The sequence below is a fragment of the Oncorhynchus gorbuscha genome, linkage group LG02 (genome assembly GCF_021184085.1).
Source record: "Oncorhynchus gorbuscha isolate QuinsamMale2020 ecotype Even-year linkage group LG02, OgorEven_v1.0, whole genome shotgun sequence".
Taxonomy (NCBI): domain Eukaryota; kingdom Metazoa; phylum Chordata; class Actinopteri; order Salmoniformes; family Salmonidae; genus Oncorhynchus; species Oncorhynchus gorbuscha.
Window position 1 is genome coordinate 72,260,312 of NC_060174.1, and position 144,179 is coordinate 72,404,490.

General features: G+C 41.8%; 3 protein-coding genes across 6 annotated transcripts; 1 reads left to right on the forward strand and 2 right to left on the reverse strand.

Annotated features, from left to right (window-relative positions):
- Positions 1-354: 354 nt before the first annotated feature.
- Positions 355-5,648, reverse strand: LOC124008825 (protein YIPF6). The gene is made up of 7 exons (XM_046320399.1): positions 5,552-5,648; positions 4,675-4,803; positions 3,268-3,346; positions 2,677-2,719; positions 2,073-2,198; positions 1,738-1,895; positions 355-1,233 (listed from the first exon to the last, which is right to left on the reverse strand). The coding sequence occupies exons 1-7, from the start codon at positions 5,582-5,584 to the stop codon at positions 1,112-1,114; spliced, it is 690 nt and encodes a 229-aa protein (XP_046176355.1). The 5' UTR covers positions 5,585-5,648; the 3' UTR covers positions 355-1,111.
- Positions 5,649-6,006: 358 nt separating this feature from the next.
- LOC124008834 (oligophrenin-1-like) lies at positions 6,007-42,312 on the forward strand. 2 transcript variants are annotated; one of them, XM_046320421.1, is made up of 24 exons: positions 6,008-6,439; positions 9,543-9,638; positions 10,186-10,247; positions 10,700-10,771; positions 17,983-18,084; positions 18,309-18,419; positions 19,425-19,529; positions 19,719-19,848; positions 19,953-20,053; positions 20,279-20,370; positions 21,110-21,188; positions 21,448-21,481; positions 21,632-21,694; positions 22,625-22,699; positions 23,252-23,336; positions 24,099-24,157; positions 25,230-25,335; positions 25,761-25,920; positions 26,423-26,573; positions 28,126-28,455; positions 28,679-28,829; positions 32,665-32,715; positions 40,314-40,362; positions 40,663-42,312. In XM_046320421.1, the coding sequence occupies exons 1-24, from the start codon at positions 6,286-6,288 to the stop codon at positions 40,672-40,674; spliced, it is 2,430 nt and encodes an 809-aa protein (XP_046176377.1). In that variant the 5' UTR covers positions 6,008-6,285; the 3' UTR covers positions 40,675-42,312. The 2 variants fall into 2 exon arrangements, with proteins under 2 accessions (XP_046176369.1, XP_046176377.1); XM_046320413.1 differs by having other exon boundaries at positions 6,007-6,439; positions 19,953-20,370.
- A 16,375-nt stretch (positions 42,313-58,687) lies between these two features.
- On the reverse strand, positions 58,688-101,893 carry LOC124008847 (androgen receptor-like). Of its 3 annotated transcripts, none has more exons than XM_046320447.1 (9): positions 101,767-101,893; positions 101,244-101,636; positions 88,927-89,078; positions 83,788-83,904; positions 66,361-66,639; positions 66,027-66,171; positions 61,099-61,229; positions 60,685-60,836; positions 58,688-59,424 (listed from the first exon to the last, which is right to left on the reverse strand). In XM_046320447.1, exons 3-9 carry the CDS (start codon positions 89,054-89,056, stop codon positions 59,266-59,268), a joined length of 1,113 nt encoding a protein of 370 aa, XP_046176403.1. In that variant the 5' UTR covers positions 89,057-89,078; positions 101,244-101,636; positions 101,767-101,893; the 3' UTR covers positions 58,688-59,265. The 3 variants fall into 3 exon arrangements, with proteins under 3 accessions (XP_046176403.1, XP_046176388.1, XP_046176395.1); XM_046320432.1 differs by having other exon boundaries at positions 99,442-101,636; XM_046320439.1 differs by lacking the exon at positions 101,767-101,893 and having other exon boundaries at positions 99,442-101,639.
- Between the last annotated feature and the right edge of the window lie 42,286 nt (positions 101,894-144,179).

Below are 144,179 nucleotides of genomic sequence, written 5' to 3' on the forward strand. Positions count from 1 at the left end.
GGTAAATGGTGACTGACTGATCTACAAGTAATATTGAGTAGTTATGAGTCTAAACACGGCTTTAAATGAGCCTGTTCCTCTGCCCAGGCTTTCCTGACACATGCCCGATCTTAGCACACCTGGATAGGTATTTTATGTAACAGCTAACCACAAGGACCAATGGTCAATTGTAAGTGGTAAACGGCAGAGTGATTACCCCCATGTACAATAAATTTGATGACTGTACCTTGTACCTTGTGATTCATGCTACACGGAGATCTTGACTGGCATCTGAACAACAGAAAAAATGATTTTGCACCATATTACAGAACCAAATATAAAAATAAAAACAATTATAGAACCAAATACAAATTATTCAGATTTTGGAGAATTACAGTTTATTTTCACATTTCTGTTTAAATAGAATTATATTAAATTACTGAAAGAGAACAGGGCATTTATAAATATATAATAACATAACCTTCCCCAGTAAATGTTAACTACAGCCACCTACTGTACATAATTTTAAATGTTGCTCATATGAAAAATGAGCAACACTGCCACTTACTATTCTTGGATAATCAAATCTTAATTTTTAAATGAGAATACTACTTGTAAATAATCGAAATAAAACAGAAACCTAAGAAATGTTGAAAATGGGGCATAAGGCAGTGTACAGTATACATACACACTGGCATCACATATTAGTCAGTGATATAGGTAAATGGACCATGTCACATAGAATATAGATCTCATGGTCCCCTTTACTACTGCTAGTGTACTAGAAGTAATTTCTTCATGTGAGACACAGAGAGCCTGTTAATCAAGTAGATAGTCCCTGTAAGGATATCAGAAAAGCCTCACTTTGACTCTTTTGTATGCATTGTACTCCACTGTATTTCTTAGCTGAGCTTAACAATAATGGAAACAAAAAGAGAGAGGCAAAGCACTGTGCATTTTGGTCAAATCTCACTATTTTCCTTGTGGCACCAAAGGAAAATGCACAACGTTTTACACCAAGAGTACCCCCAACACGTCATGGTCCTCATCTTCCACAAATTACATGGTGTTGATTTGTATCCTTCTATTCCAAACGGATTGTGTTAAGTCCAGTTTAGAGACAAGTCCACTGTTACGCAGACGGTGAGAACGTGAGAATCATCCATCCAATAACGAAGTAAAAGAGGAAGACGGGATATACCACCAAAGCTTTGCGATTAGAAGGCTGGCTATCTGCTAAGAAAGCTGTAGAGGCTGGGGGAAAATAATATACATACATTCAGTTACATGTTATCAGTGACTTAAACAATAAGGAGGTGTGTTTTATGGCCAATATACAGCCCCTAAGGGTTGCTTGGACACAGCCCTTAGCCGTGGCATATTGGTCATATATCACAAAGCCTCAAGGAGCCTTATTGCTATTATAAACTGGTTAACAACGTAGAGCAGTAAAAATACATGTTGTCAAACTCGTCGTATACGGTCTGATATACCACAGCTTTCAGCCGATCAGCATTCAGGGATCAAACAACCCAGGTTATAATAAAGATTAGACTGTATAATCTATTAAAATGTAGTACTAATGTTATGAGGAACACTTGAACAAGTTTAATCTTTATGCAACAGCACCACCTACTGTAAGTCAGTATGACTGCAAACAGTCAATGAGTTTGTAGAGGTGTGTTGGCACCAATAAACGTAGTCAACCAAATAAGATGTGTAATATAGGTGTCTCCTTATGAAAAGGACTTTCCTTACCAAACGTGGACCAACTGAATGATGCTGTGACCACAATTAGTCGAACAATGAAGCTGACCATCCCAGACCCACCCAGCAGCACCAGCCTACAGACAACCATTGCCACAGTCAGAGGCATGATGCAGTAGCCAAGCACACACAGGCTCTGGAAAAACGATCTAGAGGGGAAAAAACTGGAATTTTAAATGCACATATTTCTACGTTTTCAATTAATAAATACAATTCACCTCTTAAGGAACTAATCATATTACAGTATTGCACGTTCAAAAGCATTTAATATTTTTATTTGACTAATTTGACAATAATGATTGGAAGCTGACTGGAAAGATACGTACATGGTGCCTCCCAGCAGCTTTGAGTTCAGTGTGATGATGACAGATCCAAACCAGATGATCACAAACACCTCTGCAAACTGGGGCCCTCCATCTTCCTTACTGTCAACTGAACCCCCCTGCAGCATCCTGAAAACAGGAAGGAAACAATATAAATCCATAGCGCATCCTTCTCCAGTCGTCTTTCATTCATAAATGGCAATCTTCACTTGAAACAATAACAAATAATTTTACCTACCCCCATTTTAGTGAAAAGCTAAAGGGATGGGGCTGGAGAAAAGCAACCACTCATATACAGGGCTATGGATACAAAGACCATCTATTACATCAAAATGATCGTTTTAACCATATTTTGAGGCTATATAGGGTTTGCTTACATTTACTTTGTTTACAAACATTGGAGTAAAACAAGTTTACATTTTGGGTTCTGATGGGGTATGACAGTAGAACCAAGCTCATGAGGCATTTCCAAGTTATATTCTTCAAGAATCAATGGGTACATATGATTCATTTTTAAGTCAAAAAATGGATGTAGAAACTGCAGATTGCCCCTTTAAAAAATAGTGTCAGTCATATTCTGCTACTACACTGAAACACAAATACTCACAGAGCCAGTGTCACACAGAGCAATAATGGGCCCCACAAGTCCCCTGGAAAAGAGGAAGAAGTTAACATAATCTTCCTAGAACATCAAACACAATTACCATTGTCACATTTGTCTATGTAGTACAGGAGGAATTTAAAATAATATTACTAGAACACCTGGGTTTTCACTAGTTAGCACTGCCACAAAGTCAAAATTGTCTATATTGTAAACATTTATTGAAAACAAAAATGTGCTTTTTGGTCTTAATTTAAAGTTTGGCATAAGGTTAGCAATGGGGTTAAGGTTAGGTTTAAAATCAGATTTTATAAAGAGAAATGATTGAAATAGGCTTGGTTTAGCCATAATTATGACTTTGTGGCTATGTTAAGTAGTGATGATCAAACACCTGGCACATTTAGTTTGTCACATTTTCCTAGGTACGATTACAAATGTTAGTTTAAATCATGTTTGTTATATACATATTGTTATTCTTCTCCGTGTTGGATAGATATCACTAAGTAAAATACAGCTAGGTCACATGATGTAATACCAATTTATTGTGTTGGAATAGTATAAAAGATGAATTAATCTTTCAAAGTATATAGTACTCACAGTCTCTCAGTAGCGTTGAACTCTTCTTAGGATACATCACATGAACAAACTTTTTCCCCACTGCTTTCAGATCTCGTAACTGTAAATGAGACATGAGAGGGATTTTAGAAGAGGTTTTAAAAAGGTCCAATGCAGCCATTTCTATCTCAATATCAAATCATTTCTGGATGACAATGAAGTACATTACTAACTCGGTTTCTATTCAATTGGCAACAGATTGTCATGTAAATATTCAAAAATCTGTATAAAGAAAATATGTGCATTTTCCCACCAAACTGTCTCGTTGCGGATAAAAGTCTGTGCGTGATGACATAGTGCACACAAAATGTACTCTTAAGTTATCATGTATGAAGAAAAATCTAAAGTGACAAAACTCTACTGATAGTTGTTACGAAAACTGTTGTGTTAAATAGCAAATGTGTCTACCTTGGTCTTGGCATGTGCACTCTTGCCAACAGCTCACAAGATACAGTGCGGGTAGGCTAGTCTACATGATGAGATCATTATGGATATGGAATATTTTTATTTGTCAAACGGTAGTCAAGCATCAATCATCATGTCACCAGAAAAAGACCCTCGATATTTATTGGAAAGGAGCATCAAGATCACCGTGCACTTTCACCACCCTGTGAAATTTATCATAACTTATTTCATCTGTAGCCTAATAAACTGCATGGTTTCCGAGTCATAGTGGGAGGACCACACAAGTTTACCTCGATACGATGGTTATTATATTAATATTTGCGCATAAAGGCATTTCCACCACCTCCACTTCTCACATGATTAATTGTACAGACACAAAAAGATCCCACCATGTCAAACAAAAAAATTATCTGTTGGCATTTAAAAAAAATTGTACCGAATCTACCATTTCCATCACATCTGTAGTGATTTTTAAAAATGATATGGTATGACTTTACTCGCATTATAAACTGTGGATGGAAACATGATCATAGTGATGGATTTCAACTGGAATGGTCAAAATAAAACAATAGCTTCTTGGCAAAGACCAATTTCTCAAGCAAGAATTTTGCTAGGACTGTCTGGGAGGGGTCTGAATGGGGAGGGGAAAACTGAAAACTAGTAGTTATTGACAGAGGTTTACAATTGTCTTTCTTATTGGTCTGTTAACAACAGTAATTTACCACCTGGTGGTATCACCAGGCAGACAAACGCCATCCCACCTAAACAGGCAGAAATTTCAGGCAGTCAGCTTTTACACTAAAAGGGCATTATTATAATTGTCCTAATATTATTCCAATGCTCATAGTGTGGAAATATATATAAAACATATGAAAATCTAATTTTTGACTGCACTGGGCCTTTAACATATAATGTAAGTCAAATTAAAAAGGGGTCATGTAAGATGGAAGTGTACACAGTATGGTATGAAGAGGGAAATCTTACTATGGTGTCTTTGACAGGTTCATCCAGTGTGGAGTATTCCTCATCATGACTGGGGGTTCCAACCGGCACATTGATCTCCCCCTCAACAGGGATGTCTCCTGATATGGATACATCTGACAGACCTGCAAACTGGAGATAATACAAGGAAAAGGGATTGTACAACTGAATGCATTCAAATGAAATGTGTCTTCCGAATTTAAGGTGCGGGGGCTGCCTTAATAGACATCCACGTCTTCGGCGCCCGGGGCCTTGCTCAGGGCAGAACGACAGATTTGTAGCTTGTCAGCTCGGGGATTCGATCCAGAAACCTTTAGGTTACTGGCCGAACGCTCTAACCACTAGGCTAACTGACACCCTAAACACAGATAACGTTACACATAAATACTTGTTTCTCAATAATGACAACAACCGATTTTTGGAATTTAGCCAATGCACTTTCGTCATGATAATTTACTGCAGTCTTATTACATTTTGTTAGCTAGAGCAAATATATTTACTGTACTTTAGCTAACGTGAGTTATACAGTTAGCTAACTAGCTAACATTAGACAGCTAACGTTACAGTTGCTATAGTTCTCCCTCAGGTTTTGGAAGACATTTAATACTTTTGCATGGACAGTGACTTTCATTTGAGTGCTTGTCTCTCTCGCTCTCTATGTGTTGACGCGTTTACCTAAACGTTAGCTAACTGTTAGCTATTGTAGTTAAGCTAACTTGAACACCCATGTTGACATTCCCTTACTAGCTATCTCTATTTAATATTGGCATCAGAAACGCTTAATAAAACGTCCGTGTATAATATGAAAAACAATATATTAAAGAATTTATACACTGTTGTACAAGAATACCGGTAGTTACATTGTGTACTTTATTCTTACCATAGGTTTACTTAACTCATCCACTTCCGCCATTTTCTCTGTCCAGACGGATATGAGACGTCATGCTTTGACCATGATGTCACGTGGCTTGATAACATGCTGGAGAGAAAAAACGTACAGAAACTAGACATAGTAGACACACTTTTATGTTTGCATGGCCTCCAGAATGTCTAAGATTAGCACATTTTCAAAAGGAATATATTCCAATTAGAATGTAATACTAGTATAAACAGTGACTGATGCAAATAATGGGATGTTTGATGCCAATATGGAGGGATTTGCGTTTCAATTTTCAATGGGTGCTGCGCTAAGTGGGGTTACGGGATCAAATTATATTGTCTTGACTTGTCAAATTGACATGAAGTAAGAGACAAGAACTACAAGTAAAATATTACAATATGGAAAATATTTGGTGTAGTTGTTCCTTTAAGAATTCTACTATGGGTGTGAAAGGAGGAGGTCCTTGGCAACACCGAACCAGATAGACACGAAAATACATTGTAACAAGAATCAGCTAACATTGTTTACCTAATGAATTAATGCGTCAAGGAACCAAAGAAGAGTCACTGTGTGCCACGGGTCCAAGGATTCGACAGCATTCATATCTGGAGGAGTGGGCTACTCAAATTTCAATCTGGAAATGTTATCGACAATGTTCTGCACTGATTCGATGCATTAATTCAGATTTCTAACCTCAACATCTAGGCTACTGTACATCATTCCAAAAATAAGCCATGGGGCATCCTCCTCTTGAGTTCAGCGACTGCTATGAGGATAGTCCGGATTTTAGAGAAAGACTCAAATGCTATGAATTAGAATTGGAAAGAACAAGCAAATTTCTCAAAGATGTAATCAAAGACGGCAACAGTGTAATCAATGCAATCAAGGGTAAGCTTCTCTCTTTCTTCACCCTTTTTACTACTTTCTATATAGACTGTTTGGGGTGTTTAATGTTTTTCTATGTAGTATGCGAAGAGGAGGAACCTGCATTGTTTAGACACAGCCAACATACAAATTAGTTGAGCAATTGTTTCCAAAAGACAAAGCCTGCTTTGATATGATATAATGAAGCAATAAGCACGAGGGGGTGTAGTATGGCCAATATACCAGGCTAAGGGCTGTGCTTACATACGACGCAACGCGGAATGCCTGCATGGATCCAGTCCTTAGCCTTGTATATTGGCCATATATCACAAACCCTTCAGGTGCCTTAATGCTTTCATAAACTGGTTACCAACATAATTTGAGCTGTAAAAATACATGTTTTGTCATAGCCGTGGTATATCAGACCATATACCACAGGTGTCAGCCAATCAGCATTCATGGTTCTTTCCAGACTGTTTATAATCTGTTGGAGCTGTGGCAGACTATCAATTATGTAACTAACATAACATGTAAAAAACATGACCTAATAGACAGACAACCTACAGCTATAGTGTAACTTAACTCTGGGGAACTCTGGTATGTATGACTCATTCCATGCTGACTTGCGCATGTGACATTTTACTGTGCTTCATAAAGTCAGTCAAAACCCACAGAGCATTGTAGGTAGGCTTAAATGTTTGTTGCAGTCATACAAAAAATATGACTTGATGTTTGCACAGTCAATAACGAAACCCAAACCACATGCTAAAAATTCGTAAGTGAACATTGGCATTCCTCAGTGATTCCTTGTTAGACGCAACTGCATAAGCAACATGAACCTGTAGCATAAACAACGTTTTTTCATTGTTGTCGTGCTGTGCCTTATCAATGCCATGGTCCTGTCTCTTTTCCTTCCTGTTTTCTCTTCCACCAAAACCACTGCCATGTGATATTTTATTCTACATATAAGGAGAAAATGCTGCCTTTGCAGATCAGAAAAAGTGCAGCTTAAGGATTCTTACCCATCCCTTCCCTTCCACATTACATAGTCCCCCCTCCCTCCCCCCATATACTCAATATAGCACATTCCCTTACTGTCCAAGGTCCCTGAGCATTGCGCATAATGTTATTGCACAACCCTATACTTTCAATGTCAATGATTCCATGATTATTTTACACAGTTACATTTTGCTTATCACTTTTCATTATTGCACATTCCTGAATGAATGAGTCAGCCCCTAATGTCCTTATTTGTTCTTAAGGGTCAGTGGGTGTAGCACAAATTAGTATTTGTACCTAGTTCATTTGCATCAGGGAAGTTTGTAGCGCTTCCTGGACGGCAGGAGCACACACTCTGAGTTTAGCATATGGGAGAGGTCCTCTGCTATTTTGTTTACCATCTTCAGCATATTTGTCTGGTTGCTGTCCAGAAAAGTTTTTTTGGTGGGGTTGCTGATCATTTTTTCAGGCAGTTTTCAGCAGACTTGTCACTGGCTTTTGCCTGTACAATGACACTGTTCTACCACGCAGTGATGCAGGTGGGGGACACACACAAACTAAATATACTTTAAAACCAAATTGAAGCTGTAGAAATTATAATGGATCTACATTCATACAGTGTCTTGACTGTCCAGCTTGCTAATCACCCATATGCAAGTTCAGGGCCACTGGTTGGTAGTCATTGTGTTCCTTGGGGTATGGCTTTTTCGGGATGTGGATGATATGAGATGTTTTCCAGTCGTGTGTGTGTGTGAGAGAGAGTTGAGGGGTAACTGGAAGATGGGTTGCTAGACTGGGCCAATGGTATACTGAAGGCTAGCCTCAGTGTGTCACCAAAGTAACTCTGTGCTAATCCCAAATGTCAGCTCTTGGATGTTCTCCATGAGTACCGCTGCCTTTGTTGGTATAAGACCAAATTTACTGGAACAGTATTTGCATTGTTTGACCCACCGAGATTCCATTCTGTAGCCCAATTCACAAAAGTCAAGCTTTTTATCTCGAAAACAGAAACTGTCATTGTAAGGAGAGATGCAGTGCTGCTGAGTATAGGATATGCCACTTATTCTGTCTTGGTCACTTGAAGAGAGTTTTTGTTGTTGAGGTATAAGGAGCTGAAATAAGAGTCCCCCCCCCCTGATGATATAAATCATAAGCCTAACACCCATCTGGGTGCAATCACAAGTCCTCTAGTATAGTATATAATTTATTTTATTATTCACTGAAGTGAAGAGGTTGACTTTCTATAAAAAATTGCCTTTGACTGAAAGGATGGGCTATGTTATTGTTAGACTAGTCTGTCTGATATTTTCTGCCTCTTCATTGGCACACCCCTGAGGTAAAAGGAATTTGACACACCTATGCTAATGTAATGACTGTCTTCACTCATTAGAATGCTGAAAATAGATGATTTATAAACTGGATGGTTCGAGCCTTGAATCCTGATTAGCTGAAAGCCGTGGTGTATCAGACTGTATACCATGGGTACGACAACATTTATTTTCACTGCTCTAATTACGTTGGTAACCAGTTTATAATAGCAGTAAGGCACCTCAGGGGTTTGTGATATATGGCCAATATACAAGGCTACGGACTGTGTCCTAGCACTCCACGTTGCCTCGTGCACAACAGTCCTTAGCAGTGGTATATTGGCCATATACCACACCCCCCCGGACCTTATTGCTTAAGTATATTATTTGTATTTCTGATGGTGAAATTCAGCAACCAGAAACTATTTGATGTGTTCTCATGCTGCCTGTCTGGGCTAGTCATGGGAACCAACCAGTACCTGTCTCTAACTTTGACATTAGTCCTGAGTTAGCCCAAACCAAGAGTTGTCTAAGGGGAAGTGGGTGGGCCTCCTTATTCTTCTTATTCCAGGCAGCATGACTTCCTCAAACATACATTTTCTGTTTAGTTGCTCTCCAAATACTGTGCTTATTTATTTATGACTGAACTGTAATGATAACAGTTCAATCACATATAAGCCCCATGTTTGGCAATCACCAAAATAAATATCCCAATTTAATTGATAATGTGCTAATTACACACTTTATCATTTTAAATCTAAATGTAAAGTGCTACTGTTATTATGTTGATTGTGTCGTTGTGTAATGTGTGTTTTATGAAGGTTATTCAGTGGCAGTGCAGAAGTTCTCCCAGACACTCGGTGTGTTCCAGTTTGACTTCATTGGTGATTCTCTGACAGATGATGAGATGAACATTGGTAAGTTCATATAGTGCTTTGTCATACATACACTTACTGTATTGGTCAGCCTGAAAGCCATATTCTGCATATCTCTATATGGCTCTAGTCTAGTCAGCCTTATTACTTTTCTCTCCAGCATTGACTGGTTGGCAATAGATTTCTGTGTATTTGACTTCATGAATTAGGAAGTTATTTTTTGTTGTTGTTGGTGATGGCACAAAGCCTTTATTGATTTCACTTCCTCCCTTGTTCAGTGCGTATGAACCTGTAATCTTCTAGGGAAAATGTGTACCCCATTAATTACACTATATAATAACGAAACAAGTCCTCTGCCAAATATATTCACTATACAGTTACATAACACAGGCCACACCATAATGTAATGTGACATTACAAGACTGGAAATCTGTAAATGTATTGTGACACCAGCACACAGCTAGAATGTCTTGATAACCCATTACCTTTTTGTCAAAATAGTGTCCAAGGTTAAAGAATATGTAGTTATGTACATGTGTGTCCTAGTTATGATATGTAACCTAATATCTATCTTTCTCTTTGTCTACAGCGGAGTCTTTCCAGGAGTTTGCTGGTCTCCTACAGGAAGTGGAGGATGACAGGATGATGCTGGTGGGTTATCAGCAGCACCTTTTTGGCTGTATGAGGGTCAGAGGTGGAAATAAGAGAAACTCCAACTGGAACTGGCTTCCTGGGGTGAACTCTGTCTCTGGTCTTGTCCTCCTTCTGTGCAATATAAATCGTGGTGTCATGACACTGCATTATCAGTGTGCAGTGAAAAGCAGCAGATCCTGTTATACTGGGCTTTCTGGATGCTTTAAGGATTTTTTTCTAAAACACAGCTACTCTATAATTACAGCTGATGCTCTTTTTGAGGGGAAGAAGAGCAACACCTGCTGGAGTGCAAGATAATTCCCTGTTCATTTCTAGGCTTCTAATTGCTTGGTTCCCTTTTTCATCCAATTTCTTATCATAACTAATCTTGCATGTTTGTAATGTAATGCATGGCATGCTTTTGCCAAATGGCCAACAACACTCAATGTTTCATGGTTTTCCTCGTTCAGGTTCAGAATGCTTGTGATCTACTTATCAAGCCACTGGAGAAGTTTCGCAAGGAGCAAATAGGAGTGACAAAGGTGAGTTCATATTTAGCTTTATATTAATTTATTTATAATATTTAGTGTGGTGGATACTTCAGTATTTACATTTTAAAATGATTGGTTGTTGGATTGGATTGTTGAGTATACCTACTTTTCATTGAACAGTCATGTGCTCATGTAGCACTTTATCACTTTAACTAGATGGGAGATAAACAGGATCTTAGTTTTGGCAGTGCATATAAATCACACTCTCATGTGCTGCTGAGGTGACACGGGCCCCCCCTTCCCCTTCCTCCATCTCCTCCAGATTTGCTTGTTGTGAAAATTCAGCGCGAAGCTCATGACACCAACCTACTTATTCAGCAAGACATTCAGTCAAACACAATTTATTTGTTTTTAGTGTACTATCCAGTCCCACCATACACTGACCCAGTTGATCCACTTTAAACTTTTTTTACCATTGCAAAGACTATTCAAATGTACTAGTTCTATATATACGTGGTCCTACTGCAATGCAGGTTGATTGAATTGAGCCTTTAGATTAAGTGAATAAATATCCAAAGGTGAGTAGATGTGCTGTAGTAGCACCACTAGTGTTCGACTACATAAATGTAGAAAGACAAGTTCTGGAGGAAGGAGCTTCCAACTGGGCACAAACTGGTTGAATCAATGTAATTTTTCAACCTATTGTGATATGGAATCAACATGGAAAATACAGTTATGGCTATTGCGTGTTCGAATGTCATCGCTGACAACTTTAGCATTTTAACTAATTGGCAACTTTGCAACTACTTAGCATGTTAGCTAGATTTAAATATACTATGTTACATCTACCCCTGAGTCCAGGTTGGTTTGGGCTCCCAAGTGGTATAGTGGTCTAAGGCACTGCATCTCAGTGTTAGAGGTATCACTGCAGACCCTGTTTCGATTCCTGGCTGTATCACAACCGGCCGTGATTGGGAGTCCTATAGGGCGGCGCACAATTTGGCCCAGCATCGTCCAGGTTGTAAATAACAATTTCTTCTTACCTGACTTGCCTAGTTAAATAAAATAAAAAAGAACTGAGCAAATGAAATGTGGCCATACTTCAGCAAGAATGATATTTAGACCTATGTAGCATTTTACAAAGTCATCAACAACAATTGTTTGAATTCAACCCAGAACTGTTTAAAATAAACAGTCTAGGGTTTCAAGCTCTGGTTGATTTCAAGTTGAATGTGATATTGAATTATTAAGTAATGGGATAAATTCACTTATGTGTATTAAAGTAGTCGAAAGTTTAGTGTTTGGTCCCACATTCCTTGATGTAATTAATCATTGTGTGCTAGGAATATGGGACCAAATACTAAGCTTGTTAATTTGTCCCAATACTGTTGGTCCCCTAAAATGGGGTACTATGTACTAAATGTGCTGTAATTTCTAAACCGTTCACCCGATATGGATGAAAATATCCTCAAATTGAAGCTGACAGCCTGCACTTTAATCTCGTAGTCATTGTATCATTTCAAATCAAATGTGCTGGAGTACAGAGCCAAAACTAAAATATGTCACTATCCCAATACTTTTGGAGCTCACTGTAAGTGAAAGTATAGGACTAACTCATCACACTTTATTTATAGTGCATTTAAAGTCAGTGGCACAGATGGAACTACACAAGCATAAGATATCACCTTCAAATGTTTATATTTGGTTGTGTTGACAACCAAACACTCTATCACTTTTGAAATCCAATAAATAGCCTATTAACTTGTTGACAAGTTAACAAATGATATTGGATTCACATCTCACACTCATCCAAAAGTAAAATAATGTGATTAAGCCTGTGGCTCAGATGGAAATATCCAAGCAGTAGATATATCTCCTCCTTTAAATGTTGATATTTGGTTGCATTGTCAACCAAACACAATTTTATATTACCTTTGTAATGCAGTAAATAGTTTCCTTAATTTAGGCTATCTTACAAAGGAATGTAATATTCTGCCTTAAAACAAGTTAACACATCTGTGGCCACATGTTGAGCTTACTAAAACTATAAAGGTCTTATGTAATCATATAAACTATGATCAAGATCACATTCTTAAGTCATCACAGGTCTGTGGAGATCTTCACCATTGCTATAGTAATCTGCGCTGAATCTCAAATGGCATTGATCACTTGCACCATGTACTTTTAATGTCATCTCAACTGCAATCCCAGTCATTTGGTTCTGCTATTAGATTAATCACAGTGATGTCAGATTAATCTGTTGTCTAACAAAACAAAATGTCTGATATTTTATTCCCATTTGAAATTTACTGGGCTTTTAAATGTTTGGGTGACAACGAATCCAAATATCAGATATTGTTTTCCATGGGAATTTGGTTGTGCTTTTAGATAGTTGATTGTGCTTTTGGTTGTGCTTTTAGATAGGAAATTCAACTGTCTTTTTGAGAGGGTGAATATCATTTGTAATCCCATTGATCAACGTCTCGACCAAATTAGCCATGTTGAAATGATGTAGTGTTTCCAGATCTAACACACATTAGTCTCAGCATTTGTACTAAATACATGGACATTGATTTCAAGAAGTGGTAGATTATCTTTATCCAACTAAATATTTGTGTGACTCTCTTCCCTTTGCCAAGGAAGCTATGGTCTAGTCCAACATAGGTTGTGGACTGTAGTGCTTTGGCATCTGTAATCAACTGCAGATGACCTCAGCTGAGAAGCTAGCTCAAACAAATGCTAGGCCTTCCAAGCGTGTTGGCAGTACTATCTACACCAGGGTTTCCCACCTCTTTCTTTGAGGATGTCCAGACAGCCCACATTTGTGTTATAGCCCTGCACTAACAGACCTGATTCATCTAATCAACTAATACTCAACGCCCAAACCTTCTATTTTAACAAACTAACACAATGGTAAATCTTAGCGCTGACAGTAGCGCTATAGGTCCGGGGGTGTGTCTGAAATATTTGTGCTAATATCCCAGCAGGAATTATGGGCACAATAGGTGACGGTGCCGCGAAAAGGCTGGGTTTTGATTAATATATAAGTTGTAGGTGGGAGTTGTGGGACGAGGGCTTGACCATTCACTGGCCAATCAACTTGTTCCAAGGATTAATACTGCATGTGGTTGTCTCAAGTTGTGTATGTTATTGACTGCCTTTCAATTGTCATCAACTCCAATTAATCTAGGGGCACGGAATATTTGTGTCCTCATCCGTTTATTAAAGGCCCAATGCAGTCAAAATGCATTTTTTTCCTTTGATCAATTTGATCAGTGTTATTGCCTAATAGTTGCTGTTTGGAAACACAATCTACACAGGACCTTCTAACCAGCAGGCTTGCATGGGTATGGCATTTTGGCTGTCCATGGTGATATGACCATCCTGTAAATTGGCCAATAGACCAATAGCAGCAAAGAGTTCCAAACCTCTCTGCCAATAACAGCTAGTTTTCATTTTTCCCTTCCCCATTCAGATGGGTCCCAGAGACAGTCCTAGCTAAATGCTTTCTTGAGAAAAGTTTTTTTTTCATTGCTAAAAAGCTAGTTTTGCCCATTTTAACAGAACTCTATTACAATAAAGTACTTAATTGTTACCCAGAAAATTACATGCGTTGTTCTTGAGCCCATTTCACACGGGCTATTTTGGAACCATGTTTCTTGGGATAGCCCTGAAAAGTCAGCTCTAACCTTGCTCAGGAGCAGGGCCAGCTATCCCTGGGCTAAGGTTGGTGCTTGCCTACTTTAGAATGTGCTAGTGTGAACACTCGCTCAGCACCAGGCTAAAATCTCCCTTAGCCCTGGGCTAAGGTGCAGTGTGAACGCGCCTCACGTAGGCTACATGTACATATGCCTATCATGGAATGAGAGCTGAGACGGTGACACACGTGCTGTATTTAGACATTTACATTACATTTACATTTAAGTCATTTAGCAGACGCTCTTATCCAGAGCGACTTACAAATTGGTGCATTCACCTTATGACATCCAGTGGAACAGTCACTTTACAATAGTGCATCTAAATCTTAAAGGGGGGGGGGGGGAAGAGGGAATACTTATCCTATCCTAGGTATTCCTTAAAGAGGTGGGGTTTCAGGTGTCTCCGGAAGGTGGTGATTGACTCCGCTGTCCTGGCGTCGTGAGGGAGTTTGTTCCACCATTGGGGGGGCCAGAGCAGCGAACAGTTTTGACTGGGCTGAGCGGGAGCTGTACTTCCTCAGTGGTAGGGAGGCGAGCAGGCCAGAGGTGGATGAACGCAGTGCCCTTGTTTGGGTGTAGGGCCTGATCAGAGCCTGGAGGTACTGAGGTGCCGTTCCCCTCACAGCTCCGTAGGCAAGCACCATGGTCTTGTAGCGGATGCGAGCTTCAACTGGAAGCCAGTGGAGAGAACGGAGGAGCGGGGTGACGTGAGAGAACTTGGGAAGGTTGAACACCAGACGGGCTGCGGCGTTCTGGATGAGTTGAAGGGGTTTAATGGCACAGGCAGGGAGCCCAGCCAACAGCGAGTTGCAGTAATCCAGACGGGAGATGACAAGTGCCTGGATTAGGACCTGCGCCGCTTCCTGTGTGAGGCAGGGTCGTACTCTGCGGATGTTGTAGAGCATGAACCTACAGGAACGGGCCACCGCCTTGATGTTGGTTGAGAACGACAGGGTGTTGTCCAGGATCACACCAAGGTTCTTAGCGCTCTGGGAGGAGGACACAATGGAGTTGTCAACCGTGATGGCGAGATCATGGAACGGGCAGTCCTTCCCCGGGAGGAAGAGCAGCTCCGTCTTGCCGAGGTTCAGCTTGAGGTGGTGATCCGTCATCCACACTGATATGTCTGCCAGACATGCAGAGATGCGATTCGCCACCTGGTCGTCAGAAGGGGGAAAGGAGAAGATTAGTTGTGTGTCGTCTGCATAGCAATGATAGGAGAGACCATGTGAGGTTATGACACAGCCAAGTGACTTGGTGTATAGCGAGAATAGGAGAGGGCCTAGAACAGAGCCCTGGGGGACACCAGTGGTGAGAGCGCGTGGTGAGGAGACAGATTCTCGCCACGCCACCTGGTAGGAGCGACCTGTCAGGTAGGACGCAATCCAAGCGTGAGCCGCGCCGGAGATGCCCAACTCGGAGAGGGTGGAGAGGAGGATCTGATGGTTCACAGTATCGAAGGCAGCCGATAGATCTAGAAGGATGAGAGCAGAGGAGAGAGAGTTAGCTTTAGCAGTGCGGAGCGCCTCCGTGATACAGAGGAGAGCAGTCTCAGTTGAATGACTAGTCTTGAAACCTGACTGATTTGGATCAAGAAGGTCATTCAGAGAGAGATAGCGGGAGAGCTGGCCAAGGACGGCACGTTCAAGAGTTTTGGAGAGAAAAGAAAGAAGGGATACTGGTCTGTAATTGTTGACATCGGAGGGATCCGAGTGTAGGTTTTTTCAGAAGGGGTGCAACTCTCGCTCTCTTGAAGACGGAAGGGACGTAGCCAGCGGTCAGTGATGAGTTGATGAGCGAGGTGAGGTAAGGGAGGAGGACTCCGGAAATGGTCTGGAGAAGAGGGGAGGGGATAGGGTCAAGCGGGCAGGTTGTTGGGCGGCCGGCCGTCACAAGACGCGAGATTTCATCTGGAGAGAGAGGGGAGAAAGAGGTCAGAGCACAGGGTAGGGCAGTGTGAGCAGAACCAGCGGTGTCGTTTGACTTAGCAAACGAGGATCGGATGTCGTCGACCTTCTTTTCAAAATGGTTGACGAAGTCGTCTGCAGAGAGGGGAGGAGGGGGGAGGATTCAGGAGGGAGGAGAAGGTGGCAAAGAGCTTCCTAGGGTTAGAGGCAGATGCTTGGAATTTAGCGTGGTAGAAAGTGGCTTTAGCAGCAGAGACAGAGGAGGAAAATGTAGAGAGGAGGGAGTGAAAGGATGCCAGGTCCGCAGGGAGGCGAGTTTTCCTCCATTTCCGCTCGGCTGCCCGGAGCCCTGTTCTGTGAGCTCGCAATGAGTCATTGAGCCACGGAGCGGGAGGGGAGGACCGAGCCGGCCTGGAGGATAGGGGACATAGAGAGTCAAAGGATGCAGAGAGGGAGGAGAGGAGGGTTGAGGAGGCAGAATCAGGAGATAGGTTGGAGAAGGTTTGAGCGGAGGGAAGAGATGATAGGATGGAAGAGGAGAGAGTAGCGGGGGAGAGAGAGCGAAGGTTGGGACGGCGCGATACCATCCGAGTAGGGGCAGTGTGGGAGGTGTTGGATGAGAGCGAGAGGGAAAAGGATACAAGGTAGTGGTCGGAGACTTGGAGGGGAGTTGCAATGAGGTTAGTGGAAGAACAGCATCTAGTAAAGATGAGGTCGAGCGTATTGCCTGCCTTGTGAGTAGGGGGGGAGGGTGAGAGGGTGAGGTCAAAAGAGGAGAGGAGTGGAAAGAAGGAGGCAGAGAGGAATGAGTCAAAGGTAGACATGGGGAGGTTAAAGTCGCCCAGAAAATAACATCTAAGTTATTTTCATTAGATTAAAAACCAAGCCTAGTGGTTAGTGCGTTGGACTAGTAACCGGAAGGTTGCAAGTTCAAACCCCCGAGCTGACAAGGTACAAATCTGTCGTTCTGCCCCTGAACAGGCAGTTAACCCACTGTTCCTAGGCCATCATTGTAAATAAGAATTAACTGACTTGCCTAGTTAAATAGAGGTAAAATGAAATAAATGTACACGGGCACAAAGAGCACATTTCTGTTGTTCCATGAGCGTTTGGGCACTATGCGTCATGGATAATAACGAAATGCTTTAACGAGTCAAATCTCCCTATTTATACTGAATTAAATTGTCACTTTTGCGCTAGTCTTTTAAGGACACACCTCAAATATTGCCACTCCTCTCACCTCAGTGCAAGCGGGCTGATACTGGCGCAAGGGTTGGAAAATGCCAGAGTGCCAGTTTTTAAATGCTATAATTGCCAGCTAACTTGTGTTTTGACACTTGCACCACCTTAGTGCCAGACAAAAATAGAGCCCCTTGATTAGTTGAATCAGGTGTGTGAGGGTTGAGTGCAGGGCGAGAACAACACTGTGGACTGTTTTGTATTCCCCCGGGAGAGGTTTGGGAAACAATGATCTCAACTGATCAAGGCCACATATGGCTGTGTGGAGCAACATGTGCATGTACAAACTGTTACGATTATGACATTATGATCTTGCTATTACTCTTGTTGACACATGAAGTCTCACACTGAAAAACATTTCTAAAGTTTTGTTCAATTATTGTGTCATTTATTGAATAAACTTCTATCTGTCTTTTAGGAAAGAAGGAAGAAGTTTGAGAAAGAGAGTGAAAAATATTACTCTCAGTTAGATAAACATCTGAATTTGTCTGCTAAGAAGAAGGAAACTCAGCTGCAGGAGGTTGGTGGAAATCCCTCAACAGAGACTTCCTGTAAAGAGTTTAATGGAACTCTGAAGGGATTAAAAGTTTTGTTTGTAAAATGTGAATATTTTATTCTAATGCTCCCTAATTGGATAACTCGACTGGCTCAAGCTCACCGGCTTAAAATTTAGCCAATAACAACAAATATTAAGACTATTCGGAAACAAGCTGCTTTTGTAATCACCATTTCATCCCTCCAAAGGCTGATGAGCTGCTGGACAAAGAGAGGCGGAACTTCTATGAGTCGTCAGTGGAATATGTGTACCAGATCCAGCAGGTGCAGGACAGGAAGAAGTTTGATGTGGTGGAGCCTGTGAGTGTTTTCTTCCTCTCTGTCGTCCACACTTCCTGTTTACACCTCCCTGTGTTGCTGCATGGATATCCACACACACACACACACACACACACACACACACACACACACACACACACACACACACACACACACACACACACACACACAGCTACAGATGCTGCCTGTGAAACCTGTTATATGCTACGGCCACAGTGGATCAGTGGCACACATCCTGAACAACCATAATTAACTCTGAACACCATTGCACATTGAGCCCTTCAAGTCTAACATGGCACACTAGGAAAGAATTACTCACAATCTCATCGATTTTGATTTCTCATTTGAACCCAATTCTAGATTAGCAATAGGTCAGTGTTAGAGTACGGTATGAGTGAGTGTTAAGAACAGCCTTTGAACAGCTATGAGAGTCTAGAAGTCTGGTACGCAAGGCTACTGTAGTACGGAGGTGAACCTCTTACACTTCATTAATTATTATAAAATGCAGGGCCTCCCAGGTGGCGCAGTGGTTAAGGGCGCTGTACTGAGACTCTGGGTTCGCGCCCAGGCTCTGTTGTAACCGGCCGCGACCGGGAAGTCCGTGGGGCGACGCACAATTGGCCTTGCGTCGTCCGGGTTAGGGAGGGTCTCATTGCGCACCAACGACTCCTGTGGTGGGCCGGGCGCAGTGCACACTAACCAAGGTTGCCAGGTGCACGGCTGGCTTCCGGGTTGGATGCGCACTGTGTTAAGAAGCAGTGCGGCTTGGTTGGGTTGTGTATCGGAGGACGCATAACTTTCAACCTTCGTCTCTCCTGAGCCCGTACGGGAGTTGTAGCGATGAGACAGTAGTAGCTACTAACAATTGGATACCACGAAATTGGGGAGAAAAAGGGGTATAATTCTTTTTGTAAAAGTATTATAAAATGAATGTGCCTATTATAAGAATATAGTGACAGGACCATTTTTGAATAATTATCAATATACTAATAATCAGTTGTATGTTGTGTTGTTTTCAATGAACAGGTGCTGGCATTTCTTCACAGTATCCTGACACTCAACAACCTGACGGTGGAGATGACTCAGGACTTCATGCCCTATAAGCAAGAGCTGCAGCTCAGCTTGCAGAATGTGAGTAGCTACCGATGGTAATGACAACATTAGTTAAATGAGACTCAATAACGATGATGCCTAAACCCGGAGGCGAGAGATATAGTAATGGTGATGGGTCTCGTTAGGACTCCAAGAAGCTGTCATAGGGCTTCTCAATAACCATGGAACATGACCGTGAGTCTGAGTGTGTTGTGATGTGGTCTGCAGACGCGGAACCACTTTGAGAGCACTCGTGAGGAGATGGAGGAGCTGATGAAGAGAATGAAGCATCCAACCCAGATTGGTAAAATGCACAGCCAACCAGTCATTGAGGGCTACTTGTACTCTCAGGAGAAGTGTAAGTATGCATGCTACAGTTTGTAAACCTGCTACATTCCTCTCAACATGTTGTATTCAATGAGCCCTGACCTGACATGATAAACTAACACCCTACTCTCTCAGGGGCCTTGGGTGTGTCATGGGTGAAGTACTACTGTAAGTATCACAAAGACAGCAAGCTGTTTGTCATGGTCCCTGCTGAACCAAAGCCTGCAACCAAACTGGTAGGTCATAAAATGGGTCGTATAATCTGTATAAGACACTTGGAACAACTATCTGTCACATCTCTGATATTTGATCAGACTCAATGGAATGATTTAAAGGCACATGAGCTCATATATTACTTGTGTTTTTACTATTTTATTAACTTTCTCCAAAGCTTTAATGTAGAGATTCTCTCGAGTCCTCTCTCCCCCACCTTTTACCTACACACTCATGGTTTCTTCCAGGGCCCCACAGAGCTGAAGCTTAAATCCTGCTTCCGTAGAAAGACAGAGTCCATAGACAAGCGCTTCTGCTTTGATATTGAAACTTGCGAGAGGTTAGTACAAATGCTCCACTTTCAGACTTCGAGATGAGGTAGACTTTGTATAAGATGATACATGCCTTTTGGGATAAACAAGTTTGAGCAGTGAGGTGAACAGGTGGTCTACAAGGACACTGAGTGTGTGGGTACAGAGTGGATTCTAGCCCAAACAATCAGTTGGCAGCAGGCTTCTCTATATCCTGCTGGAAGCAGATGGCAAACTCAGTGATTTCAGAGGAAGGGAACACCATGAACTCATATGTATACAAGGAAAACATTCTGTACAATATGCACAGCAGAGGGACACAAGCCATACACTGACATTTCATATCAGACAGAGGGATGTCAGACACAAGTTCATAAAATGTTGATCAATCAGGGCAGACAAATACAGGTAACTACCAAAAGGAAACGCCAACAAAGAGTCTTAATAAGGTGTTAGGCCACCACGAGCCGCCAAAGCAGCTTCACTGCGCCTTGGCATAGATTCTACAAGTGTCTGGAACTCTATTGGAGGGATGCGACACCGTTCTTACATGAGAAAATCCATCGTGTTGTGTTTTTGTTGATGGTGGTGGAAACTACCTGCATTCAATATACTTTCTATCCCTCATACTCAAGTGTTTCCTCTTTTTGGCAGTTATATGTAGATTTAAGTTCATTTTTATTTGGACAAAGGGTCTCATGTAACAAAACTGTTGACAAATAAATGCAATATATGCCCTGACTGTAACACTTGTTCCTATATCCATAGAAACACACCTGTCACACTCCAGGCAGTTTCGGAGGCCAACAGGAAGTTGTGGATGGAGGCCATGTATGGAAAAGAGCCTGTGAGTTTCTTTGCTGCCTCCTACTGGAGGGTCCATACAACCCCCCTGGTCCAAAAGTTATTCTGTACTGTGAAGGCATTGTGTTTATAGTCCTCATCTTGCTGTTTACTTTGGTTTTGATAAACAATAATATGATTATAAAAGCAGCATCTCTTTATAATAATAGCATATATTCAGCATCATACAGATAATTTATGATTGCCACAGAAAGCTTCACATATATTTTTTTTTTTGGTCTTACATGTTCCTTTCATTCCAGATTTATCATTCCCCAATTCACAAGCAAGCTGAAAGTATGTACCATTACCAGTGTTCATTTTTTGTATTTTTCTGCAGTATAATACAATGAATTAAAATGTATTTGTCTCATACATCCTTACACACACATTTGTATGTAGTGCCACTGCTTGTCAAATCTATAAAATGTTACTTGCCTTCCACAGTGGAATTGAATGAAGTTGGATTCAAGTTTGTGAGAAAATGCATCAACTTTGTTGAAACTAAAGGTAAAGTTACCAGAAAGTTCCAGTACCCACCATGTGTTTTCGCTTTGTATGTCGCGGATCAGATTTCATGCCAGTTTTGTCATAGTCTAGTCAGTTTGCCTCATTGCCCTTTAGAGGGCAGAGATGAGTTGTGTTTGGAACGAGATCTGCTGAAGCCTCACTGCTGTCCTGAATGAACCTTCTCACCAAAGGCCAGTACTAAATAAAAACACACTGGCTCCAATGTGACGTCCAGCCAGGAGAGCATAACTTTGGCATGTAGCTCAACATAATAATCTTCCTTACAGTAGAGTACTTCAGTCCGTACTAAATGAGCTGTTTTACTTTGTTTACATCAATGGAACTATTAATAATGCACCAGTACTATGCATAGCTTAATCATGCTTGCAGGCAGGCAACAAAGTTATTATTCCAGAGGGAGTCTATTCACATGTGGCATCAGAACACTTTTAATAGTGTGGGCACCTCACGTTCCACTGTTTTTATTTCTCAAGCAGCTTAAATTCTTTATAGATTCCATGGGCCTTCTCACTTCAGCCCTCCCTAATTCACTCTTCTATACTCTACTTTAATTTAGTAAAAATACACTCCGTTTGTTAATTCTGAGTTTGGTGAGACACCAGCACTATGATATGCTCCCTGTATCTTTCACAACCGGTAAGATATGCAGGGATCATATAATAACATAAACTCCAGCCGTCCACTGGAGCAGTGAAGCAAATCATTCATTTGAAAGAGGTTGGGACGTAGGCTAGCGTTGTCAAGGCGGTGTCTGCTACGTTCCCATTTTCACTCCAGTTCAGACAGGCCTGCACTGAGGAACAGCCTGTACATTTCCACTGCTTGGAATTTCTCTGGAGGAAACTCCCCCTTTAGTTTCCTTTTACCTCAACCCCATCCACTCTCTCCATCTCCTGCTCTCTTTTACAGGACTCACACAAGAAGGAGTCTACAGAACTGTTGGCAGCAACATCCAAGTCCAGAAGCTTTTAAATGTATTTTTTGGTGAGGAAATTACTCAGTCAACATCTGTGCCCTCTATTGAGTTGGAATTGAGGAATGCATAGAAACAGAAGGGCTGTTTTGAAGCAGAATAAAATTGTTAAGCTGTTAAATTTCCCTGTTTCAATGGCACACACAACAGGATTTGAAACAATATTAAAAAGCACTAAGTAAATATTGTTTTATTCCTAATTTATCCCCTAAGGCGGATGACAATTAATTGATTCGATATTTATGATGTGCCATTGCAAAGGCTTAATTTATAATATTTTATCCATGTTTGCAGCCCTCTATAATGATGTTGTGGAAACATTGAAATGTTATATTTTGCCTTTTTGAATGAAGGAATAAAATAAATGGTTGCATATAAATAAATAATCTGAGAAAAATCAACTATTTTAATAAAGTAGTTTAATTCACTCTAGACTCAAGAGATATTTCAACTGGCTGAAACTACTGTGGATAACTTGCCAGTTATTTATATATATTTTTTATATATTTATTTTTACCATTTCTGCATGTTTATTTTTAATCGGTTCCCTCCTCTCCCTGTAGACCAGAAATGCCCAGGGGATGTGGATTTCCACAGCAGTGACTGGGACATAAAAACCATAACCAGTGCCATGAAGTTTTATCTCAGGTGTGTTCCCATCCTCTTAAATCATCCAGCAGGTGACACGCAAGAGCCAGCTGCTCTGGAACAACAAGTTCAATAGAATTGTGTTACACCAGCCTTTGTCTGAAGCCCATTAGCACTCAGCTTCTACATCAGAGCCATATAAAATTATATATACGGCTCTGTATTGCGTGAAGTGTACAGTATGCACAGTATGGTATGAACATTTTGCAGTTCTATGGCATTTCCAGACTGTATATTCTGTATATGTTTAATATGAAAATAGTATGTTTCAAGTTAGTTATGTGTAATGATTAGAGATACTTTCTAATAATCTATGCTGGCTGAGGATGAGAGGTTTTTCTCTGCTCCATGAGCCTAGAATAATTGTTTGCTGTTTGAAGTACTCAGTGACAAGGCCTCTTGGCTTCAAGGCCAGGTTTTTATCCTCCCCCAATACCCATCATGATGATTTACTCACATGTCTTCTTGCCACACTTGGAAGAGGCCAGGCAGCTGTTTGAAGGAGCTTACTCAAGGCCTTTAGTCTCTCATGCCTTAACACTGCACTGATAAATCTCATTTCAGATCAGGAAAAAAAATGTTGATAAAGAGAAATGTGCCAGTGAACTCTCATTCATTCAGAATGAGTAGCACTTGTTGATGCTGAAAGTGCATGAGTAACACACGAGTAGCAGTGGTTAAAAAGGGTGTTTTAGGGTATGATGTAAGTGTTATAGTATTTGTACTGTACTTGTTTACCTGATCGCGTGTGTTCATCCACAGGAGTCTAGCAGAGCCTCTGATGACCTATGGTCTCAACAGGGACCTCATCTTAGCAGCAAGTAAGATGTGTTTTCACACTTACTGACTTAAAAACAACATTGGGGAAACAATTACTGAAACCCACTTCAAGATAAAATATGATCTGATTTGCATATGGCTTACACATTTAAATAGAAACTGCACCAGTCCCCTAAACTGATGGAATTCTGTTATCATAACAGACGTCAGATTTATAGATCTTTAGCATAGTCTCATTGCACATAAAACATACGTTTCCTTCTCATGCGAGGCTATGTTTTTGTAGGACACATTTTGTCTGACACTTACTGTACATTTTGTATTGTACAAGTCATTACATTTTTACGGTTGGCTTTGGGAGCTGAGCAACAGGTTGTTTACGTCCACATCTTGTCGTGTGTTTGCCAAATGCTCTCTGTGGAGTTAATTCCTTGTGCATTTGTTCTCCATCAGAGTGAGTTCATTCTCAAGTTCTACAGGCTGGGTTACAGCTATAAAAAGGAAGAAAAAAAGTACACACGCACACATCTGTGTGTTCCTCACATAAGCAATAACAAAGAAAAAAGGCATTTTCTTTTATTAGGTCTTTCCAATCAATTAGAAGGTCCAACCTCCAGATAGCTTATTCAGTTCTCCCGCAGGGGGATTCTAGTCCCCTGCTTTCTATTCTGTTCCATTTCTCCACTGACCGGATCCACAGTGTCATAGTGGGTGTGTGAAACTCCATATTTTGTATTTTAAAATGCCATAATTAAATGGTAAAATCATTGTAATGGTATGTTGTACACCAGCTCTAATCCTCTCAACTGAGACAAGCTCCCATGCCCCAGGAGACCTATTGTTCAATTGAACGAGGTCCTCGTTTCACATTACACCACAATGCAGCTGTGTGGAGCTGGACCCCTGAAATGTTTTGGCTGGGATTAGGCTTTCCTGATTTATTTGCTCATGCACAATGTCTATGCATGTTTAATTAACACCCCATATATACATAATGGATTGTGTAAAATCGGCAACAGATAAATGCCCGAAAAGCAGTGATGTTTAGGTCAGTCTCAGTTGAGGATAATATATAAATGATTGAGCATGTAAAAAGTATTTCTCGTCACTTAGAATCGGATAATCTAGATGATCGACTGGGTGCAATCCACTGCCTGACGTACAAACTCCCAGGGAAGAATCGAGAAATGCTAAGCCTACTGATCCAACACCTGGTCAAGTAAGAGCTAACCTGATATGATGTGCCGCTGTTGTGCCGCAGCCTCTGTGCCTTGCCTCCTAACTGATGCAGTCACAAGGGTTATTCTTATTTAGGCCTTTTATTGTGGTGTAATTGCATATCTGTTGTGTTGCCCGTGGGCCCAGTGAAGGGGTTAACTTGCATCTGTTCAGATGATTACTGTATCGGACCTAGAAACTTGTATCTATGTAGAGTGCAAATGTAATGTACTTTTAAATTGGGAAATACCTGTCCAGTCCTCCAATATAATCACTATCCTGTTCATTCATTTATGATAGTTGCGCAATTATAAATTGACATTAACTGGCATTAAGTTGTTCACTATTTGAGAGATGTTTGTTCCTATTGGACATGTCTTTAGAGAGTCATTTTGTTTACGAACTTGTCTGGATTGCTATTGACAGTGTCTGCGGTAACAGTGGGGACAACCTGATGACTCCCTCCAACATGGGTGTGATCTTTGGCCCCACCCTGATGAGGGCAAAGGAGGAGACTGTGGCAGCCATGTTGGATATAAAGTTCCAGAACATTGTTGTTGAGATTCTCATTGAGGACTATACCAAGGTGAATTTGAAAGATTAATTTACCGCTCCTCCCTTGCAAAGAGGTCCAGAGTCATGTGATGGTTATTTTATGCACTGTGGCATCATAAACATTCAAGTAGGCCATGGCACATTATCGATCAGTGAATCTCAAAAAACTTTTTCTCTCGCGGGGGGGGGGGGGGGGGGGGACGTCAGCTGACATGTGCTACTTGATCTGGACATTTCTGACAAGTTATAAATGGCTTTCAAAGGTCTGCATTGCCTGACGTGACAAGAGGAAAACTGCTGATGTACTACCCATTTTCGAAATTGCACCTTGTGTATTCTACTATTACAACTTTCAAGAATATGTTGAAAGCCTGAGTCGGTCATTCAACTTACTCTTGAAAGGTGTATTAGTAGAATGCACAAGATTCACAGTTTAGGACCCACTGATCTAGATACTATTAAATGTGTATTCTCAAGTATAATGTAATGTATATTAAATGTAAGTCCTTTTAGATGAGCTGGTGTGATTACAGATCTTCTGCAGCGCACCAGATGAGAGTTCCGCAGCTCCACCGATGCCTCCTCCAAGGATCACCCCAAGGAAACGGCAACCAATCACCATCGCCAAGCGTCCGCTCCGCATCTGCCTAGCAGTTAATTGTGGCCAGCTCCAGAACACTGAGAGTAATTATTTGCTTCTGGTTTAATCATCATGATCATCCTCATCATCACCATAACCATTATTATCATTACCATCCCTTGTCCTGCGAATGCAGATTATATTTAGATTATGACAGTGTTCAGTTGGTATGAGTAAGGTGATTTATACAGTAGGTGGCTGATGTTTATTCTGGATACAGTATTACTGGTGTGTGAATCCTAAGTACTTGTGAATTGCTAGCATAGAATGATAAAAAAATATATATAACCTTTATTTAACTAGGCAAGCCAGTTAAGAACAAAATCTTATTTACAATGACGGCCTAACCTGGACAACGCTGGGCCAATTGTGCGCCGCCTTATGTTACTCCCAATCACGGCTGGTTGTGTTACAACCTGGAATCGAACCAGGGTATGTAGTGACGCCTCTAGTACTGAGATGCTGTGCCTTAGATCGCTGCGCCACTCGGGAGCCAGAATACAGCATGTACTTTTATTTCTAAATGTTTGATCTTTACATTAATTGCATGCCCTTTGAGGGAAAAGTGTGAGTTATTTTATCAAGTTTAAACCAATTTTGTTGAATTGGAACCAATAAACATTCAAAAAATTAATGTCATATCTAGATGTTGGCTCACTCCGACCTCTTCCTAAGCCAAGCTTAACCATACATTTTATTTGTTAACTGCACTTAGAGAGGTAGATGGAGGTCTTGTGCTCACTGAATGGAAGTTTTTGCTTCAGGCTAAATCATGTAATTTATACCTCTTGTAACTTTGCGTTAAATGTCTCTGTGTGAGTCAGTTCTTTCATTTACTGTGGTATGGATAGATGTGGAGCACTTGCTACGTGTCCTCCCCTCATTGTGTGGTATTTTATTTATTGCTATTCTCTGAGTTCCTGCGTGGAGTTACCAAATAACCAGCTCCACTTTGCATGACAAGTAACTACCACCTGTCTGAATCCATCGCAGAATTTGAATACTGCATGTACCACTGGAAACCTGGCCAACAGCATGACTCTAGATGAGACAAAGAGTACACCGAAGTTGTCTGTTTACTTTTTAATCTCCGAGATGAATAGATAATTGTTATACGCAATCTTCTTTCCTAAAAACATAATTCTTCTCTGGATCACAGACTATATTAATCCACAAAAGGCTTTGTTTTTTTCTCCATTATTTAATAAATCTGCCCAAATGCCCACATTAGACATTGCTTTCATAGTACTCAGAATGCATGAATGAATGAAAGTACTAATTAAAATAATATATCTTAGTTTGTGTGGTTCAGTTGTTTGTAATAGTTAAACATGGTTAAATCACACATACCACATGTATAGTAGTATGCTACATGTGATCGGTAGGAGCTCAGGAGAAGTAATGATCATATCAAGTTCAAAGTCAGTTCTAAAGCAGCAACCTCTGCACTATGACTATGTGGGGAATTACCTGCATGTTCTTTAACCAATAAACCCACCACAAGAAGGTGGTCCAGTAATCTGCCTATGCTGAAAATGTGTTGCACTTTGTTTGTATTTCGATTTTAACTATGTTTTGAAACTGTTTGTCACATAGATGAGCAGAATGGCAGCAGACCAGAGGGGGTGGATTTTGGCGGGGACACCCCAACGAGCCCCACACCTCTCCAAAGGACCAAACCCATCACCGCCCCTCTACGGCTCCACAGGGACACTCAAAGGCAGGCCCTCCTGCCCAAGCCATCCACCCGACAGGACAGACACTCAGACTCTGACGTTGCCAAACTGGTCGCTAAGCTACAAGACGGAGGTCAGAGGCCAGATACAGCAGCAACAGTCAATGGTGAGACAGGAGTCACTGTGAACCGAGCGCAGTCCTTCCAATGTAGGAGACCACCTCCTCGAAGTGTTGCAGTCATCAGAGAAGGTAGCAGAACAATCTAGCCTACTATATCATCTCACAACACAAACACACTATGAATTCTAGACTTTTATAGGCGGCTTAACCACAGTGCCTAGCTGGTCTGTGATATTGATGCCATATCATGTGCAATGAGAAGAGAAATTGGAAAGTGGCTTTTCAAACATTGTTAGCTTTTTTCATTTTGAATCTACATTTTACAACAAGATTTTCCTTCCTTGCATTGCAGCAAAAAGTGATGGCATGATAAAAACGAGGTCTCTAGCTGAGAAGCCAGCCATCTGCAGACCTCCAACCAGACCCCCTGACCCCCCTAGCCGATACCCTGCACCCCACAAGAGCCCCACTGCAGCCCCCAGCGAGGACACCCCAGCGTCGTAGTAAGTAGATCTTAGAACTCAGCCAGACCCAGACACTCCATCCAGACTGATTCAAATTGTAATCAAGAGAACAATCACAAAATGTTAGCTATGGGTTTCCTTTTGGTCTTCTTCCAGTCCTTGTAAGTCCCTTGTTAAATGTTTCTCCTGTAAAATTGAAATATCACATGAAGTTGTATCCGCTTTTCCTAATGAACCCTCCACACCATACCGATTCCATTGACTGCATTTGTTGCCAACATAGTCTGTCTGGTTTACTCCTCTCCAAACATTTGTTATTCTGTTTCAGAGTTGAGTTGGAAAGCATTATATAGTGAAGAGTTTTTTTTTTTAAATTAAAATTTTATTTCACCTTTATTTAACCAGGTAGGATAGTTGAGAACAAGTTCTCATTTGCAACTGCGACCTGGCCATGATAAAGCAAAGCAGTTCGACACATACAACAACACGGAGTTACACATGGAATAAACAAACATACAGTCAATAACACAGTAGAAAAGTATATATACACTATGTGCAAATGAGGTAGGATAAGGGAGGTAAAGGCACTAAATAGGTCATGGTGACGAAGTAATTACAATATAGCAATTAAACACTGGAATGGTAGATGTGCAGAAGATGAATGTGCAAGCAGAGATACTGGGGTGCAAAGGAGCAAGATAAATAAATAAATACTGTATGGGGATGAGGTAGTTGAATGGGCTATTTACAGATGGGCTATGTACAGGTGCAGTGATCTGTGAGCTGCTCTGACAGCTGGTGCTTAAAGCTAGTGAGGGAGATATAAGTCTCTAGCTTCAGTGATTTTTGCAGTTCGTTCCAGTCATTGGCAGCAGAGAACTGGAAGGAAAGGTGGCCAAAGTAAGAATTGGCTTTGTGGGTGACCAGTGAGATATACCTGGAGCATGTGCTACGGGTGGTTGCTGCTATGGTGACCAGTGAGCTGAGATAAGGCGAGACTTGTAGATGACCTGGTGACCAGTGGGTTTGGCGACGAGTATGAAGCGAGGGCCAGCCAATGAGAGTACAGGTCGCAGTGGTGGGTATTATATGGGTCTTTGGTGACAAAACGGATGGCAGTGTGACCGACTGCATCCAATTTGTTGAGTAGCGTGTTGGAGGCTATTTTGTAAATAACATCGCCGAAGTCGAGGATTGGTAGGATGGTCAGTTTTACGAGGGTATGTTTGGCAGCATGAGTGAAGGATGCTTTGTTGCGAAATAGGAAGCCGATTCTAGATTTAATTTTGGTTTGGATATGCTTAATGTTAGTCTGGAAGGAGAGTTTACAGTAACCAGACACCTAGATATTTGTAGTTGTCCACATATTCTAAGTCAGAACCGTCCAGAGTAGTGATGCTGGACGGGCGGGCGGGCAGGTGTGGGCAGCGATCGGTTGAAGAGTATACATTTAGTTTTACTTGCATTTAAGAGCAGTTGAAGGCCACGGAAGGAGAGTTGTATGGCATTGAAGCTCGTCTGGAGGTTTGTTAACAGTGTCCAAAGAAGAGGTATACAGAACGGTGTCATCTGCATAGAGGTTGTTCAGATAATCACCAGCAGCAAGAGCAACATCATTGATGTATACAGAGAAGAGAGTCAGCCCGAGAATTGAACCCTGTGGCACCCCCATAGAGACTGCAAGAGGTCCGGACAACAGGCCCTCCGATTTGACACACTGAACTCTATCAGAGAAGTAGTTGGTGTACCAAGCGAGGCAATCATTTGAGAAAACAAGGCTGTTGAGTCTGCCGATAAGAATGTGGTGATTGACAGAGTCGAAAAACTTGGCCAGGTCGATGAATACGGCTGCACAGTAATGTCTCTTATTGATGGCGGTTGTGATATCGTTTAGGCCCTTGAGCGTGGCTGAGGTGCACCCATGACCAGCTCTGAAACGAGATTGCATAGCGAAGGTATAGTGGTATTCGAAATGGTCGGTAATCTGTTTGTTAACTTAGAAAGGCAGGGTAGGATAGATATAGGTCTGTAGCAGTTAGGGTCTAGAGTGTCTCCCCCTTTGAAGAGGGGAATGACGGCGGCATCTTCCCAATCTATGGGAATCTCAGACGATACGAAAGAGAGGTTGAACAGGCAAGTAATAAGGATTGCAACAATTTCGGCAGATCATTTTAGAAAGAGAGGGTCCAGATTGTGTAGCCCGGCCGATTTGTAGGGGTCCAGATTTTGCAGCTCTTTCAGAACATCAGCTGAACGGATTTGGGAGAAGTAGAAATGGGGGAGGCTTGGGCGAGTTTCTGTGGGGATTGGTGGGCTGTTGATCGGTGTAGGGTTAGCCAGGAGGAAAGCATGGCCAGCCGTAGAGAAATGCTTATTGAAATTCTCAATTATAGTGGATTTATCGGTGGTGACATTGTTTCCTAGCCTCAGTGCAGTGGGCAGCTGGGAGGAGGTGTTTTTATTCTCCATCGACTTTACAGTGTGCCAGAACTTTTTTGAGTTAGTGCTACAGGATTCAAATTTATGCTTGAAAAAGCTAGCCCTAGCTTTCCTAACTGCCTGTGTATATTGGTTCCTAACTTCCCTGAAAAGTTGCATATCACAGGGGCTATTCAATGCTAATGCAGAACGCCACAGGATGTTGTTGTGCTGGTCAATGGCAGTTAGATCTGGAGAGAACCAAGGGCTATATCTGTTCATGGTTCTAAATGTTTTGAATGGGGCATGCTTATTTAAGATGGTGAGGAAGGCATTTTTAAAGAATAACCAGGCATCCTCTACTGATGGGATGAGGTCAATATCCTTCCAGGATACCCGGGCCAGAACGATTAGAAAGGCCTGCACGCTGAAGTGTTTTAGGGAGCGTTTAACAGTGATGATGGGTGGTCATTTGACCTCAGACCCATTACGGATGCAGGCAATGAGGCAGTGATCGCTGAGATCTTGTTTGAAAATGGCAGAGGTGTATTTGGAGGGCAAGTTGGTTAGGATATCTATGAGGGTGCCCGTATTTACGGATTTGGTGTTGTACCTGGTGGGTTCGTCGATAATTTGTGTGAGATTGAGCGCATCAAGCTTAGCTTGTAGGATGACTGTGGTGTTAAGCATGTCCCCGTTTAGGTCACCTAGCAGCATGAGCTCTGAAGATGGATGGGGGGGCAATCAATTCACATATGGTGTCCAGGGCACAGCTGGGGGCAGAGGGTGGTCTATAGCAAGCGGCAACGTAGAGAGACTTGTTTCTGGAAAGGTGTACATGAAGTCTTAGTCAGTGTATTTTCTTATTATTCACTAGTCTTTTCAGAAATCCCCCGCTATGATTTCAGCTTCAGTGTCCTATTTGATATCACATTGTAGCAACAAAATAACCTACTCACCATTGACCCTTGTACTCCGTTCATGCCTGCCCCTGTTGTTTTACAAGGGGTATGCCGTGCAATGCCATAATAGATTTAGGGAGATATTTTCTGCCCACTAAATACAGCTAAAATGCACAAAAGGAAAACTGTGTTACTAATAATACTCACTGTAATGCATCTCAAAAGCTCTCGTTTACAATGTCAATGTGATTGTGGTAATCATTCATGTGGATCTCAAGTGAACAGTGTGCTCCACAGATGTAGGCAATGAGGTCACAAGCTGTATTATTCCAAACTCCTTTTGTATTATAGGTGACCTCCTGTCTATTCCAAATACTACAGTGGTTGTGTAACATCCTATTCTAAGTTACATGTCATTTTCACATTGCCAGGGCTGAAAATGTTGCCCGTAACGTTTGTCATTGTACTCCAGCAGTGTTTGGTATGCTGTAAGCCTAACGTGTCTCAGGGATCATCTGGGATTAATCTGTCTTTCTCTTACTCTTTTTTTTCAGTGTTGCTTCCAAAGCCAAGTTTTTTGAGAATGCTTCAAGGCAATTTGGAAGGTAGGTTTGAAAATCAACTCAATCTCTACATGCTCCTTTGCCCCATGAAATCCTTATGTCGAGTAAATCAGCCAGATATGCATGTTACATGATGAGATGGCAGTGGCTACTGCCATGGTTGGCAAGGCCTCAACATGCTGCCAAGCTAAGTTGTTTAAACATAATGCTTCATGCTGATGGCTGAGAAATAAATCAGTGAGTTCACTTTAAAGATGAACTATTGAAAGTAACTTGCTCTTAAAAATGAAGTAGTCACTGTCCCTGGTCTCCGCTTGTTTGGCCGTTTATAATTAAAGAGGAGCTGAGAGGTTGTCTTGAATGATCTCAAATTAATGTTGAAAATTATCCATACTTGGCCATACAACTATGTCCATGCTTGTATGACTAAAGTGATAAGCACCCAACTTTAACTGCCACAGACCTATATGTCTTTCCCACGAACAAGCTTTAACAAGTGATTGAGCTTATGATTAGGCTCTATTTTCGCCTGCCGCTAAGGAGGCGCAAGTGTCAAACACACTGGCATTTTCCACCCCTTATGCCAGGTTCAGCAAATTACCAGTCTAACATCAGCTCGCTTGCGCTGAGGTGGAAGTGTTGGCAATATTTGAGGTGTGTCCTTAAAAACAAGCACAAAATTTACAATTTTCATCCGAGGTGAGGATTTACTGATTTACTCCCATGTACACCTATCACAACCGGGTTCCGCCCCTATATATAGACCCCATGGCCGCGACACACGTTCTCAACATCATTTTTGAGGCGCCTCTAGCTCCATAGAGGATTGGAGTGATCCGTGTAGCTCACATAACCGTGGTTACATACGTAACCTTTGTTATGTTTCACTATATTGGATCACTCCAATATATTGGTATACCCGTACCAGATTAGTTGGTGCAAGAGAGACCTGGCCAACCAGCGGAACAGTCCCAGCGCGGGACCAAGACGCAGGGGCCGTCAATGTTGAAGGGGTAGGTCCGGGCACAGTCCCCGGAAGGGGAGGTGCCGCCCAGGACTACTGAACCAACCGCAAGAGGGAGGTGCCACATTTACCCGATAGTACCTAGCAAAGGTGCCCAGCTGGCCGGGAGGAATGAAGGGATATACTCCTCCCCCCAGGGTCCATCCTGTAGCACTCAGAACTTACTGAAAGAGCATGGAGCTCACCCACCCTCTTCATGGAAGTAATCACTACCAAGAAAACCACCTTCATAGAGAGGTGTTTCAGGGAGTCTCCAACTGTTCGAAAGGCGGCTTTGCCAAGCTGCCAAGACCACATCCAGATCCCAGCTTGCCATTGAGCTGGTCCGAGCTGGACCCAGGCGACAAACCCCCTTCATAAACCAGGAGACCAAGGGATGGCGCCCCACTGGCCTGCCCATCCACCCGCATGGCAGGCAGATATAGCGGCCAAATACCCTCTGTGTAGAGGCTGCCAAGCCCTCATCCAAGCAAGACTGCAGGTATTGGAGGACATACTGCACCCCGCATGACTAGGGCACAACCTCAATACTAGTGCACCAAGAGCAGAACAACCACCAGCGCAACTGGTATGCCATGGTTGTAACCAGTGCCCTTGCACTCTGCATGGTGTTCATTACACCCTCCTGTAGTCCTAACATGGACCATTGGTGCCGTTCAGTGGCCAAGCCCACAGACTGAGGCGGTGCGGCCCCGGATTCCACAGAGTTCACCCGACCTGAGACATCAGGTCTCAGGGGAAGTTGCCAAGGTGTCCCAGACGACAGGGACAGGAGAAGGTTGAACCAGTGTCGTCTGGGCCAGTATGGGGCCACCAGCAGCAGACAATGCTCTGCCATCCTGGTCCTGTCCAGCACAGCCTGGATCAGGGGAAAAGGGGGGAATGCGTAAGCTCCAGCTCTGGCAAATCGTGAGCCAGAGCATCCGAGCCCAGAGGCCCTGGTGGCTCCGACATGGAGTACCACATGGGGCAGTGTACATTGTCCAGGGAGGCAAACGGGTCCACCTGCACCCTTCCGAACTTGTCCCACAGGTGCTGCACCAGCTGGGGATGTAGGCTCCAGTCCCAAGTTGGCGGCCCCTCCTTCGAGAGCAAAGCCGCTGCCACATTTAGGATGCATAGTATGTGCACTGCGTGTAGAGACGCTAGACATCCCTGAGCCTAGAGAAGGAGCTCCCGTGCCATAATATGGAGGCGGTGGGACCTCAGTCCACCCTGATGGTTGATGTAAGCCTCCACTGTGGTGTTGTCCATTCTCACCAGGACAGGTCTTCCCTTCAGATGTGGAAGGTAAGACTGCAGGGCCAGCAGTATAGCTCGGAGCTGTAGTGTATTGATGAGTCCAAGGGATTAGCCAACAGCCACTGGCCGACCTGCCCTTGGTCACACCCCCAGCTGATCTGGGAGGCGTCTGTGCTGACCAGCTCACGGCAGCACATCCTCAGCATCTCTACCCCACCTGAGAGAAAGGAGTGACAGCGCCACCTCAACAATGCCCTGAGGCACTGTGTGGTCACCCAAAGCTGGTGGAGACTGTGGCGCTTTGGGTGCAGCTCGTGGAAGTTGAACCACCATTGAAGAGGCCGGAGATGGAGCAGGCCCAGGGGAATCAACAACGAGGCCGCCGTCAGCAAGTCCACAGGCATTGGCAGGTTAGGGTGGATCCCACCCACCCCTGCCGAAAGTAGTCGAGGCCAGATAAGATTGCCTGAACCCTTCTGGTGGGCAGGCATGCTCTCATGAGGACCGAGTCCATTTCCATGCCAATGAAGGCCACACTCTGGTGGGTTTCAGACGACTCTTGTCATTTACAGTAATGCCCAGCCCACCGATGTGTGTCAGGAGCACGTCTCTGTCTGACAGGACCTGGGTCCTGGTCGGTGCACAATCAGCCAATTGTCCAGGTAATTGAGGATCAACAATCCTCGGGACGTGAGAAGTGCCAGGACAGTGCCCATGCACTTGGTGAAATTACAGGGTGCCAAGGGTAGAGGCAGGGGTCCGACGCCCTGGGAGAGCTTATGTTGTGACCCGCCCGGAGGAATAGGAACCCGGAGAGGGATAAATTATCCAGTACCTCTGCAAACCCAGGGGAAGGCCCCTGTGGGAAAAACAGGAAGAATAAAAAAAGAACAGCAACCAGGTAATGGAGTTGATTTGTTTTTTTTTGTTTTTGTTTTACGCCAACTGCGATTTAACCTAGAATGTTTCATATCTAAGCAGAAAACAAAAAACAGCACCGTATGATTGAGTAACTCCGTTAAGGAACTCCAAAGTTAATGTCTCAACGTAGTCGCAGCCCACCACCATACTCTTACATTCTGCAGAGAAAGAACAAGAGAAAGAACAAAAAAAACCTGTAGGGGAATTAGCAGAGAACACATGTAGGGGAATTAGCAGAGAGCCCACGCCTATAGCGTGGGGACAGCATGTTCAAGCAATTCACAACACACACAAAACAAGCCAGCCTGCAAATTTGTGTAAGGTACATCCAGTTTGTGGCAGCAAGAGCCACCAATATATTAATAGATGCACACAGAATCATAGTGTAACACTAACGAAGCACAAGCACGACAAACCACAGGCGGAAGATGCAGATCAACCGCACGCAGTGAGTGGAGCACTGAAGAAGAGGGGAGCACTCAAGAAGAGGGGCTGGCCATGTGGCCAGGCCACATGCTCCAGGCTGTAAACAGCCAGTGAGTATACTTCTACGCAAGATATTACACACTTACCAGTGACTTACCAAGCGAACTTCAGAAAGTTTGTACCTCAAACCGTACAGACGTCCATCGAGAAAATGAAAGAGAACGTGTGTCGCGGCCATGGGGTCTATATATAGGGGTGGACCCCAGCCGTGACACAGGTGTACACGGGCGTAAATCCTTACTTGGATGTATCCCTCCACCGTGGAGTGATACCAATATAATGGAGTGATACAATATAGGGAAACATAACAATTGTTTTCTGCCCATTTTGTTTATTTTGATACAAAACCAAGCATCAAATCACATTTTATTGGTCAAATACACATATTTAGCAGTTATTGCGGGTGTAGCGAAATGCATAGCCTAACCTTCCCTTAACCCTTTAGACTCATGGGAATTGGCCTATTCAGATAGGGATAAATGTAAATGTTTCGAACAGAAGAATATGGTAGCAATTGAAAGGGAACACTGGAGATTATGGGGGAATTATCAGACCAAATGTGAGGACACAACAGTTCACCTGACACAAAGCTGAATCCAAACATTACACTGTTGATTTAATGTGCATTTTAGATTTACTGTATGTTGACATATTTGTTTATAACGAAATCTGAAAATATTTTTGATACATTCAGTAACATGATAAGAATATTCATGGAAAATTCATACAGCATAAGACACAATAATTACAAGGATTTGAGTGAGAGTACTAACTGATGTCTCCAAATGGCCACACACCTCTCCAAAGTGTGCACATTTCCTAAGTAATTCCAATGCCCTTTTATGGCTCAAAGAACAGTCTTCCAACTATAAGGTGCTGTTTTGAGCTTTCCTAGCCTTGCTTGCCGTTAAGGAACTAGAGCAAGCACAATTGTAGTAGTTTTGTTTGGAACACAACCCTGCATCCCAGCCATCACATAATTACTGTTGTTGTTTATGCAACCCAAAGTGATCAAATACGATATATCAGTGTTAGGTTTTCACAATGCAATTCAGAGAAACAATGTCATTTTGGTGTGGATTAGAAAGGAATCATGAGCGCATTCAGGTGCGTGTGCCGTGATACATTTTCTTCACAGTAGACAAACACGATTCTGTTCAGAACAACCCAGGGAATGATGCCATGTCTTCTGGTAACTGTACATCAAACATAGTGATCATAAACATTGACACTGTATATGTTTTATGACATGGAAAGTGAAGTTCATCTGTCCACTCACAGGTGTTTGACTTGCTCATGTGACGTCAGTGTTTACAATCCTCAATGTCTCATTTTTAAAATCTACAGTCCTCTTAGACCGTTTTCACAATGACGATAGCATAGGGACATTTTCGACAGGTTCTCGAGGGATCGAGTCTCTAGAGACAATACCGTTGTGTAAACTTGTGAAATTATCACGTCTCAAGCACTACCTCAAGATGTTTAGATGTGTATGTCAAAATGTTGAGATATGCAAGTAAAACTGCGTAAGTCAACATTTTGAGATGGATCATACGAATACAATGTTTTTTAATTTGTAACATTGTGTGGTGATTTCAAAGGTGGCACAACAGATCCCAGAGTGGTGGTATGACTAATAAACCAACTGTAAATAAAAACTGTTTTATATGGGCTATGATGTGAATAATTTTTTGGTCCGGTCATATGGTTTAAAAAAAAATTAAATCCTGGAAAAACCCTAGGAAGGATGGAAACATTAACATCCTGTCGAACAAATCATGAGGCGAATCAGTCTAAACAAGAGTGCTTTGGCCCTCTTCGACGCTTTTGTGTCAATATTTTTTATTAAACCAAATCAAAGTGCTGGGGCAAATGCCTGCTCGCCACACATTTACCAGCGGCCCGCTGCAGCGTAGATAGATATCGCCACACAATGGCACAAATGAAGAAACGCAACCTTTATTTTTGGGTGGCGGGAATGGGTTTCCATATAAATCAGCCAAACATCTCAACTCCCGGTGAATTATACCCACGTTTTCAGTTGCAATTTGCTTTTGCCACATGAAGCCTAATGATTTGCATGATTTTGATCAAAATTAAGCATGTTTTGTTGTAAGGTAGGCCTACAGTACTTTTATATTTGTATATAAAAGTATATTTTTGATAGGCTAGCATTACTTGGTGAAGAGATTTTGTTAGCTATTAGTAGGCTAACTCTGTGCTTTTGCCTTGAGGCTAAAATGTAAAGTGTATAGACAAGAAAATAAACTATTTTTAAAGGGGAATCGAAACGCATAAGGAAGTAAAGCTAAGCAAAGAAATTCCATCCACTAATAATGATCCAGGTTTATTAGAGGTACGGATAGCGCCAACTTGAATTGTAGTGCCTGTAACTGTATTAAGACAACCTATTTAAAACAAGTTGTTTCATTTGATTACAAATATTCACTCTTTTGAAGGCTTATCAATAGTGAATTTAATCTTGCTTATTGACAACGTTTCCATGGCTCAGACATGGCAAAGATTAATTCAATTTACTATAGGCCTAGCCCCTATATTAGTGTGAATGCTATGTTTAACTGTATATTTCCATATTGAAGCCATACAATTAGGCTTCTTACATGTTCAACATATTTAGAAAAGATGGGATAGACCAACATACATTTAGTTTCTGTAGGCTATTTTTAACTAACTATTCTATAACGTACTAACATTTGAATTGGAGTTGATTCCAACGCAATACATAAAACTGTAAATACACAACTTCAAGAAACCGCATATTTAGTCACGTTCCGATTGGTCAGTGAAGGGTCAATCATCGACACATACAACTTGTTTATTCATCAAAACTCAGCCCTTTCGTGCCTCTATCATCTACTGCGCCCATAATTCCAGTTGTAAAAAAATATTGAAAATATTTTTAATACCACTGAGCCGCCAGTGCTAAGATTTAACATTGTGTTAGGTTTGTTAAAATAGAGCCCTCAGTGATGTTGTGTTTTCCTGGTGTCAGGTGTGACCTGGTAACGATGAGTTAAACCTTGAAAGAACCACTTGAGTTTCAGAATAAATAAAGCTCAGGCACCGATTGGATGGCTGTTGTTTTGTCCTAAATTTAGCATAGAGTCAAATGATCAGTAGTCTCAGTGACCGTTTGGTTCAAATCCAGTAAATCATTGTATGCCGTTACAGATAACTACCAAGATAAAGGAAACACCTACATAAAGTGTCTTAATAGGACGTTGGGCTACCAACAGCTTTAATGCACCTTGGAAGAGATTCTACGAGTGTCTAGAACTCTATCGGAGGGATGCTACACCATTCTTCCACAAGTGTTGTGTTGAAGGTGGTAAAAAATGCTTTCTCAGGCTCCGCTCCAGAATCTCCCATAAGTGTTCAATTATGTTGCGATTGGATGACTTAGATTGCCATGGCATATGGCTTACTTCGTTTTCATTTTTATCAAACCATTCGGTAACCATTCGTGCCCTGTGTATGGGGGCATTGTCATCCTATGGGGCATTGCCATGGTAGCCAAGATAATGGACTGCCCAGACTTTTTATACATAACCCTAAGCATGATGGGATGTTAATTGCATAATTAATTCAGGAACCACACCTGTGTGGAAGCACCTGCTTTCAATATACTTTGTATCCCTCATTTACTGAAGTGTTTCCTTTATTTTGGCAGTTACCTGTATATACAATAATTATACTGTTATAATTGATGATTGAAGTCTATTTAATAATTAAATAATAATTGTATACACAAGCCAGGCGGGTAAAGCAAATGCAGAATAATAATGTAGAGGGATGTTCTTTGAAGCTGACAGGTTACTGTAGACAATAGTATTGCTTGCCAACTGTAACTGTTGGAGAAATTCTAATGTATTTTTTTTAAATAATATTTTATCTGACATTGTTGCTTATTTCATGTTTAATGGGTTGTTCTGCTTTCCTCATGTAGCTCATCGGTCTCACCTCCAGCATCTACTTTACTCAATGTGAAAGAGGAGGTATGATGTCCTGTGATTTCACCCCCCCCCCCCCTCTTACACTTTGTGAACAAGCAGACAGAGGGAGAGTAATGGTTTGAATGAGCTACTGCAGAAGCGATTTAGAGCTAGTTGAGATAATAGCTCAGCTTCATACGTACAGTATACCTGGAAATGGGTTTCAAATAGGCCTTGCTAAGCTTTTATGAACTAATTTGGCCCATAAACCAGAAGTAAATGCCCAGGCCCTCTCCACATTTGTTTTTTAAATCATTTACTTTGCCGTTTGTGATCAAAACCACTCTTTTTATTTTCTCTTAGAATTTAAGTTGATGAGTCTGTTACCATGGCCTCTACTCCTGTCACTGACCTGTGGAATTGCAGTGAGCATCTGGACACATACTGTACTGTAGTGGAACAAAGGAAACAGAGTGCATTTTGTCCTGTCTGTGGACACCCTCCTGCTTGTTGCTATGAGGGACCCAATTAACATGTTTAATTTGTGATAAAGCAGCTCCAGTCTAGATATTAAAAAACATCTGTTTATTAAAGGAGGCCTGTATATGTCTCTGTCTGATTCAGATCTTGGAGATTCTGGCAACTGGATCAATATTTATACATTCTATGGGATCAAACCAATAATGATGTAATTTAAACAAAAACAATTTACCTGTTAACTGAATGATGTAATGTTAACTAAATGAATCCTAGTCCAAGTGGCTAGTTCCAGTATACAGTTATTTGACTTTTAAACTGCTCGAAAACAAGCTACTGTAGCTACCTAATACCATTTGGATTCACATACATGTAGGCTATACTGTAGTACCCTACTGTAACAGGTTGAAATGAAAGCAAGCGACTCAGTTGTAGCACAATATTGTTAACTACAGTGGTATCTAATGCAAAACTGAGAGCCAAAGGTGCAGAAGTCTCAGTTGTTATTTTACTGCTGCCGTTGAATTATTTGTTACTTTTATTTTAAACTTTTTACTTATCTATTTTTTTACTTAACACTTATTTTTCTTAAGAACATGGGAATGGTTGTGATTTTTTTGTTAGAGACACTTTCTCTCTAACAGCATCTAACATAGTGTGACAGAGAGTGGATCCTTATTCATTACTTATTATTTGCTATCATGGTTGGTTAAGTAGGACTTTAACCTTAAGCTTAACCAAATTGAATTATGGTATTCAGCACATCAGAATTCCTGTGGTCTGTTTTCAATCACCAAAGTGCATCATGAACAGAAGGAGTATAGTCAACAGTCCTATCATATAACTCAAATCAAATAACATTTTATTTGTCACGTGCCAAATACAGCAGCCCTTACAGTGGAATGCTTACTTACAAGCCAACAATGCTTTAAGAAGTTAAGAACCCTTAAAGCTGGAATCCCTACATTCATAGTGGTGAAACTGCCATGTTCATTTGCGATATTACAACAACAAAAACGCTTGGACAACCAACACTGTTTCCTTCCCCTTCGTACATCATTGCACACACAATAGAACAGCACAGTATGTACAACGACTTGTTTTTACCACGATGCTACTATCCTCTTCATAATCAAAACAAATAAGATATGTGCCTGGGGGCGACTATTGATGCTGTTTCAACTCATGCAGATCTCATAACTAAATTATTTTGGATAGTGGAATCCAAATTAGCACTGGTTAATTTGAAGGCTCAGCAGTCCTAGTTTTTGCCATTGTTATTTTGTTGAAGCCGATGGTTGGCATCTCTCCATTTCCATTTGGGTACTGTCATTCATACAACACTCCAACATGAATGTTTATTAAGTAGTGTCATGTATGTACTGTGACTAAGACCATAATTTACTGTTGAAGCCGGAAGTTTATATGCATCTTAGCCAAATACATTTAAACTCAGTTTTTCACAATCCCTGACATTTAATCCTAGTAAAAATTCCCTGTTTTAGGTCAGTTAGAATCACCACTTTATTTTAAGAATGTAAAATGTAAAAAAAAAAAAAAAAGAATAGTAGAGAGAATGATTTATTTCAGCTTGTATTTCTTTCATTGCATTATCAGTGGGTCAGAAGTTAACATACACTCAATTAGTATTTGGTAGCATTGCCTTTAAATTGTCAGATGTTTCGGGTAGCCTTCCAAAAGCTTCCCACAATAAGTTGGGTGAATTTTGGCACATTCCTCCTGACAGAGCTGGTGTAACTGAGTCAGGTTTGTAGGCCTCCTTGCTTGCACACACGTTTTCAGTTCTGCCCACAAACTTTCTATAGGATTGAGGTCAGGGCTTTTATAGCCACTCCAATACCTTGACTTTGTTGTCCTTAAGCCATTTTTCAACAAATTTGGAAGTATGCTTGGGGTCATTGTCCATTTAGCAAACCCATTTGTGACCAAGCTTTAACTTCCTGACTGATGTCTTGAGATGTTGCTTCAATATATCCACAAAATTTTCCTTCTTCATGATGCTGTCTATTTTGTGAAATGCACCAGTCCCTCCTGCAGCAAAACATCCCCACAACATGATGCTGCCACCCTAGTGCTTCAAAACAGTTCTATTTTTGTTTCATCAGACCAGAGGACATTTCTCCAAAAAGTACGACCTTTGTCCCAATGTGCAGTTGCAAACCTTAGTCTGGCTTTTTTTTATGGCGGTTTTTGAGCAGTGCTTTCTTCCTTGCTGAGCGGCCTTTCAGGGTATGTCAATATAGGACTCGTTTTACTGTGGATAAGATACTTTTGTACCTGTTTCCTCTAGCATCTTCACAAGGTCCTTTGCTGCTGTTCTGGGATTGATTTTTTTTTTTTTAAGTACGTTCATCTCTAGGAGACAGAATGTCTCCTTCCTGAGCGGTATGACGGCTGCGTGGTCCCATGGTGTTTATACTTGCGTACTATTGTTTGTACAGATGAACATGGTACCTTCAGGCATTTGGAAATTGCTCCCAAGGATGAACCAGACTTGTGGAGGTCTATGAATTTTTTCTGAGGTCTTTGCTGATTTCTTTTGATTTTCCCATGATGTCAAGCAGAGGCACTGAGTTTGAAGGTAGGCCTTGAAATACATCCACAGGTACACTTCCAATTGACTCAAATGATGTCGATTAGCCTGTCAGTAGCTTCTAAAGCCATAACAGCATTTTCTGAAGTTTTCCAAGCTGTTTAAAGGCACAGTCAACTTAGTGTATGTTAACTTCTGACCCACTGGAATTGTGGTACAGTGAATTATAAGTGAAATAATCTGTCTGTAAACAATTGTTGGAAAAATGACTTGTCATGCAGAAAGTAGATGTCCTACCCGACTTGCCAAAACTATAGTTTGTTAACAAGAAATGTGTGGAGTGGTTGAAAAACAAACAAGTTTTAATGACTCCAACCTAAGTGTATGTAAACTTCTGACTTCAACTGTACATAGTAATTCAATTGGCAGGTACTGTACAGTGTTCTCAGTGTGGGTACACAACCCACATAGTACCAGCAACTGTTATACCGGTTTGTGGCTTGTACCATTTCAAAGACTTGCAAATTAATTCACAATGGAGATTACGGTGTCATTTTAAGAATGCATTATATTATGAGGGGAGGTTTATGCAAAGCTAATATGTATTACAATGTCAATGTATCACAGATGTGAGGACTGTAATTTACCTACCTGAACTTTAGCACTATAACTTTAGCAACACTTATTACTATGAAGGAAACCATTTTATCTAACATGTTTATAACCACCTTTTTTGCACTTAACGTGGGTCCTTAGAAAATATATATTTTCTAATCTACATTCGGATAACTTGTCTTTATTGATTTAATTTAATTGATTCATTAATTGTTTCATTTGTGGAATGTTGTGAAAATGTCATTTTAATAAATCTTTTAAGCAGTGAAGGGAATTGTTAGGAATCCTGGGTTGTGTGGAAGGTGATGAGCATTTTATTTTGTTGTCTTCAATGATTTCTGTCTTAGAATATTTTGTGAAAGATTGACAGCGCAGTTAAGATTTTGTCATTAGAGTTCCCAGAAGTTTTTCATCTTTAAATTGAGTCTCAACTCCCATTTTTATTTCTGTGAACATTTGAACAATGAAACATACATTTTCTTATTGTTTGACCTGCTTGACTCTGTCTGTAATATGTTCTTACAGGAACAACAACTGTTTTCATCTGTTTTTGTATGAAAATGATATGATTGTATAAAACCAATATGCTCTTCAATGTCCTGTCATTTCTTATCTAATGTTTACATTTTCCTTTTCTTTATCCCTTTATATGCATTCTGTAAGAGTTTTTCAAGAAACATTTACCACGTATGAGCATGGTTCAGGAAAACATTGAAAAATAAAGTAACTTTTTTTTAAAATAGCAATGAAAAGTGGAATCAGAATGGTTAATAAGTGGAGCAAAAGAGACTAGTGTGGTCATCCAAATCCCTATAACACAAAAAAAACAACTATAACTCAGATCCAGGGCAAGATAATACTGTATAAAAAAACGACACATGCATTGCTGCTCCCAAATGACCTTTTTAAGAAAGTTTATAAAAATGGATTTATTAAGTCAGAATTTGAGAAAAGGGGGATTTAGATGAACAAGTGGCAATGATACATGTAGCAGTACAGCTTGGTACTGCAGCCTGCATAAGGCCATTATCTTAGATATTTCACTGAACATAGGAATATCATCAGTCTCAAATATCAACTGGCCATAAGCCAGGTCCTTCCCACAACATATTTTCAATACATTTACATTTACATTTAAGTCATTTAGCAGACGCTCTTATCCAGAGCGACTTAAATCATATGTGTAATGAACTTCGTCTGTTGTTTGAAGAGAGTCAGACCGAAATGCAGCGTGTAGGTTACTCATGACATTTAATGAAGAAAATGCTGTACATGAAATAACTGAGAATACAAAACAACAAACGAGTGAAACTAATACAGCCTATCTGGTGACTAACACAAAGACAGGTACAATCGCCCACGAAATACAACGCGCACTCAGGCTGCCTAAATACGGTTCCCAATCTGAGACAACGAGAATCAGCTGACTCCAATTAGGAATCGCCTCAGGCAGCCAAGCCTAACTAGACACACCCCTACTAATACACACTCCTAATTAATACAAACCCCAATACGAAATACAACATATAAACCCATGTCACACCCTGGCCTACCCAAACATATAACAAAAACACAAGATACAATGACCAAGGCGTGACAGAACCCCCCCCCCCCCCCCCCCCTAATGTGCGGACTCCGGGACGCACCTCAAGAGCATAGGGAGGGTCCGGGTGGGCGTCTGTCCATGGTGGCGGTTCTGGCTCGGGACGTGGACCCCACTCCATAAATGTCCTAGTTCCTCCCCTTCGCGTCCTAGGATAATCCACCTTCACCGCCGACCATGGCCTAATAGTCCTCACCCTGATCCCCACATAACTGAGGGGCAGCTCGGGACAGAGGGGCAGCTCGGGACAGAGGGGCAGCTCGGGACAGAGGGGCAGCCCGGTACTGAGGGGAAGCCCGGTACTGAGAGGAAGCTCGGTACTGAGAGGAAGCTCGGTACTGAGAGGGAGCCTAGTACTGAGAGGAAGCTCAGTACTGAGAGGAAGCTCAGGCAGGTAGTAGGCTCTGGTAAATCCTGGCTGGCTGGTGGACCTGGATGATTAAGGTTGTCTGGCCGATCTAGAAGATCTTGGTAGACTGGCACTTCTGGCGGATCCTGGCAGACTGGCACTTCTGGCGGATCCTGGCAGACTGGTGACGCTGGGCCGACTGGCGGCGCTGGGCAGACAGGAGAGGAGAAAGGCTCTGGCTGCGCTGAACAGGCGAGGCGCGCTGGGCCGACTGGGAGCACTGGTGGCGCTGGACAGACAGGAGACTCCGGCAGCGCAGGAGAGGAGAAAGGCTCTGGCTGCGCTAAACAGGCGGGAGACTCCGATAGCGCAGGAGAAGAGAACAGCTCTGGTTGCGCTAAACAAGCGGGAGACTCCGGCAGCGCAGGAGGGGAGAAAAGCACTGGCTGCGCTGAACAGGCGAGGCGCACTGGAGGCCTGGTGCGTGGTGCTGGAACTGGTGGTACTGGCGCGAGGACACGCACAGGAAGCCTGGTGCGGGGAGCTGCTACCGGAGGACTGGTGTGTAGAGGTGGCTCTGGATAGACCGGACCGTGCAGGCGCACTGGAGCTCTTGAGCACCGAGCCTGCCCAAGCTTACCTGGCTCGATGCCCACTCTAGCCCGGCCAATAGGAAGGGCTGGTATGAGTCGCAGCTGGCTCTGCACCCGCACTGGAAACACCGTGCGCTCCATAGCATAACACGGTGCCTGCCCGGTCTCTCTAGCCCAACGGTGAGCACAGGGAGTATGCGCAGGTTTCCTACCTGGCATAACTATTCTCCCTTTTAGCCCCCCCAATAATTTTTTTGGGGTGACTTTCCGGTTTCCAACCGCGTCGCCGTGCTGCCTCCTCATACATACGCCTCTCCGCTTTAGCTGCCTCTATTTCCTCCTTGGGAACGGCGATATTCTCCCGGCTGCTCCCAGGGTCCTTGACCGTCTAATTCCTCCTCCCATGTCCAAATCTCCAAATGATGCATTCTCTCCCATTGTAACTGCTCTTCACGATTAACAGGGAGAGTAGGCTCAGGTCTGTTTCCTGACTCAGCCACTCTCTCTCTGCGCTTTCCCCTGTTACCTTCAGTTTTCGCTCTGTATAGCAATGCTTTCCTTCTCGATTCCATACGTGTATAGCCCTCTTCGCATTGCTGTAGGGAATCCCAGGCGGGCTCCTGCACTCGCCCTGGGTCGGCCGCCCACCTGTCGATTTCTTCCCACGTCGTATAATCCCTGCTTCTGCCGTCCATAGCGTCCTCCTTTAGATCCTGCCAGTTCACACGCTGCTCGGTCTGTGAATCGAGGTGGGCGATTCTGTAATGAACTTCGTCTGTTGTTTGAAGAGAGTCAGACCGAAATGCAGCGTGTAGGTTACGCATGACATTTAATGAAGAAAATGCTGTACATGAAATAACTGAGAATACAAAACAACAAACGAGTGAAACTAATACAGCCTATCTGGTGACTAACACAAAGACAGGTACAATCGCCCACGAAATACAACGCGCACTCAGGCTGCCTAAATACGGTTCCCAATCCGAGACAACGAGAATCAGCTGACTCCAATTAGGAATCGCCTCAGGCAGCCAAGCCTAACTAGACACACCCCTACTAATACACACTCCTAATTAATACAAACCCCAATACGAAATACAACATATAAACCCATGTCACACCCAGGCCTACCCAAACATATAACAAAAACACAAGATACAATGACCAAGGCGTGACAATATGGTTAAAAGTCACACACATTCCAAAATATACCTGGCCTTCTGGAGTTCTCAACAAAAAACAAAAAACAGGTTGAGTCGGTTATCAATACTGATAAGTGGTGAAAAATTTTTTTTTATTTAAAGGGCAGGATTGTATCTACCAAGATTCCTCTCAGAGGTTCCAGAATGTCGGGGAATCAGTTTCTTAGGAATCCAGGGGAGCCAGATTCTGTTTTTGAAGGTCCATTGCAATTGTATTTATCTCAATATCAAATAATTTCTGGGTAACAATTATGGTCTCCTGAGTGGCGCAGCCGTCTAAGGCTCTGCATCTCAGTGCTAGAGGCGTCACGAACTACAGACTGGTTCGATTCCAGGGTGTATCACAACCGGCTGTGATTGGAAGTCCCATGGGGAGGCGCACAATTGACCCAGCGTTGTCCAGGTTTGGGTTTGGCCGGGGTAGGCCGTCATTGTAAATAATCATTTGTTCTTAACTGACTTGCCTAGGTAAATAAAACGAACCTTACTTTGTTTGTTTTCAATTAAAAATGTGAAAAATAGAGAAGGTACATTTCTCAAGAAAAAACTTTGCTAGGACCGTCTGGGAGTGGTCTGAGTGGGGAAGGTAAAACTGAAAACTAGCTCTTATTGGCAGATAGGTTTGGGACTCTCTTTCTTAGTGGTCTGTTAACTGATGAGACAATGAGACATTGATCTAAACTCTTCCCAGCTATCTCTATCTTGGGTCACACACACCCCACTTTGTCTATATAATGTCCGCTTTTAGATTTTTGTCACCAAGTCATTGTCAGCTCAAGCTATCCCTAGCAAAACCCATTTCCTTAACCAGAAGCCCAGCCTAACTGCAGGCAGTTAGAGTGGACACCATAAAAACTCAGCATTAGCCGGCCAGTCTTACTCTTAGTTAAATATAGAACCGTTTACTATTAATATCAAACAAATCAGGTAAGTATGTCATTTTTCCCTGACATATTCCAACCTTTATAGTGTGGAAATATATATTAAACACAGGAAAATCACGTGTTTGACTGCACTGGGCCTATAAAGCATACTCATAATAACCTGTTAAATGCTCTTTGGTCTTATCAAAAAAGAATTAAAAATATAGATTGGATTCTATTATGTTTTTGCCAATTAGAAGATACCCTTATTTAGTAATTGCCCTAAGGGGACAAAATGACCTCGAGTAACCTGTTCCCCCGCACAATGACTCGGTACCGGTACCGCCTGTATATAGTCTCATTATTTGATTAGAATTTTTTACTTGAGTTTATTTAGTACACATTTTCTTAACTCTATTTTTTTAACTGCATTGTTGGTTAAGGGCTTGTAATTGTAAGTAAGCATTGTTGTATTCAGTGCTTGTGACAAATACAATTGAATTTGTATTGAATTTGATATGGGTCATTCTTGAATTGTGGTGGGATTTGTGTCCCTTAGCTTTGCAACTGAGAAAAACACTTTACAATTACAAATAGTTACACATCATACATGTTTTTGTTTATATTGAACTGTTTATCAACGATAAAACATAATGCAAGTGGTTTATATTGCAAAACTTTGTGCGTTGTTTCAAGTACATAGGAGAATCAAATTGGCTTGTCCCAGTAGTAATCAAATCATATTTATTTATAAACCCCTTCTTACATCAGTTGATATCTCAAAGTGCTGTACAGAAACCCAGCCTAAAACCCCAAACAGCAAGCAATGCAGTTATAAAAGCACGGTGGCTAGGAAAAACTCCTTAGAAAGGACAGAACCTAGGAAGAAACCTAGAGAGGAACCGGGCTATGAGGGGTGGCCAGTCCTCTTCTGGCTGTGCCAGGTGGAGATTATAACAGAACATGGCCAAGATGTTCAAATGTTCACAGATGACCAGCAGGGTCAAATAATAATAATCACAGTGGTTGTCAAGGGTGCAACAGGTCAGCACCTCAGGAGTAAATGTCAGATGGCTTTTCATAGCCTATCATTCAGAGTATCTCTTACCGCTCCTGCTGTCTCTAGAGAGTTGAAAACATAGCCGCAGGCAGAACAGTTGGAACTGGAGCAGCAGCATGGCCAGGTGGACTGGGGACAGCAAAGAGCCATCAGGCCAGGTAGTCCTGAGGCATGGACATAGGTCTCAGGTCCTCCGAGAGAGAGAAATAAAGAAAGAAGGAAAGAGAGAGAATTAGAGAGAGCATACTTAAATTCACAAAGGACACCGGATAAGACAGGAGAAATACTCCAGATATAACAGACTGGCCCAAGTCCTCTGACATGTAAACTACTGCAGCATAAATACTGGAGGCTGAGACAGGAGGGGTCGGGAGACACTGAGGCCCCATCCGACGATACCCCTGGACAGGGGTAGAGTTGTAGTGAGTAGAGTTGAGTAGAGTTGTAGTGACGTGTAGCAACTGATAATGTAACTGCCAGTAATGTAATAGCTGCTAAAAATGTAATAACTTTTGCATGTATAATGTTATAAATGCTGCTATTGTCATAAATAATGTGCTAAATATGCTGAACGCATAATGTAATAACGTTTTAACGTTGATGTAATGTGATAATGTAATAACGTTGATTATTACATGGTAAAGTAGATTTTAGAAATCTATAGTGTAATAACATAAAAAAATGTAATAACAACCTAAAATCACACTCTTTCTTTAATGGAATGCATTATCTCACACTTGACACTTGAGGAACACTTTGTGTTTGCATCCATTGCCAAAGCAGACTTGTTTGACATTGCAAACATCCAGTGTCGTCAAGAAAAAAAGACACCTTGCAGTGATATTCCAAATTCTCACTCCTTATCCCAGGATTGACCAGGCTACTGTCTCCATACAGTAGAAAAATAGTTATTCGGCAGCGCTTGCTGCAGGCTGTGGTGAGCCAGCGCGTAGCCCCACCCACACCGCCTTAAGTGTCCCCACCAACACTACCAACACCACCCCAATGACCGTCAGAGAGGAGTATCCCCAGATGGCTAACCTTTTTGTTATTTTTTGTTTTTCCAAATCCCCATGGATAACCTTTTAGTTAATTGTTATAATTGTCGAGAAAAGTTTGGTTAAGTGTTTTATGAGATGAATATGTTGGTTCATTAAAGTTTTGGTTCATTAAAGATTTGAGCACAAGTTAAAATAGTGTCACATTTGTTGAATAAAACTGTGATTGTTAAGTGTTGAACAATGTTTGATTAAATAAAATGTTTTTCATAAAAATAATTGTTGAAAGTGTCTTGGATTGTTTCAACATTGTTTTAACAGTAAACAGCATCTTAGGAGTTTTTGCATTTGATTATATGGGGGGGGGGGGGTTAGGGGCTGTTGGGTGTGTATTGGGGAGTAAATTGTGTCAATTGAAAGTCTTGATATAACTATAAAAGTAAGCTTCAGAGCTAGGATTCAGGAATATGGTTTGGTGTATAGTCAGCTATTACTGAAGCATTACACTTGATATAAATGAAAATAAATAGTCCATTTCGTTTTACATGTTTAATTGGTTGTTATTACAATATTGGTTAAAGTAATGACACAATTGATGATTTGTTTCCCCCCCATTTCATAATGTAATGATCAATGCACAAAAACATTATTACATTATGCACAAAAACATTATTACGTTCAGCATATTTATTACATTATTGGCAATGCATTACATTAGCACCATTTATTACATTATAAATGCAAAAATTATTATATTATGTGCAGCTATTGCATTATTGGCGGTTATAATATTATTAGCTACTACTACATGTTTTTTGGGGTTAAGAGATATGTATTATTTTGAATGCTGGAAAGTAAACAAAAGTATTTCATATATTGTATAGTTAAATAAAAACAAATGCTATATATATATATACACACACACATTACGGTTCAAAAGTTTGCGATCACTTAGAAATGTCCTTGTTTTTGAAAGAAAACCACATTTTTTTGTCCATTAAAATAACATCAAATTGATCAGAAATACAGCGTAGACATTGGTAATGTTGTAAATGACTATTGTAGCTGGAAACGGCAGCTTTTTATGGAATATCTACATAGGTGTACAGAGGCCCATTATCAGCAACCCTCACTCCTGTGTTCCAATGGCACGTTGTGTTTTATTTTTATTTGTTTATTTAACCTTTATTTAACCAGGTAGGCTATTTGAGAACAAGTTCTCATTTGCAACTGCGACCGGGCCAAGATAAAGCAAAGCAGTTCGACACATACAACAACACAGAGTTACACATTGAATAAACAAACATACAATCAATATGTAGAAAAATCTATATACAGCATGTGCCAATGAGGTAGGATAAGAGAGGTAAGGCAATAAATTGGCCATGGTGGCTAAGTAATTACAATATAGCAATTAAACACTGGAATGGTAGGGTGTGCAGAAGATGAATATGCAAGTAGAGATACTGGGGTGCAAAGGAGCAAGATAAATCAATAAATCAAATCAAATGGGGATGGAGTAGATTGGATGGGCTATTTACAGATGAGCTACAGTGAGGCAAAAAAGTATTTAGTCAGCCACCAATTGTGCAAGTTCTCCCACTTAAAAAGATGAGAGAGGCCTGTAATTTTCATCATAGGTACACTTCAACTATGACAGACAAAATGAGAAACAAAATCCAGAAAATCACATTGTAGGATTTGTAATGAATTTATTTGCAAATTATGGTGGAAAATAAGTATTTGGTCACCTACAAACAAGCAAGATTTCTGGCTCTCACAGACCTGTAACTTCTTCTTTAAGAGGCTCCTCTGTCCTCCACTCGTTACCTGTATTAATGGCACCTGTTTGAACTTGTTATCAGTATAAAAGATACATATCCACAACCTCAAACAGTCACACTCCAAACTCCACTATGACCAAGACCAAAGAGCTATCAAAGGACACCAGAAACAAAATTGTAGACCTGCACCAGGATGACTGAATCTGCAATAGGTAAGCAGCTTGGTTTGAAGAAATCAACTGTGGGAGCAATTATTAGGAAATGGAAGACATACAAGACCAATGATAATCTCCCTCGATCTGGGGCTCCACGCAAGATCTCACCCGTGGGGTCAAAATGATCACAAGAACAGTGAGCAAAAATCCCAGGACCTAGTGAATGACCTGCAGAACGCTGGGACCAAATAACAAAGCCTACCATCAGTAACACACTACGCCGCCAGGGACTCAAATCCTGTAGTGCCAGACGTGTACCCCTGCTTAAGCCAGTACATGTCCAGGCCCATCTGAAGTTTGCTAGAGAGCATTTGGATGATCCAGAAGAAGATTGGGAGAATGTCATATGGTCAGACGAAACCAAAATATAACTTTTTGTTAAAAACTCAACTCGTCGTGTTTGGAGGACAAAGAATGCTGAGTTGCATCCAAAGAACACCATACCTACTGTGAAGCATGGGGGTGTAAACATCATGCTTTGGGGCTGTTTTTCTGCAAAGAGACCAGGACGACTGTTCCGTGTAAAGGAAAGAATGAATGGGACCATGTATCGTGAGATTTTGAGTGAAAACCTCCTTCCATCAGCAAGGGCATTGAAGATGAAACGTGGCTGGGTTATTCAGCATGACAATGATCCCAAACACACCGACCGGGCAACGAAGGAGTGGCTTCGTAAGAAGCATTTCAAGGTCCTGGAGTGGCCTCGCCAGTCTCCAGATCTCAACCCCATAGAAAATACCAGCAACAGTGTGTGAAAATCTTGTGAAGACTTACAGAAAATGTTTGACCTCTGTCATTGCCAACAAAGGGTATATAACAAAGTATTGAGATAAACTTTTGTTATTGAGCAAATACTTATTTTCCACCATAATTTGCAAATAAATAAATTAAAAATCCTACAATGTGATTTCCTGGATTTCTTTTTCTCATTTTGTCCGTCATAGTTGAAGTGTACCTATGATGACAATTACAGGCCTCTCTCATCTTTTTAAGTGGGAGAACTTGCACAATTGGTGGCTGACTAAATACTTTTTTGCCCCACTGTATGTACAGGTGCAGTGATCTGTGAGCTGCTCTGACAGCTGGTGCTTAAAGCTACTGAGGCAGGTAAGAGTCTCCAGCTATAGAGATTATAGCAGTTCGTTCCAGTCATTGGCAAAGAGAAGTGGAAAGAGAGGTGGCCAAAGGAAGAATTGGCTTTGGGGGTGACCAGTGAGATATACCTGCTGGAGCACGTGCTAAGAGTGGGTGCTGCTATGGTGACCAGTGAGCTGCTATGTTGACTAGCAGAGACTTGTAGATGACCTGGAGCCAGTGGGTTTGGCGATGAGTATGAAGCGAGGGCCAGCCAATAAGAGCATACTGGTCGCAGTGGTGAGTATTATATGGGGCTTTGGTGACAAAACGGAAGGCACAGTGATATACTGCATCCAATTTGTTGAGTAGAGTGTTGGAGGCTATTTTGTAAATGACATCGCCGAAGTCGAGGATCGGTAGGATGGTCAGTTTTACGAGGGTATGTTTGGCAGCATGAGTGAAGGATACTTCACTGTTGTGAAATAGGAAGCCAATTATAGATTTAATTTTGGATGGGAGATGTTTAATGTGAGTCTGAAAGGAGATTTTCCAGTCTAACCAGACACCTAGGTATTTGTAGTTGTCCACATATTCTAAGTCAGAACCGTCCAGAGTAGTGATTCTGGACGTGCGGGCAGGTGCGGGCAGCGAATGTCTGCAACAAGTCCATTTGGTGGAAAAATGTGCATATTTTCTTAATGAGTATTTTAGAATTTTCACATGAAAATCTGTTACCAATTGGATGGAAACCTAGATAATGGTGTTACTCAATTTACAAAAGTCCTCAATTACCAAAAATGTGTAATTGGTGTTACCATCATTGATGTTACTCCTCTTACTGGTAGCACAATGTTATCATAATGGTTAAACAAATGAAATCATTAAGCTGCCATATTACTTGATTTAGCATGGGAAGATGTTCCCAAATGCATTTAAATAAAAAAATGCAATAATGACCAAAATGTCTTTCTGAGAAATGTTTAGGCTAATTACTGCCTGCACATAAAGTGTTTATTGGTGAGGTCGGGTATAAAAAAAATGATGCAGGCAGGTGCTGGTCAATAGCTCATTTCTCATGATCTGTTGGCGATATTTGCTTAATCTGAGATAGGGGAACAAAAATCTTCTGGTGAGGAGCAGCATCACTAATTATTTTGACGAATCAAGTTAGTGCTTGAAGTGGAGGCGGGATTTTAACCAGCATTTTCATAGTGGTTCTGTAGTGGGGATGGTCTGAATCAGCTGTTTCCATTAACTCATATTTTCATCCCCCAAAATAAACTGAGTAGATCACTAGCTGGTGCACACAAGATTTGCTTCTGGCTTCAGAGATTTTAGAAAAATATTAGGAAAGTTAACATAAAATAACTTCAGTATGTAAATAAAGTTCACACACACAATACATTTTTGATTGTTTTTAATAATATGCAAAGGAACACAAACAAACTAAACCCAATTTACACTAAGACTTATCTGACACAATTCATATCAATAGCTGTAGGTGAACAATCAATTTACAGATTATGGGTTGGGGGTGGGATTCTTAAATAATGACACATTCACTAGTAGTCACTTCACATGATAAATTGTAGAAATACTACAAACTTTCAAATATTAGGTAACACCATTTTGATGGTCAGGATTGCCTCAAATATCTTTAAAAAGTTATGCAAGTTTGCAGTTTAAAAAAAAATCTCACAAAACACAGAGTACATCGTCAATACTACAGAAGGTAGGTAAAAAGCATTAACAATTGATTTCCCAATATTTTTTTTAAAATCAGTTACATGTACACAAAGTCATTGTACCATTTACACAAATTCAGGCTAATATGGTTTATAAATACATAGAGCTGTGTCCATTTTGACATTTTAATATACTTGTGATGTAATTTACTCATATATAACATTTACATACCAAGCATTACCACTAATAACAACAGTATGAAAACATCAATTCTAGGAACTGGATTTTTTTTAAATAGATTTTGTCATTATGATTCAATGTTGGTCTACCATGGTACATTTAAAGTAAAGTTTATTATGGCAAATTGTTTATTGCTTGGCAGTGCAATCCTGTTCTCCAAGTCAATCTAAAAAGCATGTGAAAAATGTTTTATATGATAAACAAAGCAGTCATAGCATGACTACTGGGTGTATAAAGAGAAATAGCTTAATCTTTGTGATAATTTCCTTAAATCAGAAACGATTTTACCAACTAATTTACCTCGTCATTTACCTCAGAATTCAAGCTAAGTAAAGTGGCCTCATTATGGTAGACACAACTGCTGATCATTTTACTTTACAGACAATTTAATAATTTACACTTAATCTAAAATAATATATGGTACAAAATCTCTATGCTTTTTAAGGCAAATCTATGGCTTTAATATTGAATTACTACACATAGAAATATTTTTTTTCTGATTTAAGGTGTCTGATTTGGGATGTTCTTTTGAGGAAAACCTGTAACAAGCATATTTTATTATCAAGATGATTAACAAAGGAATACGACAATACCAATGTCAAGTATGTGCCCATGGCTTTTACAAATTGTCATCTGATGTATTAAAACATTTTCTTATCAATATTCAAATTAATTATTTTATTGCTTTTATATAGGCATAGCCAATGTCTCTACGACGAGAAAAGATCATATGTTTTCAGATGGGCAATTGTAACCTAGGCCCGAAATTCAATTAAATCTGCCATAGCAATATTGATGCAGTATCCTTGTTTACACAACTGCTGTCATGCACACGTGTCTGAAAACTGAAAGCACTACCTGCTGTTTCTACCAAAACCATTTTGCCATTTTGTTTATAACGGAAAAGGTATGTTTAGATTTGTGCTGCTGCTTGAATATTGCAATGTGGTTTCATTGAATTGAGATCCATATTATTGCAGTACATTTATAAGAATTATGGTGGTCAACAAGTAAAGTTCCTCACAACACAAGAACAACAACAATTTGAACTTACATTTGTACAAATGCATTTGATTATGGTCTCAATTGACTAATGGTAATATGCGTTAAAGGATTTAAGTCACAATGTATACAGTTGATTTGGATTTTTATGCACAAGCTATTGAAGAAATATATAACAGCACTATAATTGACTGGTTTTCTGCATGCCCAAGGTAGACTGAAGTTCTAATGCTTCCATTTTTGCATGCGTCACATGCATGTGTCTGAGAATGAGTGCAATTGTTGTGAAGGATGCATGTTATTGCCATTTATGGTGATAAAACAACAACAAAAACTACTGCTGTCAAATTATATTTTGATTCATCCCTGGATATTTTTATGGTGTCAGGCAAAGATAGGTGCAATCAATCACTGCTTAAAATCTGAGAAGCATGTGTATTGTAACACTAATTGATTACAGTAAGTGCTACCTGTTGTAGGTTTGATGTGGTCTATTTAGGGACAAATATTAACAGTCACTTTTCTTCTATAAAGCACTTTCAACATGGCCTAGGTTTCAGTCTGGAGTCATATATTCTAATTAAGCAGCTATGGTGTTGTTATAAATGGGTAAACACCTGCAAGTAATTGCATAGTGCTTGTGGCTGTCAAACGTAAAGTGTATTCTGACAACCCATTCTTTCCACAGCCTACAGTATTTAGAGCGTCAAGATGCTTCCCAGCAAACTCCATTTAACATTACTGGTTCAGCCAATGTTGAACCACCATTTGTTCAATCAGATGTCGAGGCCATGAACATGTGATCTTTCTGGAGTTTGCTGTTTTCCAGATATTTGCATGAAGATTTCAGCATTTTAAAAGGCATTTAAATGACATTCTAAACATGATAATGCATTTCACCTAGTCTAAAATATGAAACGGTTTGATTTGATGTAGTAATTTAAGATACATTTGGCATATAAAAGCAAAGTCAGGGACTATCCCGTGCTATCATTGAATCCCATAGTTTAGCACCTGTTGCCATTTTTGTTGAGGTATCTGAACAAAAAGACCACACTCGCCTAGTTTAAACATTGTTTGCATGTCATGGATCTTATAACAGAGCTTTTCTTGATTGTTTTTTGTTGTTTTTCACTACTTTCTGAAACAAGCAAAAGTACAGATTATTGTATAAAAAGACTTGTTTTGGTATAATAATGGTGTTATGTCAGAATGTTTTGCTAGTGCAGAGAATAAAATGTCCCTGTTTGGCACTTAACTGCAAAACCAGAATGAATCATCAAGAAAAGCCGATGTCTTAATAAGAAATAATGTGAAAAATGTGGTAATATTTGACTTGACTCAGTCTAAACTAATGAAATGTCAACCTGCTTTTACAGGTAGAATGGCAGATTGGAGATTACTCTGAACACAATAACTATCATAGCTGCACTGAACTTGCAAAATGTACACCTGGCATGCATTGTTTTCAATAAAGATTGAAGCATTCTAACATCTACAAACACATGGAGCATGAACCTCCATACATCCTGATGTTGAACTAAATAATGCAAATATTCAGGCCATGTTAAACCTTATAAGAGCATTTTCAACATTGAGAGATTATGGGTATGCTCCGTTTGACCAAATCATTTGGCCACCTGAAACTACATGAAGAGACTAAATGTGCAGCCAAGTTGTAGCAGGTTTCATACTATATCTGTATAGTATACTTTTAAAGATCCACTGCCACTAAATATATCTGAAAGGTTATTATTTGCAATTGTCTCACTCTGTGTGTCTATAATTAGTAAGTCACTTTTGGGTGAATTATTACAACATTTCCCATAATCAGATGAAATTATGACGGTACCATTAGGATATATTGTTTGTTCACTGACTAAATAACTAGCAAGAAAGTTGTAAGTACTGTACAGTAGTGATGTATGCATTGTATATATATATAAACATATATATATATATATATATATATATATATATATATATATATATATATATATATATATATATATATATATATATATATATATATATATATATATATATATATATATATATATGCAATTTAGCTAGTAAATACAGATAGACTATTGCGTATGTATGTGAGTATGCTGTAAACGACTAATTCCACATTCCCTTTGGTAGTTGTTTTTTAAATGAACATAGCACAATCTCATGAAAGTTCCAAAAGTAAAGATATGCATAGATATGTTTAACAATTTCTGCATTTGTTAGTTTTATTATTTCGTTTTATTAGTTTTATTTTCATTCAGTCAATGAATGGTATTCTTCTGTTTCTTACATTTGATGTAACCCCACTGGTCTTGTGTGATATTTGTTCTTGAAATACAGGACAGATAGGGCCGTCAACAAGGTGACACCTTGTAACTCTTGAGATAAATGCTAAAACCTTGCTGCCTATTTGAGAAAATGATCTCAATTATGTCTGATAAGCAGCAAAACTACCGTAATGATGTAATGATTTAAAAATGGTACGTTGAGCTATTCGATAAAAAAGAAAAGGAGCTGAGAGAGAGAAAACAATGGCAGGGAAAACCTACAGAGCCAAGAGCCTTGGCTCTGTAGGGTTATAGAGTCAGTTGGATCGGATCAGATATTCTCAGGATGATGGCAAATCCTGCTACTTGCTACTTGTGGAAAAGGATTGGTTTGGCCAAGCCTGCCAGGATCTTTGGCACATGCACTGAGATTATCTCGGCAATCATCTCTGGAAAGCTGACCTTGGTGGGCAGAGACTGGGCCTGGATAAACAGATCAAATGTAAACTGCTGGAGTTTCCTCACGATCTGGTTGTTGGAGAGATGGACAGAGACAATACACAGTTATAATTCTGTCACTTCAAATTAACATTTGGAAACGGCGCCACTCCAAAATGTTTAAGACGTCACCTCATTTCACCTTTATAATTTTGTCCTGGCAGGCTAATGTATTTCGGCAGTTGCGCCTTCATCAGAGAATCAAGAGATGTGCCAAAGCCATCGTTTTTATGCAAATGCATAACTGATAATTACAATTGCCTGTTTGAGGGTGGTACATAGTGGTATTCAAGCAATTGTTACTATATATACAAATACATATACAAATACACAGATCAGCACAATAAACTCGACAAATGGCATTTAGGTATTCATGATGACGTATGAAATTTGAGATATGTTGGCGCAATTAGTTACTTCCTAATGCACAATAAAGCTTACAAAAATAGATGCATTGGGGTATGGAAAATAAACATCTGGATAGAAAGATTGTGATTGAACAAGTTTGGGAAACCCTAGTCTAAACAATGAGTTCTCATTCAGGTTATTCTTGTAGACTATATGGCCAAGCTGTCATGTGTATGGTCATGTATATTCTCCTACATTCAGTCGCAATCTTTCTATCCAGACGTTCATTTTTTATACCCCAAAGCATCTATTATTGTGCACTAGGAAGTAATTAATTGCAAGAAAATATCTCAAATTTCCTACATCATCATGAATACCTAAAAGCTATTTGTTGAGTTTATTGTGCTGATCTGTGTATTTGTGCTGTATATTTGTATATGTATTTCTATATATATTTTTAACAATTGTTTGTTGACTAATGTTTTGAATACCACTATGCACTGCACTCACACAGGTACGGCATTTGTAATTATCACCAAGGCACTTGCGTAAAGAACGATGGCTTTGGCACATCTCTTGATGCTCTGATGAAGGCATAACTGCCGAAAACGTGAAATGAGGTGACGTCTCACAAAAGAGGAATGCCGTCGTGTCCCAATGTTCTTGAACTTGGGATTTCATTTGAAGTCATTGTCGTATATGGCAGAGCACTCAGCGAATAAGGTGAGATAGCACACCTGTTACCCACTCCATTACAATACTGTCACATTCTCAGTTTTTGTTTAGTTAAACATGACAAATTTAGACTTATCACTTAGATAAAATATGTCATTAAATCTTGGTACTGTAATTTAAGATTGTCATTAAGGCTCTTAGCTTGATACATTCTAAGATAACAGAATATATCAAATAAAGTTATTGAGGATGCACATTGTCTCTCACCGGTTGGAGGGAATCCATGAGGCGGGTGAGCTGATAGAACCTCTGAGAGCAGTTGGACTTCCTTCCATAGTTAATGACACGATCAAGTTCATTGATGTAGGTCAGCCGCAATTCATCAAAGTACTTCTGACTCTTAAGACCATCGACTGGAACTGCGAAGGAGACAAGCAACGTTATTGTTGTTTTGTCCACAATATTACATTTCTGTTGCTCAACTATTGATAATACAGTGTTTGGTTTTATAAATCAAAAGCTTTCTCTGATTGTACTGGATCATTTTGACAGTATTATGAAAATGGCTTAGACTAGGACATTGCTTGCAAATCAATTTAATGAAAAAAGAAATACACCATGTGAGGCTCTCTACATTATTTTAATGGACCTGCCAACATTGGGCTGGGCAGCAACACTCACTGATGCTGAAGAGGAGCAGGGCCTTCATGCAGAGGAACTCTTCCTGAGTGACTTGCAGCAGGACAAACTGCTGGGAGAGGTGTCTCATCCGTATACAGTGCTCAAACATGCTGGAGATGTGCATCCGATGGCTGGGGACGAGAGAGAATCATATCAAATCAAATTGTATTTGTCACATGTGCAGATACAACAGGTGTACCGTGAAATGCTTACTTACAAGCCCTTAACCAACAATGCAGTTCAAGAAATAGTTATTAAAATATTTACTAAATAAACTAAAGTTAAAAAAAAAAAATAATAATCTAAAAGTAACACAAGAAAATGACATAACGAGGCTATATACAGAGGGTACCGGTATGTGCGGGTGTACAGGTTAGTCGAGGTAATTTGTAAAGTGACTATGCAAAGACAATAAACGGGGGGGGTCAATGTAAATAGTCCGGCTGGCCATTTGATTACTTGTTCAGCAGTCTAATGGCTTGGGGGTAGAAGCTGTTAAGGAGCCTTTTGGTCCTAGACTTGGCACTCTGGTACTGCTTACCATGCGGTAGCAGAGAGAACAGTCTATGACTTGGGTGACTGGAGTCTTTGACAATTTGTTGGGCCTTCCTCTGACACCGCCTAATATATAGGTCCTGGATGTCAGGAAGCTTGGCCTAAATGATGTACCGGACCATATGCACTACCCTCTGTAGCGCCTTACGGTCAGATTCCGAGCAGTTGCCATACCAGGCGTTGTTGCAACCGGTCAAGATGTTCTCGATGGTGCAGCTGTAGAACCTTTTGAGGATCTGGGGAGCCATGCCAAATATTTTCAGTCTCCTGAGGGGGGAAAGGTGTTGTCGTTCTCTGTTCACAACTGTCTTGGTGTGTTTGGACCATGATAGTTTGTTGGTGATGTAGACACTAAGGAACTTGAAACTCCTGACCCACTCCATTTCAGTCCCTTTGATGTTAATTGGTGTGTGTGTGGCCCTCCTTTTCCCATAGTCCATGATCAGATCCTTTGTCTTGCTCACATTGAGGGAGAGGTTGTTGTCCTGGCACCACACTGCCAGGTCTCTGACCTCCTCCCTATAGGCTGTCTCATCGTTGTCGGTGATCAGGCCTAACACTGTTGTGTCGTCAGTAAACTTAATGATTGTGTTGGAGTCATGCTTGGCCACGCAGTCATGGGTGAACAGGGAGTACAGGAGGAGACTAAGCATGCACCCCTGAGGGGCCCCAGTGTTGAGGATCAGCGTGGCAAATGTGTTGTTGCCTACCCTTACCACCTGGCGGCGGCCCGTCAGGAAGTCCAGGATCCAATTGCAGTGGGAGGTGTTTAGTCCCAGGGTCCTTAGCTTAGTGATGAGCTTTGTGGGCACTATGGTGTTGAACACTGAGCTGTAGTCAATGAACAGCATTCTCACATAGGTGGTCCTTTTGTCCAGGTGGGAAAGGGCATGATGGTGTTGATGTGAGCCATGACCAGCCTTTCAATGCACTTCATGGCTACCAATGTCAGTGCTACGGGGCGGTAATCATTTAAGCAGGTTACCTTCGCTTTCTTGGTCACAGGGACTATGTTGGTCTGTTTGAAACATGTAGGTATTATAGACTCGATCAGGGAGAGGTTGAAAATGTCCGTGAAGGCACTTGCCAGTTGGTCTGCGCCTGCTTTGATTACACATCCTGGTAATCCGTCTAGCCTCGCTGCTTTGTGAATGTTGACCTGTTTAAAGGTCTTTCTCACATCGGCTATGGAGAGCATGATCACAGTCGTCCGGAACAGCTGGTGCTCTCATGCATGCTTCAGTGTTGCTTGCCTCGAAGCTAGCATAAAAGGCATTTAGCTCATCTGGTAGGCTTGCGTCTCTGGGCAGCTCGCAGCTGGGTTTCCCTTTGTAGTCTGTAATTGTTTTTTAAGCCCTGCCACATCCAATGAGCATCAAAGCCAGTGTTGTAGGATTAAATATTAGTCCTGTGTTGACGCTTTGCCTGTTTGATGGTTCGTCTGAGGGCATAGCGGGATGCCATATAAGCATCTGGATTAGTGTCCCGCTCCTTGAAACGGCAGCTATAGTCCTGTAGCGTAGCATCCGTGTCATCTAACCACTTCCGTGTCATCTAACCACTTCTAACCACTTCCATATTGAGTGAGTCACTGGTACTTCCTCCTTTAGTTTTAGCTTGTAAGCGGGAATCAGTAGAATAGACTTATGGTCAGATTTGCCAAATGGAGGGCGGGGAGAGCTTTGTATGCATCTCCATGTGTCGAGTAAAGGTGGTCTAGAGTTTTTTTCTTCTTCTGGTTGCACATGTAACATGCTGACAGAAATGATGTAAAACATGTTTAAGTTTGCCTGCATTAAAGTCCCCGGCCACTAGGAGCGCTGTTTCTGGATGAGCATTTTCTGGTTTGCTTATGATCTTAATAGAGCTCATTGAATGCGGTCTTAGTGCCAGCAACGGTTTGTAGTGGTAAATAGACGGCTACGAATAACATAAATGAGAACTCTCTTGGTAGATAGTGTGGTCTACAGCTTATCATGAGGTATTCTACCTCAGGCGAGCAATATCTCGAGACTTCGTTAATACTAGACATCACGCACCAGCAGTTATTGACAAATAGACACACACCCTCATCACTCGTCTTACCAGACGTAGCTGCTCTGTCCTGACGATGCAAGGAGCAGCCAGCCAGCTCTATATTATCCGTGTCATCGTTCAGCCGCGTCTCGGTGAAACATAAGATATTACAGTTTTTAATGTCCCGTTGGTAGGATAGCCTTAATCGTAGATAATCCAGTTTGTTTTCCAATGATTGCACGTTGGCAAATAATACGCAGGGTAGAGGTGGTTTAACTACTCGTCTGCAAATTCTTACAAGGCACGACAAAGCAGTATATCCTTTGCGTTCGGACTGAATACAGAAAAATCTGCGTCCAGATCGAGGTGAGTAATCACTGTTCTGATGTCCAGAAGCTCTTTTCGGTCATAAGAGACAGTAGCAGCAACATTATGTACAAATTGAATTATTAACCATGCGGGGGAAAAAATATAAAAAATAGCAGTTAGTTAGGAGCCTGTAAAACCATCCAATCTGGCACCATTATTGGAAGAGAGGAGGGAGTGGGGCAGTGAGGGTCAGGGTGAGATACAGTATAAAGAGAATGAGCCAATGAAAAATCAGAGCGGGGTTGGGGAGTTTATCGGGAATATATTAAGAGAGGGATAATCTGTGAGCGTGTTGTTGTGAGAGATATAGATAGAGGGAGCAAATAGATGAGAGAGTAAGAGAGTGAGACCTTTATGTGAAACTGTTGCAATGATTACAATTGCCCAGCGGGCAAAGCTGGATGAAATCTGTTTATAATGATGTCATTTCAACTAGTTTTGCCTGCTGGGTTGTGTATGGTCTGATAATACAGGATCACAGTGATTGGTACTGAATGCTGCGTAGGATTATTTTCAAACAAACTGAAAATGTGACCTGATTACATTATTTTCTATGATGACATTGTACATCTAATGTATAAATAATTTACAGACATAGTTCACAGGAATAGACGCTAATATACTTAATATATAATATATGCTACATGGATCACTAACCAGTTTTCTATCCAACCTTTTATTGTGAGTAAAGTACATATTGGGATAAAAAAAATGTCATGACAGGCCTGATGGAAACAGAACATTCTTTGGTAAACTTTCCACACTAGACAAGGTGGGATCTTTTTGTGTCGGTAAAATTAATTATGCGATAAATGTCGGTGGAAATGCTTTAATGCGCAAATATTGATATAATAATATCATATCAAAGTAAACTTGGGAGTCATGACCATCAACGCTTGGCTGCCATTTGACAAATAAAAATAATCTCGCTCTTTTGTCCATAATAATCTCATGTAAGATATTGATTAGAGTGCACGTGCCAATACCATAATGGGCACACGCTATATAATACAAACATTTTTGTGAGAAAACCATGAATAGAGTTGAAAATGTGTTGGTATTTTTTATTTGGTACATGGGATTTAACCGCAAAACCTATTTTATGTGCACTACGTCATCACGCACAGACTTTTATCTGCAACAAGTCAATCTGATGGAAACACATCTCTGCTGGGAAAATGCTAGCTAATGATAATAAGGGTGCTTTAGTTGTAACATTTACAGTATATTAGCAATAATAAAATATTTAATTTACCTCATGGCAGGGTAATAATATCTCCACAATGTTCTGCACTGCACCTCAGTAATGGCTATTGTGGCAAAATCCCAGGAACTTTCAATAAATGCCCTGTTTTTCCAGAAATCCTGGTTGGAGGAGGGTTTCCGATTTCCTGCTTATTCCCTCCTAATTCTGGGAATCCTACAACCTTGATTTTGGGAAAACTAGAGAATTGATTGAAAGTTCCCAGAATTACGCAACCCTAGTAATGACACTTTAAATACCATTGAACTACCTTAGTCACTTATAATACTTACATACTCCGTAATATTCAGATTTGAACTAAATAGCACTACTTCTCTTAAAACCAGCACCATAGGTGATGTAATGCTGAAAAAATGGAATCTTCCTCAGGACTTATCATGTGACTAAAGAACACCAAATAAGGAAATTAAATATAAATGTTACTGAAAGCCAGGCTTGTAAGCCCGTGTGCACATGGAATTCTAGACATATCGGTGAGAGAGAGACAGAGAGAGCGAGAGGCAAGTAGAGAGAGAGAAAGAGCGAGAGAAAATGAGAGCGACAGGGACAAGGAGCAAGACAGACATAGAGGGAACAAAATTGGCATCTGCCGTACTTATGACAGACAGAAGCCACTGGAGGAAATCTTCACCAACATAATGGGACAACACTGAGTTGTGGCCCTGGGGGTAATAAGATAATATCACAGAAATAATTGAATTCAGTATCACATAGCTGCACATACTCATTGAAAACAAGGTCTGGGGCGAAGTAGAGCATTCTGGCATTGACATTTTTGTAGGACCTCCATCCCAAGCCGAACACCATCACCCCCATCCATGAATGCTGGATTACTGTCATCTGGTCATCCACATGCAGATTCCGAAAACCTGAGAAGAAAATGAAAAACCACATGGAAATGGATTATTATCAAAACATGTCTCTGATGAATTCTTAATGCCTTCACTACCTGCAAATTGCAGCAATGCCATTGCAAACTTGTTATAAATTCAAATAGGACATCTTCAAGGACCACATGGAAGTAGGTTTTGTATGATTCTTCTATTCCAGTACTGTACCTGGCATGCCTTTGGCCCACTTGACCACTTTGACCAGTTGGCGCTCCCCAAGTTCGTTGAGGCTGGTGAGCAGCACTGCAGCTGAGTCCGGCTGGCAATGGTCATGTCCCGCATTAACCACCTCTGGCTCGATGGACTCCAAGATGTTGAGGAACACCAGCTGGGAATGGAAGGTCAGGCCGGACTGGGGAGAGACACACTGGATGGCATCAGTGGGGCCTTGGGTAGGCAGATCCTCCTCCGGGCTCTTCAGCTGTCCAATCTTCTTCAGTTTACGTGCTACATATGGTCAAGAAATGGAACATGGATGAGTAATGGTAGAAGAATAGTGTAATATCTGATGTAGCTGTTAACAATTGCCAAATCCATGATACAACTGTACATAAATGACAGTTCAGATTGTGAGGGAAATTAGCAATATACAGTTGAAGTCGGAAGTTTACATACACCTTAGCCAAATACATTTAAACTCAGTTTTTCACAATTCCTGACATTTAATCAGAGTAAAAATTATCTGTCTTAGGTCAGTTAGGATAGCCACTTTATTTTAAGAATGTGAAATGTCAGAAGAATAGTTGAGAGTATTATTTATTTCAGATTTGATTTCTTTCATCACATTCCCAGTGGATCAGAAGTTGACATACACTCAATTAGTATTTGGTAGCATTGCCTTTAAATTGTTTAACTTTGGTCAAACGTTTAGGGTAGCCTTCCACAAGCGTCCCACAATAAGTTGTGTGGATATTGGCCCATTCCTCCTGACAGAGCTGGTGCAACTGAGTCAGGTTTGTAGGCCTCCTTGCTCACACTCTTTTTCAGTTCTGCCCACATATTTTCTATTGGATTGAGGTCAAGGCTTTGCGATGGCCACTCCAATACCTTGACTTTGTTTTGTGTCCTTAAGCAATTTTGACACAACTTTGGAAGTATGCTTGGGGTCATTGTTCATTTGGAAGAGCCATTTGCGACCAAGCTTTAACTTCCTGACTGATGTCTTGAGATGTTGCTTCAATATATCCACATAATTTTCCTTCCTCATGACGCCATATATTTTGTGAAGTGCACCAGGCCCTCCTGCAGCAAAACACCCCCACAACATGATGCTGCCACCCCCGTGCTTCACAGTTGGGATGGTGTTCTTTGGTTTGCAAGCCTCCCCCTTTTTTCTCAAAACATAACGATGGTCATTATGGCCATCAGACCAGAGGACATTTCTCCAGAAAGTACCATCTTTGTCCCCATGTGCAGTTGAAAACCCTAGTCTGGCTTTTTTTATGGCGGTTTTTGAGCAGTGCCTTCTTCCTTGCTGAGAGGCCTTTCAGGGTATGTCAATATAGGACCCGTTTTACTGTGGATATAGATAATTTTGTACCTGTTTCCTCCAGCATCTTCACAAGGTCCTTTGCTGCTGTTCTGGGATTGATTTGCACTTTTCGCACCAAAGTACCTTCATCTCTAGGAGACAGAAAGCTTCTCCTTTCTGAGCGGTATGACGGCTACGTGGTCCCATGGTGTTCATACTTGCGTACTATTGTTTGTACAGATGAACATGGTACATTCAGGCGTTTGGAAATTGCTCCCATGGATGTACCAGACTTGTGGCGATCTACCATTTTTTGAGGCACTGAGTTTGAAGGTAGGCCTTGAAATACATAAACAGGTACACCTCCAATTGACTAAATTATGTCAATTAGCCTATCAGAAGTTTCTAAAGCCATGACATCATTTTCTGGAATTTTCCAAGCTGTTTAAAGGCACAGTCAACTTAGTGTATGTAAACTTCTGACCCACTGGAATTGTGATACAGTGAATTATAAGTGAAATAATCTGTCTGTAAACAATTGTTTGAAAAATGACTTGTGTCAAGCACAAAGTAGATGTCATAACCGACTTGCCAAAACTATAGTTTGTTTACAAGAAATTTGTGGAGTGGTTGAAAAATTAGTTTTAATGACTCCAACCTAAGTGTATGTAAACTTCCGACTCAAATGTACAACATCTGTAAGGTCCCTCAGTCAAGTATTGCATTTCAAGCACAAATTAAACTACAAAGACCAGCAAGCTTTTCGAAAGCCTCATAAAGAAGGGCAGTGATCAGACATTAAATATCTCTAAAATGTATGCTTTGGATTATGTTATAAACCACCCGGATGCATCAAAGATACATTTGTCCTTCTGAACTGAGCTGCAGGACAGGAATGAAACTGCTCAGGGATATTACCTGTAAAATAGTTAGAGTTCAAATGCAGTGATGGGAGAAAACTGAGGATGGATCAACAACATTGTACTGACTCCACAAAAATGACTTAAATGACATGGAAAAGAAAAATACAAATATACAAAATAAAAACCATGCATCTTTTATGCAACAAGGCACTAAAGTAATACTGCAAAAAAAATATGGAAAAGGAACAAAATATTTGGCCTAATGTTTGGGGCAAATCCAACGCATCACTGAGTAACTGCCTCCTTAGTTTCAAGCATGGTGGTGGCTGCATCATGCTATGGGTATGCTTGACATCGGCAAAGACTGGGGAGTTTTTTCAGGATAAAAAGAAACCAGATGGAGCTAAGCACACACAAAATCCTAGAGAAAAACCTGCTTCAGTCTGCTTTATAATAGACACAGGGAGTGGAATTCACCTTTCAGCAGGCCAATAACCTACAACACAAGGCCAAATCTACATTGGAGTTGCTTACCAAGAAGCCAGTAAATGTTCTTGAGTGGCTGCATGCAAACACAACAACAACTCCACTTTCTGGATCTGGGCCAACCTATTACAATCTTAGAATTGTGGTACACCACCATAGCTTAATATCGCTAAATAACAACATGGGTTGGTTTAATCATTTAAAGGTATCCATGACCATTTCAAACATATTTCCTAACTGTAAGCAAATGAATTGGCTATAACTCATTGATCCTGCTTTGTAACTAGACCTACCCCATCTAATTTACGTGCTAGCTAGCCTGTAAATAAAATAACATAGCTAGCTAGAAAGGGAAGTTTTTCTATCTAAATATATAATTTTCCTAAGATATTGTCGCTACACATGCCATAAAATCTGCTAAATATGTTTATGTGACCAATAACATTTGATTTGATTTGTAATTGCTTGACATGACATGTATTTTGGCCAATAGACATGCTCATTGTACACTGAACAAAAATATAAATACAACATGTAACAATGTCAACGATTTTACTGAGTTACAGTTCATAAAAATGTCAATTAAGGCAGCCCCCTGCACCTCTATGATTCAGAGGGGTTGGGTTAAATGCGGAAGACACACTTCAGTTGAATGTATTTAGTTGTACAACTGACTAGATACCCCCTTTCCCTTATAAGGGAGTCAGTCAATTGAAAATAAATTCAGTAGGCCCTTATATATAGATTTCACATGACTGGGCAGTCATGGGTGGGCCTGGGAGTGCATAGGCCCACCCACTTGGGAGCCAGCCCCAGCCAATCAGAAAAAAATGTTTTCCCACAAAGGGGCTTTATTGCAGACAGAAGTACTCCTTAGTTTCATCAGCTGTCTGGGTGGCTGGTCTCAGACGATCCCGTAGTTGAAGAAGCTGGACGTGGAGGTTCTGGGCTGGCGTGGTTACACGTGGTCTGAGGTTGTGAGGCCGGTTGGACATACTGCCAAATTCTCTAAAACGACGTTGTAGGAGGGTTATGGTAGAGAAATGAACATTAAATTATCTGGCAACAGCTCTGGTGGACATTCCTGCAGTCAGCATGCCAATTGCACACTCTTTCAAAACTTGAGACATCTGTGGCATTGCGTTGTATGACAAAACTTCACATTTTAGAGTGGCCTTGTATTGTCCCCTGCACACGGTGCACCTGTGTAATGATCATGCTGTTTAATCATCTTCTTTATATGCCACACCTGTCAGGTGGATGAATTATCTTGGCAAAGGAGAAATGCTCACTAACAGGGATGTAAACAAAGTTATGCACAACATTTTAGAGAAATAAGCTTTTTGTCCGTATGGAACATCTCTGGATGTTTTTTTCAGCTCATGAAACAACACATTACATGTTGCATTTATATTTTTGTTCAGTATAACTTAAAAAGAAAGAAAGAATGTGGTGTAATGCAAGGGTGAGAACAGACTGATGCACAGATGAGAGAGATGACGCAGAGGGGTGATACCTGACAAATGCAGGGGTGAGGGTTGAGGAGGAGGGTGCAGAATTGATACTTGACTAGAGGAGGTAGGGCCAGCTCCAGGCATAAACGACATAAGCGGCCACTAGCTTTAAAACTTCAACAATTTCTCTCCACCCCATGGCAAAATGTGTAGAATTGCAGGGTTAAAACTTGACTAGGTGAGGGGTCAGGTCTGAGGAGGAGGAATGATACAATTCCTAATATGTGTCGGTTCAATTCTGTTGATTTCACTTTGGCCAATACCCCATCCAAATCCGTGTGGTTCCTCCTTCTGAACAGACCAAATATGCAGCACAACATTTTCAAGATCCTAATACTTATAATAATATGGTAATTTTGCGTTAAAAGAGCAAGGATTTCCTTGTTACTAAAGCCAATTCTAAAATATAAATAAATAAACAAAATCTTGAAATATTACTGCAATTGTATTCTCACAATTTCGACTTGATTCTTGAAATGTTGATATTTTTAAGTATTATCCATACAAAACAATATATCATCTAAGTGCATCAGCATTTATTTATTTTCTGCTTAGCCCTAATACTCTTCAGTATAGAACGTATTCTACCACACTGCTGGAGGCTCCGCTCCGTTTCATTTTAAAAAATACGCTGGAGGTGAACAGAGGTCCTGTTTCCCCTAATGCGGATTTGAAATTTAAAGAAATTCAGGTTCAAGAATCACCTGTGGTAGAGGAAGGGAAAACATGAGAATAATTCAAGTTTAAACATAACAAAGTACGACGTACCAAGGGAGAGCATACTCTTGACAGGGGAGACTGTAATAAGATATGTCATACTGTAAGCTATAGTGAAAAGTCTACTTTTTAGTTTAATTATGATATAAGAGAGCTTAGAATTCCTTAAATGTGAGTGACATTATGGTATGGTACTGTGGTACTGCAGCTGCAATGGGGTTATGGTCCATTTCAATTCAGGGCCTTGATCCAACAAATCTAGTATCCGGAAGGTTCTGTGGCAAAACAGCATTCTTATCTGAAATGTGAAAATTAAGGTCTGGATTATTAGTTGTTTACGTTCCACATTCTGATCTTAAACATCTGCCATTATCTAATCTCATTTCAGGTTACTATGGAAGTGGAGAATGTTTTCATGTAAACAACAATTCCAGTTTTGCAATCATTTTGTGCAATACAACAGGAATAGAGTAAGAGACTAACAGGCTAGAACAGCGTGGTCTTCTAATAGGTACTGCCAAAATACAATCCCATTAAAAATACATTTGACCAGATGGGCCTCATCTGTTAGAGAAGCATGGGATAAATGAAAGACCATTGTATCTCTTACTCATCAAAATCTAATAATGTTATGTTCTTGTCCTAAATCATGTTGAATAAAATGAAGACCTCTCTTTGATGTACAGAACTCTGCTTTAATTGGCGCAATAATTTGTGTATGCATACGGTACAGTAGCGTACCCACAATCAACAACAAGCACCTAAACTGTGAGTCATTTGGATACGATCCGAAGTGAACTGCTAAAGATACAGACGGGCTAGGCAACGTATCTAAATATTATTTCTTAACTAACAATAAAACGACAACTTTATATACCAGGGAGGATGGAGATGGGAGGCTTTCCTTTCAGCTTCTGGCAGATGTTTGACTGTTGACGCCCTCCACTGAGAAACTGAACAGGTCTTATCCATGCCTGACGTGATACATCTCCTGCCCTAACTAAGTCAATCCGACTGAAATAATTATCACAAACAATCTGTGCCCTAACCAACAATCCTATGACTACAGTCACAGACTAGACAAGTATATAACCCACCATTCACTCAATCTAATTATTTCTGCCAGATAACACCACCACTCTGAAGTTGCTGAGCTCTAGGTTCACACTGTTATTTCAGCTGCCTCTATATGCTTGGCACCTGTGTAGGAGTGTGAGTGACAGAGAAATGCAAATAGTTGCTTCCTAACTATCTGATCAATAACCTATAGGCATTTCAAATACTCTAACTGAGTGGTAGGATACATTCTCGCTGCTTTTACAAAGTTTTGTTGAAGTCTAAGGTGAGAATAGTTTTCCTGTGCATAGTTACTTCTTGGGTCAGAAGTTTAGTTCAGGATAAGGGATTTGCTAATAAATGGGATCTTCACTCTGCTTCTCCACAGATCCCAGGCTTAAGAAGCCCCTGAAGGAAGGACTATTGATGTCCCTCAACATGTGGCGCATGCATAGTAGCTCTAACCTGGATACAATCATGAGAACTTGAGGCTTCATCTTCTCAGGCTTTGTGTTTGTGGCATTAAAGAGGGGTGTTATGCTTAAACCGTGCACAGTAATAATAATAACAGTCTTAGACACATTTGTCATGAATTAGAATAAATTAGCAACAATTATAATATTGCTCAGTGTGTGCCTCAACAGGCTTGGCCATCATTATCACCACTGGGTTAAGGCTCTGAGAACAATTTCAGTTCTAACTTGGCATACCGCTTTTATGAGCCCAGGCCCAGAATAGATCCATCCAGTAATGACATACATGTGAACACCTGTTTAAAACCTTCTCAGAGCCTATTCACATTAAATACATTATTGGAAGCATGGTGGAGAAATCATGGCATATTGATCCCCAAAACATATCATGTACTGCCAATACTTGAACAATGTTTAATCATAATCTAGCCAAGCCATGCATAGAAACCCAGCCACAGGACAGGAAGAAATGTATCTTGAATATTACCATAATTGTTCCAAATGCTTAAAAGACTACACATGGATGCAATTAGAGACAAATGTTCCACCAATAAAAAAAACATACCAGTTGTGGAAGATACAGTTGAAGTCGGAAGTTTACATACACTTAGGTTGGAGTCATTAAAACTCGTTTTTCAACCACTCCACAAATGTCTTGTTAACAAACTATAGTTTTGGCAAGTCGGTTAGGACATCTACTTTGTGCATGACACAAGTCATTTTTCCAACAATTGTTTACAGACAGATTATTTCACTTATAATTCACTGTATCACAATTCCAGTGGGTCAGTTTACATACACTAAGTTGACTGTGCCTTTAAATAGCTTTGAAAATTCCAGAAAATTATGTCATGGTTTTAGAAGCTTCTGAAAGGCTAATTGGCATCATTTGAGTCAATTGGAGGTGTACCTGTGGATGTATTTCAAGGCCTACCTTCAAACTCAGTGCCTCTTTACTTGACATCATGGGAAAATCAAAAGAAATCAGCCAAGACCTCAGAAAAACAATTGTAGACCTCCACAAGTCTGGTTCATCCTTGGGAGCAATTTCCAAATGCCTGAAGGTACCACGGTCATCTGTACAAACAATAGTACGCAAGTATAAACACCATGGGATCACGCAGCCGTCATACCGCTCAAGGAGACGAGTTCTGTCTTCTAGAGCTGAACGTACTTTGGTGCGAAAAGTGCAAATCAATCCCAGAACAATAGCAAAGAGCCTTGAGAAGATGCTGGAGGAAACAGGTACAAAAGTATCTATATCCACAGTAAAACAAGTCCTATATCGACATTACCTGAAAGGCCACTCAGCAAGGAAGAAGCCACTGCTCCAAAAAGGTTTGTAACTGCACATGGAGAAATGTCCTCTGGTCTGATGAAACAAAAATAGAACTGTTTGGCCAAAATGACCATCGTTATGTTTGGAGGAAAAAGGGAGATGCTTGCAAGCTGAAGAACACCATCCCAAAAAGCACGGGGGCGGCAGCATCCTATTGTGGGGGTGCTTTGCAGCAGGAGGGACTGGTGCACTTCACAAAATAGATGGCATCATGAGGTAGGACAATGATGTGGATATATTGAAGCTAGATATATCTCAAGACTTCGGTCAGGAAGTTAAAGCTTGGTCGCAAATGGGTGTTCCAAATGGACAATGACCCCAAGCATACTTACAAAGTTGTGGCAAAATGTCTTAAGGACAACAAAGTCAAGGTATTGGAGTAACCATCACAAAGCCCTGACCTCAATCCTATAGAACATTTGTGGGCAGACCTGAAAAAGTGTGTACGAGCAAGGAGGCCTACAAACCTAACTCAGTTACACCAGCTCTGTCGGGAGGAATGGGCCAAAATTCACCCAACTTATTGTGGGAAGCTTGTGAGAAAGGCTACCCGAAACATTTGACCCAAGTTAAACTATTTAAAAGGCAATGAGTTTAAATGTATTTGGCTAAGGTGTATGTACACTTCAATTGTAACTAGGTGAGCAATGTGAGAGGGAGGCTGGAACCTTGGCTAGCGGATCAATGACCATGGCAACAGTGGGCAGAGCAGGCCATTTGGTAAGGTCAGACAGAGACAGTGGGCACACCATGTCACAGGGATACACCGTGATGACAATATTAGCAGCTTACAAATGTAGCAATAATTTACTGTATTGTTACAGTATTAGTATGGATGTACTTCAACACAGCAAACAAATGATTTCAATGTTTTAGCGTGAGGATTGCTATAGTTTACTTTGTAATGTGTTATGCTGTTTTTGAAAAAGTCGTTTACCGAGGGTATAGTGCAAAGAGGAAAAACAACATTTAACAAATCTAAATGGTGAGTGAAAGCATTTCCTGCACACTGGAACTCCTGTATGTGACAATAAAACATGTACACTACTGGTCAAAGGTTTTAGAACACCTACTCATTCAAGGGTATTTCTTTATTTTTCTATTTTCTACATTGCAGAATAATAGTGAAGACATCAAAACTATGAAATAACACATATGGAATCATGTAGTAACCAAAAACGTGTTAAACAAATCAATATATATTTTATATTTGAAATTCCAAATTCAAATAGCCACCCTTTTCCTTGATGGCAGCTTCATGAGGTAGTCACCTCGAATGCATTTCAATTAACAGGTGTGCCTTCCTAAAAGTTATTTTGTAGAATTTCTTTCCTTCTTAATGTATTTGAGCCAATCAGTTGTGTTGTGACATGTTAGGGGTGGTAGCCCTATTTAGTTAAAGACCAAGTCCATATTATGGCAAGAACAGCTCAAATAAGCAAAGAGAAACAACAGTCCATCATTACTTTAAGATATGAAGGTCAGTCAATCCGGAACATTTGAAGAACTTAAAGTTTCTTCAAGTGCAGTCACAAAAACAAGTGCTATGATGAAACTGTCTCTCATGTGGACCACCACAGGAAAGGAAGACCCAGAGTTACCTCTGAAGCAGAGGATAAGTTCATTAGAGTAACCAGCCTCAGAAATTGCAGCCCAAATAAATCCTTCACAGAGTTCAAGTAAACAGACACATCTCAACATCAACTGTTCAGAGGAGAACCAGGCCTTCATGGTCAAATTGCTGCAAAGAAACCATTACTAAAGAACACCAATTAAGAAGAAAATACTTGTTTGGGCCAAGAAACACGAGCAATGGACAATAGACCAGTCGGAATTTGTAATTTGGTCTGGAGTCCAAATTGTAGATTTATGGTTCCAACCGCTGTGTCTTTCTGAGACGCGGCGTTGGTAAACGGATGACCTCCTCATGTGTATTTCCCACCGTAAAAGCATGGAGGAGGAGGTGTGATGGTGTGGGGGTGCTTTGCTCGTGACACTGTCTTTGATTAACCAACAAGGCTACCACAGCATTCTGCAGCGATACACCATCCCATCTGGTTTGGGTTTAGTGGGACTATCATTTGTTTTTCAACAGGACAATGACCCAACACACCTCCAGGCTGTGTAAGGGCTATTTTATCAAGAAGGACAATTGATGGAGTGCTGCATCAGATGACTTGCCCTCCACAATCCCCCAACCTCAAACAAATTGAGATGTTTTGGGATGAGTCGGACCACAGAGTGAAGGAAAAGCAGCCAATAAGTGCTCAGCATATGTGGGAACTCTTTCAAGACTGCTGGAAAGCATACCAGGTGAAGCTGGTTGAGAGAATGCCAAGACGGTACAAAGCTGTCATCAAGGCAAAGGTTTGAAGAATCTCAGATATAAAATATACTGTATGCTGATTTGTTTAACACTTTTTGTGTTATTTCATCGGTTTGATGTCTTCACGATTATTCTGCAATGTAGAAAATAGTCCAAAAAAATAAATACCCTTGAATCAGTGAGTGTTCGAAAACCTTTTACCGGAAGTGTATATGTATTTTTTTATTTTTTTAAACTTTCCTTTTGGTAAGATCATTATGTTGAAAAGTTCCATCTGGCTTTACAGAGATACAGTCATTATTATCTAAAAGGAAACCATACAGGTGTATGCAATTAACATCCAGGTAACCTGGAAGTTAAATCCTGAAGCTTATCATGACCACAAATGAATTATGGTCCCATGCACTATGCATGCTTTCATAATGCTTTTCAAGGTGCTACATGACAACAATGCATCATGTAGAGGGGACTACAAATTAAAGTGGCAATACATTTGGTGGTGGACATTCAATAATACCATTTCCTAAATAGAATTAGCTCAAGGAAATGTAGAGTGAACAATCAGATCACACTTGGATCCCAGTATTATTGTTAATTTATTTCTCAATCTGAGTAATGAACAGTGCCTCAGTAGCTGAATCTTAATATGATGGTAAATCATGACATTCTATTTCAGATGTAATAAGTAAACCTTCCTTTAATTTAGATAAAGAAAAATAATTAAAACATTCCCAAATATATTAAAAATTGTGGTATCTTGGCACTGATCTTTGGATAACACATACAATAGTAAGTAGGTCAGGTTGAGCTGCCCTTAAGATCCACGCCCCCTTCAAACTGATGCCAATACAAACAGAGGCATCCATACAAGACATGACATTAGTTAATTTTCTCTGCAAATAACTTAGTCCTAATTTAGAGGATAGATAAAAATATACAGTGTACTGATTTCCGAAATCTTTACGGAATGACGAGCAGAGGATATCTATTAATTGAGATATGTACACATGGTATTTGGAATTATTTCTGATTTGTAGGTATAGCAAAAAATAGTAAAATTGAGCTTTTCCTGGTTTGAATGAGGTTTGAATCATTTATTGTATGGTGGTTTGCAAATATTAATCTGTTTCCACAGACTACAACTTGTGCTTGGCCAACAAGTGTACGTGAATTAAATATAACAATGTTACATAACACAAAATATAACTACATTATGCATAAAATAAGATCATTTAGTTGGAATTGATCCCGATAAAACTAAATATATCATAAACAAACTTGAGTAACTAACAACTGGAATGGCTTAGGTTTAGGCATGCTAGCAAGTAGTTATTGTTTGGGTTTCATATCTTAACATTACTATGATCTGAATTGTCTAACAGTACAGTTTATATATTTACACATTTTCATGAAGATAATCGGGAACTATTATATGCTGGCAGATAATTAAAATCTTTTGCACTTGCTTGTTACTTTCCTGCACAAAGTTTTGTCAGAGAGTGGGTATACAGTGCATTCAGAAAGTATTCAAACCCCTTGACTTTTCCCACATTTTGTTACGTTACAGGCTTTTCTAAAATGTATTAAATAGATGTTTTCCTTAATCAATCTACACATAATACCCCATAATGACAAAGCTAAAACAGTTTTTTAGAAATGTGTGGAAATGCATTCAAAATAAAAACTCCAATATCACATAAGTATTCAGACCCTTTATCATTACTTGGTTGAAGAACCTTTGGAAGCAATTACAGCCTTGAGTCTTCTTGGGTATATCGCTACAAGCTTGGCACACCTGTATTTGGGGACTTTCTCCCATTTTCTCGCAAGGATAAGCTGTCAGGTTGGATGGGGAGCGTCGCTGCAAAGCTATTTTCAGGTCTCTCCAGACGTGACGCTTGGCATTCAAGCCAAATAATTACATCTTGGTTTCATTAGACCAGAGAATCTAGTTTCTTAAGGTCTAAGAGTCCTTTAGGTGCCTTTTAGCAAACTCCAAGTGGGCTGTCATGTGCCTTTTACAGAGGAGTGGCTTCTGCCTGGCCACTGTACCATAAACGTCTGATTAGTGGAATGCTGCAGAGATGGTTGTCCTTCTGGAAGGTTCTCTCATCTCCACAGAGGAACTCTAGAGTTTTGTCAGAGTGACCAGCCAACTCTAGGAAGAGTCGTGGTGGTTCCAAACTTCTTCCATTTAAGAATGACGGAGGCCACTGTGTTCTTGGGGACCTTCAATGCTGCAGACATTTTTTTGGTACTGTTTCCCAGATCTGTGCCACAACACAATCCTGTCTCTGAGCTCTATGGACAATTCCTACGAGCTCATGGCTCTTCTTACATGCACCGTCAACGGTGGAACCTTATAGATATATAGACAGGTGTGTGCCTTTCCAAATAAGGTCAAATCAATTGAATTTACCACAGGTGTCCAATCAAGTAGTAGAAACATCTCATGGAGGGTCAATGGAAACAGGATGCACCTGAACTCAATTTCGAGTCTCATAGCAAAGGGTCTGAATACTTATGTAAATAAATATTTTCTTTGTCAAAAACGTCTAAAGACCTTTTTCGCTTTGTCATTATGGGGTATTGTGTGTAGATTGATGATACTTTTTTAAAATGTTATCCATTTTAGAATAGCATACCAAAATGTTGAAAAAGTTAAAGGGTCTGAATACTTACCGGATGCACTGTATGAACTCCTCAAAAACATGTTATTAAACATGGGATTTGCCATGCACAAAGGCAAATGCAGAGAGGACTTTTAAAGCTCAAATGGAATTTGGGAAAAGGTTCAAGTTTCAAATCATCATTTCTTTTTTAGCATGAGAATGGAGGATGGGAATGGGGAAACAGGAAGCACCTCTAATAGTCCAGGAGTTGGTGTAATTGCCTTCAACTGTTACTGTACCCTACAAGACACAACACATTTAATCCCAGGGTTGATTACTAGGCCTCAGCCGACATAGAAAGTCTATCCTGTAACCATATACATATTTTTTTCGCTGCAAATGGGAAGGTTAGGAGCAGGAAAATGTCACCCAGATTATATTTTCAATGCTTTTTCTATTTCAATATACCTCTACTAAATTAAATAGCTTCAGTGGATCTGTAAAATGAACTGCCATATCAATGTTCTATTTGGAGAAGTAATTACAATTTTGAGAGTAATTACGTAATATGGAACTCTGCATTCCAAAAGAAAACCTCCTTGCAAATGATACTTAACTAGTCTCTTCCATTTTGCAGTAAAACAAATTCAACCAATGCATTAGTCCGTAATCAGAGAAGAATCTTTCACATTTGAAGCCCTCGTCTGAGCTTTCAAATTACTGTCACAAACTTACCTGTGCACATAAAAAATCTTTGAGAGGAGCGCTTGAGGGGAAGGAAGGCACTTTCTAACTGCAACTGGAATAGAGGTGCCTTTCCCTGACAATCACAGCATCACATCGCATTTTCCCCCATGGGCTTGTCAGCGTCTGGTGGCTAAATTACCAGCATTTCTGCTCCTTTAATTCACATGTCTCATGTCAGCTTTGTGCTTCTCTGTGCAATTTTCACCGTTAACAGAATGAGAAAATGGAAGGGAGTGAAAATTGAACACAAGAACGGAAATTTGTCCAGCACATGTCCATCTTTGAGACCTAATACGACAAACAGCTCTGGGTGACTGTAAGGGAAAGTGAATGAAATAGGTCTAAATTGCCTGGTGGCACAGTCAGAGGCTTGATTAGCAGTAGTATTTCCCTTTGTGATGCAGCGATTCAAGAGAGCTGGCTAAGATGTGTAGTACTGGTTGCAACATTCACAAGAAATCAGGTACTTAGACTGACGGGAGCATTGCAGAAAAATCCTCCATGCTGAGTTTAACCCTGTAGTTCAGTTGTATGCCCTAAAATGAGAAATGTGCTCATGCTGTATATACACTGAGTGTACAACACATTAAGAACACCTGCTCTTTCCATGAGATAGACTGAACAGGTGAATCCAGTTGAAAGCTATGATCCCTTATTAATGTCACTTGGTAAATCCACTTCAATCAGTGTAGATGAAGGGGAGGAGACAGGTTAAATAATATGTTTTAAGCCTTGAGACAATTGAGATATGGATTGTGAATGTGTGCCATTCAGAGGGTGAATGGGCAAGACAAAATATTTAAGTACATTTTAACGGGGTATAGTAGAAGGTGCCAGGTACACCAGTTTGAGTGTCAAGAATTGCACCGCTGCTGTGTTTTTTCACGCTCAACAGTTTCCCGTGTGTATTAAGAATGGTCCACCACCCAAAGGACATCCAGCCAAATTGACACAACTGTGGGAAGCATTGGAGTCAACATGGGCCAGCATCCCAGTGGAACGCTATTGACACCTTGTAGAGTCTATGCCCCAACAAATTGAGGCAGTTCTGAGGGAACTAGGGCTGTGGCGGTCATGAAATTTTGTCATCCCATGATTGTCAAGCAAATAACTGCCAGTCTCATGGTAATTGGCCATTGATTAACATAAACACATTTAGCATCTCCTGGCTTCCACGCATAGCCTACAAGCCACTGATGCAGACCTTTGGAACATCTACATTTTAATAAGTCTAATAAATCAATTTAATATAGCCTACACCTTCACAATAAGTTCATTATTTATTTTAGACAAGTCTAAAGAAACATGACATGAAGAAAATGTAATATATTTCAGAAGAACAGAATATCTTACACTGAGCTGTCCTTATGTTAGGCCCTGATCTGGCTATGCCATATGGCTATGACCTATACTAGTTCATTTAGCAGACAAGATTTGCTTAGAATTCCGTGGCATTAATTTGGATTATTTTATAGTATGAACTATTCATTTTAACATAGCTGAATGAAATAGAAAGGATGTTTTCTCCAAACGATTTCTGAGGGAGTGTCCACATGCGGCTATTCTGTGTTGAGTGGTTAACAAAGAAACAGGTCCTGCTATATTCTTAATTTAGAGTTATTTATGCAACTTTAGTTGTGATACAAACATGATGCTGCATGATGCGACTAATGATGATTTGAAAAAAGTTGCACGAAAGGCATGAGCTCTGCTTTGTTTCTTGCACAGGCTGCACACCCTTCATCAGTCACTCATTCACAAATTGACCAGCACTTGATAAAAGCCTCTAATTTCCCGGTGGCATCCTCCTAAAATCCATGCCTTTTGCAGCAAGCGGCCATTATGCCCTTTGGCTGATTACAATAATTGTAATTCCCTTCTCCCAGCTGAGTCTTCCGAAGCACCTCTCACTCACATGCCTCTCTCAGATATCGCAATTCTTATTCGCCAATGTCCGTCATGTGATTGGGCTCTTCTCAGAGGCATCTATCTCAGCTCTGAAGAACGCTACAAGTAAAGACAGACACACCGGGGACTCCACTGCGCACTTCCTTCTTATCGAAATCCGAGGTGCATATTTAAGATGTTATAAGAACTGTCCACATTTATTTTTTGTCAGCCAACAAGATGAGTAGGCTAAATGAACAGAAAAAGCACTAGCCTACGTCAATCTACTATCCCCCATAGTACAAAAGTTGACTTATTCTATTGTTCACCTTGTCCTTCTGTGCGATAAATAAATTGTGGGATGCGATAGATCCTAAATTAATACAACCACTTGCATCAAATAACCTTTAAAAAGTAATGAGGCAGGGCCTCCCGAGTGGCGCAGCAGTCTAAAACACTCAATGGGGTTTGATTCCAATCTGTGTCTCAACCAGCTGTGATCGGGAGTCCAATATGGCGGCACACAATTAGCCCAGCGTTGTCCAGGTTTGGCCGCGGGGGTTTTACTTAGCTCATCGCGCGCTAGTGACTCCTTGTGGCGAGCCGGGCATCTGCAGGCTGACTCCGGTCATCAGTGGAATGGTGTTTCCTCCATTACATTGGTACAGCTGGCTTCCGGGTTAAGCGAGCGGGCGTTAAGAAGTGTGGCTTGGAAAGTCATGTTTTGGAGGACGCATGACTCGACCGTCGCTTCTCCCGAGCTCGTTGGGGAGTTGCAGTGATGAGACAAGATCGTAATCAGAGAAAAAGTGGAATGAGGCTGATGCAACAAATCAGAACATTTAACTTAAAATGTTGATAAACTATTAGGCTATTTCTTCACATTGTAAGCACAGCAATATGCACACGACCATAGGCTAGAAGCATGAATGTTCCAAAATGCAATCAATTAGCGGGAAAACAACATTCTCAAAAGTGACCACAAATGCGATTATGCATGTAATGCTTATTATAAAAGTGCATTTTTATGGTGAAAATGATCTTCCCCATACTTGAAACTCACACGCCGCCTATGTATGCCAGTTAGGCTCTACACCGGTTTTAAAGCAGATTAATGTGCTTAATTTTAAGAAGTTATTTGGACATGTTAGTTGTGATTACAAACCTTATCAAAACATATAGGCCTATGGGCTAGGCTACATGAGGTGTGATACTATGATTTGAAAAAAGTTGCAGAAAATAAGCATGCACTGTTTCTTGCTCTATTGCACACAAGCTGGGCATCATTCAAGTGAAATATCATTCACGGGTGATAGGCTAATATTGTTACCCATCAGACTATTATTGATTTAATCTTGTCTTTACATATACTAAATAATATATGTGTGAAATGAGTTTTGATTTAGAATGGACCATTATCATGCAACTATCTCAGAACGGGAGCAGGGATTTAAAAAAAATGTCATCTATGCACTTAAATAGCGAATGGAGGACGCTTTTCCCATGGTTCATTTTCATGCCAGCCAGGTACGCTTTACTCCTGTTGTAAAGCGAAGCTATGTGCTTAATATTAGGAAAGTTGAGAAATAAATATAGTATACCTAGCCTATAGAAAGCTGATTGGATCCTCCTATTTTTAATAGAGGTCTTCAAAACTCTGTTTTCTCACACAATTGCATAGCCTATAGAAATGTTGTGCAACATGAGCTCATGGGCTCTCATGAGGTGTTTGATTTGATTTTTGATTACATTTGCATTGATGTCAGAGTGATTAGAGGGACAATAAAGTCCTGAGCACCAGGCAATTAGCAAGTTTGGTAGGCTACTAATGACCATCAGCAGCATCAGAGCTTGGAGAAGCCTAGTTACTGTTACTAAACGGCCAGATGGAATTTGACTGCGGTCATTACTCGTGACTGCCGGTGTGGTGGTAATACAGTCACCGTATTACCTAGTTGCAACTCAATATAAGGAAGGTATTCTTAATGTTTTGCACATACACACACTTTTGTCCATGATAATCGATCAGTGGGTGGGCGGATGGATCACTAAGTACTTTATATTTCTCAGTGACTTAATAAATTGACTTGATAGTTGTATTTACCTCCGAGGGTCATCCCAGCTTCAAAACACTTCCTCAGTCGACATGATGGGCAGTTCTTCCGTCTAAGCTTATCGATGGTGCAGTCGTTTCTGCTGGCACACAGGTATTTCTGTTTACCTAACAAAGACAAACAAAGATAAGAATAAGAGAATACGAAATTCTATTTTGAATGAGGAGGAAAGTTACATCATGGTTGTAACATGGTTGTAAGTCATAAATGATTACCACAGAAACCAATGGTTGGAACCGGTTCAGGAAACAGAACCGAAAACCGGAAAATAAACAACATTTTTTGAGTAACAGAACCCGAACCAAAAACGAAAGTGATCTATACTGTTCTGGAACTGTTATTTTAAAAGCATGGGAACCGGTTAATAACGTTATTTTACATTCTGGACATTTCTTTCCAGTCCCACAACAAAGCGCCTATGCAAAGCCCTCACTCTGTCGCTCAGGAAGTTTTTCCAGCATCTGCTTGCCAGCTGGAAATATTTTACAGTGAGTGTGTGTGTGTGTGTGCTACCTGCCCCTCCCCCTATGAAGCATAGGTTACTGTAGCCTACTAACGTTATTCCGAAATGAGATATTTAATTAGAGAAGAATGGATTGACTTTTTCAATGCTAGTTAATGATACCAACAAAAAGATTAGACATATTTTTAATTCTAGTGCAGCTCTGCATACAGAAGCTTGTTAACTAGCTAGGTAACGTTTTCTCTGGTCCAATATTAAACCAACTCGGAAGTTCAAAGACATTCAAAGTTCCTCCAATTCTGTGGACCTAATTCAGATAATGCATATCATAATAAGATGTCCAGCACTTCAAGGCAAGCTTGAAGCTACGGGATATACACTACTGTGATTATGATCGAAGAGAATTCTCTTGGTAGATAATGCGGTCGGCATTTGATTGTAAGGAATTCTAGGTCAGGTGAACAAAAGGACTTGAGTTCCAGTATGTTGTTATGATCACACAATGTCTCGTTAATCATAAGGAATACACCCCTGCCCTTCTTCTTACCAGAGAGATGTTTGTTTCTGTCTGCGCGATGCGTGAAGAAGCCAGGTGGCTGTACCGACTCTGATGACGTATCCCGAGTGAGCCATGTATCCGTGAAACAAAGAACGTTACAATCTCTGATGTCTCTCTGGAAGGCAACCCTTGCTCGGATTTCGTCTACCTTGTTGTCAAGAGACTGGACATTGGCGAGTAGTATGCTCGGGGGCGGAGCCCGATGTGCATATTTTGGTTAAACTATCCCCAATTCAATGGAATTGCAACCCTCTGCACGCACAGTGCATTCTTCCATCACATGTGAAGTGCACTCTTCCATCACATGTACAGCTGATTCTCAAGATCTTGCACACTAATGAGATGCTATTGAGCCCACACTATCTGAGCCAAGGACTACATGCTTTCTGGTAGGGGAGGGGTGAATATATTTTATCTGACATACATTATTTTTTTGTTAACTAGTAAATAGTAGCCTACAGAAAAGTGTGTTTAAATCATTTCTAACTTGTTAACATTTTCTGCTAGTTAGTTTTTGCTACCATGTGGGTTTTAGCTTGCTTGAGCCTGTTAACTGAAGACTGTTAATTCACCTGTTTCCATACATGTTTCATTTTATAACATTTACCTTACAAAGGAGTTGTTTAATCTAACTGCTTAACTATTTATCTGGACATGGAATTGTATTTATTTTTACTCATTTTTTCCTCATCTTTACAGGAAAATGCCACGTGCACTATCTGACGTGTGGAGACATTTCACTGCAGCTAATGTAGAAGGAAAAGCTATGTACATTTGGAAATACTGTGCCAAATCATGTGTGAAAAATGCAACAAAGATGCAGAATCATCTGGCCAAGTGCACAAAGTTCCCTCAGAGCTCACAACAAGCAACCTCTGACAAAAGTCGCTCTACATCTATTTGAGGTGAAAATTATGAATCAGACACCTTATCAATAGCAAATGCTCATGGTCCTCCTGGAATCAGAAGTGTTTTTGACTCAGTGGAGGTACGTAGTCAGAGAAATGCTGATGAATGTCTTGCTTGAGCTCTGTATGCAACTGGTTCACCTCTGATGCTCACAGGCAATATGTATTGGAAGATATTTCTGAATGTTCTTCTCCCAGCATACACCCCTCCAACCAGACATGCTTTATCTACTCATTTGCTAGATGCAGAGTTCAACAGAGTTCAAGTGAAGGTCAAGCAAATCATAGAGAAAGCAGACTGTATTGCAATCATCTCTGATGGATGGTCGAATGTTCGTGGGCAAGGAAAAACCCCTCAACCAGTATTCTATAAGAGCACAGACACAAGGGACAACAGACACACCGGTCTCTACATTGCAGATGAGCTGAAGGCAGTCATCAATGACCTTGGACCACAGATGGTATTTGCACTGATGACAGACAATGCTGCGAACATGAAGGCTGCTTGGTCTAAAGTGGAGAAGTCCTACCCTCACATCACCCCCATTGGCTATGCTGCTCGTGCATTGAATCTGCTCTTCAAGGACATCATGGCACTGAAAACAATGGATACACTTTACAAGAGAGCCAATGAAATGGTTAGGTATGTGAACAGTCATCAAGTTATAGCAGAACTCTACCTCACCAAGCAAAGTGAGAAGAATAAGAGCACCACATTGAAGCTGCCCAGCAACACCCGTTGGGGTGGTTTTGTCATCATGTTTGACAGCCTCCTGGAGGGGAAGGAGTCTCTCCAATAAATGGCCATATCACAGTCTGCTGAAATAGACAGCCCCATCAAGAGGATCCTCCTGGATGATGTATTTTGGGAGAGAGTGGTAAGCAGCCTGAAACTCCTGAAACCTATAGCATTAGCTATTGCACGGATTGAGGGAGACAATGCCATCCTGTCTGGTGTTCAGACTCTGCTTGCAGATGTAAGAGAAGAAATCCGTACTGCCCTGTCCACTTCACTGTTGCTCCAAGCAGAGGAAACTGCAGTTCTGAAATACATCAAAAAGCATTAAAACTTCTGCCTGAAGCCCATACACGCCACAGTGTACATGTCGGACCCCAAGTATGCTGGCAAGAGCATCCTGTCTGGTGCTGAGATCAACAAGGCCTATGGTGTCATCACTACTGTGTCTCGTCACCTTGGCCTGGATGAGAGCAAGGTTCTTGGCAGTCTGGCGAAGTACACTTCCAAAGCAAGGGCTTTGGGATGGAGATGCAACATGGCAGTCGTGCCAACATATCTCATCAGCCACCTGGTGGAAGGGACTTTGTGGATCACTTTTTGAGCCTGACAACGAGCCATCCTCAACAAGGTTGGAAAATGACAGTGAAGATGAGGCCTCAGAGTTTGATGTTCAAGAAGTGGACATTAAGGAGGTCCAGGGAGAAGACATGGAAGCCTGAGAGAAAGACCACCAAAGCTTCAGTTTCTAGATGTATAATTTTACAGATGTATGTTGAAAACGTTTTTGGGAGATGCGATGGATCATTGGGGATCCTTCAATATTCCCTTTCTTTTGTGGTTCAGTGAAATCATCCCATGTGAAGAGTCAACTCATTTAATTAAAGTTCAATTCGTAACTAAATTGTTTTTAAAATTTCTATTGGAAGGATTTAATTATTTGCAAATATGTCTACTTATGATAAGGTAAAAGGTTTATGTTTCTGTCTCCATATGGTATGGTAAATATATCCAATGCATAAAACATTTACAATTAAAAGGTATTCATTTGAATTTGCATATATTTCCATTAATTCCCATATATTCCCACTGAAAGTTTCCACCTCTGAATATTCCTCAAAATGTGCAACCCTAGTAATGATTACATTTACATTTACATTTAAGTCATTTAGCAGACGCTCTTATCCAGAGCGACTTACAAATTGGTGCATTCACCTTATGACATCCAGTGGGACAGTCACTTAACAATAGTGCATCTAAAACTTAGGGGGGGGGTGGGGTGAGAGGGATTACTTAACCTATCCTAGGTATTCCTTAAAGAGGTGGGGTTTCAGGTGTCTCCGGAAGGTGGTGATTGACTCCGCTGTCCTGGCGTCGTGAGGGAGTTTGTTCCACCATTGGGGGGGCCAGGGCAGCGAACAGTTTTGACTGGGCTGAGCGGGAGCTGTACTTCCTCAGTGGTAGGGAGGCGAGCAGGCCAGAGGTGGATGAACGCAGTGCCCTTGTTTGGGTGTAGGGCCTGATCAGAGCCTGGAGGTACTGAGGTGCCGTTCCCCTCACAGCTCCGTAGGCAAGCACCATGGTCTTGTAGCGGATGCGAGCTTCAACTGGAAGCCAGTGGAAGCTTCTTGATATGCCACACCTGTCAGGTGGATGGATTATTTTGGCAATGGAGAAATGCTCACTAGAAGGGATGTAAACAAATTTGTGCACAAAATTTGAGAGGAATAAGCTTTTTGTGCATATGGAACATTTTCTGGGATCTTTTATTTCAGCTCATGGAACATGTTGCGTTCATATTTTTGTTCAGTGTAGTTTACATGTTGTTAACAATCTAAGCCAACCCTGCCTGTTTTGCCCCATAGTTGCGCAAACGTCAGTTTTGTTGCTAAACAACTAACCCTTTTATGCGCTGGGAGTTTGTGGTGATTGTTTTTTATTGATCTGTGTCAGATCTTGTAGAAACTCTGTTAGGTGCGTGACTGTAATTGCTATTTGAAGTGGGAAACGTAGCATACCTATGTCAGGCCAGATATCTGGATATTCGATTAGCTGTGCCCATCCCTGCTCATAATCATGAGCTTTTACTCAGAAACAGGATTTCATATGTCATATGACTCACAGGTTGATTCACTGAAAAAATGTAATGACTTTCCATATGAGGATTTCCCAGATGGGTAGACGAGGATGAATGTAACTTCTGGCAATTTTGTAAAAAATGTACATAGATTGGTTTTGACATATTCCAAATAAACCATGTCAATACTATGGGTATTTGTCCTTTGAAATACATAGAGATTAAGAACTATTTTTCTTACGGCATCATTATATCTAATACATTATTTCCAAAAAGCATGAGAGGTGGATCTGGTTTATGGATCCCATTTCCACCATTGATGCTCTGCTCTTTCTCCTGTGTGGAGAGGTGCAATGGCATATTACTATTACTTTATCCAGTCTTACCTTCTGCAGCTCTCTTGAAGAACACTTTGCAGCTGCCACAGGTTAGCGCTCCATAGTGGCAGCCAGATGCTTCATCTGCACAGATCAGACAGGTCCTCTGGGGCGGGAAGAAGAACTCCATGGGGAACATGTGGTCTCTGCCACCCTCAAACCTTTAGGAACATATTAAAGGCTTTTTAGAAACATCACAAACAAACAGTACATAATTACTCAACAGCATCCTTCAATAAGCACATGTGTTCCTATTACCCTCTGCCTCTCTCTTTTGCCACTACATACACTCTGATAAGTTGTGTCCTGACATTTTAACAGAAGTGACCATAACCTAATGCTTGAGGCCTGTAATTTTTCCTTCAGGGGTGAAACCATTGAGAATGGACTAATGGAATATTCAAATTAATCAAAACTACAATAGTGTAACAGCAGAGCTTGATTGTCATGATATGACAAATTGACAAGCACAGAACAATTGCTAACATTATGAAAGGCACGTCGCTTAAGCAAGTTCTTATTTTGCTTTAAAAAAATTAACATTGTGATATACACCGACTATATAAAACACATACATTCCATGACATAGATTGACTAGGTGAATACAGGTGAAATCTATGATCCCTTATTTATGTCACTTGTTAAATCCACTTCAATCAGTGTAGATGAAGGGGAGGAGACAGGTTAAAGAAGGATTTTAAGCCTTGAGACAATTGAGACCTGGATTGTATATGTGTGCCATTCAGAGGGTGAATGGACAAAACTAAATATTTAAGCACCCTTGAACTGGGTATGGTAGTAGGTGCCAAGTGCACCGGTTTGATTGATTCACACTCAACAGTTTCTCATGTGTATCAAGAATGGTCCACCACCCAAAGGACATCCAGCCAACTTGACACAACTGTGGGAAGCATTGGAGTCAACATGGGCCAGCATCCCTATGGAACGCTTTGACACCTTGTAAAGTCCATGCCAACAAATTGAGGCTGTTCCGAGGGCAACAGGGGGGAGGGGTGCAACTCAATATTAGGAAAGTGTTCCTAATGTTTGGTATCTCAGTGTATACACCACTGACACTTAACACCCCACACAAAAGCTGAAATCCAATCTGGACCATGGTCCCTGATCAAAATTAAACGTGATTTCCTCTGGCTGGCATTCTATACGACTCCTCACATTGAGGCCTTATGTGCAATACTACTGCCATCAAGTGTATACCCTATTTGTGTGGTTCTTTATAATTAGTGAAAAGTTCATTTGATTCACAGATCCAGATTATTTAAGCATTTTCACTTTTCTCCCTCAGATTCACAGTTTCTGAGTGAGATCCTCATCGGGTGAACCAGACTGGGTAAGAATGTATCTGATTTCTAATCAGAGCTGGGCAGAGGGTGTGATGACTTGAGAGTGTGGGAAAGGTGGGAACAGCAGTGCCAGGGCCAAGGGGGGCAAGAGGGGTGCTCTACTGCAGCTGTCAGCACAGGAAGAGATTGGACAGTGTGTACAGACATGACTATACCTCAATGACGTATAGCGTTAGGTGTCAAGGCTCTATGTAAAAAACACAAGGACAAAGCTTATAACCAAGCAGCAAAACAGTCCTTTCTACAGTATCAGCAGTAGGCTAAATGCCCACTGGCTCTTGGTCAGAATCTAGAGCCAGAAAAGCCAGCTGTTAGAGAATAAAGCACAAAGCTCAGTTTCAGTGCCTTAATATGATGAGTATAATTCTGTTCTGATGACCTGGTCTGATGTTACTGGAAGATTGAAGTAATTCAGTGTTTCCCATATATTCACTAAGCAGCAGCGCACCACTAAATTGTTCCTAAAGCCAGACAGGAAGTATGTAGAAAAGATCATTAAACTATATATTTTAAAATAATATAATCTTTGAGAACTAGAAATCACCCAAATAAAGCTAGACACTAAGGGAGAATTGAACATCCTAAAAATAATGTATTTAAGAGTATTTTTTGTCATGGCTGGATTACTGACGGGGCACACAGGGCACATGCCCAGGGGGTCCCGATTGGTTTTGTTATACTATTTGAGCATAAGAACACAGAATTAGCCACAGCAAAACGCATGGGATTGCATGACATTTGTTTTCCTGGAAATTAGCCACACACACACCCCTTCCATGATCATTGACAAAACTAGGGGAAATACTGGTTAATTAATCCATAGATATTGAGAGTGACTCATCTGGTTAATCATAAAATCAGTAATAAATGTAGGTACTTCAAATGTGTTATGAAATTATTAATGTAATCAATGCAAGGATATAAATGTTACTCTATGCTGCTCTTATCCATTTTAGCTATAAACCTTTAAGGAAATAATTGGAATTGTTGGAAATCCAAAATGAGGATATGTGATGATGATAATACTTCTGAAAATTATATAGTTGATGGCATATCCTGTGGATGTCAACATGGCGTAAGAATATGAATGTAAACTGGGGCATGGCATGGCAAAGCAGGGGGGAAACGGAAAAGGTTAGAAAAGTGGAATTCCTTTCACCCAGACTGGTTCTGACTATTTTGACAACACAGAAAAATCTCCACATATAAATTGTATTTTTTAAATCATTGAGGATAACAAACAAAAAGTCCAACTTTTATATTGTATTCCTTCAGAAATTACTGTTCACTCTGTCACAGACCTGCCATGTACCCACAGAATTTTGCAGATGTTCTGTGTACTCACCCCATCTAACCCAGACATCTAACATTTCCCCCAATGAAATGTAGCCTAAGTGAATGACTACTCAACATGAGCAAAATAAGCTATTCTGTATTTTATTTAAGCTTATTGGCTGGAGTAGAGGAGGGCTGATATGAAGAATGTAGCCCATAAGCCAATTGGAGCTACTGTAATAGCCATATGGTTTGTAAGTTCCAGATCTGATATAAATCTTGCATCATAACACTTAGACATTTCAGACTGTGGAATCCAGATAATACACTGTGAGTGGTGTGTGGCTGACATATGAATCGTCATTAGCACAGCACTTGCACGCTTAAGGTGCAATTTGGAGAGTAATTTAGAATCTCAGGTAAATTCACCATGAGTGGATCGGATGGTTAGGTCATCAACATCAGCAGTGGCCTACTGAGCATTAGTGCATCCAGCCCTTTGTTCTCAAAAAGAGCACACGTGCGCACATGCCTTCTAAGTCAGTGGCATATACACTGAGTATACCAAACATTAGGAACACCTTCCTAATATTTAGTTGCACCCCCCATTTTGCCCTCAGAACAGCCTCAATTCGTCTGGGCATGGACTCTACAAGGTGTCAAAAGCGTTGTTGACTCCAATGCCTCCCACAGTTGTGTCAAGTTAGCTGGATGTCCTTTGGGTGGTGGACCATTCTTGATACACATGGCAAACTGTTGAGCATGAAAAACCCATTAGCGTTGCAGTTCTTGACACAAACCGGTGTGCCTGACACCTACTACCATACCCCGTTCAAAGGCGCTTAAATCTTTTGTCTTGACTGGCACACTTACTCAATCCATGTCTCAATTGTCTCAAGGCTTTAAAATAATTATTTAACCTATCTCCTCCCCTTCATCTATATTGATTGAAGTGGATTTAACAAGTGACATAAATAAGGGATCATAGCTTAACCTGGACGCACCTGGTCAGTCTATGTCATGGAAAGAACAGGTGTTGTAGTTATTTTTCAATGTAACTACAAATTCAAACCCTCACCCTGAAATGTTAAGTAAATATGGTCAATGTAATGTGGTGGTAACTATTTGTACTGTTATGTTAAACCTGAAACTTACAGTGTAAAGAACTATACCGCATGTGTGATATTGGTTGGAAACATGGTTGGCTGCTATAATGTGGAAAATATAGAACAACTTCATCTTCATTAATAGTGAAAAATATGCAAATAGTCATGGTGATGACAGCTAAGGTAAGTAGCAGCCCAAAAATACAAGTGTTAGGTGCCAGTGACTGCTGAGTAAGGCAAAAATCTATTTTCACACCAAACAGAGCATAATTGCTGCAACAGAAATGGACAACTTAATTGACCCTTTGCCTAACAAGCCTTTTTGAGGTCTATCTTGTTTTTCAACACTTCCAGGTTCCTATTTACTCACTGTACTGACATTTTTGGAACTACAGTATCTATTCTCATTTGAGAATATACATTATATATATTATTACTGGCCAAATTGAACATTTACAGTGCATATAGAAAGTCTATATGTTTTAAACTTTTTTCCACATTTTGTTGTGTTACAAAGTGAGATTGAAATAGATTTAATTGTAATTTTTGTGTCATTGATCCACACAAAATACTCCATAATGTCAAAGTGAACAAAATAATTATACAAATGAAATAACTACCATATAGTCCCTGCATAAGTATTCATCCCCTTTGTTGAGGCAAGCCTAAAAGAGTTCAGAAGTCAAATTTGGCTTAACAAACTATATTTTGTTATATATCAAGTTAAATTGAATGACGGCCCCTTCCTCTGTTCCACATACTGTACCTAAAATATCTGTAAGGTCCCTCAGTCAAGTATTGAATTTCACGCACAGATTAAACTAAAAGACCAGGGAGCTTTTTAAAGCCTCATAAAGAAGGACAGTGATTGATAGATGGGTAAAAATAACAAATCATACATTGAATATCTCTTTAAGCATGGTCAAGTAAAAAATTGTATATGGATGGACGATGTATCAAACCACCCAGACACATCAGAGATGCAGTCTTCCTTCTGAACTGAGCTAAAGGACAGGAAGGAAACTGCTTAGGGATGTCACCATGAGGCCATTGGTGATTTTAAAACAGCGACAGAGTTCAATGGCTGTGATGGGTGGATCAACAACATTGTCGTGACTCCACAAAAATGGCCTAAAAGACAGAGTGAAAAGACGAACACAAATATACAGAATAAAAATTCCAAGACATGCATATGTATGCAACAAGGCACTAAACTAATATTGCAACAAACACAGCAAAGAAATACACTTTTTGGCTTAAATGCAATGCCTTATGTTTGGGGCAAATGCAACAACACATCACAGCATGGTGGTGGCTCCATCATGGGAATGGTATGCTTGACATCTGCAAAGACTGGGGAGTTTTTCAGGATGAAAAGAAACGGGCTGGAGCTAAGTACAGGCAAAATCCTAGAGGAATCCTAACCTGATTCAGCATGACAACACCTTTTCCCCTCAGGAGACTGAAAAGACTTGGCATGAGTCCCCAGATTCTCAAAAAGTTATACAGCTGCACTGTCAAGAGCATCCTGACCAGTTGCATCACTGCCTGGTATGGCAACTGCTCAGCATCTGACCATAAGGCGCTATAGAGGGTAATGCGTATGGCCCAGTACATCACTGGGGCCAAGCTTCCTGACATCCAGGACCTATATACTAGGCGGTGTCCGAGGAAGGCCCAAAAATGGTCAAAGACTCCAGTCACCAAAGTCATAGACTGACCCCCAAGCCATAAGACTGCTGAACAACTAATCAAAATGGCCAACCGGATGGCCGAAAGTTTGATTTGATTTGATAATAACCTACAACACAAAGCCAAATCGACACTGGAGTTGCTTATCAAAAAGGGAGTGAATGTTCCTGAGTGGCCAAGTTACAGTTTAGACTTAAATCTGCTTGAGAATATATTACAAGACTTGTAAATTACAGTTTAGTCATTATCCCCAAAACCCTGACAGAGCTTGAAAAATTGGGAAAAGAATAATGGGCAAATATTGCACAATACGGGTATGCAAAGCTCTAATGAGACTTACTGATGAAGGCTCTAAGCTGTAATCAAGGTATATTAGTGTTTATTTTTTAATGAATCTTAAACACATTTTTGTACGTTTCTTCCACTGACATTAGTATATTTTGTGTAGAACGTTGACAAAAAAATAACAATTAAATCCATTTGAATCCTACTTGTACTTGTAACAAAATGTGAAGAAATCCAAGAGGGGTGTAGACTTTCTATAGGCACTGTACACTTTACCCTCTGTACCATCTATGTAACGTGGTTGGTGAAACACTACTTTACCAAAAGTATGTGGACACGTGCTCGTGGAACATCTCATTTCAAAATGATGGGCATTTATGTGGAGTTGGTCGCCCCTTTGCAGCTATAACAGCCTCCACACTTCTGGGGAGGCTTTCTACTAGATGTTGGAACATTACTGCGGGGACTTGATTCCATTTAGCCACAAGAGCATTAGTGAGGTCGGGGCACTGATGTTTGGCGATTAGGCCTGGCTCACAGTCGACATTCCAATTCGTCCCAAAGGTGTTCAATGGGGTTGAGGTCAATGCTTTTTGCAGGCCAGTCAAGTTCTTCCACACCGATCTCGACAAATCATTTCTGTATGGACCTCGCTTTGTGCATTGTCATGCTGAAACAGGAAAGGGCCTTCCCCAAACTGTTGCCACAAAGTTGGAAGCATAGAATCATCTAGAATGTCATTGTATGCTGTAGCATTAAGATTTCCCATCACTGAAACTGAGGGGTCTAGCCCGAACCATGAAAAACAGCCTCAGACCATTATTCCTCCTCCACCAAACTTTACAGTTGGCACTACGCATTGGGGCAGGTAGCATTCTCCTGGCATCCGCCAATCACAGATTCGGACTGCCAGATGGTGAAGTGTGATTTATCACTCCAGAGAACATGTTTCCATGGCTCCGGGAAGCTTTACGCCACTCTAGCCGATGCTTGGCATTGCGCATGGTGATCTTGGGCTTGTGTGAGGCTGCTCGGCAATGGAAACCTATTAAATTAAGCTCCCGATGAACAGTTCTTGTGCTGACCGTGCTTCCAGAGGCAGTTTGTAGCTCGTTAATGAGTGTTGCAACTGAGGACAGAGGGTTTTATTAAGCGCTACGCGCTTCAGCACTCGGCGGTCCCATTCTGTGAGTTTGTGTGGACTACCACTTTGCGGCTGAGCCGTTGTTGCCACTTGATGTTTCCACTTCACAATAAAAACTTTTACATTTGACTGGGGCAGATCTATCAGGGCAGAAACTTGACAAACTGACTTGTTGGAAAGGTGGCATCCTATGATGATGACAAGTTGAAAGTCACTGAGCTTTTCAGTAAGGCCATTCTACTGTCAATGTTTGTCTATGGAGATTGCATGGCTATGTGCTCGATTTTATACACCTGTCAGCAATGGGTGTGACTGAAATAGCTGAATCCACTAATTTTAAGGGGTGTCCATATACTTTTGTAAATATAGTGTAGTTCCAGTCTATTAAAATAATATATACCCTTGGATCATACAGTACTTTGCTTATAAAACCATCCAACCGAGGAAGCTATTACAATGAGGAAAGGGGGATACCAAGTCAGTTGCGCAACTGAATGCATTCAACCGAAATGTGTCTTCTGCATTTAACCCAACCCCTCTGAATCAGAAAGATGCGGGAGCTGCCATAATTGACATCATTGGCGCCCGGGCAGCACTTGTTGTTGGGGGTTAACTGCCTCGCTCATGGACAGAATGGCAGATTTTCACATCTTCCCGGCCTGGTGATTCAAACCGGCGCGCATTCGGTTACTGGCCCAACGCTCTTAACCGCTAGGCTACCTGCCGCCCACACACAAGAACATCATGTGTAATTGAAAATACATGGTCTGGTTGTACCTTCACAGTAACAAGCTGGCTATATTTCTAGGACCGTATACACACAATGTACACCAGAAGGGGGAGGGTTACTGTTTATATGGACAAAAATACCACTCTTAAAAGCACTCAATGTGATGTATTAGGTCTATGTTTGGTTGAATTGTAGTTACTGCTGTTATACTGCAGCTCAGAACAATGTAAGTGTCAATGCCACACTGTGAAGCATTTTCTGACAGAGACAATACTATTTTGTCTATGGGGGGTAATTCAATAAACAATGAAATTCACATGGGAACTCAAGCTAGGGATGAGTTATAATGGGCCTATTAGACCATGTTAAAACGTATAGAGATGAGCTCTCCAAGAGAGACAAAGGGATTCTAAAATAAGGCCATGTGTATGAATAATGTTGGGCTGCTGTCAAACAGACAGTAAAGTACGTCACCATAGTTACCTTATATAAAACTATCTCTATCTCATGACATTAATCAAAGTAGTCCTAAATGTACATATTTGTGACAATGTGGAAATGAGAAATACACGCAAACCTGCAAATCTGATGCTATTGCTACACATTACAATACATGCAATTGTTTGATTATAATTCCAATACCACTTCAATATCTTAGAAACATCTTGTAAATGAAAGTAGCAAATTAGAAAACTACAGGGCAAAATTAATCAACAAGTAAGGGCACCAAAGATGCACTATTATCCTGAAATTAGATAAATAATTCTCCCTTTAACAGATATTATAGAGATGCTTCTTTGTCTTCTGTTTGAACATAGTCGCTGTATTGCTGAGTTTCAAGTTGCAGACAGAGACGTGTCTCTCAACCCACATCTAAAAATGATGTCTTAATATCTTCATGATCATTTCTCATGCTTAAAAATGGCACATACAATGAGTATTTTACTTTAACAAGCTTTACAGAAGGAATGGATGTGTCCAACTGTATTATTATGTGACCACTGTATATTGTGTAATCACATTTGAACCCCAAATCAGTCGGATTTACAGAAAGATTTCTCACAGGGCAGGAAGGAAGAAATTTGTTTGAGATATCTCCTGAATATAAATTCATAGAGGTCCGCGTCTCATGTGATCATGTTAGTAAACAGTTTATACTGTAAACATGATTTTATAGCATTTCTTGTTCTGAATATATGGGAGTTGAGAACATCGGTAGCTATTTTTGGAGTGAAATGAAAAACATTGTGACTGGACCGATAACAGATTCTCCCTCCATTCAGTGTTAGGGTATGTGATGTCTTGTGTGTAAGATAAGAAAGTCTGTTCATTGAATTGTTACTGACCCTTAGAAGTCAATCTTCACAGAGCATCTAGTATGTATATAATGTCTTCCTCATACTCTGTAGGCTACATGATAAGTTCTTGAAACATTACAGTTCCCCTTTAAAGTTGAGATTGATTTTACTACCTCTCTGGGCAGATTTCTGAGCACATACAGTGCTGTTGAATGAAAATGATGTACACCATATACATTACACTGTACAGTTATAGCTCTCATTTAGCAACCTTTCCTCAGAAATAAAGAGCAGGAAGTTAAATGAGTGTGTCAACCTCCAGGTGAGAGCAACAAGAATATTTAGCAACATTTGCTCAGATATTTGCTCAAAAATTATCTCAGAAAGGAAGTAAAAATGTCTGTTTTCTGGTAATTTGAGATTCCTGCTTCTCAAACTTCAACAATATGCAAAACCAGATATTGAATAGTAAAAACTGGGATTCTAGTATTGTGCAATGATCCTGATCACGGAACTTCAGACCATGCTTGGTCCAATAAGGGCTCTCTTTCGCGTCATTTTATCCCATCCTACTACAACTACACCAAGCATCAAACCACTGTGAGTAAAACATTAAGACAACTAGCATTTGCTCAAGGACCGTACTCAGTGTAATATAGACACTACAAATGCAATGCTTGCTTTGCAGAGATTTTGCATGATATTAGTTGCACATTCTACATGCAGGTTGACCAAATTTATGTTGGAAGTTCGTTTTCAAAGTAGCCTAACAAATGTATTATTTTACTGCTGAGAACTGTTCCATGGATCTGTACACAACAAATACTTAAATCATGTGGCTTGTGGCTTTGTGTCCAATTAAATCAGAGGACAAAGATATACACACACAACATCATTTACATAAGTTCTAATGAAGCCTAGAACGTCCTGTTTAAAAAAGCAAAACAGACGAGCACTCTGGGCATACACTATTCAGAGCTTATAACTATAGATGCTCAAAGTAGGCTACAAAGTAGGCTGATAACATCTTTATTTGCTGTAATGACAATGAGCAAGTGCCTAACAAATGACCTTGTTTGTATTGTCTGAGAGAAAGACATGTGCATCAATGGGAAACCCCAAAGCTGACTGGAGTGTGATCAGGAAGATATGGAGGTGGAACTTTGCAATTCCTCTATGTTTAAAAAATCTGAACTGGTAAAATGTGGTATTTTTTCTGTTCCTTCAACACTATTCACAGCTATCCTTTTCAGAATCAATAGTGGTCTAACTCATGTTACTACTGATGTCATTGTTACTACTGATGTCATTGTTACTACTGATGTACATTCATGAAGATAATACAATACAGCACTATATAATTTGCAATATAGCCATTTGACAATGGGGTCGTTGATTTTGATTTTGATCAAATACATCATAAATATAACAGTAGTCTACTATAGAGTAAGTACATTGTGATAGTCTGTTGGAAGAGGGGATGAAGAATTATGCAGCACATAACTTAAAACTTGACAGGTGAAAGATTGCTTTGTTACACTGCATTTAAACATGTAGGTTAATTACCCCTTAATAAGGGCACTGTAATGTAAAGTGTTTGTGAATTTGTGAGTTTTAATAACCTTCTTACCTGGCATCTGTGTAAGAGACATCCAGCCAGTCACCGACCTCATTCTTTAAGTACGGGGAGTTGGGATAGGGCATCCTCCCTAGCATCCCGCCCGGGTACCACTGCTCAGAAGTTGGCCGCTCTCTGCGCACCAGACCACCACCCCGCTCATATTCATAAGGGTTACAAATGAACCCGGAGTCTGGTCCCGCACTATATGGATTCATACCCTGCCTCGGTCCATATTGTGTGTTGTTGTCATTGTCATTATACCCGTTGTACTGAGAGCCCCATGACGTTCCGGCAGGTTCATTACTAATGGCCTCATATTTTATCTTGACACTGTACTGTTGTTGTAAGTAGTCAGCATATTTGTCCTCCATTGTTTCTCCAGTTTCACAGACATGAGCTGGGATGACATGAGACAAGATTCTGTCTGGGTCAGTTTGACTGAAGTGTGCCAAGTGTGCTGGCAACAGTGGGTCAAAATGACAAGATGCAGAGCGTGCTCTTGTACTCAGAGAATTCTCTGTTTCTTTTGAAGTCGGGTCATCACTCTTTTCATTCAGTCTAAATTCCTGTTCACCTGTGGACGGATGTCTGGAGCTAAGATGCTCCATGGTCGCCACTTCTTCTGTAAGGTCATTTGCTGGGGAACTTTTAAACATCTCAACTCGTGTATCACTTTGTAGTGGCCTGGCATTGCGCTCACTAGGGCATTTGTATTCTGTAATGGAGACGTTTTCTTCAGCTCCAGAACAATTCAATAGAGGCACCTGAAACAAATAGTTGCCTTGACTTTGGTCATTTGCACTGGATGGTGCGTAATTAGGTCCCAGGTCATTCATCTCATTCAAGTCCATGGTCAATCCCAGCGACACAGAGACAGCGTTGCAGAGCTCCCTCGCCGTTTCTGATATGGTTGTGCAGGCAGAATTGGAACAACTGTTCGCCACACGGGCGTAACTGTTAGGACTTAACTCCACTCCGTGATGGGGCACAGCTGGTTGACAGCACTGTTGTTTAGTGTTGCAGGCTAACGGTCCAGGGCGACCGGATCCGTATCCATTCGCGTTTGGATAGTCTAATTCGTTCACAGAGGAAAACCCGGTTTTGTTTCCTGTTGAGCTTTTGGCAAAATGGATACGTCTTGCATCCGATTCGAGTGTCCTGGAAAAACTAATGCTGTCATCTTCCCTCACTTCAATGTCAGAATTGCGAGCCGTCCCTGACGATATTTCTTTTCGGGGTGATTGCCGGTTAGTTTGGCGCATCTCCCAGGGGTGTTTATTCTGCATGAAACTGTACGAACTAGAAAAGTCCAAGGTTTCGGTGACAGTAGTGTTACTAGGCAGTGTAGCTTTCACGTTGTGGAAAACGTTTTGGAAAGGTCCGCGAAAAACTATGTTTGGGGAGTCACAAACTCCTCCTAATCCAACTGGAATCTCCATAGTCCAAAAAAAGGCGTTTACGCTGATAGGCCGTCAGAGTTGAAAAAATGTTTAAGAAAACGGAATTGATCAAGTAGGCCACATTAATAAGAATTTAAAGTCATAGCCCTATTCCAGTTGACAAAACAATGAGGCAATAATTAGACTGAGCCTAAAAAAAATAGGATTGCCCTATTGCGTAATTGAACAGTTTTTTGTCAGAAGTTTGTAGCCTAAACCACACACTATTTACCCAGTTTATATAAAAACGTTTATGAAAACGAATATGTCGTTATTTCATGAATAAAACATTTGATTAACATTTTGCTCACGGATCCATACATTTTGACATATAGCCAGCAGAAATATCCTTCATGACAGATTTGCGCTCACCATTCATGAAGGCGAAAATGAAACTGCCTGAAGTGATGAGTTCTGTCGATGGACTATAATCGTGTTTTTTCTTCCTCTTGAGCGACTGTGCAATGGTAAAAATTGTCTGTGTCCAATATGGCAAATGCGTTGCCGGAGAGAAGCGCTGCCTGTTTCACCTATGAAACTCCTCCAGTTGGCCTATCCTAACGTTTAATATTCATTTAAAGGTTATAGCCTACAAACGATTGAAGCACCTACAAAAGTTATCAAACAACTGAACACTCCGATAGCACAGTTGAATTATTGGTTTTAAGAATGTTTGGTTTGCTGCAAATTTGTGTATGGACGAAGTTCGCTTCCAAAGTCCTTGAGTTCCTTTTTGCCGTCAGCCTTTGAGTTTGGCAACATTCCCTAGTGACGAAATAATACATTCCTTGGATTAAGGCCAGTAGGCATACATAGAGTCATTCAAAATATATCGATAGGAGTAGGCTAGACAGTCAATGTGAATATTAAATATGAAAATCATGCAATTACTTACTTAGATACGTTTGAAATCGGGACCAACCCACAGTAGCCTAAAACAAAAAGGTTAGAGTTGGCTGAGTCGGTGTCGTGGACATGCAGTGGCAGAGCACAGGTCTAATTTTGCCATTATGCATGATGATACATCACTGCTCATCATGCAATGCTTGTAGCTACTAAAAATACATGGCGTTTACAACTGCCACCACCACAGGCTTACATCGCTGACACAGTTATCCAAAACAACTTTCAACCACTCTCCTTAGGCAGTAGCAGGTTGCTCACAAGAGCAACAAGAGCAACAGCATTAGTGCCACCTGGGATAAGACTCCATCCAACTGGAACATAACTGGTCCATCATGCTCACGCAAAAGGTTTTCCCTAAATGCAGAGTGCATGGGCCAATATATGTCTTTACTAAAACATAGATTGTTGTATAACAAAACATTTAATAATTCCTTATCAAACATCATAATGATTTACCTATATGAACACCCTTTGATTATGTAATGTAATAACTATGTAAATGTCATCTAATGTATCAAAAAACACAAGAGAAATGAGCACACACAAGAAATATTAAAATAACATTCTTGCAAAGGTTAATTTCATTGATAGTGTAGGCCTAATAGATACCAAATGCAGGACCTCCAGACAAGAGAGGATGGTTTGAGAGTAAATACTTATTTTACGCCCATAGAACACAAATAATGATATACCACATTAGTCCATGGGCCAGCAGAAATATTTGGCCAAAATCAATTGAATCAAGTTGTAGAAAAATCTCAAGGATGATCAATGGAAACAGGATGCACCTGAGCTCAATTTCGAGTCTCATAGCAAAGGGTCTGAATACCTTTATTGATACATTTGCAAACATTTCTAAAAACCAGTTTTTGTCATTATGGGGTAATGTCATACTTTGTGCAATTTTTCCAACAATTGTTTACAGACAGATTATTTCACTTAATCACAATTCCAGTGGGTCAGAGGTTTACATACACTAAGTTGACTGTGCCTTTAAACAGCTTAGAAAATACCAGAAATTATGTTATGGCTTAAGAAGCCATGACTAATTAACATCATTTGAGTCAGTTGGAGGTGTACCTGTGGATGTATTTCAATGCATACCTTCAAACTCAGTGCCTCTTTGCTTGATATCATGGAAAAATCAAATGAAATCAGCCAAAACCTCAGAAAAAAATTGGAGACCTCCACATGTCTAGTTCATCCTTGGGAGTAATTTGAAAACGCCTGAATATACCACATTCATCTGTACAAACAATAGTACACAAGTATAAACACCATTCACCCAGGCAGCTGTCATACCACTCAGGAAGGGGATGCGTTCTGTCTCCTAGAGATGAACGTACTTTGGTGCGAAAAGTGCTAATAAATCCCAGAACAACAACAAAGGACCTTGTGAAGATGCTGTAGGAAATGGGTACAAAAGCATCTATTTCCAAAGTAAAACGAGTCCTATATCAACATAACCTGAAAGGCCACTCAGCAAGGAAGAAGCCACTGCTCCAAAACCATCATAAATTAGACAGATTACAGTTTGCAACTGCACATAGGGACAAAGATGGTACTTTTTGGAGAAATGTTCCCTGGCCTGATGAAACAAAAACAGAACTGTTTGGCCATAATGACCATTGTTATGTTTGGAGGGAAAAGGAGGATGCTTGCAAGCCGAAGAACACCATCCCAACTGTGAAGCACGGGGGTGGCAGCATCATGTTGTGGGGTGCTTTGCTGCAGGAGGGACTGGTGCACTTCACAAAATAGATGGCATCATGAGGTAGGACAATGATGTGGATATATTGAAGCAACATCTCAAGACAGTCAATCAGGAAGTTAAAGCTTGGTCGCAAATGGCTCTTCCATATGGACAATGACCCCAAGCATACTTCCAAAGTTGTGGCAAAATGGCTTAAGGACAACAAAGTCAAGGTATTGGAGTGGCCATCACAAAGATCTCAATCATATAGAACATTTTTGGGCAGAACTGAAAAGGTGTGTGCGAGCAAGGAGGCCTAAAAACCTGACTCAGTTACACCAGCTCTGTCAGGAGGAATGGGCCAAAATTCCCCCAACTTATTCTGGGACGTTTGACCCAAGTTAAAGAATTTAAAGGCAATGCTACCAAATACTAATTGAGTGTATGCAAACTTCTTACCTACTGGGAATGTGATGAAAGAAATAAAAGCTGAAATAAATCATTCTCTCTACTACTAGTCTGACATTTCACATTCTTAAAATAAAGTGGTGATCCTAACTGACCTAAGACATGGAATTTTTACTAGGGTTAGATGTCATTAATTGTCAAAAACTGAGGTTAAATGCATTTGGCTAAGGTGTATGTTAACCTCCAACTTTAATTGTATAACTGACATACTTAGGCCATCATTTTGGGTTGGGTTTCCTTGTTGCAACACACATTTTAAACCATTAGCGGTCTTATTACACCCTTATTACACACTTATTATTTATTCAGTTATGGACATGGAAAATCAATGCAGTTCCTTCCCATTGAAATTAATGGTAGCTTGAAAATAGGCTGTTGGGACTGATTATTGACAAAATCTATGACGACTCTATATAGCTAAAAGTTCTAGGGTCTCCCAAATGGGTCTCCTTGTTCTGTAAAATTTGGTGTATTTAACAGGGTACCATGTGATAATAGAGCACATCCCAATGGCGCAATATATCCCAAAATGCATGCATGTATGACCTTTGACACCCCAAGGTGGGCCCACAGATGTCATTACCATTCCAGTTGTTTCATACCTTAATGTCTTGCATTATGAAGTTCTTAACTTATCAAATAGCCTTAGCTTGAGAAAAGCGGACAAGTATGTGAAATTTAGCCCTCTGGTCAGTGCATTACATTTACCAGCAAACGGAGCAAACTGAGTTCAATGTCTAAATTCGGAATATTTACACAAGTACTAAAATATGTAACATCATATTTATCAACTCCATTAACTTTCTATACAACATCACAACCCCACCCATCCATAGACGCGGGAAGCAATTGTGGGGTAGGGGGAGGGGAGGGCTGGACAAATCTTTTTTCCCATGCTTCGCTGCAGATGGCTATATCGGTTCGCTAATACAGGACTATTAAAGGCCAGTATTATCTTTTTTAATTTTTCATTAATATTTGTTATTTATTTTCTGATTTTTCAGGGGGTGTTGCAGAACCCTCAGCACCCCTACTTCCCGCAGCTATGCACCCATCTATTCTAGGCTAGGTCAAAATCTCCAATGATATTTCTGATTATTTGTCCTATGTATGTACTGTATAAGGATAATGTAACCTTAAACTAACATATTTCTCAACATAATCACAACCTGCCATTGGATTCAAATTATTATTATTTTTTAAATGGCATGTCAAGTTATAGACAAATACTCTATGGACAATTATATTTATTTTCTACAATTCTTTCTATTCAGCAATTAAAAAATAACAATTTTGAAATGTGTATCTTGTATTTTTGCTATTGGATTAAATGGAAGTTAAAATGCCTAAATGATGAGCCTATCATGAATATTGGGAGCTAAACTAAATGTTCTTATGGTGTTTCAGGGATAATTTTGATTTTGCCTGAATGACTCTGGGGTGAAAGATGTTTGAATGCACAATCAAAATATTCTGAACATGGACATTGCATGTGTTATCAGTTTAGAGTTTTGGACTTAGAGTTTAGAAAATATATCATTTACATCTGAACATTTTGCAAAAGTGATTGAAAGAATAACTGTCATTAGATAATATTGCTCCAGTTTATACCTAAACTGACTGTTCAAATATGTATAGTCCTCTACCATTTCTTGCCTGAGAGGTAAGAACAGGGAGTTCTATTATGTGCAAAATATAAAACATTCAGGCAATAACCCAACAGGGAGTACTGATTAAATCAGTGAATAAAGAAGAGCTTTCATCTATGAATTACAATTATATGATTGAAAAACTATTAAAATATTCATGTTTTGTTTCTCCAGCTGAGTCCATGGACAATCCAGACCACCCTGAAACATACACAATATAACCAGCTACAATGCATGCACTATAATTTGTAATTAATAATATGATTGACTTCAAATAACTATATTTCATCATTTCTGCTGTATGATGTCCACAGCTTTGTTCCGACACCATATGTAGAATTTGTTTATTGAGATGTTCTGAATTTTGTGCCGGTACATGTACATTATTTTCTATTTAAAAGTCCTCTTTTCACAAAAGTCCCCTTTTCACATACTGTGAATAATTCAAATCAACTGTGGTATTCTCACACAAGTCATTGAAAAATACCATCCCACGCATAGTATACTAGCTCCAGTATCATTCCGTGTATTATGTTCTAAAAGGCTATATACACGGTTGATGTTCTTTGTCAATTTAACCAAGTAAGTACACATGGATTATGGTGTTGATTCTGGTAAGTATGGGTAAATATGGATAATAAAAAATCAAATAAAAAAGTTATTTGATAGTGGTAGGTATCTCAAAATATAGCGCATCATGGTAATTGGTGAATAGAGTATAGCTAGCTATAATTCAAACGGTTCGGAGAAATATTACCATATTTATTGTCTATAGGAAAGTCATTCATTTTGTTAGGACGAAGTGGCCAGGGAAAAAGAGTGAGATGGAAATCAATTTAAAATGTTAAGAAATTAAAATAGTGTCATCATCCTAATCAAAAACAATTTAGATCTTGAGGTGCAATCAATTAAAATATATCCTCAAGGAAGATTGTGGTATCCAAGATGGCGTAGCAGTCAGACGTCTTTGTCTTTGTCTTGTCTCGTCCCATGTGTATATATATTTTTCTTCGCATTCTCTTTAATATTTTTCCTAAACCTCAACTTCAAAATACTCTCCTGCAACCCGCCTCACCCAATGTGGTGTGGATCTGTTATTTTTCCCGTAAATTATTTATATTTACCTCCGAACTGGAATACCTCAACTGAAGCTAGCTAGCTAACTAGCTACCAGCTATCAATCAGCTAACCACTGCTAGCGGTCATCGGCTAACCTTTAGCTCGGAAAGCTCTCGTCAGTTCATACAACGCACTTCAAAACAGAGCATACCGGACCTATTTTTCTCTCCATATCCCTGAATTCATACCACAAAATCTGAACCTTTTCATCTGAATCATCACAGCTAGCTAACCGCAACCCGGGTTGACTACTCCTGGTTAACATTTCCATCCTGGAGCTAGCACCAACTAGCCTGGGGCTAGCCCATGCTAGACCCATGTCCCGGTTCACTCCTGGGCTACAATATCCGGACCCCTTCTACTGTCGGTACGGGGCACGTAACCCCACCAATCCTCTATGACTGGAATACCGACATAATCTGCCAGAGGATTCCAAACGGCCCCTCAGGCGCGACGCCCGCTGAAAGTCCATTCTACTAACCTGCTAGCTACCTAGAGCTACTTGAAACCCTACTAACTCCACGACTGGTCTATCAACGTCACCATACGAAGAGGCAAAAACAGACTTACCCCCATCGCGATGTCCCCCAAAGGCTAACTTGCTAGCCCCGGTCTACTAACTGCTACCTTGCCTGCTTACCCGGTCTGCTAACTGCTAACTGCTAGCTTGTTTAGCCCCGGCCTACTAACTGTTAACGTGTTAGCATTGGCCTGCTAACTGTCTGAATCGCCGTGTCCCCCAGTCATCCCAACCACTCACTGGACCCATATGTTCACTTGGCTACGCATGCCTCTCTCTAATATCAATATGCCTCGTCCATTACTGTCCTGGTTAGTGATTCCTGTCTTATTTCACTGTAGAGCCTCTAGCCCTGCTCAATATGCCTTAACCAACCATGTTGTCCCACCTCCTACATATGCAATGACATCACCTGGCTTAAACGTCTCCAGAGACTATATCTCTCTCATCATTACTTAATTTCTAGGTTTATCTCCAATGTACTCACATCCTACCTGTACACTATGCCTTGAATCTATGCTATCGTGCCCAGAAACCTGCTCCTTTCACTCTCTGTTCCAAACATGCTCGACGGCCAGTTCTTATAGCATTTAGCCGTACCTTTATCCTACTTCTCCTCTGTTCCTCTGGTGAAGTAGAGGTTAATCCAGGTCCTGCAGTGCCTAGCTCCACTCCTACTCTCCAGGTGCTCTCATTTGTTGACTTCTATAACCGTAAAAGCCTTGGTTTCATGAATGTTAACATTAGAAGCCTACTCCCTAAGTTTGTTTTACTCACTGCTTTAGCACACTCTGCCAACCCAGATGTCTTAGCCGTGTCTGAATCCTGGCTTAGGAAAACCACCAAAAACCCTGAAATCTCCATCGCTAACTATAATGTTTTCCGCCAAGAGAGAACTGCCAAAGGGGGCATGTGTTGCAATCTACTGCAAAGATAGCTTGCAGAGTTCTGTATTACTATCTAAGTCTGTACCCAAACAATTCCAGCTTCTACTTTCCAGAAACAAGTCTCTCACTGTTGCCGCTTGCTATAGACCTCCCTCTGCCCCCAGCTGTGCCCTCGATACCATATGTGAATTGATTGCCCCCCATCTATCTTCTGAGCTCGTGCTACTAGGTAACCTAAACTGAGACATGCTTAACACCCCGGCCATCCTACAAACTAAACTTGATGCCCTCAATCTCACACATTATCAATGAACCTACCAGGTACAACCCCAAATCAGTAAACACGGGTATCCTCATAGATGTCATCCTAACTAATTCGCCCTCCAAATAGACCTCTGCTGTTTTCAATCAAGATCTCAGCGATCACTGCCTCATTGCCTGCATCCGTAATGGGTCTGCGACCAAATGACCACCCCTCATCATTGTCAAACGCTCCCTAAAACACTTCTGCGAGCAGCCCTTTCTAATCGACCTGGCTGGGGTATCCTGGAATTACATTGACCTCATTCCATCAGTAGATGATGCCTGGCTATTCTTTAAAAGTGCCTTCCTCACCATCTTAAATAAGCATGCCCAATTCAAAAAATGTAGAACTAGGAATATATATAGTCCTTGGTTCACTCCAGACCTGTCTGCCCTTGACCAGCACAAAAACATCCTGTGGCGTTCTGTATTAGCATCGAACAGCCCCCGTGATATGCAACTTTTCAGTGAAGTTAGGAATCAATATACACAGTCAGTTAGGAATGCTAAGGCTAGCTTTTTCAAACAGAAATTCGCATCCTGTAGTACTAACTCAAAAAAGTTATGGGACACTGTAAAGTCCATGGAGAATAATCTCTGGGACACAAGTTCTGGGACACTGTAAAGTCCTCCCAGCTGCTCACTGCTCTGAGGCTAGGAAACACTGTCACCACTGATAAATCCACTATAATTGAGAATTTCAATAAGCATTTCTCTACGGCTGGCAATGCTTTCCAACTGGCTACCCCTACCCCGGTCAACTGCACCCTCCACAGCAATCCGCCAAAGCCCCCACCATTTCTCCTTTACCCAAATCCAGATATGTTCCGAAATAGCTGCAAAATCTGGACCCTACAAAAAAATCAGCCGGGCTAGACAATCTGGACCCAATCTTTCTAAAAATGATCTGCCGAAATTGTTGCAACCCCTATTACTAGCCTGTTCAACCTCTCTCGTATCATCTGAAATTCCCAAAGATTGGAAAGCTGCCGCGGTCATCCCCCTCTTCAAAGGGGGAGACACTCTAGACCCAAACTGCTACAGACCTATGTCTATCCTACCCTGTCTTTGAAAGCCAGGTCATCAAACAGATTACTGACCATTTAGAATCGCACCGTACCTTCTCCGCTATGCAATCTGGTTTTAGAGCTGGTCATGGGTGCACCTCAGCCACGCTCAAGGTCCTAAACGATATCATAACCGCCATCAATAAGAGACATTACTGTGCAGCCGTATTCATCGACTCGACAGCCTTGGTTTCTCGAATGATTGCCTCGCCTGGTTTACCAACTACTTCTCTGATAGAGTTCAGTGTGTCAAATCGGAGGGCCTGTTGTCCGGACCTCTGGCAGTCTCTATGGGGGTGCCACAGGGTTCAATCATCAGGCCGACTCTGTTCTCTGTATACATCAATGATGTTGCTCTTGCTGCTGGTGATTCTCTGATACACCTCGACGCAGACGACACCATTCTGTATACTTCTGGCCCGTCTTTGGACACTGTCTTAGCTAATCTCCAGACGAGCTTCAATGCCATACTACTCTCCTTCCGTGGCCTCCAACTGCTCTTAAATGCAAGTAAAACGAAATGCATGATAGTCAACCAATCACTGCCTGCACCTGTTCGCCCGTCCAGCATCACTACTCTGGATAAATACAAATACCTAGGTGTCTGGTTAGACTGTAAACTCTACTTCCAGACTCACATTAAGCATCTCCAATCCAAACTTAAATCTAGAATTGTCTTCCTATATCGCAACAAAGCATCCTTCACTCATGCTGCCAAACATACCCTCATAAACCTGACCATCCTACCGATCCTCGACTTTGGTGATGTCATCTATAAAATTGCCTCCAACACTCTCCTCAACAAACTGGATGCAGTCTATCACAGTGCCATTAGTTTTGTCACCAAAGCCCTATACTCTACCCACCATTGCGACCTGTACGCTCTCATTGGTTGGCCCTCGAAAAACTCGTTTTTCAACCACTCCACAAATTTCCTGTTAAGGAACAAGACCTCAGAAAAGCCAGAAGACCTCAACAAGTCTGGTTCATCCTTGTGAGCAATTTCCAAATGCCTGAAGGTACCACGTTCCTCTGTACAAACAATAGTGTCAGGATTTGGCCAGGGTTGTTCCGGTTTTTGGTCACTAGATGCCCCCATTGTGCCTTTTGACCTTTTGTTTTCCCTTGATCCCCATTGTTATTTGCACCTGTGCCTCGTTTCCCCTGATTGTATTTAAACCCTTTGTTTTCCTCTGTTCTTTTCTCTGTGTTTGTATGTTAGCACCCAGCCCTAGTACTCTGAGAACTCTTGTTGATCCCGGTGTACTCTCTTGTGGAATTCTGTTTTTTTGTTCTTGTTTGTTTGTTTTTTGAGTATCTTTTGAGGCTTTTTGTGCTTTCCCTTCCACCTTGTGGATTTACCTTTGTTGTCTTGGAGGATTACCTTTGTTCTGGTAGGATTCCTTTTGAGGTTGTGGAGTTACATGTTTTCCTGAAGAACTTCACTTTTTACTTCATTAAATACACCGTCTCAAGTACTGCTGTGTCTGCCTCATCTTCTGGGTTCTGCCGACTATTCGTGGCTCAGTTGGTTAAGTGATTGTTTCTCACTCCGGAGACCCGGGTTCGTAACCGGGTCCTGACAGAAACACAGAGCCAAAAATGAACCCAGAGGCAGCCAGTTCCCAGGACCTTGTTGCCATGCTGTCCCACCACCAGGAGACTGTCCAACGCCACGAAGCCGCCCTGGTTCAGCAAGAGGCCTTAATGGCTAGACAATCTCATCTTCTGTCGGAGTTGCTGACTTCCATAAAGCAGATATCTGATCGACTTACCCCGGCAACAGTCCCAGTACCTCAGATTCACGTACCCATGGCAGTTAACCCTCTGGCTGAACCTCGTCTTCCACCTCCCCAACAGTTCTCAGGTGATCCAAGTGCTTGTAAAGGGTTTCTCACCCAATGTTCTCTCTCCTTTGAGCTGCAACCCTCGTCGTTCCCCACCGACCGGTCTAAGATCGCATATATCATCACCCTGCTGTCGGAAAAAGCCCTGGCCTGGGCTACTGCTGTGTGGGATGCCCATAGTTCCTGCTGTGCCAGCTACTCTGCTTTTGTTGAGGAATTCAAACGAGTGTTTCAAGGCCCAAGCAGTGGTCCTGACTCAGCCAAACAGCTCCTGACTCTCCACCAAGGTCGGCGCAGCGTGACGGACTATGCCATCCAGTTCCGCACGGTGGCAGCAGCGAGTGGCTGGAACAACGAGGCGATCACGGTGTGCTTTCTGAAAGGCCTTTCCGACACTATCCAAGATGAACTGGCCACTCGGGAACCACCGGACAATCTCGAGTCCCTGATCAAGTTGGCCTCACGCATTGACCAGCGTCTGAAAGAGAGAGAACTCAAACGTAGACCTCTAGCCCCTATCAGTCCCAGCTCCGAGTCCCCACCTTTATCCTCGCTGGCTCCACCGGAACCCATGCAGATTGGACACATCTCCCAGGCTGAGAGAGACCGCCGGATGAGGGAGCGACGCTGTCTATATTGCGGCAAACCGGGCCATTTCCGTTCCACGTGTCCCGGGCTCCAGGGAAATGCTCTGTCCCGTACAGACCGGGGGGAACTGTAACGGGAATCATAACCTCCTCCCATCCATCCAACTCCCGTCTGCTCATTCCAGTCACCCTTTCCTGGGACAACCACAAGCTTCACCTTCAAGCCTTGGTAGACTCTGGAGCTGCAGGTAACTTCATGGATGGTGTCTGGGCGAAGGAGAATGGCGTTCCCTCTGAACCTCTAAGTGACCCCATGAGGGTTACTACATTGGATAGAAGCCCTTTGGGATCTGGACTTGTCACTCATGTCACTACCTCCTTGCGACTTTCAGTTTCACAACACCAGGAATTGATGAACTTTCATTTGATCTCCTGTTCCGAGTTCCCTCTCGTCCTTCGATACCCCTGGCTTCACAGCCATAACCCTCACATCGACTGGTCTGTGGGCACTATCAAGCAGTGGGGTCCTACGTGCCAAGCTACTTGTATTTTCCCGAATTCCCCGAGTTCTACTCCCGAGTCTTTAGAATCCATCGACCTGACCCGAGTTCCCGAGTGTTACCATGACCTCAAACTGGTATTTAGCAAACAGAGGGCCTCCATGCTACCACCCCATAGACCTTATGATTGCCCCATCGAACTGTTTCTGGGCACTTGCCCTCCCAGGGGTCGGATCTTTTCCCTATCTCCACCCGAACGAGCTGCTATGGATACCTACATCAAGGACGCTCTGGAAGCAGGCCTCATGCGTCCATCCACCTCCCCGGCGGGAGCAGGGTTTTTCTTTGTGGCCAAGAAATACGGTGGATTACGTCCTTGCATCGACTACTGGGGACTCAATGCCATAACTGTCCGTAACCGTTACCCGCTACCCCTTATGGCCACAGCCTTCGAGCTGCTCCAGGAAGCAGTTGTTTTCACTAAGCTTGACCTGCGGAACGCATACCATCTTGTGCGGATCAGACCTGGTGACGAGTGGAAGACCGCTTTCAACACGCCTACTGGTCACTATGAATACTTGGTGATGCCCTTCGGCCTGACCAACGCCCCAGAGGTGTTCCAAGCGCTCATAAACGATGTGCTTAGGGATATGCTTAACATATTTGTGTTTGTTTACTTGGATGACATCCTCATCTTTTCGAGGTCTCTTCAAGAACACACTAAGCATGTCAGACAAGTACTCAAACGCCTCCGAGACAGCCATCTGTACGTTAAGCCGGAAAAATGTGAATTCCATTCATCCCGAGTACAATTCCTGGGATTTGTAGTGGAACCCGGTCGAGTCCAAATGGACCCCAGGAAGGTAGGGGCGGTAACGGATTGGCCCACCCCCAAATCCATTAAGGAAGTTCAGCGTTTCCTGGGCTTCACTAACTTTTACCGCAAGTTCATCAAGAACTTCAGCTTGGTGGCAGCCCCTCTCTCAGCTTTAACCAAGGGTGGCAATGCAAGGTTTTTGTGGGGAAGAGAAGCTGAGACGGCCTTCCAAGGACTCAAGCAGCGCGTCCTCTCTGCTCCCATCCTGATACTACCGACTACGGATGAACCGTTTGTGGTGGAGGTAGACGCCTCAGAGGTTGGTGTTGGAGCTGTCCTGTCTCAGAGGGGTGAAGACAAGAAGCTTCATCCGTGTGCTTCCTTCTCACACCGGCTTACCCCGGCTGAGAGGAACTACGATGTGGGGGATCGTGAACTCCTAGCGGTTAAGATGGCATTGAAGGAATGGAGACACTGGCTCGAGGGGGCTTCTCACCCGTTTCAAGTGCTTACGAACCACAAAAATCTGGAATATATCCAGCAGGCGAAGCGGTTGAACTCTAGACAAGCTAGATGGTCTCTTTTCTTCAATCGATTCCAGTTTATCCTCACCTATCGGCCCGGGTCAAAGAATCTCAAACCGGATGCCCTGTCCCGAGTCTACGCTCCTGTCATTCGAGATGACACGTACATGCCTGTCCTTCCTGCTGCTAAGATCGTGGCTCCGATCTCGTGGCAAGTTGAGGATACCGTGAGACGAGCTCAAGCTATTGAACCGGACCCGAAAGGAGGTCCTGCCAATCGGTTGTTTGTCCCCAAGGCAGTGAGGACTCAGGTCCTTCTGTGGGGGCACTCCTCTCGCCTCACCTGTCACCCGGGCGTAGGTCGCACCTTGGAGTTCATCCAGCGTAAGTTCTGGTGGCCTACCATAAGAGAAGACGTTGCCACTTTCATCAATGCCTGCCCCGTGTGCTGCCAGGGCAAATCTTCTCACCTCCGCCCGCAAGGACTCCTTCACCCTTTACCTGTTCCCCACAGACCCTGGTCCCATATCTCGTTGGACTTCATTACAGGCCTTCCTCCATCCCATGGCAATACTACTATCCTAGTCATTATCGACAGGTTTTCAAAGGCGGCCAGGTTCGTCCCTCTGACTAAGTTACCTTTTGCCAAGGATTTTTCAAGCATTTCGCTACACTCGCATTAACATCTGCTAACCATGTGTATGTGACAAATAAAATTTGATTTGATTTGATTTGAAACGGCTGAGTTGGTAATTAATCATGTGTTCCGAGTCTTCGGCATTCCTCAAGTTATGGTTTCTGACAGAGGTCCCCAGTTCGCCTCTAGGTTTTGGAAGGCCTTCTGCCAACTCATGGGGGCTTCTGCCAGTCTATCTTCAGGGTACCATCCGGAGTCCAACGGCCAAACTGAGAGGATGAATCAAGAGCTGGAAACCACCCTCCGATGTATGACTCGTAACAACCCGTCCACATGGTCGTCCTTCATTGTTTGGGCCGAATACGCGCACAACACCTTGCGCTCCTCCTCCACTGGTATGTCCCCGCACGAGTGTCAGATTGGCTATGCCCCTCCATTGTTCCCGGACCAGGAGGCAGAAGTCAGAGTGCCTTCAGCCTTGAAGTTCGTCCGACGCTGTCGGCTTATGTGGAGGAAGACCCGTCTTAATCTTATGCGTTCCTCACAGAGGTACCAACAACAAGCCAACAGACGTCGCCGTCCCGGGCCTACCCTGCGCCCCGGCCAGAGAGTCTGGCTCTCCACAAGAGACTTACCACTACGGGTGGAGTCTCGCAAGCTGTCCCAAAAATACATCGGTCCCTTTAAGGTTGCCAGGAGAGTTAACCCAGTTTCTTATCGCCTACACTTACCCAGATCCCTTAAGATTAATCCCACATTTCACATTTCCTTATTAAAACCTGTTGTTATTTCTCCCCTTGTCCTTGTTTTCCTGAAGAACTTCACTTTTTACTTCATTAAATACACCGTCTCAAGTACTGCTGTGTCTGCCTCATCTTCTTGGTTCTGCCGACTATTCGTGGCTCAGTTGGTTAAGTGACTGTTTCTCACTCCGGAGACCCGGGTTCGTAACCGGGTCCTGACACAATAGTACGCAAGTATAAACACCATGGGACCACTCAGCCATCATACTGCTCAGAAAGGAGACGCGTTCTGTCTCCTAAAGATGAATATACTTTGGTGCGAAAAGTGCAAATCAATCCCAGAACAACAGCAAAGGACCTTGTGAAGATGCTGGAGGAAACAGGTACAAAAGTATCTATATCCACATTAAAACTAGTCATATATTGACATAACCGACATAACCGCTCAGCAAGGAAGAAGCCACTGCTCCAAAACAGCCATAAAAAAGACAGACTACGGTTTGCAACTGCACATGGGGACAAAGATTGTACTATTTGGAGAAATGTCCTCTGGTCTGATGAAACAAAAATAGAAATGTTTGACCATAATGAGCATTATGTTTTGAGGAAAAAAGGGGGAGGCTTGCAAGCCGAAGAACACCATCCCAACCATCCCACCATCCCAGCACGGAGATGGCAGCATCATGTTGTGGGGGTGCTTTGCTGCAGGAGGGACTGGTGCACATCACAAAATAGATGCCATCATAAGGTAGGGAAATTATGTGGATATATTGAAGCAACATCTCAAGACATCAGTCAGGAAGTTAAAGCTTGGTCGCAAATGGGTCTTCCCCAAGCATACTTCCAAAGTTGTAGCAAAAATTGCTTAAGGACAACAAAGTCAAGGTATTGGAGTGGCCATCACAAAGCCCTGACCTCAGTTTTGTGGGCAGAACTGAAAAACTGTGTGCGAGCAAGGAGGCCTACAAACCTGACTCAGTTACACCAGCTCTGTCAGGAGGAATGGCCCAAAATTCACCCGACTTATTGTGGAAAGCTTGTGGAAGGCTACCCGAAACGTTTGACCCAATTTAAAGAATTTAAAGGCAATGCTACCAAATACTAATTGAGTGTATGTAAACTTCTGACCCACTGGGAATGTGATGAAAGAAATAAAAGCTGAAATAAATCATTCTCTCTATTATTATTCTGACATTTCCCATTCTTAAAATAAAGTAGTGATGTATGTACAGTTGAAGTTGAAAGTTTACATAAACTGAGTTTTAATGTATGGTGTTTCACAATTCCTGACATTAATCGGAGTAAAAATTCCCTGTCTTAGTTCAGTTATTTTAAGAATGTGAAGCAGGAGCCGAGGGACAGTACAAAGCCCAATTTAAAAAAAAAAACCTTCAATGTATTGATGCTCAAATATCGGTCAAATGTATTGCTCATAGAAATTAAAAAGTTATTCATTTTTGATTTCAAGGTTGGTTCTCTTTGGGTGTGGCATATTGATTGGAATTACCCTTGTTGATCAGGAGGTGTTACTCCCCTTGTTCTCGTTAGTCAGAAGGTATTTCACCTGTGCTGGCACAGCTGATTTAAGGGCTGCTGGCCTTGTGCTTCTGTTGGAAAAAGAGATGTTAAAAGAGGGACACCTGTTTAGCTTTCCCGGTTTAGGTTGTTGAACAGAGCATTTGCATTTGTGTTTTCCCTTGTTTGAGATTTCTCCACTTTTGTTTTCACTCCCTATCCTAAATTGGTGTGCTTTTTTTATGTTGTCTGATATCAGGCAAATTCAGCGGGTATCCATGGTGTGGATCTTTTAAGACCCAACTGGAGTTGCTTGGCCAGCACTCAGTAGAACCCCTCCATGGATGCCTTCAATAACACATTTTAAAACCCAAGCTGTTTTGAATTGGTTGCGACTAGCTCATTTGCTCAAGTCACTTTGAAGCAGTGGAAAGTTGCAGAGTAAATAAAGCCATGGACTTTGAAGTGAAAGCATTTAAAGAAAAACCCAATTGGGAAGTACTAGACCTATGTACCAAGGCATCCACATTGCTAAGCATTTTGACATCAGTATAGCACCTTCCCAGTCAAAAGCAATAGCTGTTTTGTTGGAGAAGGGAATCCTGTCAGAGTGAGGCTGATGAAAAGGTTGCTACGGGCAGTGGGGTGAGTCCTGTAGACCTGCAAATGTGGGAGGCAAAACTAAATGCAAAATGATAACAGAAATTACAACTCAAGCATAAGGAAAGAGAGTGGGGACAGATTGGAGCAACAGAAATTAGAGCTTGATCTGGCCATTAGTTTAATTTAAAACAGAAAAAATAAGAGGCATCAAAGCAGCACTCGAACTGGAAGCACTCCGGCCATGATGCACCCTCAACAGAGTTCGACCTTTTTCGAAAAGCCGGCTTGTACTGCCTTTCAATGAAAAGGAGGTGGACATGTATTTTGCTCTGTTTGAGCGGAAAGCCACGTACCTAAAATTGCCGCAAAATATCTGGTCACTTTTCCTCCAAAGTCTTCTTGTGGGAAAAGCTCAGAAAGTGTATTCTGCTTTGTCTCATGATCAGAATTCAGATTATGACACTATTAAAGCTGCTATCCTTTGGGTTTGGGCCCAGAGGGATACAGACAACAAATTGTGAAAGAATCATAAAGCCATCTTGAATTCGCATGGGAGCAGCATGCCTATCGGGCAACCTCTGCGAGTTCATGCTTGAGCATGGCATTACACAACAAGGCAACAGTCCGTGGAGTTTGCCCCGTATATTAGTAACTAAGCCAGATGGGTATTTGGGTATTTGGGTATTTGCATTTTGTTCTGATTTTCGCACACTTGATGCCGTTACTAAGTCAAACTTGTACCCTTTGCCCAGGGTCGACGATTGTGTGAGCCATGTTGGTGCTGATATGTTGGTGCTGCTATATACATTAGCAAGTTCAATCTGCTGAAGGGATATTGGCAGGTCCCTCCTAGCACGCCAAAGAACTGTCTGCTTTTGTCAGTCCTGACAGTTTGTTTTCCTACCTTCGACTTCCGTTCGGTTTACGAAATGCCAGATCCACATTTCAAAAGCTCATGCACATCATACTACATGGTCTACACGCGTATTTGGACGATGTGGTGGTATTTAGCTCAACCTGGCAAGGAGATTTTCAGAACATTAGGAATCTGTTTGAACTATTTGCATCTTCCAACGTGACAGTTAACCTGTCAATTAGTGAAATCGGCCAAGCAACATTGAAGCATTTCCGGAATGTGTGGGGGCAAGGAAAAGTCAGACCGGTCCGGGCAAAAATGGAGGCCATCAATAACCTTCTTGTGCCAACTTCTTGCCAGGAGCTGCACCGATTCTTTTGGATGGCCTCCAAAGGCGATTCACCCTACTAGACATTTTGCAAAAACTTTGTCCAGATTGTTGCCCTGCTTACATATTTGACCAGTCCCAAAATTATTTCCTTTGGAGCCCTGACTTTCAAGAGGCAGAAGACAGACTCTTAGTCTCCTCACCGGTGCATCAATTTCCATTGTCCCTCACTCTTTGTACAGTACACAGATGACATTGGACAGATGCCCAGGACAGTTGTTGCTCAATATGTGATGATGTGACTAGAATGACGTTGTAAACAGCCAATTTTCCGGGACATAGACATGTCTTATATAGGCAGAAAGCTTAACTTATTGTTGATCTAACTGCAGTGTCTAATTTACAGTAGTTATTACAGCGGAAAAATACCATGCTATTGTTTGAGGATAGTGCACAAAAACAAAACACTTATCACGGCAACTGGTTTGATATATTCAAGTCTGAAGGTAAATAATGTACTTACATTCAGTAATCTTGCTCTGATTTGTCATCCTGAGGGTTCCAGACATAAAATGTAGCTTAGTATTGTTGGATAAAATCCATTTTTATATTAAAATGTAGGAACTGGGTTCTACAGTTTGACCCCACTGCCGTCTCTGGCTCCACACCCAACCCATCTGGCCATCTGGCTGTGTGTATGGTTAGTGTATGTTCTGTAGGAAAGCTAATGATCTATCATGTATGACATTCCTGGGAAAGTGTAAACTTTAATGTTTTATTACCATAGCATTTTTGTATGTTCTTTATAGTTATGTACTTGAAAACGTATAAATTGACCAATTCGGCACATTTGACCAAACTCCGGGCAGATTTGATACAAAATATTGTGTAGTGATGTAATTCTTCACTGGATCAGTCTGAAACTTTGCACACACTGCCGCCATCTTGTGGACAACCTCTAAATTACACCTAGAATCCTACATCAATGTCCAGCCTTTCAATTGCATTTCAAAAATGATGCAAACATCCGTTTTGAGAAAACGCATGTTTTTTTGTTCGTGTCATCTTTTACCAGATCTAATGTGTTCTATTCTCCTACATTAATTTCACATTTCCACAAACTTCAAAGTGTTTTCTTTCAAATGATATCAAGAGGAGCAGGTGCTCGAACATCCAGTGGGGTACCTTTCGAAGAAGTTGGCCTCCTATCATAAACACTACTCCACCATCGAGAAAGGCTTTAATCTGGACTCTATAGCACTTTGAGGTGTATGTGTTGGGTCTCTACCCCTCTAGTGGTCTATACTGCTCATAACCCTCTCATTTTCCTGCAAAATAAGAGCTCCACAAATAGGTGAGTCCTTCACTGGAGTCTTATATTGCAGGAGTTTCCCCTTGAAATCAGACATGTTGATGGTAACGATAACTTGGTGGTGGACTGTCTTTCAAGAGTGGGCAGTCAATAAGATATCTGTGTTCTGTTTCACCAGTGTGTAGACCTGGGGCACATTTTGTTTTGACTGCACGTTTTGCCATATTGGGATGTAAGAGATTTTCCCTCTGTTTTCAAAAATGCAGATTTTTAGGTGGTTACTTTTCATTTCTAAATGATAAAATATATATATTTTTTAAATTCTATGATAAAGAAAAATAGAAAAGAAGTGGCTGTTTGGACTTGTATGGTAGACAGCCAATAAACACTATGTTTTTATTGGGGTAGAGACTCATTTATGTTGATCATGTTGTGATAGGGGAGTTGTTTAATTGTTATCCAACAAGGACATGGAATTTGTCACAATTTCACCTTACAGTGAAATGCTTACTTACAAGCCAACAATGCAGTTTTTAGAAAAATAAGTGTTAAGTACTTACTAAAATAAACTGAATTTTTTTTAAAATGTCAAATGTAAACAGAAAAATAACAAATCATTAAAGAGCAACAATAAAATAACAGTAGTGAGGCTATATACAGAAGGTACCGGTACAGAGTTGATGTGCAGGGGTACAGGTTAGTGGAGGTAATGTGTTTTATGTAGGTTGAGGTAAAGTGACAATGCATAGATAATAACAGAGTAGCAGCAGTGTAAAAGTGGGGGGTACAAATAGTCCGGGTAGCCATTTGATTAGCTGTTCAGGAGTCTTATGGCTTGGGAGTAGAAGCTGTTAAGAACCCTTTTGGACCTAGACTTGGCGCTCTGGTACCGCTTGCAGTCTATGACTAGGGTGGCTCTCTCTCTCTCGCTAGCTCTCTCGCACTCTCTCTTTCTCTCTTTCTCTTTCTCTCTCTTTCTCTCGCACTCTCTCTTTCTCTCTCTCTCTCTTTCTCTCTTTCTCTCTCTCTCTTTCTCTCTTTCTCTCTCTCTCTCTCTTTCTCTCTTTCTCTTTCTCTCTTTCTCTCTCTTTCTCTCTTTCTCTCTCTCTCTCTCTTTCTCTTTCTCTCTTTCTCTCTCTTTCGCTCTCTCTCTAACTCTCCGTGTGTGTGTCTGCCTAACTGCGGTCTAGTTGGCACTCACTCTTCTAAATCCTGTCCAGTTGGAACAGGTTAGCGTTAATACTGGTCTTTTGGTTTTGGGAGTAGAAGCTGTTAAGAACCCTTTTGGACCTAGACTTGGAGCTCCGGTACCTCTTGCAGTCTATGACTAGGGTGGCTGGAATCTATGAAAACAAAACCTTCTCTGTTTCCGGTCACTGGCCTTTTTGGAGTGTTTTTGGAAGATTTCCTAGTTTGATGGGAGACACTAGCCAGTTAGTTTATTGGCTCTGTCTCTCTCTCTCACTCTCACTCTCACACTCTCACACTCTCTCACACTCTCTCTCTCTCTCTCTCTCTCGCTCGCTCGCTCGCTCGCTCTCTCTTTCTATGTGTGTGTGTCTGCCTAACTGCGGTCTAGTTGGCACCCGCTCTTCTAAATCCTGTCCAGTTGGAACAGGTTAGCGTGAATACTGGTCTTTTGGTATTAGGAGTAGAAGATGTTAAGACCCCTTTTGGACCTAGACTTGGAGCTCCGGTACCGCTTGCAGTCTATGACTAGGGTGGCTGGAGACTTTGGCAATTTTTAGGGCCTTCCTTTGACACTGCCTGGTATTAAGTTCCTGAATGGCAGGAAGTTTGGCCCAGTGATGTACAGGGCCGAACATACTACCCTCTGTAGTGTCATGCGGTCAAAAGGATGGTAGTGCGTCAGGATGCTCTCGATGGTGTGGCTGTAGAACTGTAGAACTTGAGGATTTTAGGACCTATGCCAAATATTTTCAGTCTCCTGGGGGGGAATAGGCATTGTCATGCCCTCTTCACAACTGTCTTGGTGTATTTGGACTATGATAGTTTGTTGGGGATGTGGACATCAAGGAACTTGAAGCTCTCAACCTGCTTCACTACCGCCCGTCGATCAGAATGGGGTCGTGCTCGGTCCTCCTTTTCCTGGAGTCCACAATCATCTCCTTTGTCTTCATCATGTTGAGGGAGAGGTTGCTATTCTGGCACCACACACGGCCAGGTCTCTGACCTCGTCCCTATAGGCTGTCTCATCGTTGATCAGGCCTACCTCTGTTGTGTCGTAGGCAAACTTAAGGATGGTGTTGGAGTTGTGCCTGACCATGCAGTCATGGGTGAACAGGGAGTACAGGAGGGGACTTAACACGCACCCCTGAGGGTCCCCCGTGTTGAGGATCAGTGCGGCAGATGTGTTGTTACCTACCCTTACCACCTGGAGGCGGCCCGTCAGGAAGTCCAGGATCCAGTTGCAGAGGGAGGTATTTTTCCTCATAATCCTGGACTATCGGACCACCATTTTATTACGTTTGCAATTGCAACAAATAATCTGCTCAGACCCCAACCAAGGACCATCAAAAGTCGTGCTATAAATTCACAGACAACACAAAGATTCCTTGATGCCCTTCCAGACTCCCTCTGCCTACCCAAGGACGCCAGAGGACAAAAATCAGTTAACCACCTAACTGAGGATCTCAATTTAATCTTGCACAATACCCTAGATGTAGTTGCACCCCTAAAAACTAAAAACATTTCTCATAAGAAACTAGCTCCCTGGTACACAGAAAATACCTGAGCTCTGAAGCAAGCTTACAGAAAATTGGAATGGAAATGGCGCCACACCAAACTGGAAGTCTTCCGACTAGCTTGGAAAGATGGTACCGTGCAGTACCGAAGAGCCCTTACTGCTGCTCGATCATCCTATTTTTCTAACTTAATTGAGGAAAATAAGAACAATCCAAAATTCCTTTTTGATACTGTCGCAAAGCTAACTAAAAAGCAGCATTCCCCAAGAGAGGATGACTTTCACTTTAGCAGTGATAAATTAATGAACTTCTTTGAGGAAAAGATTATGATTATTAGAAAGCAAATTACGGACTCCTCTTTAAACCTGCGTATTCCTCCAAACCTCAGTTGTCCTGAGTCTGCACAACTCTGCCAGGACCTAGGATCAAGTGTCATGTTTGTCATTTATTATCATGTCTTGTCCCTGTGCTCCCCATTCTATTCGTTTCCCTCTGCTGGTCTTATTTGGTTCTTTCCCTCCTTCTATCCCTCTCTCTCCCCCTCCCTCTCTCACTCTCTCGCTCTCTCTTCTCTCTATCGTTCCGTTCCTGCTCCCAGCTGTTCCTATTCCCCTAATCATCATTTAGTCTTCCCACACCTGTTCCCGATCCTTTCCCCTGATTAGAGTCCCTATTTATTCCTTTGTGTTCCGTTCCTGTCCCGTCGGTTCCTTGTTTAGTATTCACCATGCTGTGATTGCGTTTCGCCCTGTCCTGTCGTGTTTTTGCTGTGATTGTGTATCGCCCTGTCCTGTCGTGTTTTTTGCCTTCATCAGATGCTGCGTGTGAGCAGGTGTCTCTGTCTACTACGGCCTGCGCCTACCCGAAGCGACCTGCAGTCTGTGGCCGCTTCTCCAGTTATTCCCCTCTACAGACTAGAGGATTTCTGTTATTCCCTGTTTGGACTTAAATAAACTCTGTTTCTGTTAAGTCGCTTTTGGGTCCTCTTTCACCTGCATGACAGAAGGAACCGACCAAGGAATGGACCCAGCGACTTCAGACGCTCGTTACACTGCCGTCGAGATCCAAGGAGCCATGCTCGGCAGACACGAGCAGGAATTGTCTGCTGCTCGCCATGCCGTGGAGAACCTGGCCGCTCAGGTTTCCGACCTCTCTGGACAGTTCCAGAGTCTACGTCTCGTGCCACCTGTTACTTCCTGGCCTGCCGAGCCTCCAGAACCTAGGGTTAATAACCCACCTTGCTACTCCGGGCAGCCCACTGAGTGCCGCTCCTTTCTCACGCAGTGTGAGATTGTGTTCTCTCTCCAACCCAACACATACTCTAGAGAGAGAGCTCGGGTTGCTTACGTCATTTCACTCCTTACTGGCCGGGCTCGAGAATGGGGCACAGCTATCTGGGAGGCAAGGGCTGATTGCTCTAACAAGTTCCAGAACTTTAAAGAGGAGATGATTCGGGTTTTTGACCGTTCAGTTTTTGGTAGGGAGGCTTCTAGGGCCCTGGCTTCCTTATGCCAAGGTGAACGGTCCATAACGGATTATTCTATTGAGTTTCGCACTCTTGCTGCCTCTAGTGAGTGGAACGAGCCGGCGCTGCTCGCTCGTTTTCTGGAGGGACTCCACGCAGTGGTTAAGGATGAGATTCTCTCCCGGGAGGTTCCTTCAGATGTGGACTCTTTGATTGCTCTCGCCATCCGCATAGAACGACGGGTAGATCTTCGTCACCGGGCTCGTGGAAGAGAGCTCGCATCAACGGTGTTTCCCTGCTCCGCATCGCAACCATCTCCCTCCTCTGGCTCAGAGTCTGAGCCCATGCAGCTGGGAGGGATTCGCATCTCGACTAAGGAGAGGGAACGGAGGATCACCAACCGCCTGTGCCTCTATTGCGGAGTTGCTGGACATTTTGTTAATTCATGTCCAGTAAAAGCCAGAGCTCATCTGTAAGCGGAGGGCTACAGGTGAGCGCAACTACTCAAGTCTCTCCATCAAAATCCTGTACTACTTTGTCGGTCCATCTACGCTGGACCGGTTCGGGTGCTACATGTAGTGCCTTGATAGACTCTGGGGCTGAGGGTTGTTTCATGGACGAAGCATGGGTTCGGAAACATGACATTCCTTTCAGAGAGTTAGATAAGCCTACGCTCATGTTCGCCTTAGATGGTAGTCATCTTCCCAGTATCAGATTTGAGACACTACCTTTAACCCTCACAGTATCTGGTAACCACAGTGAGACTATTTCTTTTTTGATTTTTCGTTCACCGTTTACACCTGTTGTTTTGGGTCATCCCTGGCTAGTATGTCATAATCCTTCTATTAATTGGTCTAGTAATTCTATCCTATCCTGGAACGTTTCTTGTCATGTGAAGTGTTTAATGTCTGCCATCCCTCCCGTTTCTTCTGTCCCTACTTCTCAGGAGGAACCTGGCGATTTGACAGGAGTGCCGGAGGAATATCATGATCTGCGCACGGTCTTCAGTCGGTCCCGAGCCAACTCCCTTCCTCCTCACCGGTCGTATGATTGTAGTATTGATCTCCTTCCAGGGACCACGCCTCCTCGAGGTAGACTATACTCTCTGTCGGCTCCCGAACGTAAGGCTCTCGAGGATTATTTGTCTGTGTCTCTTGACGCCGGTACCATAGTGCCTTCTTCTTCTCCGGCTGGGGCGGGGTTCTTTTTGTTAAGAAGAAGGACGGTACTCTGCGCCCCTGCGTGGATTATCGAGGGCTGAATGACATAACGGTTAAGAATCGTTATCCGCTTCCCCTTATGTCATCAGCCTTCGAGATTCTGCAGGGAGCCAGGTGCTTTACTAAGTTGGACCTTCGTAACGCTTACCATCTCGTGCGCATCAGAGAGGGGGACGAGTGGAAAACGGCGTTTAACACTCCGTTAGGGCATTTTGAGTACCGGGTTCTGCCGTTCGGTCTCGCCAATGCGCCAGCTGTTTTTCAGGCATTAGTTAATGATGTTCTGAGAGACATGCTGAACATTTTTGTTTTTGTCTATCTTGACGATATCCTGATTTTTTCTCCGTCACTCGAGATTCATGTTCAGCACGTTCGACGTGTTCTACAGCGCCTTTTAGAGAATTGTCTCTACGTAAAGGCTGAGAAGTGCTCTTTTCATGTCTCCTCCGTTACTTTTCTCGGTTCCGTTATTTCCGCTGAAGGCATTCAGATGGATTCCGCTAAGGTCCAAGCTGTCAGTGATTGGCCCGTTCCAAGGTCACGTGTCGAGTTGCAGCGCTTTTTAGGTTTCGCTAATTTCTATCGGCGTTTCATTCGTAATTTCGGTCAAGTTGCTGCCCCTCTCACAGCTCTTACTTCTGTCAAGACGTGTTTTAAGTGGTCCGGTTCCGCCCAGGGAGCTTTTGATCTTCTAAAAGAACGTTTTACGTCCGCTCCTATCCTCGTTACTCCTGACGTCACTAGACAATTCATTGTCGAGGTTGACGCTTCAGAGGTAGGCGTGGGAGCCATTCTATCCCAGCGCTTCCAGTCTGACGATAAGGTTCATCCTTGCGCTTATTTTTCTCATCGCCTGTCGCCATCTGAGCGCAACTATGATGTGGGTAACCGTGAACTGCTCGCCATCCGCTTAGCCCTAGGCGAATGGCGACAGTGGTTGGAGGGGGCGACCGTTCCTTTTGTCGTTTGGACAGACCATAAGAACCTTGAGTACATCCGTTCTGCCAAACGACTTAATGCCCGTCAAGCTCGTTGGGCGTTGTTTTTCGCTCGTTTCGAGTTTGTGATTTCTTACCGTCCGGGTAGCAAGAACACCAAGCCTGATGCCTTATCCCGTCTGTTTAGTTCTTCTGTGGCTTCTACTGATCCCGAGGGGATTCTTCCTTATGGGCGTGTTGTCGGGTTAACAGTCTGGGGAATTGAAAGACAGGTTAAGCAAGCACTCACGCACACTGCGTCGCCGCGCGCTTGTCCTAGTAACCTCCTTTTCGTTCCTGTTTCCACTCGTCTGGCTGTTCTTCAGTGGGCTCACTCTGCTAAGTTAGCTGGTCATCCCGGTGTTCGAGGCACTCTTGCGTCTATTCGCCAGCGCTTTTGGTGGCCGACTCAGGAGCGTGACACGCGCCGTTTCGTGGCTGCTTGTTCGGACTGCGCGCAGACTAAGTCGGGTAACTCTCCTCCTGCCGGTCGTCTCAGACCGCTCCCCATTCCTTCTCGACCATGGTCTCACATTGCCTTAGACTTCATTACCGGTCTGCCTTTGTCTGCGGGGAAGACTGTGATTCTGACGGTTGTCGATAGGTTCTCTAAGGCGGCACATTTCATTCCCCTCGCTAAACTTCCTTCCGCTAAGGAGACGGCACAAATCATTATTGAGAATGTATTCAGAATTCATGGCCTCCTGTTAGACGCCGTTTCAGACAGAGGCCCGCAATTCACGTCACAGTTTTGGAGGGAGTTCTGTCGTTTGATTGGTGCGTCCGTCAGTCTCTCTTCCGGGTTTCATCCCCAGTCTAACGGTCAAGCAGAGAGGGCCAATCAGACGATTGGTCGCATACTACGCAGCCTTTCTTTCAGAAACCCTGCGTCTTGGGCAGAACAGCTCCCCTGGGCAGAATACGCTCACAATTCGCTTCCTTCGTCTGCTACCGGGTTGTCTCCGTTTCAGAGTAGTCTGGGTTACCAGCCTCCTCTGTTCTCATCCCAGCTTGCCGAGTCCAGCGTTCCCTCCGCTCAAGCGTTTGTCCAACGTTGTGAGCGCACCTGGAGGAGGGTGAGGTCTGCACTTTGCCGTTACAGGGCACAGACGGTGAGAGCCGCCAATAAACGCAGGATTAAGAGTCCAAGGTATTGTTGCGGCCAGAGAGTGTGGCTTTCCACTCGCAACCTTCCTCTTACGACAGCTTCTCGTAAGTTGACTCCGCGGTTCATTGGTCCGTTCCGTGTCTCCCAGGTCGTCAATCCTGTCGCTGTGCGACTGCTTCTTCCGCGACATCTTCGTCGCGTCCATCCTGTCTTCCATGTCTCCTGTGTTAAGCCCTTTCTTCGCACCCCCGTTCGTCTTCCCTCCCCCCTCCCGTCCTTGTCGAGAGCGCACCTATTTACAAGGTACATAAGATCATGGACATGCGTTCTCGGGGACGGGGTCACCAATACTTAGTGGATTGGGAGGGTTACGGTCCTGAGGAGAGGAGTTGGGTTCCGTCTCGGGACGTGCTGGACCGTTCACTCATCGATGATTTCCTCCGTTGCCGCCAGGATTCCTCCTCGAGTGCGCCAGGAGGCGCTCGGTGAGTGGGGGGTACTGTCATGTTTGTCATTTATTATCATGTCTTGTCCCTGTGCTCCCCATTCTATTCGTTTCCCTCTGCTGGTCTTATTTGGTTCTTTCCCTCCTTCTATCCCTCTCTCTCCCCCTCCCTCTCTCACTCTCTCGCTCTCTCTTCTCTCTATCGTTCCGTTCCTGCTCCCAGCTGTTCCTATTCCCCTAATCATCATTTAGTCTTCCCACACCTGTTCCCGATCCTTTCCCCTGATTAGAGTCCCTATTTATTCCTTTGTGTTCCGTTCCTGTCCCGTCGGTTCCTTGTTTAGTATTCACCATGCTGTGATTGCGTTTCGCCCTGTCCTGTCGTGTTTTTGCTGTGATTGTGTATCGCCCTGTCCTGTCGTGTTTTTTGCCTTCATCAGATGCTGCGTGTGAGCAGGTGTCTCTGTCTACTACGGCCTGCGCCTACCCGAAGCGACCTGCAGTCTGTGGCCGCTTCTCCAGTTATTCCCCTCTACAGACTAGAGGATTTCTGTTATTCCCTGTTTGGACTTAAATAAACTCTGTTTCTGTTAAGTCGCTTTTGGGTCCTCTTTCACCTGCATGACATCAAGAGAGAAGCTCAAGTGTTTTAGTACTATATCTCTTGACACAATGATGAAAATAATCATGGCCTCTAAACCTTCAAGCTGCATACTGGACCCTATTCCAACTAAACTACTGAAAGATCTGCTTCCTGTGCTTGGCCCTCCTATGTTGAACATAATAAATGGCTCTCTATCCACTGGATGTGTACCAAACTCACTAAAAGTGGCAGTAATAAAGCCTCTCTTGAAAAAGCCAAACCTTGACCCAGAAAATATAAAAAAACTATCGGCCTATATCGAATCTTCCATTCCTCTCAAAAATGTTAGAGGAGGCTGTTGCGCAGCAACTCACTGCTTTCCTGAAGACAAACAATGTATATGAAATGCTTCAGTCTGGTTTTAGACCCCATAATAGCACTGAGACGGCACTTGTGAAGGTGGTAAATGCCATTTTAATGGCATCGGACCGAGGCTCTGCATCTGTCCTCGTGCTCCTAGACCTTAGTGCTGCTTTTGATACCATCGATCACCACATTCTTTTGGAGAGATTGGAAACCCAAATTGGTCTACACGGACATGTCCTGGCCTGGTTTAGATCTTATCTGTTGGAAAGATATCAGTTTGTCTCTGTGAATGGTTTGTCCTCTGACAAATCAACTGTAAATTTCGGTGTTCCTCAAGGTTCCGTTTTAGGACCACTATTGTTTTGACTATACATTTTACCTCTTGGGGATGTTATTCGAAAACATAATGTTAACTTTCACTGCTATGCGGATGACACATAGCTGTACATTTCAATGAAACATGGTGAAGCCCCAAAACTGCTCTCGCTAGAAGCATGTGTTTCAGACATAAGGAAGTGGATAGCTGCAAACTTTCTACTATTAAACTCGGACAAAACAGAGATGCTTGTTCTAGGTCCCAAGAAACAAAGAGATCTTCTGTTGAATCTGACAATTAATCTTAATGGTTGTACAGTCGTCTCAAATAAAACTGTGAAGGACCTCGGCGTTACTCTGGACCCTGATCTCTCTTTTGAAGAACATATCAAGACCATTTCGAGGACAGCTTTTTTCCATCTACGTAATATTGCAAAAATCAAACTTTCTGTCCAAAAATGATGCAGAAAAATGAATCCATGCTTTTGTCACTTCTAGGTTAGACTACTGCAATGCTCTACTTTCCGGCTACCCGGATAAAGCACTAAATAAACTTCAGTTAGTGCTAAATACGGCTGCTAGAATCCTGACTAGGACCAAACAATTTGATCATATTACTCCAGTGCTAGCCTCTCTACACTGGCTTCCTGTCAAAGCAAGGGCTGATTTTAAGGTTTTACTGCTAACCTACAAAGCATTACATGGGCTTGCTCCTACCTACCTCTCTGATTTGGTCCTGCCGTACATACCTACACGTACGCTACGGTCACAAGACGCAGGCCTCCTAATTGTCCCTAGAATTTCTAAGCAAACAGCTGGAGGCAGGGCTTTCTCCTATAGAGCTCCATTTTTATGGAACGGTCTGCCTACCCATGTCAGAGACGCAAACTCGGTCTCAACCTTTAAGTCTTTACTGAAGACTCATCTCTTCAGTGGGTCATATGATTGAGTGTAGTCTAGCCCAGGAGTGGGAAGGTGAACGGAAAGGCTCTGGAGCAACGAACCGCCCTTGCTGTCTCTGCCTGGCCTGTTCCCCTCTTTCCACTGGGATTCTCTGCCTCTAACCCTATTACAGGGGCTGAGTCACTGGCTTACCGGGGCTCTCTCATGCCGTCCCTGCAGGGGGTGCGTCACCTGAGTGGGTTGAATCACTGTCGTGGTCATCCTGTCTGGGTTGGCGCCCCCCCCCCCACTTGGGCTGTGCCGTGGCGGAGATTTTTGTGGGCTATACTCAGCCTTGTCTCAGGATGGTAAGTTGGTGGTTGAAGATATCCCTCTAGTGGTGTGGGGGCTGTGCTTTGGCAAAGTGGTTGGGGTTATATCCTTCCTGTTTGGCCCTGTCCGGGTTTTGGCCTTTCTAGGGAGTTTTTCCTAGCCACCGTGCTTCTACACCTGCATTGCTTGCTGTTTGGGGTTTTAGGCTGGGTTTCTGTACAGCACTTTGAGATATCAGCTGATGTACGAAGGGCTATATAAATAAATTTGATTTGATTTGATTTAGTCCCAGGGTACTTAGCTTAGTGATGAGCTTTGTAGGCGCTATGGTGCTGAACGCTGAGCTGTAGTCAATGAATAGCATTCTCACATAGGTGTTCCTTTTGTCCAGGTGGGAAAGGGCAGTGTTGAGTGCAATAGAGATTGCATCATCTGTGGATCTGTTGGGGCAGTATGCAAATTGGAGTGGGTCTAGGGTTTCTGGGATAATGGTGTTGATTTGAGACATGACCAGCTTTTCAATGCACTTCATGGCAACAGACGTGAGTGCTTCTGGTCGGTAGTCATTTAGGCAGGTTACCTTAGTGTTCTTGGGCACAGGGACTATGGTGGTCTGCTTGAAACACGTTGGCATTAGAGACTCTGGTCAGGGACAGGTTGAAAATGTAATTAAAGACACTTGCCAGTTGGTCATCGCATGCTCGGAGTACATGTCCATCCGTCTGGCACTGCGACCTTGTGAATGTTGACCCGTTTAAAGGTCTTGCTCACATCGGCTATGGAGAGCGGGACCTCACAGTCGTCCATGAACAGATGATGTTCTCATGCATGCTTTAATGTTGCTTGCCTCGAAGGGAGCATAGAAGTCATTTAGCTCGTCTGGTAGGTTTGAGTCACTGGGCAGCTCGTGACTGTCCTTCATCTGTAGCCCCCATACTGCAGAACGAGCAATGTTGATGTGTATCACGAGTGGGGTAAATTTCTCAAAACCAAGTGAAATTGCAAAAAAAAGTGTCTCTAGCATGACATTTCGATTTTTTAAATATAAATTGGTTAGAATCCCGCTCCTTGAAAGCGGTAGCTCTACTCTTTAGCTCAGTGTGGATGTTGCCTGTAATCCATGTCTTCTGATTGGGGTATGTACATACGGTCACTGTGGGGACGACGTCATCGATGCACTTATTGTTGAAGCCTGTGACTGGTGTACTCATCAATGCTATCGGGAGAATTTCAGTCTGTGTATTTCAGTCTGTGCTAGCAAAACAGTTCTGTAGCTTAGCATCTGCATCATCTGACCACTTCCGTATTGAGTGAGTCACTGGTACTTCCTGCTTTAGTTTTGTTTGTAAGCAGGAATCAGGAGGATAGAGTTATGGTCAGATTTGCCAAATGGAGGGTGAGGGAGAGCTTTGTACACATCTTGGTTTGTGGAGTAAAGGTGGTCTAGACTTTTTCCTTCTTCTTCTGGTTGCACATATAACATGCTGGTAGAAATGAGGTAATATGGATTTAAGTTTCCCTGCATTAAAGTCCCCAGCCACTAGGAGCACCGCCTCTGGATGAGCATTTTCTTGTTTGCTTTTGGCAGTATACAACTCATTGAGTGTGTGCGGTCTTAGTGCCAGCAATGGTTTCTGGTGGAATGTAGACAGCTACAAAAATTATAGATAAACTCTCTTGGTAAATCGTGTGGTCTACAGCTTATCATGAGATACTCTACCTCAGGCGAGCAAAACCTTGAGATGTCCTTAATATTAGATTTCATGCACCAGAAATAGACCTAGACTGCCACCCCTTGTTTTAGCGGAGGCAGCTGTATGTTATCCGTGTTGTCGTTCAGCCACGACTCCGTGAAACATAAGATATTACAGTTTTTAATGTCCCGTTGGTAGGATAGTCTTGATCAGAGCTCCTCCTTTTTATTATCCAATGATTGCACGTTTGCTCATATGAATGATGGTAGAGGCGGATTATGCACTCGCTGAAGATGTACAAGCTCACCACAATCCATAGACATCCTTCTCTTTATAACGTCTTTTGTGAGTACACATTGATTATCATGATATGAACATTTACATGTTGTCATTTAGTCAACATTTTTACTTTTACTAGAATTAGAAGATCGTTATTTATGATTGGATTAGCCATCCATTCAAATTAATGGTGTTTAGCCAGGAAGTTGAGTTTCCAAATAAAATGAATGCAGTTGTGCTAGCTTGTATGATTATGAGTGTGCATGAATACAAATATGTTTTTACTTACCTCTGGTTGATTTTCATTCAATACATATCTCTCTGAGTTGTCTGCTTGTCTTAATTGTGAAATGTTTCCACTTTAAGAAAAGTAGATTACTTTGTTATTTTGCACTGCAATAAACTTGAAAGTATTTGGCATTTACCTAGTAAAAGAAACAGCTTCATTTTACAGCCTTCATACCCGTACCTACCCTATAAGTGTAATGGTGGCATCATGTACACTGAACAAAAATATAAACACAACATGCAATACATTTCTAAGATTTTGCTGAGTTACAGTTCATTTAAGGAAATCAGTCTATCAAAATAAAATTTCTATCGATTTCACATGACTTGGTCACCGATACCTTTTTAAAAAAGGTAGGGGTGTGGATCAGAAAACCAGTCCACCATTTGACCACCATTTGCCTCATGCAGAGAGACATCTCCTTCGCATAAAGTTAATCAGGCTGTTGATGGTTGCCTGTGGAAATGTGTCCTACTCCTCTTCAACGGCTGTGGGAAGTTGCTGGATATTGGCAGGAACTGGAACACTTTTGTACATGTCGATTCAGAGCATCCGAAACTTGCTCAATGGGTGACATGTCTGGTGATTATCCAGGCCATGGAAGAACTGGGACATTTTCAGGAATTGTGTACAGATCCTTGCGACATGGGGCTGTGTATTATCATGCTGAAACACGAGGTGATGGTGGCGGATGAATGGCATTGACAACGGTCCTCAGGATCTCATCACAGTATCTCTGTCATTCAAATTGCCATCGATAAAATGCAATTGTAATTGTTGACCTTACCTTCTGCCTACCAATACCATAACCCACAGCCACCGTGGGGCACTCTGTTCACAATCTTGACATCAGCAAACTGCCATCTGCCCAGTACAGTTGAAACCACGATTAATCTGTGAAAATCACACTTCTCCAGCTTGCCAGTAGCCATCAAAGGTGAACATTTGCCCACTGAAGTCGGTTGCGATGCCGATCTGCCGTCAGGTCAAGACCCTGGTGAGAATGACAAGCACACAGATGCGCTTCCCTGAGACGGTTTCTGACAGTTTGTGCAGAAATTCTTCAGTTGAGCAAACCCACTGTTTTATCAGATGTTTGAGTGGCTGGTCTCAGACTAGATGAAGAAGCCAGATGTGGAGGTCCTGGGCTAGCGTGGTTACACGTGATCTGCGGTTGTGAGGCTGGTTGGATGTACTGCCAAATTCTCTAAGACGATATTGGTAGAGAAATTAACATTCAACTCTCTGGCAACTCTGGTGGACATTCCTGCAGTCAGCATGCCAATTGCATGCTCCCTCAAAACTTGAGACATATCTGGCATTGTGTTGTGTGACTTATCTGCACTTTTTAGAGTGGCCTTTTATTGTCCCCAGCACAAGGTGCACCTGTGCAATGATAATGCTGTTTCATCAGCTTCTTGATATGCTACACCCGTCAGGTGGATGGATTATCTTTGGCAAAGGAGGGGATGCAAACACATTTGTGCACAAAATTTGAGCAAAATAAGCTTGCATTTCTGGGATCTTTTATTTTAGCTCATGAAACATGGGACCCACACTTTACATATTGCATTTATATTTGTGTGGCAAGCAACAAATGATGCAAGAAAAGCTATCTGATATAATTGCAATTCTACATATCTGCAGATTCATTTCAAAGATGATCTATCCCCTACATATTTCTTTTTTTAAAGGACTGAAGATGTACTTTTTCAGGTGCTTTTCCCCTAGGTGGATAACCCCAACTGTTCCAATGTCAAATGTTTGATGTACTTAAAGTCATAAATATATCAGATTGTCTGTGATCTCACATCGCAAGTCATTATATATTTTCTGCTCAACTTCAGATCAGTTCTGCTCATAGAGTGAGCATCATTGGGAAACTCTTCTTACATCACTCTGACCATCATAGTTAAAGCATTGTTTCATTTCTGTTACATTCAAAATGTAAGTCAAATTGACCCAGAACTTCAAATGTGTCACTTTAACTGTTTTCGTACAGGTTATATATACAGTGCATTCGGAAAGTATTCAGACCACTTGACTTTTCCCACATGTTGTTACATTACAGCCTTATTCAAAAATGTATTAAAATGTTTTTTTTCCCTCAATCTACACACAATACCCCAAAATGACAAAACAAAAACAGGTTTTAAGAAATTATAAATGTATATAAATAACCCTGGAAATATTACAGACCATTTACTCAGTACTTTGTTGACACACCTTTGGCAAGTATTACAGCCTCGAGTCTTCTTGGGTATGACGCTACAAACTCTGAGATTTTGGTGGTTCCAAACTTATTCCATTTAAGAATAATGGAGGTCACTGTGTTTTTTGGGGGACCTTCAATGCTGTAGACATTTTTTGGTACTCTTCCTCAGATCTGTGCCTCGACAAAATTCTGTCTCGGAGCTCTACGGACAGTTCCTTTAACCTCATGGCTTGGTTATTGCTTTGAAATGCACTGACAATCAATTTAATTTACCTCAGGTGGATTCCAATCAAGTTTTAGAAACACCTCAAGGATGGTCAATGGAAATGGGAAACACCTGAGCTCAATTTCGAGTCTCCTAGCAAAGGGTCTGAATATAAATAAGGTATTTCTGTTTTTTATTTTGAATACATTTGAATTTTTTTTTTAAAGAAGTTTTTGCTTTGTCGTTATGTTTTGACTTGTTTAACACTTTTTGGATACTACATGTGTGTGTGTTACATATGTGTTATTTCGTAGTTTTGACGTCTTCACTATTATTCTACAAAGTAGAAAATAGTACAAATAAAGAAAAACCCTTGAATAAGTAGGTATTTCCAAACTTTTGACTGGTATTGTGGATATACATTTGAAGTCCGAAGTTTACATATGCCTTAGCTAAATACATTTAAACTCAGTTTTTCACAATTCCTGACATTTAATCCTAGTAAAAATTCCTTGTCTTAGGTTAGTTAGGATCACCACTTTATTTTAAGAATGTAAAATGTCAGAATAATAGTAGAGATAATGATGTATTTCAGTTATTTTTTCTTTCATCACATTCCCAGTGTGTCAGAAGTTTACATACACTCAATTAGTATTTGGTAGCATTGCCTTTGAATTGTTGAACTTGGATCAAACGTTTAGGGGAGCCTTCCACAAGCTTCCCTCAATAAGGTGGGTGTATTTTGGCCCATTCCTCCTGACAGAGCTGGCTGTAACTGCCAGGTTTGTAGGCCTCCTTGCTCGCACACAAATGTTTTGTTCTGCCCACAAATTTTCCATAGGATTGAGGTCAGGGCTTTGTGATGGCCAATCCAATACCTTGACTTTGTTGTCCTTAAGCCATGTTGCCACAACTTTGGAAGTATGCTTGGGGTCATTGTCCATTTGGAAGACCCATTTGCGACCAAGCTTTAACTTCCTGACTGATGTCTTGAGATGTTGCTTCAATATATCCACATAATTTCCCTACCTTATGATGGCATCTATTTTGTGATGTGCACCAGTCCCTCCTGCAGCAAAGCACCCCCACAACATGATGCTGCCATCTCCATGCTGGGATGGTGGGATGGTTGGGATGGTGTTCTTCGGCTTGCAAGCCTCCCCCTTTTTTCCTCAAAACATAATGCTCATTATGGTCAAACATTTCTATTTTTTTTTCATCAGACCAGAGGACATTTCTCCAAATAGTACAATCTTTGTCCCCATGTGCAGTTGCAAACCGTATTCTGTCTTTTTTATGGCGGTTTTTGAGCAGTGGCTTCTTCTTTACTAAGTGGCCTTTCAGGTTTTGTCGATATAGGACTAGTTATACTTGTGTACTATTGTTTGTACAGGTGAACGCATTACATTCAGGCATTTGGAAATTGTTCCCAAGGATAAACCGGACATGTAGAGGTCTATAAATGTTTTTCTGAGGTCTTGGCTTATTTCTTTTGATTTTCCTGTGATGTCAAGCAAAGAGGCACTGAGTTTGAAAGTAGGCCTTGAAATACATCCACAGGTACACCTCCAACTGACTCAAATTATGTTAATTAGCCTATCAGAAGCTTCTAAAGCCAAGACAATTTCTGGTATTTTTTAAGCTTTTTTAAGGCAGTCAACTTAGTCTATGTAAACTTCTGACCCACTGGATACAGTGTGATACAGTGAATTATAAGTGAAATAATCTGTCTGTAAACAATTGTTGGAAAAATTACTTGTGTCATGCACAAAGTAGATGTCCTAACCGACTTGTCAAACCTATAGTTTGTTAATTAACAAGACATTTGTGGAGTGGTTTAACAACAAGTTTTAATGAGTCCAACCTAAGTGTATGTACACTTCCGACTTCAACTGTATAAACTCAGCAAAAAAAAAGAAACGTCCCTTTTTCAGGCAGAAAGTCTGAGTTAAATACGTTATTTCTTTTCGCCTTAGAAAGACGCAAACAAAACGTGGAGCTAGCCAGTCGAGTGATGCTAGCTAGCCTTTGATGTCACGGCAACGAGTGCCTCGAGGGATAGGAAGAATTTCGCTGCGGGAGAAAGTGAAGTCAGCCTGAGCTAAAAGAAGAAAAAAAAGGTTCTGAAAGTAAGGGACCATCTGAAAAGTGTGAGAAATAAAAAATAAACCGAAAATGTTTGCATTGATTGGAAATATAGGAACATTTGAATCTGTGGAACATTGGAGTTCTTACACAGAACGTTTTGAGTACTTTGTGTCTGCAAATGGAATTAAAGCAGAAGTCGTTGTGTCAACATTTTTGACTGTTATGGGAGGAAAAACATTCAATCTACTGCGAAGCCTAGTAACGCCTGAAAAACCTGGTGATAAATCATATGGTGAAATTGTGGCTACCTTAAAAGGACATTATTTCTCCAAAACCACTGATAATCGCAGAGAGATTAAAGTTTCATAAGAGAAATCAAGAGGAGTGGGAATCAATCTCACAGTTCGTGGCTGTATTGAAACAGTTATCTGAACACTGTGAATTTGGGCGATCAATGAGTGACACTATACGTGATAGGTTAGTGTGTGGCATGCGCAGCGAGGCAATTCAGAAACGCCTTTTGACTGAGAGTAACTTAACATTGCAGAGAGCAATAGAAGTGAGTATGTCAATGGAAATGCCAAATAAAGAGGCACAACAGCTAAGTGCATCGACCAAAGTGCATAAGGTGTCTACGTGGTTAAAAAACAAGGCAGGAGGTGGCAAGCCATGCTATCGCTGTGGGAAACCAGGTCACCAAGCAGAGGAGTGTTGGTGCAAAGACTTAGACTGCAGAAGTTGTGGGAAAAAGGGACAAATCGAACATGCATGTAAAAACAAAAAGATAAAATCAAACAAAAGTACTGAACAAAGGAAAAGCAAAAATGAAAGTGCATAAAATGGAGCACACAGAGGATGAACAAAGTGATACCCTGTCTGAAGGGGAAGAATCTTTGCATGTTATGTTCATTTCAGACAATGGATATGGCTACTGGGTGACACCGCTACTGGATGGAAACGCAGTACAGATGCAAGTGGACACTGGAGCAGCCATATATTTTCTGTCTGAGGTATACAAGGAGAAATTACATCACCTCACACTACAGCCCACAAAGACGACGCTGAAAACATACACCGGTGAGTTTGTCCAGTGAGAGGAAGCTTGATTGTTACAGTGGAGCTCAAACAGAAGGTAAAGCTACCACTCTACATTGTGAAAGGCAACCGTCCAGCTAAAATGGCAGGAATTTCACATGGTTGCAAAAGAGGACACAAACCTACAAGGGATATTGAGGAAACACGCGGATGTGTTCAAAGGAGAACTTGGCAGTATGAAGGACATAACAGTTAAACATAACAGTTAAACATAACAGTTAAACTGACCATGAAACCGCAAGCCAAAATGCTTCAAAGTTAGATCTGCCCCATACGCCATAAAACCAAAAGTTGAAATGGAGCTAAACAGACTAGTCGAGAGTGGAGTATTGGATCCAGTGAATGTTAGTGAATGGGCTACACCCATTGTTCCAGTCATAAAAAAGATGTATTACTCAGACTCTGGTGATTTCAAAGTCACCATTAACCCAGTCTTGACTGCTGAAAAATATCCACTACCCCTCATTGCCAACCTTTTTTTGGTTTAGCTGGAGTACAAAAATTCAGTAAGATAGACTGATGTCAGGCCTATCTACAGATGCATGTGGACCAAGAGTCACAAGAACTGTTAACCATAGTGACTCACAAAGGACTGTACAGGTACCGGATGCTTCCTTTTGGAATCACCTCAGCTCCGGCCTTGTTTCAGAGAGCTATGGACCAGATACTGAGTGGGCTCACTGGGGTCCAATGTTACCTCGATGATCTACTCATCACCAGCAAAGACGTGCAGGAGTACCTGAGAAACCTGAACGCTACACTACAGAGATTGGAGGAGTACGGTCTGAGGGTCCGGAAGGACAAATGCAAGTTTTTCCGGCCCTCTGTTGAGTACCTGGGCCACGTCATCGACAGTTCGGAGCTCCACAAGGCACCATCGAAGGCGAAGGCCGTTGCGGAAGCTCCATCCCCACAGAACGTGAGTCAGCTGAGATCATTCTTAGGACTACTGACATACTACGTAAAGTTTGTGCCAAATCTAGCTAACATGTTAAAAGCACTGCATGAACTTTTGAAGAAAACCAAACAGTGGAAGTGGACAGACAGATGTGAGGAGGCCTTCAAGAAAGTGGAAACAGCCTTAGCTCAGTCAGAGGCCCTAACCCACTTCAACCCCAACTTGCCATTACAGTTGGCATGTGATGCATTGCCTTATGGCGTTGGTGCAGTTGTCTCATACATCATGCCATCAGGTGAAGAAAGGCCAATGGCTTTCGCATCACGGACCTTAAGTAAAGCCGAGAGCAATTATGCACAGATAGCGCATGAAGCACTCGCCATTGTGTTTGGAGTTAAGACATTTAATCAGTTTCTGTTTGGCCGACGATTCACACTGCTGACGGACCATAGACCCCTCACCTCCATCTTTGGTCCCCACACCGGCATTCCATCGCTTGCAGCCAGCCACATGCAGCGATGGGCGTTATTGTTATCTACGCACCAGTACGATATCAAGTACAGAAGGTCTGAGCAGCACTGCAATGCAGACGGCCTCTCAAGGCTTCCCTTACCTGTCGCACACACTGAGCACTCCCAGGCTGAAATCTTCTACTTCAAGGAAGTGACGAACATCCCAGTTACATCTGTCCAAGTGAAAAAGTTCACCCACACTGATCCAGTGTTGTCTGAGGTCGTGGACATTGTCACTCGTGGAAAATAAGTCGAGATGTCGGACAGCCTACAACCTTACCTAGTGAGGAGAAACGAGCTCACAGTTCAGTTTGGATGCTTGCTATGGTGTTTTCGAGTCCATACCACCGCCACTGAGAAGGCAGGTGCTTGAAGAACTCCATTCAGGGCACTGTGGCATGGTGCGAATGAAGGAGATTGCACGCAGCTACTTTTGGTAGCCAGGTCTGGAAGCAGCTATCGAAGACAAGGTCAAGTCATGTTATGCATGTCAAAAGATGAGGAACATGCCTCAGCTAGCGCCACTACACCCATGGGACTTACCAGAGGAGCCTTGGCAGCGAGTCCACATAGACTATGCAGGCCCACTGGAGGATCGTATGTTCTTAGTCGTAGTTGACGCACACAGCAAATGGCCTGAGGTCACAGTCATGAAGAGCACCTCAGCGGAGAGAACCATCGAAGAGCTACGGTCAATCTTCAGTCGCTTCGGCTTGCCAACGCAGCTCATTAGTGATAATGGCCCCCAACTGGTGTCTGAAGAGTTCCAGTCATTCATGGAAGCAAATGGAATTCAGCACATCAAGTCAGCACCGTATCACCCTGCAATGAGCGGACTCGTTGAAAGGTATGTCCAAGCGATGAAGCAAGCTTTAAAATCATCACAAGGGAACGGCTCCCTCAATAGGCGTCTAAACACCTTCCTGTTAACCAAAAGAAACACTCCCCACGCTACAACCAAAGTGGCACCCGCGTCAGCCATGATGAAATGACAGCTTTGCACGCGACTCAACCTCCTGAGACCTCCAAAGATGAAACAGATTGTACAGACACAACAGCGAGCACAGGTGGAGAGACGGAGCAAAGCAAAAGACAGAAGCTTCATGGCTGGAGAGAGAGTTCTTGCTCGGAACTACTGCAAATGTCCAAAGTGGATACCAGCCACAGTGGTTGCACAAACAGGGCCTGTGTCCTACACAGTTCACACACCGGAAAACAGAATCTGGAAGAGACACGTGGATCAACTGTTGCCAGGAACCAACCTCAGAGATGACTTATGTCAAGTGACAAACCAAGATCAGCTACTGGAGACCTACCATGACTACGAGCCATCAACTGAACATCCATTGCAGCAACCTACAAATATGGAAAGTTCTCCAGACTCATCTGAACCAGCCAGAGTGCCTACTCAGGGTACTGTTGCACCCCAGTCTGGGCATACACCATCACCACTCAGACTCAGAGATAATGTGAATGTAGACTCTGCAAGAGAAAGACGACCCCCTGACAGGTTGACTATTTAGTTCAGACTAACCTCCGACGTTGGGACAGAACACACCCCAGGTTTAAGTCTGGGAACTGAGGCAGTCTACCCTCTTTCCCTAGTTTAGAAAAGGTTATTCTGAAAAGTTCATTTATTTACATTAAGAGAACTTATGTTAAAAAGAAAACAGTAGGCAAAACAGTGAATATTTACTTTCCCCTTATGAGTCATCAAAGGTAAAGGGGGAGGAATATGTTGTGTATTGATATTCTAGTTTTGTCCTGTAACCCCCCCCCCCCCCCTTGCTAACCTACGTTGAAATGCTTGGAATGTTCTTCCTGTGAAACGCATGAAACAATGCCCACGTTAATTTCTACTCCCGCCTCATGTCCTGTCCTTATATTAGTTGTATAGGTAATACAGTGTGCTATACAACACTGTCTTTCAAAGAGAATTTGTGAAAATCAAAATAACTTCAAAAGTCTTCATTGTAAAGGGTTAAACACTGTTTCCTGTGCTTGTTCAATGAACCATAAACAATTCATGAACATGCACCTATGGAACGGTCGTTACAACACTAACAGCTTACAGACGGCAGGCAATTAAGGTCACAGTTATGAAAACTAAGGACACTAAAGAGGCCTTTCTACTGACTCTGAAAAACACCAAAAGAAGATGCCCAGGGTCCCTGCTCATCTGCGTGAATGTGCCTTAGGCATGCTGCAAGGAGGCATGAAGACTGCAGATTTGGCCAGGGCAATAAATTGCAATGTCCATACTGTGAGATGCCTAACACAGCGCTACAGGGAGACAGGACGGACAGCTGATCGTCCTCGCCGTGGCAGACCACGTAGCAACACCTGCACAGGATCGGTACATCCGAACATCACACCTGCAGGACAGGTAGAGAATGGTAACGACAACTGCCCGAATTACACCAGAAACACACAATCCTTCCATCAGTGTTCAGACTGTCCGCAATAGGCTGAGAGAGACTAGACTGAGGGCTTGTAGGCCTGCTGTATGGCAGATCTTCACCAGACACTACCGGCAACAACGTCGCCTATGGGCACAAACCCACCATCACTGGACCAGACAGGACTGGCAAAAAGTGCTCTTCACTGATGAGTCACGGTTTTGTCTCATCGGGGGGGGGTGGTCAGATTCGTGTTCATCATTGAAGGAATGAGCATTACACCGAGACCTGTACTCTGGAGCGGGATCGATTTGGAGGTGGAGGGTACATCATGGTCTGGGGCGGTGTGTCACAGCATCATCGGACTGAGCTTGTTGTCATTGCAGGCAATCTCAATGCTGTGCGTTACAGGGAAGACATCCTCCTCTCTCATGTGGTACCCTTCATGCAGGCTCATCCTGACATGACCCTCCAGCATGACAATGCCACCAGCCATACTGCTCGTTCTGTGCGTGATTTCCTGCAAGACAGGAATGTCAGTGTTCTGCCATGGCCAGCGAAGAGACCTGATCTCAATCCCATTGAGCACGTCTGGGACCTGTTGGATCGGAGGGTCAGGGCTAGGGCCATTCCCCCCAGAAATGTCCGGGAACTTGCAAATGCCTTCGTGGAAGAGTGACGTAACATCTCACAGCAAGTACTGGCAAATCTGGTGCAGTCCATGAGGAGGAGATGCACTGCAGTACTTAATGCATCTGGTGGCCACTTTATAGTATTTAAAAAAAATGTTTTTAGGCTACTTTCCTAAAACAATAATTATCTGCCTTACGCTGTCTGAGATTTGAGCGTTAAATGCATCAGGGAAAATCATGCATAGGCCTATAAGCTTATGTGTCTACTGTATGATTTTAATATTTAAAAAAAGATATAGCCTATACAAAAGAAGAGAAGCTTAGCTCTAGCCCCAGAGAGGTAGAGAGAGAGTGAGATATGCTGGCAGCATGCTATGACACAACATGCATTTCTTTGTCAGATGGCTATTGCGTCTGCTACACAAATATAGATGTACTGGAGGCCAACTCGTACATTTTCAGTCAGAATATTCTGTGTCAAGATTAGCTTTATATTGTTAGATTATAGGAGTAACAATAGCCACACCAAACCTTCTAAACGTTATTAGGGTAATATCAAAAGTATGTCAAACCATTGTTTATAGGGAAAATATGAGGCACACACAGTATTACAGTTGGAACTGTCACGCCTGCTCCTGCTCCCCCTCTCTGGCGCTCGATGGTGCCAGGCTGCCCATCATTACGCACACTTGTCACCGTCGTTACACGCATCAGCGCTTCATTGGACTCACCTGGACTCTTTCACTTAATTCATTTCCTCTATCTGTCCATTCCTCAGTTTGATCCCGGTGTTAGCATTTAATGTTGTTTTGTTCCCCCTGTCCAGACGCTGTCCTTGTTTTGTTTCATGTGGTTTATTTATTAAATATTCACTCCCTGTACTTGTTTCTCATCTCCTAGCGTCTGTCCTCACAGGAAATTAATTTGGCCAAAGAAAATGGCTCAACAGAATGAAACAAAGCAGTTATGAACTGGTTTAAACCTTCACAAAAGTTTTGTACAGGCTATATTGCAGCAATTACCACAAAGGCCTACCATACCCAACAAATGACAGAAATAGGCTAATGTTGTTTATTTTTTGACAGACCTACTTGTAACCTACAGTATCTTAAACTAAATTAGGTAGCCTGCATTCTTGTCATTTTAGTCCACTACAATATTAAAACTTATATTAAATTCCCCTTGCAGGCTTTTCACTATGGGCATACTCTTTTTCTCTAACTTTTGTTTTTCTTTAATGAAAAATGCCTCCATCATCGCAATCAACAGTAACCTTGGCCAAGGCTCCTCTGTTGCTCTTCTAAGCAGGCACACTTGCATGCAAGGCACACCTGCATGCAAGACATGAGAGAATGGTTCTGAAGTGCAAATGTGGGGTGTGGGCTATGATAGACATCCTTTCCTGGACAATTTGGCCCTCTACAATTTAATTTCACTGCTTTAAAAAAGATATCTGCCAAATACCCGGCAATTACCAGCAGCAACCATGGCACGTTTTCCCATCAGAGTTGTTTACATCAAATTGACTTGTAGCAGATAAAAGTCTGTGCATAAATACATTAAATGCGTTTCCATCACATTTTCAACTCTAGGCCTACTAATGGTTTTGTCAAATTATTTTTATTTGCATAGGTATAGCGAATATGCCCACTCTGGTATTGCCACGTGCTCTCTAGCCAACATCTTGCAGATACTACATGACAAGATTATTATGGACAAAAC

Excerpts from the sequence above, each read along its gene's own strand:
- LOC124008834 (XM_046320413.1), top strand. The coding sequence starts at position 6,286 with ATGGGGCATCCTCCTCTTGAGTTCAGCGACTGCTATGAGGATAGTCCG. Across the intron at positions 28,456-28,678 it reads TGTTGCAGTCATCAGAGAAG|CAAAAAGTGATGGCATGATA; the intron begins GTAGCAGAACAA and ends CTTGCATTGCAG. Across the intron at positions 28,830-32,664 it reads GAGGACACCCCAGCGTCGTA|TGTTGCTTCCAAAGCCAAGT; the intron begins GTAAGTAGATCT and ends CTTTTTTTTCAG.
- LOC124008825 (XM_046320399.1), bottom strand. The coding sequence starts at position 5,584 with ATGGCGGAAGTGGATGAGTTAAGTAAACCTATG. Across the intron at positions 3,347-4,674 it reads AACCTGTCAAAGACACCATA|TTACGAGATCTGAAAGCAGT; the intron begins GTAAGATTTCCC and ends TCTCATTTACAG. Across the intron at positions 1,896-2,072 it reads AAGCTGCTGGGAGGCACCAT|ATCGTTTTTCCAGAGCCTGT; the intron begins GTACGTATCTTT and ends TTTCCCCTCTAG.
- LOC124008847 (XM_046320432.1), bottom strand. The coding sequence starts at position 100,871 with ATGGAGATTCCAGTTGGATTAGGAGGAGTTTGTGACTCCCCAAACATA. Across the intron at positions 66,172-66,360 it reads GTGGGCCAAAGGCATGCCAG|GTTTTCGGAATCTGCATGTG; the intron begins GTACAGTACTGG and ends TTTTCTTCTCAG. Across the intron at positions 59,425-60,684 it reads TCATGGATTCCCTCCAACCG|ATCGTGAGGAAACTCCAGCA; the intron begins GTGAGAGACAAT and ends TCCAACAACCAG.